This window comes from Aethalodelphis obliquidens, unplaced genomic scaffold (assembly GCF_003676395.1).
Source record: "Aethalodelphis obliquidens isolate GAN/ISIS:26980383/991018 unplaced genomic scaffold, ASM367639v1 scaffold3, whole genome shotgun sequence".
NCBI lineage: Eukaryota > Metazoa > Chordata > Mammalia > Artiodactyla > Delphinidae > Aethalodelphis > Aethalodelphis obliquidens.
Window position 1 is genome coordinate 15,905,959 of NW_020837947.1, and position 144,179 is coordinate 16,050,137.

Consider the following 144,179-nt stretch of genomic DNA (forward strand, 5'->3'; position numbering starts at 1 on the left):
TTTTTTTGGCAGTATGCGGGCCTCTTACTGTTGTGGCCCCTCCCATTGCGGAGCACAGGCTCCAGACGCACGGGCTCAGCAGCCATGGCTCACGGGCCCAGCTGCTGCACGGCATGTGGGATCTTCCCGGACCGGGGCACGAACCCGTGTCCCCTGCATCGGCAGGCGGACTCTCAACCACTGTGCCACCAGGGAAGCCCGTCAGTGCCTTTAACTATGGTACATTAATGGCTGTGAACAGTAGAAAAGAGTAAGATTGTGGTTGATAAAGAAATACAGTGACAAGTTTAAAAAACTTTGCGGTGTGTTTTTACCATTTGCTAGTAACGTAATTATGCTCTGGGATACTGAATCTGGTGCTTCAGTGAAAGGGTTTGTGAAATAATTCTATTAAAACCCCAAAAGATAGTCATTATGACTTCAAGCCAATTCGTGTACTAAAATGTACCCTTGTTTCATGGTGCCCATCACACAGGCAGTGTCTTGGTTATACATGCCTGAGTCACAAATATACACCTAGTCCCTGCTCTCTGCTATTGTTCCTTTAGTCGGAAGCCTGTCTTTCCACCCCCTTCTTTCCACCCCCTTCTTGGGAAAGGGGAGGAGTTATTTCACATTTCACTTGCTTCTTTCTTTCCTCTTCTCTAGACCAGTTTTCTCAGGAAAAAGATTCTCTCATGTCCTTCTCTGCTTCAATTGTGAATTAAAAAAAAAATTGATCCTCGTTATGTTTAAGAACAAGCCACGCAAACATCTTTATCGAAGAAAAAGGCAAAATTAAATCTCTAAAATGAAATCAGATGTAACAGAATCAGGAGACTCAATTTCAAATGTCAAATTTCTGGAATTTTCCAGAATATCCACAAAGCTCTCTAATTCTCCACCCTCTTCCAGAAACGCACATAAGAGATTTGAAACATTTTCACTTAATTTCACTGTTAATTTACTTACCCCAATAGTACTGCACCTTATTTCAGTATTTCAAATGCAAAGCATTCCAGTTAATTGGTGATCTGGCCTGGGAACCTATCACTTATGATATTGGTCCTATGAGAAAATACATATCAAGTTCAAAATGGCTGTACCAATTAACTTGGAACTAAATGTTAGAAATTAACTTGGTCGTCAAGAATCATTACCACCATCACCAGTTATTGACTTCTTGCTGTACATAAGGGCATTTACTGTGAGGACACAAAGCGGGTGTGTAACAATACCTGCCCTGTCAGGATGTAAATGGAGAGGTCAAAGTAGCAATGAATGACAAGTGGGCAGAAAATACAGCAAGTGCCATGAGAAGGTGCAGTTTGGAAAGTTCTCACATCCTTGACCCTTGACCTGGTTAAGTTTTGGCTGCACCAAGTTTAACCTTTGAAAGGTTAAACTTAAGTAGAGACAGGGGAAATGGGATGGACAAAAGTACATTGGGGTGATGTGGGGCGTGCAAGATCTCTTCAGGGAAGTGATTAGGCCAATTTAGCTGGAAGAGTATTCTGTTGCAAAGTAACAAACCATCCTGAAAAGACGACAGAATTGTACAAGTTAAGCCCAGTCAGCAATGGGGAAACAGTAGAGGTTTCTGAAGAGAGCATGGAGATGATGTTCTCTCTTTAATCTAGCTGCAGGTGCAAGGTAAGAGGAAGAAGCCAGAGGCAGAACCAATTAGATCACAGTGCGAAAGGCACTGAGCCTACTAGGAACTAATGGGTGGTTTCACAGGTGGGAGGGAGCTTTTTTCTTTTTTTTTCTTTTTTTGCGGTACGCGGGCCTCCCACTGTTGTGGCCTCCCCAGTTGCGGAGCACAGGCTCCGGACGCGCAGGCTCAGCGGCCATGGCTCACGGGCCCAGCCGGTCCACGGCATGTGGGATCTTCCCGGACCGGGGCACGAACCCGTATCCCCTGCATCGGCAGGTGGACTCTCAACCACTGCGCCACCAGGGAAGCCCTTTTTTTTTTTTTTTTAATTTTATTTATTTACTTATTTTTGGCTGCTTTTGGGTCTTTGTTGCTGCACGTGGGCTTTTCTCTGGTTACGACGAGAAGGGGCTACTCTTCGTTGTAGTGTGCAGGCTTCTCATTGCGGTGGCTTCTCTTGTTGTGGAGCACGGGCTCTAGGCGTGCAGGCTTCAGTAGTTGTAGCTCGCGGGCTCTAGAGCGCAGGCTCAGTAGTTGTGGCACACGGGCTTAGTTGTTCCGCGGCATGTGGGATCTTCCTGGACCAGGGCTCGAACCCGTGTTTCCTGCATTGGCAGGCGGATTCTTAACCACTGCGCCACCAGGGAAGCCCAACTTTTTTCTTTTTAAACTCTCTGGAAAGCACTGCCACGTTGAAGATACCACAGTATTTATTCACTATGCTATGAGGATCAATAAGCATTTTTGGAATGTAGATTGGTAAGTTGTAATGGTTCTACTATGTAAGTCGTCCTTTGGTATTCACGGGGGATTGGTTCCAGGACAGTCCCCAAGATATTCAAAATCCAAGGATGTTCAAGTACCTTATATAAAAAGGTGTAGTATTTATTATGCTTTAAATGATCTCTAGACTACTTATAATACCTAATACAATGTAAATAGCTGCTGGTGCACAGCAAATTCAAATTTTGCTTTTTGGAAGTTTTTGGAATCTTTTTCTCCCGAGTATTTTTTCCCCAACATTTATTTATTTATTTGGCTGCGTTGGGTCTTAGTTGCGGCACACAGGATCTTCCTTATGGCATGCGGGATCTTTCGTTGCTGTGTGTGGGCTCATTGCGGTGCGTGGGTTTCTCCCTAGTCGTGGCACACGGGCTCCAGAGTGCGTGGGCTCAGTAGCTGCAGCGTGTGGGCTTAGTTGCCTTGCGGCATGTGGGATCTTAGTTCCCAGATCAGGGATCGAACCGTGGCTTTGGAAGGAGGATTCTTAACCACTGGACCACCAGGGAAGTCCCTTCCTGAGTATTTTTGATCTGCGGTTGCTTAAATCTGAAGATGTAGAACCTGCAGATATGGACGGCCGAATGCAGTTGGGATCAGAGGAAAGATGTATTTCTGCCCTCAGAAGAGGGGGGCGGGAAAGAAAGAGGTAAAAGAAGGGGATCTGTAAAGAGAGGCTAGAATGAAGTGGACCTTGGGTCAATTTTAGGCTTAAAACAAATATGCAGATGTGCAAACACTGGACTAAGTCCTTTGAAGAAAGTGTTTATTTTCCTAGAGAAATAATTTGCTATTCTCCATCATAAAACGTACATTCTTTAGAGAGCTGGACATGCAAGAGAAATATAAACACACTTGATCTCCAGGTCAGCTTTGTAACCTTTGCAAAGCAATCAACCTTTTGACTTTAAAAGAGGGAAAGAATTACAGTGACTGAAATACCAAATTCTGATCGACTGAGATGTCCCTAGACCAATTCAGAGAAATAAATAGTAAACTTACCATTCTGTTCATTAATACTGTTGAGAAAAATGCCTCAAAACCCATTCATACAGAAACATAACCCAGTTTTAGGATAATCCGGTTCCTAGAGAGAAAAGAGGTTGGCTCAGATAGTTCCACATTTAAGCCCCTCAACACCTCTGTGAGGAGGGTTTAACATTAATATAATTATCTTCCTTTAACAAGGCAAGGAAAGAAAAGCAAAGGACTATCCCAGGGTTACAGAGTAAATCTAGGGAGATGCCCGAATTGGATCCCAACTGTCCTGACTCTTAAGATTTGAGGGGTCTATCTGGGGAATAAGGTGGCACAGTATTAAAAATGCAACTGCTTTCATAACCTTCTTAAATAACTAGGTAAATTAATAAGCTATTGTACTGTAACATGGCAATTCTACTTTTGAACTTGTAATACAGGAAGAAATTTATAGTTGCAAAGACAATGCATTACCAAGCATTTTTAATGACTAACTACACTCCCTTAAAAAACAACAAGAACAACAACAACAAAACACCAAACAGCCTACTACATATTGGGGGGGGGGAATCCAATTTAACAAATATAAAGCTACAAAATTGTACTTTCTTTAGAGGAAGCCTTTTCTCTCAGTTGCCTAATTATATTTTCAGATGGAAACAATAAAAATTAAAATGCAGCCCTGAGTCATTTCATCTTCAAGTAAAATGGATACAATTATAGCTTCTAAAAACTAGAATAAAAAAAAATACGTTCACTTGTCACGGAGAAATATAAGCATTTTGTAATATTATATAGGAAACTATGCGAATACCTGGCACGCAGATATCAAATCTGGAATGGCGTTTGATGCCATTTAATATTATTTCCTAAGGCAACACGGTCAACTTCAATTACTAACAGACTGACGATTATATCTCATACCATTTACTTAAACTTATCATTGTTCACTATAATTTCCCAACAACATTAAACCGGGATAGAGGAAACTGATGAAATGTCAGTTAACCTTGCTATTTATACATGCTTTGATTAAAATATAAGTTAAATAGCTAATATAGTTTTGAGCTATCATAGATATGAGTTTATGTACAATTTCAATTCTCCAATATAAAGTCAATTAATATTACACTGTAGTTTGGCCCTGCTTGTCATTTAAAAAAAATGGAAATTTTAAAAGAAAAATAAATTTTTATATTTTTTCCACAAAAATTCTCAATACAACATGCATCTTTGTATAACATACTAGTTATATAGTAGATACTGGCCAACATTTTGTTAAAAATAAAAGTTTTCCTGAGAAGTCCAGTTTACATGAACCGCTAACTGCCCACCTCCCCTTTCAATATAAAGCATGTCAGCACCCAAGGATGATCAGCAATGAGAAACGAAGTCCATCTTTCCATCTGAGGCTCTTAGTGCCTGCAATTCTATTTTAGTGCAATAATTCCTGAAGGTAGTCTCCAGACCACCAACATATCCAGACCTCACATTCCCTGGCAAAGAATATTTATGTCCTACTAGGTTTTAAAAGACCAGTCAGGGCAAGGCAGAGCTTTCTGTAAGTTATGTCATAACAAGGTCAGCAAGGGCCACTCTGCTCTTTTCAAGATCAGAAAAACTGAGTCATAATTTTTTGAAAACTCAATGTAAAGGTTCTCTTCAGGGGAAGCACCACCATCCTCAGCACTTACACATAATACGAGAGAGCAAATATTAACTAAATGACTACTCAGGCTAAATGGCCCAAGAAATCGCATTTAAAAATCCCAAAAGAAACAAAAGAAAAAGCTATAATAAACTCCGAGAAAAGCAATATTCATTTTTCTGCCTTAGCTTAAACATGATTGCTTTCACTCATTAGTTAAAAAGAAGCCTGCGGAAATTGATACAAGTAATCCAAGCAATGCAGTGGAATGCCGTGATGTCATGAGAAGACTCTAGAGAGTGAGCTTTCTCTGGTTTATATTAACTATCAAAGGTTCTTCTGGGGCATAAATTATCTCCTGTCCCACAGACTTTAAAAACAAGTCACAAAATCCACGTTAGAATAGAAGTGTTTTAATTTTTATAAATAACTTATCTGTTACAAAGATAGTTTTTACCCAGCTAAATCACAAAACCATCAACTCAAGATATCCAAATTACGTTTTATTAATAAAACAAGTAAAAACTGATTTATCAATCTTCACATAGAACTGCAGATGAAGCTGAAAAACAAGGCCTATTTTTAAAACAAAACGCATCAAATGTAAGGGCTTTGAGTTTGTCTAATTAACTAGGATTGTCATAGTTCTTCCCATATACAAGATGCAAAGCCTGGAAGTTAAGGCTTTGACATTCATATAGAATCACCTGTAATAATCCTGTTTATTTAAAAATATTCATTTGCAAACATTTACAGTGGGTGACAGTCTACATTACCTCCTATCTTTTGCTACATTTCAGCACTTCCCTTAGCCCCATTCTAAGCACTGATATATAATTCCATAATTGTTTTTTAAAATGCATACTGTTATTTCTTTTTCTTGATTTCATTTAGTTATATACACTCCTGATCATCTGAATATTTATTTTCCTTATAAAAATATATCATCAAAATAAAGAGATGTTTGAGGTTGCTTCAGTGTTCAAGTTTGCTTGTTTTTCTTTTTTCCAGCTCTTCTTCAGTTGTCCTAAATATGACTAGCCTTGTTTTATAAATATACATGATACTGCCACCAAGTCAGGTTTAGAAACGGATTGCCCCAACAGTAAAGCATTTAAACTTCTCTCCAAAAAAAGGGCTGTAGGTACTGCTGCTGTTGCTGGTTTTGAAACTGTACTTTCCCAATAGTAATCTCTTGTGAGAGTTCTGTGGGACACGAGGCAGATAAAGCAAGCTTAACCTTGTTGCTGTCAGTGGGTTAAAAATATCTTTTGTTTTAAGCTTCCCTGTGGAAGATAAAACACTGTGTTGTGTTACCCACTGCTAAAGTCAGTATATAGTGTGACCTATAGACATAAGTCTTGTAATATTTTCTGCAATTCACTGTGCAGCATCTGTATGTCTTCACAGAACATCGGCACTCATGAGGGCAAAGTACAGAATAAGTAGAGGAAAGTTATTTTGTGCATAGTTTCATTTCATTAATGCTTTTTTTATTTTAAGGCATTGCTTCTCTCAGGTAAGGCTTAAAAAGGGACATGATCGTGCTTAATCACTAAAAGGAAAAAAGAAAATTAGTTAACAAAAGACTATTACACTATACATATAGAAATACAAGAAAATAATAAGGAAGAAAAGAAATCACTTAAAGCAGACTCGAGAGATCTGTACAGTAGGAAAGGCTTTGGGATATCTCACTCCATGTTTGTACAGACAATGCATGCTGCTTTTCTTTTCATCTTTAGACCCTAGATGCTGGCTTCACAGAGTGGAGACGTTTTCAGGTAAGACAAAGACAAAGCCAAGAGTACCACAGATTTGTGAAGTTCTTCCCCTATCCATTGGCACTATATGGCAGCAAACAGTTTTTAAATAGTTAAACCTTGTTCCTTTTCTTCATGTTTGTAGTGTTTCACCGAAAGCTTTAAAAAAAAAAAAAAAGCCATTGTTCTGTTCCTTCCTCCTGTCAAAATTCAGTAGTGACATGAGGGGAAAAGGTACTGGGAACACCTAGGTATTAATATATTGAGAATTATCCTTAATGGGCTACTGGTAACACTGTACATGGTTAGGCAGTGGGCAACCAAGTCTTTCAGCAGATTACCTTCATGTGATGAATTTCAACTGCCCATGACATTAGACTGAGGTATTATTAGCTCTGTGGGCTGACATTTAACATTAGCACAACACCATCTTGTCACACCTTCAATTTGACAAAATCCTATGTAGCAGTGAAACTTTTCCCCTGATGACAGACTAGTTTCTTGAACTTCAGATGTGGTTTTAGGGAAGATATAGGGCCTCTTGGCTCAGAAATGCCTTGGCATCTCACACTGTTCACAACGGATTAAGGCTGGATGGTTCAAAAAAGTACAGGCAGTACAATTCCACTGAGCCCCCTCATCATCTTCTGTGTCTTGAGTCTTTGGTGTTTTGATGGTGGACCTTTGATCTGTAAGGAAGCAAAAATCGCAAAGTCATAAATTACTGGCAACTTTAAACACTATTTGTACTGCACAGCATGAAACAGCTTGTTAAACAAGTGAAGCAGCTAGCTGAAACTGACACACACGCTTGATCCTTACAACCTGTCTCTGTCAGGCTGGCACCTCTCCACTGGGGAACAGCAACATGTACGTGACATAACCACCTCAATATCTCCTCAAAGGGGAAAAGAGCATCATTTCCCCCAATTTATAGCAGGAGAAAAGGGAAGTCAATTCATATGGTAACTAATAGCCAAGATTACCATAATGTCAACTAATATGGTGAAAAGGTGTCCAACCACAATGTAATACTGCTAGTGCATTTATGTCTGATTAAAGTTTGAGTTTCATTTCTCACTGAAGTAGTATTTATATTTTTGTTTTCTACCAGGAATGGAAGTTTTTGTTAAATGTTCTCTATCTGAACAACACAAATAAAATATAAAGATGAACTAATTTCTAAAATCTTATTTATTTAACTAAATATCGACAATAGACCTTGGAGGAGTAAATCAGTATAAAATTTTACCAGACTTTATTTCTCACTTTATTTTAAAATCATATTTATTATGGAACACGAGAAAGACTATTAGATTAAAGATTAAGAGTTGTGAGAATGGAGTTCTACTCCTGGCTCTGCCACTAACTCCTAATTTCTTTGCTCTGTGATCTTAGATAATAAATCATGTATCCTCTACATCTAATCTTTCTTACCTATAAAATAAAGTCACTGCAGCTTTATGAGGCCAATGTTCTAGAATGTTTGAAAGTACAGAGGTAACTTAAATATAAGGAATAATTATATTCCTCCATGGTTGTATCTAAGATGAAATTACGTTTATGAAACTACTTTTTTGGGGGAGGGAGGTACCATTATAATTTCAGAATAGTATCCCTACAAATTATTGTGGAGACGTTTTAAGTAAAAGGAGCATGCATTGTTGGATCTCTCCAGTCAAGGTTTATAATTTGTAGTTTCCAAACTATGTTAAGATAATGTACATTAATTTGAAAATTCTACCTGCTCCATGGAGTTGATAACTAAATGATACCTTTTCTGCTATTTTCAAAGACAAACTATTGTATATAGTAGATGAAAATATCAAGTTTCTATAACAAATTTAAAATCATTAAGCTATGTTTGGTACTTTGTACCCCTTTAGCAGCACTTTACTGTTTGGCGTTAAACACTTTATTGCAAAATTCCCACTTTAAGCATTGGTCAGAATTTTTTAGGCATCACCACAATTTCTGGCACATGCATGGGCAGCATGGATGTGCTATTTATACAGTAATTTTCTTTAAATTGAATAACTTTAAAACAAATATCTATTTAAGGTTTACCTAAGTAAAAATATTTGAAAAATCAAGGGTCTGACAGTACTAATTAGTATCCTCTAAGACACATTAAAATAAATACAGTTAAAAAAAAGTTTGACTTTTTACCATCTACAATTATTTCACACTCCATACCTGGGAAACATTTTATAGCATAACTGTTTTTATCTGGGGATAATCCAGTCTACTTACTAGAATTTTGGTCTCACCAAGGTTAGAAAACATTCCTACCTGGCACATTTTCAGTAAAACCTTGTCTTTCCTTTTCGTTTAACTACAAAGGTTTTTTAGGAAGGCTATTCAATCTATATTAACACTTCAATCTATTATTAAGTGCCAGAATCTTCTTCATTATTTAAGTAATATCTAAGGTATCAATAGAGGACCTAATTTTTTTTTTAAATGGAAAAATCTCCAATGGTTTTCTTACATCTGCACGATCTCTTTTGGTACTTAGAATTATGACTCTTATTTATGAGTGGTATTTGGAAACTAAGTAACCACCAGAATTGAAAAAAGAGGAAATTAGGTGGCACAGGATGACTTGTGATTGCCACACTTCATTTTAGCTGTTAAAAAACCCTGCGTTGGGCTCTCCTGGTGGCACAGTGGTTGAGAGTCTGCCTGCCGAGGCAGGGGACACGGGTTCGTGCCCAGGTCCCGGAAGATCCCACATGCTGCGGAGCGGCTGGGCCCATGAGCCATGGCCGCTGAGCCTGCGCGTCCGGAGCCTGTGCTCCGCAACGGGAGAGGCCACAACAGTGAGAGGTCCGCATACCGCAAAAGCAAACAAACAAACAAACAAACAAAAACCCATAAAAAACCCTGCATTGTCTGTTGGTGGAAATGTAAACTGATATAGCCACTACAGAGAACAGTATGGCGGTTCCTTAAAAACCTAAAAATAGAACTACCATACGACCCAGCAATCCCACTACTGGGCATATACCCTGAGAAAATCATAATTCAAAAAGAGTCATGGGATGGGGCTCTTTGGTGGAGCTAATGGCAGACTCTGGGAGGGCTCACGTCAAGGAGAACTTCCCAGTACTTCTGCTGCCAGTGTCCTCGTCCCCATAGTGAGCCACAGCCACCGCTGACTCTGCAGGAGACCCTCCAACACTAGCAGATAAAGAAACAGAGGCTAAAGACCCGTTAGCAGGAAAGTCAGCACTGGAACTCAGGACTTCTGACTGCAGAGACCACCCACACACTTCCACATCTTCTGTTTCTCTCAAGGCCCAGCCCTGTCTTCCGAAGAGAGATCGGGTGCTGACAGGGTCTTGGTGCTCTGGCCGAATGTCAGGCCTGAGCCTCTGAGGTGGGAGAGCCGAGTTCAGGACACTGGACCACTAGAGGCCTCCCAGCCCCACGTAATATCAAACAGCGAAAGCTCTCCCAGAGACCTCCATCTCAACACTAAGACTCAGCTCCACTCAGTGCTTCACCCAGCAAACTACAGTGCTGGGCACCCTATGCCAAACAACTAGCAAGACAGGAACACAACCCCACCCATTAGCAGACAGGCTGCCTAAAATCATAATAAGGTCACAGACACCCCAAAACACACAACTGGACGTGGTCCCGCCCACCAGAAAGGCAAGATCCAGCCTCATCCACCAGAACACAGGCACTAGTCCCCTCCACCAGGAAGCCTGCACAACCCACTGAACCAACCTTAGCCACTGGGGTCAGACACCAAAAACGTGGGAATTACTAACCTGCAGCCTGTGAAAAGGAGACTCCAAACACAGTAAATTAAGCAAGATAAGACAGAGAAACACACAGCAGATGAAGGAGCAAGATAAAAACACACCAGACCAAACAAATGAAGAGGAAATAGGCAGTCTACCTGAAAAAGAATTCACAGTAATGATAGTAAAGATGATCCCAAATCTTGGAAATAGAATGGAGAAAATACAAGAAACGTTTAACAAGGACTTGGAAGAACTAAAGAGGAAACAAACAATGACATATAACACAATAAATGAAATTTAAAATTCTCTAGAAGGAATCAATAGCAGAATAACTGAGGCAGAAGAACGGATAAGTGACCTGGAAGATAAAATACTGGAAATAACTACCACAGAGCAGAATAAAGAAAAAAGAATGAAAAGAATTGAGGAAAGTCTTAGAGACCTCTGAGACAACACTGAACACACCAACATTCGAATTATAGGGGTCCCAGAAGCAGAAGAGAAAAAAGAAAGGGAGTGAGAAAATATCTGAAGAGATTATAGTTGAAAACTCCCCTAATATGGGTAAGGAAATAGTCAATCAAGTCCAGGAAGCACAGACAGTCCCATACAGGATAATCCAAGGAAAAACACGCCAAGACACATATTAATCAAACTATCAAAATTAAAAACAAAGAAAAAATACTAAAAGCAGCAGTGAAAAGTAACAATTAACATACAAGGGAATCCCCATAAGGATAACAGCTGCTCTTTCAGCAGAAACTCTGCAAGCCAGAAGGGACTGGCAGGACATATTTAAACCGATGAAAGGGGAAAACCTACAACCAAGATTACTCTACCCAGCAAGGATCTCACCCAGATTCCACAGAGAAATTAAAACCTTTAGAGATAAGCAAAAGCTAACAGAATTCAGCACCACCAAACCAGCTCTACAACAAATGCTAAAGGAACTTCTCTAGGCAGGAAACACAAGAGAAGGAAAAGACTTACAATAACAAAGCCAGAAGAATTAAGAAAATGGTAATAGGAACATACATATCGCTAACTACCTTAAATGTAAATGGATTAAATGCTCCAACCAAAAGACACAGACTGGCTGAATGGATACAAAAACAAGACCCATATATATGCTGTCTACAAGAGACCCATTTCAGATCTAAGGACACATACAGACTGAAAATTAGGGGATGGAAAAAGATATTCCATGCAAATGGAAATCAAAAGAAAGCTGGAGTAGCAATTCTCATATCAGACAAAATAGACTTTAAAATAAAGACTATTACAAAAGACAAAAATGGAGACTACATAATGATCAAGGGATCAATCCAAGAAGAAGATATAACAATTGTAAATATTCATGCACCCAACATAGGAGCACCTTAATACATAAGGCAAATGCTAACAGCCACAAAATAGGAAATCGACAGTAACACAATCATAGTCGGGGACTTTAACACCTCACTTTCACCGATGGACAGATCATCCAAAATGAAAATAAACAAGGAAACACAAGCTTTAAATGATACATTAAACAAGATGGACTTAATTGATATTTATAGGACATTCCATCCAAAAACAGCAGATTACACTTTCTTCTCAAGTGCTCATGGAATATTCTCCAGGATAGATCATATCTTGGGTCACAAATCAAGCCTTGGTGAATTTAAGAAAACTGAAATCGTATCAAATATCTTTTCCGACCTCAACACTATGAGACTAGATATCAATTACAGGAAAAAATCTGTAAAAAATACAAACACATGGAGGCTAAACAATACACTACTAAATAACCAAGAGATCACTGAAGAAATCAAAGAAGAAACCAAAAAATACCTAGGAACAAATGACAATGAAAACATGATGACCCAAAACCTATGGGATGCAGCAAAAGCAGTTCTAAGAGGGAAGTTTATCGCAATGCAATGCTACTTCAAGAAACAAGAAACATCTCAAATAAAGAACCTAAACTTACACCTAAAGCAATTAGAGAAAGAACAAAAAACCCCCAAAGTTAGTAGAAGGAAAGAAATAAAGATCAGATCAGAAATAAATGAAAAAGAAATGAAGGAAACGATAGCAAAGATCAATAAAACTAAAAGCTGGTTCTTTAAGAAGATAAACAAAATTGATAAACCATTAGCCAGACTCATCAAGAAAAAAAGGGAGAAGACTCAAATCAACAGAATTAGAAATGAAAAAGGAGAAGTAATAACTGACAATGCAGAAACACAAATGAGCATGAGAGATTACTACAAGCAGCTATACGCCAATAAAATGGACAACCTGGAAGAAATGGACAAATTCTTAGGAAAGCAAAACCTTCCAAGACTGAACCAGGAAGAAACAGAAAATATAAACAGACCAATCACAGGCACTGAAATTGAGACTATGATTAAAAATCTTCCAACAAAAGCCCAGGACCAGATGGCTTCACAGGCGAATTCTATCAAACATTTAGAGAAGAGTTAACACCTATCCTTCTCAAACACTTCCAAAATATAGCAGAGGGAGGAACACTCCCAAACTCATTCCACGAGGCCACCATCACCCTGCTACCAAAACCAGACAAAGATGCCACAAAAATATGAAAACTACAGGCCAGTATAACTGATGGGCATAGATGCAAAAATCCTCAACAAAATACTGGCAAACAGAATCCAACAGCACATTAAAAGGATCATACACCACGATCAAGTGGGGTTAATCCCAGGAATGCAAGGATTCTTCAATATACACAAATCAATCAATGTGATAAACGATATTAACAAATTAAAGGAGAAAAACCATATGATCATCTCAATAGATGCAGAAAATGCTTCTGACAAAATTCAACACCCATTTATGAAAAAAACCCTGCAGAAAGTAGGGAGAGAGGGAACTCACCTCAACATAATAAAGGCCATATATGACAAACCCACAGCCAACATCGTTCTCAATGGTGAAAAACTGAAACCATTTCCACTAAGATCAGGAACAAGACAAGGTTGCCCACTCTCACCACTATTATTCAACATAGTTTTGGAAGTTTTAGCCACAGCAATCAGAGAAGAAAAAGAAATAAAAGGAATCCAAATCGGAAAAGAAGAAGTAAAATTGTCATTGTTTGAAGATGACATGATACTACGCATAGAGAATCCTAAAGATGCTACCAGAAAAATAGTAGAGCTAATCAATGAATTTGGTAGAGTAGCAGGATACAAAATTAACGCACAGAAATCTCTTGCATTTCTGTACACTAATGATGAAAAATCTGAAAGAGAAATTAAGGAAACCCTCCCATTTACCACTGCAACAAAAAGAATAAAATACCTAGGAATAAACCTACCTAAGGAGACAAAAGACCTGTATGCAGAAATCTAAGACACTGAAGAAAGAAACTAAAGATGATACAAACAGATGGAGAGTTATACCATGGACTGGAAGAATCAACACTGTGAAAATGACTATACTACCCAAAGCAGTCTACAGATTCAGTGCAATCCCTATCAAACTACATATGGCATTTTTCACAGAACTAGAACCAAAAATTTCACAATTTGTATGAAAACAAAAAAGACCCCGAATAGCCAAAGCAATCTTGAGAAAGAAAAAAGGAGCTGGAGGAATCAGGCTCCCTGACTTCAGACTATACTACAAAGTGACAGTAAACAACAAAGTATGGTACTGGCACAAAAAGAGAAATACAGATCAATGGAACAGGATAGAAAGCCCAGAGATAAACCCACGCACCTATGGTCACCTTATCTTTGATAAAGGAGGCAAGGATATACAATGGAGAAAAGACAGCCTCTTCAGTAAGTGGTGCTGGGAAAACTGGACAGGTACATGTAAAAGAATGAAATTAGAACACTCCCTAACACCGTACACAAAAATAAACTCAAAATGGATTTAAGACCTAAATGTAAGGCCAGACACTATAAAACTCTTAGAAGAAAACACAGGCAGAACGCTCCATGACATAAACCACAGCAAGATCCTTTTTGACCCACCTCCTAGAGAAATGGAAATAAAACCAAAAATAAACAAATGGGACCTAATGAAACTTAAAAGCTTTTGCACAGCAAAGGAAAACATAAACAAGACAAAAAGACAACCCTCAGAATGCGAGAAAATATTTGCAAATGAAGCAACTGACAAAGGATTAATCTCCAAAATATACAAGCAGCTCATGCACCTCAATATCAAAAAAACAAACAACCCAATCCAAAAATGGGCAGAAGACCTAAATAGACATTTCTCCAAAGAAGATATACAGATTGCCAACAAACACATGAAAGGATGCTTAACATCACTAATCATTAGAGAAATGCAAATCAAAACTACAATGAGGTACCACCTCACACCGGTCAGAATGCCATCATCAAAAAACCTACAAACAATAAATGCTGGAGAGGGTGTGGAGAAAAGGAAACCCTCTTGCACTGTTGGTGGGAATGTAAATTGATACAGCCACTATGGAGAACAGTATGGAGGTTCCTCAAAAAACTAAAAATAGAACTACCATACAACCCAACCCAGCAATCCCACTACTGGGCATATACCCTGAAAAAACCGTAATTCAAAAAGAGTCATGTACCACAATGTTCACTGCAGCTCTATTTACAATAGCCAGGACATGGAAGCAACTTAAGTGTTCATCGACAGATGAATGGATAAAGATGTGGCACATATATACAATGGAATATTACTCAGCCATAAAAAGAAACGAAATTGGGTTATTTGTAGTGCGGTGGATGGACCTAGAGACTGTCATACAGAACGAAGTTAAGTCAGAAAGAGAAAAACAAATACCGTATGCTAACATATATATATGGAATCTAAAAAAAAAAGAAAAATGGTTATGAAGAACCTAGGGGCAGGACAGGAATAAAGATGCGCAGACGTAGAGAATGGACTTGAGGACACGGAGAGGGGAAAGGGTAAGCTGGGGCAAAGAGAGAGTGGCATGGACATATATACACTACCAAATGTAAAATAGATAGCTAGTGGGAAGCAGCTGCATAGCACAGGGAGATCAGCTCTGTGCTTTGTGACCACCTAGAGGGGTGGGATAGGGAGGGTGGAAGGGAGACACAAGAGGGAGGAGATATGGGGATGTATGTATATATATATATAGCTGATTCACTTTGTTATACAGCAGAAACTAACACACCATTGTAAAGCAATTATACTCCAATAAAGATGTTAAAAAAACAAACAAAAAACACCCCTGCATTGTGAAGTAGAACTGATTTCAAGAACTAAGTAAACCTCTATAAGTGAAACTAGTAACTCCCTATTTTAGCTTTAAGGCAAAAATGACTGATTCTTTATTTCTCCCAAAGTAGCCAGTACACAAGCTTCTATTTTTTCTGCAAAGGTTTTTAAGTACTGGAGTTTTTCTTTTCGAACTTTTTATCATGGGAGAACGGTGAAATAAACCCTCAGGCACTTATCCTGCTTCTACAACTCTCAAGACAAATCTTATTTCATCTATATTCCACCTCCCTCCTAACCTCAACACATAAGTACTGGATTATGTTGAAACAAAACAGGATCTTTTTATATGAAAATTTTAGTTTTTGAAAGACAGTAAGAAAGAGTGTATTAAGGCAACTCACTTAGAGGCTAAAATACCCACTTTGCTTATTTTAGGAAGCTAGGCTATACCACTGTTTTCTTTATTCCTTTATTCAATTAACATCCAAATAGCATCCAATGTCTGAACACTGGCTTCCCCATGTACTATGCCAAATACCCTAATCTCACTTTTGCTCCTTTGTAATAAGAGTTCATTACGTTCCAGCTAACAATGTTTAAAGACATTTAAATTAAAAAATATGAAGATAAAGCTAGGCCTAATTAAATTATACTTGAACAAAAACGAGTGGACAGCACAGGATACTGAAAGAGACTATGAAAATTCTTGTAACAAACTAAAAAACTAGTAACATACTTGTTTCTTTCTTATTCCCATTTTATATGTTTTTTAATGCCTGGAGTAAAAAAACCCACACAAATGTTCCGACATTTCTTAGTTTGGTGTCTATACAGTCTGTGAATATCAGTGATGTAAAAATGATAATAGGTAATTATTTTAAAAAACCATTCGTCTGAAATTCAGAGTATTTTGATTACAGAGAACTATGCGTAAACTATATAGGACAGAATACTCATGAAAAATAAACTTTCCTAAGGTGTCTTCCTTAACGTTTGTCTAAAATTTCAAAGAATGCAAGTTTCCGCACCCGGTGATCTTTTTTTTTTTGGCCAAGATTTGCTATTTTGGGAGTATATGATGAATCCTTAGGACATGCATATTACTTTTCAAGAGCTAAGTACATTACATTTTTGCACCCCTCCAATTCCCAGCATGTAAGTGAAAATAAATATCTTCCGAATGAATCCATCCAAGAATGCCGAAGTTTGAAGCACTTCTAGAGTGGAAGGTTTTCCAAAACCTTGCTTTTCAAAATGCAACAGTTCTCACGCTTACTGGACACACTAACCTTTGGGTTTTGGTGGCACAGGACCTACAAATCCAATATTGTCATAAAAGTTATGAATAGCGCTGGGATTAAAATGTGGTCCTGAAATACATAAAAAGTAAGTATATCAATGCTTATAGCTCAAAAATATTAAAAAAATTGTTAAAAAAACCAAATATTTTTTTTCTAAAAAATATCACAGTATAAATAGAAGAAATAAATACTTTTTGCACCTCTAATGTCAAATTACATGTCAGGGTTTCAAAAACAGCTGAGATAGGTATAATATAGTACCCATAACAGAGGTCTAAGTGGTAAATTGGGGAAGAAGTCAAATTAATGCCAGTAAGATAGTAACAGAATTAGAACTAGACGCCTGTTCTATGTGACAAGATAACTTAAAATTTAACAATTTAAAATACAATTTTAACATGGTCTTAAGCAACTAAATAGCTTGGCTTCAAGTTAAGTATAAAAACCTTGTAGTAATGTAATAAAATGCTTCAGATTTTAAACAAAAGGAACAAGTTCAAGAATTATAGTTTCTAGACTGGCACTAACTTCCTTTTTCTCTCCAAAGTTAAATTATGGCATTTTCAATGAATGCTTCAAGATAAACAGCTTACTTACTAAAATAAAACAAATCATCTTTCAGTTTAATGGATTTTGGCACATACTAAGAAGTATGATTAAGGGCTTATTTTTTGGCTTCTTCCCTTTCCTGTCTTTTCCATTCTATATATTTCTATTATTTCTAAACTTCAGAATTAGGTTTAAGTTATAAATATTCCTTTTAGTTGTCTATGGAACTGAATTGTAAACATGTTTTTGTTTTACAATAAGCAGTTATTGCTTGTCAAGAATAGCTCAAGTATAATAAACTATCATTGTCCTAAAAATATATAAGCCGTATTTTTATTTTCTTCTCTATTTTAGCAATTAAGAAAGTACCATTAGGGTGGCGATGCCTTTTAAATTATGTTCTTAAAAGCATAATTCTTGAAAGGGAAAAAGGTATATGAGGTACGTACATCTTAATCTTATTAAATATTGTACCAGATTATAATTATTATTATAATACATCACAGCAATACTTTTGACAATACAGCCAGACATACTAATCACTGTCTTCCCTTAACACATGACTAAAGGGGATTTGAAGGCTATACAATGTATCAAATTACTCCTCAACCAAATATACAACTTTGGGGGGGAGTGGAGAGTGAGTGAAAACAAAAATCCAAGTAGCACTATATGCTCCAAAGTCAAATCTGAAACAGTAAGATCACAATTGATAAGTCTGGTTTTAGCCATGGGAAAAGAGTTGGAAAAATGAATTTCAGCTGAGTATGCATTGAACTTTACCTCTGGCTTGAAAAAGATCAATTTCTTTGGTTAAGCAGTCAATGTCAATCTGGAGTTGTCTATTACAACTTCTCAATTGCTGCATTTCTTCGAGCTGAAAAATAATTCCATGTGAGAAGGATCTACATTGAACTCTTGTGTTATTAGCTTAGAAAGAGTGAAATTTTGCAGGGGGAGGTAAGGACAGAGAAAGAAGTATGAATTAAGAGCATTTCTAGAAAACAAGATCAAGCTTTTATACTTATGACAGATTGCCTATTCTCATGTTCAAGCATAGCAGTCACAACAGTTAGAGAAAGAAAGACTTACTGAAGGTATTTGGGATATGGAATTTGATCTTTTCAGACGCCTTCGAGTTAGATTATTTTCCATTTCATTGACCTCAGATTTTAGTTTATCCAGCTTTTTCTTTTGAATCTCAAGTTCTCTTTGAAGTCGTTCCATTCTGGCCTTCTGATGTACCAAAAGAGCTGCAATACATATTAGTAAATATGAGGACCCACCCAGGTTAGTCGATTAACCTTGAAACAGCCTTGGGAAAACAAAACAAATGACTACTTCTGTGACAAACGAGAGGCTGCCAAGAATCCCAAAGATCAAAATAACACAAAATATTGTGAGTTAAACATTTAAAATTTCAAAATTTTTTACTTGAAAATTATTTTAATCATTTAAGCATACAAATGTCACTCATTTTTTGGGGGGGAGGTTTTAATATGGCCAATGACAGCATTTTTGCCTATAACCGCTCAAAAGGTCTAGTAGAGTCAATTAACCTACTTACTATTTAATTCAAATTTGACCCCTTGAAAGGATAAGCCCCTCTACTCCAAAAAGTCTGACATGTTTGGACTATACATAAGGTATCCCAATATAGACATGTTACAGATATTTTAGAAGGGAACATGAGTTAGGTTAAATCCATTTTGATGTATACAACAACTAAAACTGATTTCAATTCATATGAATGTTAACATTAAATTCCTCAAACTGCAAATTAAAAACAATACCATTCAGATAAATCAAACACATTTTCTTATATTGCAATTACATTTTGTGAAAATATTTTCCTAAGATTTCATAAGGAAAGAAAATAAGCAATCAATCTTGTCGCATGAATGATGAATTGCTTGGGAAACCTTATTAAACCATAAAAATTGGTATATGTTCCTGCCATCTCTGGACAATGTGAGCTTCACTTCTTAGGACACTGGACTGGTAGTGAAGATACCTGAATACACTTCTATTAAAAGGCAGCTTGGGATGATTCTACCATGAGAAAACAGGCAGATTTTGGAAAATACAATAAATAACCTCTAAAAATGAAACAGTCAAGTCGATTAAACAGATTAGATTAATGCTAAACAGTCATCATCAATCAAACTCAAATTTCCATGAATCTAAAAAATAAGGAAAAGGCTATATACATTCAGGCCATTCAATCTGGTAGTGTATTCTAGAATCAGAATTAGGGTGTGAGGTGCGGGAGGCTAGTTAGGCTCAAGTACTTTAAAATTAACTTTAAACAATACATAATTTTTCCCAACAAAAATTTGACCTAATATAATCCACAGGTATTTCCTCTGTAATTCTTCTTTCTTACTTATTGGAAGAAAAGAGTATTAGGGCATTATGTTTCAAGTTTTAAAAACCATGACTGATTCTTGCTACCCTCTCCCCCATTTTAATATATATTCTAAGAACACAGGGCAGTGTTTTTGGAGGTACACATGTTCCTGGTAGAAAACTCTCCATGTCTCTGTACATCCATACCTACCCCAAGCTTGTTCTGTCAGGCTTTTATTAATTTGGTTTATTTTATTTGAATTGCAGACTTTTATCCCTCTATTTCCAAAATATAAGAATTCTGCATTAGGGTTTATTTTATTCTCTTAAAAAAGATGAGGAGTGGGCTGTTAATTTTTGAGTGGGATAATAAGAGGAGAAAGACAGAGGCATGAAGTGGGAATGAAGGGCAAGGCAAAGGAGAACTAGGAGTACGTAATACACTTTCCTTCGTTTCTAAACCCTAACCACCTACCAACATGTCTCAAGTGGCATTAAACATTTGTTCAAATTAATGATTACTTAAAAGCAGTATTTCTTAAAAGTAATGGAGATTTTCTCCCTAAAAGTTTTTTCCTAAATATGTACAAAAAAAAAAAAACCCACAACTTTTAAAAAATACATTTATTTATTTATTTTATTTTTGGCTGCGCTGGGTCTTCATTGCTGCGCACAGGCTTTCTCTAGTAGCCGCGAGCGGGGTCTACTCTTCTAAAACACATTTACTTAGTGGTTCTAATGATATGTGATAATTCATATGTGTGCTGAATTAGAAAATAAGATATACATTTGTTATATTATTTAATATTATATATGGAGAGGGGATAAGAACAGATTTTCTGAGAAATTGAAACCCAACCTATATTACACTCTGAGTGGTCAAAATTCATACCACGAGGGCAGGGAGAGAACCTCAAAGTAAGGAGTTATAACAATTAAATACGAAGAATCAATTATATTAGAGAGGACTTCCATTTAAAGATGATTGAGCATTGCATTTACATAATCTTCTGCCTCCTGAAACCCCATGAAAATGACAGAGGAATAAAACTGATAGAATCCAACAATGATAAAAAACAGGAAGAAGGCAATAAATGGACGAGAAATTTCAACAAGTTTCTGGAGAATGAAAGTAGATGAAGTGGCATAGGTTTATGGAGGAGAAAGCTACAGTCTCATAGACAAGTACTGTACTGCAAAGAGGCAGCTAACTTGCCTGCAGAAACCTAAAGAGGCTCCAGACTTTGGAGAATGAAGGTAACAACAGAAGGCAGAAGTGAGGAGTGGGCCAGAAAAGGGGGTTAATTGGATGTCTCTATGGAACAGCTGATCTCTCCCCATCCTGTGGAAGGGCAGGTAGCTGTATGCTTATTCTTAAGGCTCCTTCAAACACACATTTCTCAAGCTGGTTCCCATACACAAAGAATGCTAGGTGGTGATAGTGGAGTGTTCTCTTGCAGAAGGCTCTTCACTTATTCCTCACAAAGCAAAGTCTGCCAAGTGACGAGTCTCACTTGCTTACCCAGGGCTTTTAGCCCTCATAGTCCTTCATTCTCAAATATGAAGCAATAGCCAAGGATCACCACACATTTGAGTAACATCTGACATGTGAAAGACCTAGATAAAGAGATAGACTAAACCCAGACTAAGTGAATATAACTGAATAGGGAGATGAGAGAACTCAACTTCTAATGAACACCATTAAGAGAGTTCAGACAATGAGCATCCATAAAACAGCAATCTGCTATGAAAAAGGAATCGGAGAACTAGCTCTTAGAAATTAAAAACATTACTGCTGAAATGAACATTTCATACATGGACTGACAGAAAATTTAAGGAAATCTCAACTACAAAACAGAAGGACAAGGAAGTGGGATATACTGAGAATATGACAATGAGAAATAAATAGAAAATTGGTCCAGGACGTTAAATAGCTGATTAAAATAAGTTCTGGAAAGAGGCAATAAGAAACTGGAAATCAGGAGATTTCCTGGTCTGAAGGGAGACGCTAGCCTTCAAACTGAAGGTCCAATGAATGTAGAAAAATGGACGATTAAAAAAAAAAAGACCTATACGTAGATACATTACTGTGGTCTATATAGAGTAGTTATACATAGAATATATGTGTGTGTGTGTATATATATATATGTATATATATACATATATATATACATATATATATATGTATACCTTGATAAAATTAAAATAATATCCAATTATATACAAGTAGTTAAACCATAATAAGGCACAGGTAAAGACTATGCTGCAGCTTCATTTGTAATATTTGCATTGTAATAATATTTTAATTATTCAGCCAAATCACATTAATTTTCCCTATTCTGGAATCCTAAATTATTTAAATAGTAATGGAACTGAAATTACTTTTTGTACTAGTTCAAAGGGCATTAAGTAAATTACTACCATGAGTGAAGTGTGAAGGAAGGAAACAAAGGGAATAAACTACATCAAGAGCTTACATATTATTACTTCATATTTATAAATCATTTCACACTAAAGGGGAATCTTTTTTTGTTAGATGAGTTCATTTCATTTTTCACTTGGAAAAATTCAGCATTTTAGATTTTTCATGATAAAGTACATTTCTCAATTAAACTGCAATCTCCTTGAGGGTAAACATTTTTGTATCATCTTGTATCTATTTTCAACCCTGAACATTGTAGGCACTTGATAAATACCTATTAAATGTAAAATAACAACAATAATTTGACTTTTAATGGATAGTAAAATGAAATAGAAATGTCTAGGAAATACTGTTAAAACAAAAATTGGACATTTATTTTAAAGTCTCCTTGAATGTGTACTTCTAATACGTTTTACTTAGCAAAATTTTAATAATTTTAAAATATGGCAAGACTTTTTTAGGTTGCTCACACTGCAGAAAGATGGCTCTTTTATATGCCAGTTCTACTAAGGAAATAAGGGTTATATTTAACATTTCAATCATACAACGATTTCTTCAGTTTTCCAAACTTAACTATCCACCTTGTCCTTTTAAATAGACAAAAAAGGAGGAGGAATAACAGGTAGAGAAAAAATACTCAGTATGTTTTAAATCTTCTTTCAGTCAAAATTAAATTTTAATGAATAAAGGTAATTTAGGCATGCAACGCCCCCTGGTGGTTGTTAAAATAACTGACAATTAGTTACTTAAAATACATACTAAGGCTCTTAAAACCGCTTCTATAGGCATACTAGATATTTCACACAGCAATCTCGGAAAACGTAGTCTTTACCGAACTTTGGCCAGCTTCCAATAAACAATGGAGACAATTAATTACTCAACTTTATTTGTAAATAGAAAAACTCACCTGAAGTTTCAGACAGCGCTAGCTTTACTAATTTTAGGCATTCTATAAATGTAAATGACATCTAATTTCTCCAGAAGTTAAAAAAAAAAAAATAAGAGAATTGGATGGGCATATTAAAAAAAAGAGGCCTTTGCCATTGGAAAACGTACCAGGCATTTATGGATACAAAGATTTTAGGCTTATTTAAAAAAAAAGAGAGAGAGTGAAGGAGATAAACTTTATCACTGGAAACATAAGACACTTATTTCTACTGTCTTTAAAATTTTTGTCTGTCAGGGCAATTTTAAATGCCCAAGTGTGGTACCATGTGGCCTAAGTCATTGTACCCCAAAAGGCACAATGTCACCTTCTAAAATAAATCAAGATTTCTCTGGACTGTAACTGCGGACAGCAGGGATATTTAGATGTTTTATATGCCACTGTATAATTACAATCACTTATTTGGTGATTGAGTCACAAGATTCAGAGACGGCAATTACTCTTTAAAATAAAGCATGCTGATGTTTTAATCTATTTTGCCACTTTTAAGGACAGCTTGAAATCAGATCTTGCAACAGTGTTGCAACTGGGCCTGTAATCTGGGCAACACATTTTACAACAAAACCATGAAAATAATGCTTAACCTCTGTAATTATTTTTAAGAAATTTAAATTACTTATATATTAGTATTAATAATAGATGAGTATGGGACCCCTGCTAGACAACTTTGTTGTCATTTATTTGCATATAATTAAGATGCTGCATGCACTCTTACAGCATTATGATACAGATACTGTCTAAAAGCTTTGTTTTAGAGAAAAAGAAAACTGGGGCCTACAGACACCTAAAGAGCCTCAAAGAAATACAACTGGATGAACCATAATAGGAATTGGGAATGTTTATAGCTTAGAAAGATTTATACTTTAAAAGGGGATATGGTAGTTATTTTCAAGTTTTTGAAGGGATGCCATATGAAAGAGAAATAAGGCCAGTTCAATATGATTTCAAGGAGTATCACTATAGCTAAAGAGGAGATACACACAAGATTTTTGTTCTTTTCTCTCAAAATCTTGGAGTGGAGAAGGGCTTTCTAAACATAAACAGAAGCCAGAGGAAAAAAAGATTAAAAAGTTTGAATGTACAAAAATAAAAAAATTTATAAAACAACAAAAAAATTTATTGACCAAGTTAAAAGTAACAACATATTAGAAAAAACAGACTAGGCACAAAACAAGCAAGTTCACAAAATAAGAAATACAAATGGTTTAAAAATTAATACATGAAAAGATGCTCAACCTCACTCATATTCAAAGATGCAAATTTAAAAACACCAAAACAATATATTTTTACCTATCAGACAGACAAAGATGTATTTTTTTCAATCACCTACATAGTGATGGGTGGGAGAAAGAAGAAAAGGACATTCTTATAAATATTACTAAAAATGTTCCCCATGTATAAATATAGGAGTATAAACTGGTAGAATCTCTTTAGAGAGAGTCTCAAAATTAAAACTGGCAACATGCACTGAGGCGGTCATCAGTGTCCTTCACCAAATATTTCTGCCTCTCTGCTTTCCAGGTATGTGGTAGAACGGCGCCTCTCCATTCTCTCTGAATTAGGGGTGGCTATGTGGACTTGTTTTTTCTAAAGAGTAACAAGTGTCGGAGCAGAAGCTTAAGGAGTCAGAGCTGATTTGCTGTATGTCCTTTGCCTTGCCTGAACAATCACGGAAGCACAGAGATGGAGCTTCCCTTAACCTGGGTACCTAAGTGAGGATGATGTAGAAGGGCCCACCAGCTAATCTAATTGGCAAGTGAACTAGAAATAAACCTTTGTTGTTTAAAGACACAGTTTCTTACAGCAGCATAACCAAGCCTAAATGATACATCTATCAAGATTAAAAATGCACATATCCTTTGACACAGCAGTTTTCCACTCCTGGGAATCTCTTCTGCCAACATACTTGGGTGTAGGCAAAATTTGTATGCACAAAATTTTTACTGCAGCAGTTTGTAAAAACAAGACCCTAAGATCTGTCAAAAAAGGACTGATTAGAGATCATGGTACAAAATACTATGCAGTCGTTGTCGTCTTTTTTTTTTTTTGGGGTACGTGGGCCCCTCACTGTTGTGGTCTCTCCCGTTGCGGAAGACAGGCTCTGGACGCACAGGCTCAGCGGCCATGGCTCACGGGCCCAGCCGCTCCGCGGCATGTGGGATCTTGCCGGACCGGGGCACGAACCCGAGTCCCCTGCATTGGCAGGCGGACTCTCAACCACTGCGTCACTAGGGAAGCCCTATGCAGTCATTTTTAAAAGAAGCAGATCTGCAACGCCTGACATGGAATACTCTCAAAGAGATAAAAACAAAAACACTGATAAAGACGGAGACTAAAATACTATGCTTCATTTGTATAAAAAAAGGTATAAATATACATATGCTTCATATACAATTTCAATTTATAGAAGAACACAAAATGAACTGTTTGTGACCAGCTACTGGTTGTCTCCGGGGAGGGGAACTTTCCATCATAAACCCTTTTTGGTCTGTTTGCATTTAAAAAAAAAATCAAGTATATTTAGAAAAATGTTTTGGTGTAATCCCTATAGAATCCTAGCTGACTTCTTTGTAGAAGGTGACAAGCTGATTCTAAATTATATATGGAATGGCAGGAGACCTCAAAGAGCCAATCTAAAAACAGAACAAAGTAGAATTTACCTGCCCCAATTTCAAAACTTACTACAAAGTAACAATAATCAGTGTAGTAATGGCATAAGGATAGACATACAGATAATAAAAAAAAAACCCTGAAAGTCCAGAAATAAACCCATGTGTTTACGGTCAACTCATTTTCTACAAAGGTCCCAAGACCATTCAATGGGAAAAGAAGAGTCTTTTCAACAAATGGTGCTGGACTGCTATATTTAAAATAGAGAACCAACAAGGACCTACTGTATAGCACAGGGAACTCTGTTCAATATTCTGTAACAACCTAAACAGGAAAAGAATTTGAAAAAGAGTAGATACAAGTATACCTATAGCTGAGTCACTTCGCTGTGCACCTGAAACTAACACAACATTGTTAATCAACTCTACTCCAGTATAGAAAAGAAAAAGAAAAGGCCACCTATGGTACAGGAGAGAACTCTGCAGCAACAACACAACAGCCCAAATGGTGATGGGACATCTGGACTGCCACATGCACAGGAATGAAACTGGACCCTTATCTCATACCATTACACAGAAATTAACTCAAAATAGATGAAAGACCAAAATTTAAGCTCTAAAACAATAAAACTCTCAGGAGAAAACACAGGGGTAAATCCTGATGACCCTGGATGTGGCAAATGATTCTTAGATATGACAGCAAAAATATAAATAATGAAAGGAAAAAGATAACTTGGGCTTCAGCAAAATTAAAAACTTGTGCTTCAGGGACACTATCAAAGTGACAGGATAACTCACAGAATGGGAGAAAATAGTTGCAAATCATATAAGGGACTTATATCTAGAATATACAGAGAACTCATACAACTCACTAATAAAAACAAATAACCCAATTAAAGAATAGGCAAAGGAAATAAACAGGCATTTCTCCAAAGAAAATATACAAATGGCCAGTGAGTACATGAAATGATCCTTGACATCATTAGCCATCAGAGAAATGTAAATCAAAACCACAATGAGATACCACTTTACAGCCACTAGGATGGCAAGAATCAAAGAAAAAAGCAACTGTGGTGAAGGATGTGGAGAAATCAAAACTCTCGCACATTGTTGGTGGGAATGCAAAATGGTGCAGCCACTGTGGAAAACAGTTCATTCCTCAAATGGCTAAACACAGAGCTACCACAGGACCCAACAATTCTACTCTTATGTGTATACCTACACATATGTGTATACATATGTCCACACAAAAACTTGTACACAGATGTTCACAGCAGCATTATTCACAATAGGCAAAAGCTGGAAACCACCTAAATGTCCATGAACTGATGAATGAATAAACAAAATGCAGTATATCTATACAATGGCATAATGGGCCATCAAAAGGAATGAAGTCCTAACACGTGTTACAAGGTGGATGAGCTTTTAAAACATTATGCTAGGTGAAAAAAGCTAGTCACAAAAGACTACATATTATGTAGTTCCTCTTATATGAAATGTCCAGAATATGTAAGTCTACGGCGACAGAAGGTAGATTAGTGACTACTTAGGGCTGAGGGTGGAGGTGATGGGATAGGAGGTGATAGATAAAGGGTACAGAGCTTCTTTTTGAAGTGATGAAAATGTTCTAATATTGGTTGTGGTGATGGTTACACACATGTGACTATACTAAAAATCACTGACTTGTAACACTGTAAATGACTGATGAACTTTATCTCAATAAATGTTAAAATAATGACTAAGACTTTTTAAAAGTAAATTAAAAGAATGAAATATTCGTACATGCTAAAATAAAATGATCTTAAGATGTTAAACAAAAAATGTACATAATATATCCCCAAAGAGTATGTTTATGTTATACATACTGTGGAGTATGTACATATTATGTAATGCCACATATATGTATTTATGTATACCCATATACATATATATTGCATTCCCATTAAAAAAAAGTGTGTGAGACAGAGAGAGAGAGTAATTATCAAGGGAAGGAGGATCAAGAACTGCTAATGGAGATTACCTCTGATAATTAAACAGTGGGATGGCTGGGGGAAGGGACAGGTCAGGGGTCAAAAGGAGACATTTTTATTGTATCTTCCCTTTTTTGGGTTAAATTTCTTTTACCATATGGATATGTTATTTTCATTAATACTTGTAGAAAATTCAGTTTAACATAGGAAATAACTTGCTAGTAGGCAGAACTCTTCAGAAATGGAATGTGCTGCCTTAGGAGGCAATTTCTCCCTCAGAAAGCACGCAGTACACAATGGGTTTACGCTTGACAGGGGTCCTGCAGGACCAACTGCTGGATGGGTAAGTGGACTGGATAACGTTTGTTGCAGAGTTCTAGATGAAACAAGTCTCTTCCAGCCTTGAGATTTATTCCAAATTAAAAAGGTAAGTAGTCTTAAGACCAGGAAGAACCTACGAGAAGTAGGCCAGATTCGAAAGGAAAAAAATTCTTTAAGTGGTTTGAAGTCAAGCTTAACTACTGAGTTAATTTAATGTGACCTCAATGTCAACATAGTGAGTCAACGTTCGAAAAAAGGCATTTCCAATCAGCAGGTGAATCAGAGTCAAAGTGCAAATTTTAAAATTTAAATTAATTTCTAGTTCCTTTTGAAAAGAATATCTAGCCCCCTCAAGTTTTGTCATGATTAGCATTTTTATTAAATCTCATTAAATAGAAAGGTGTTGTGATTTGGAGGGAAGTACTGCTGAAAAAAATGACAAGGAGGGGCTTCCCTGGTGGCGCAGTGGTTGAGAGTCCGCCCGCTGATGCAGGGGACACGGGTTCGTGCCCCAGTCCGGGAAGATCCCACATGCCGCGGAGAGGCTGGGCCCGTGAGCCATGGCCGCTGAGCCTGCGCTTCCGGAGCCTGTGCTCCGCAACGGGAGAGGCCACAACAGTGACAGGCCCGCGTACAGAAAAAAAAAAAAAAAAAAAAAGACAAGGAATGTGAAAGTCCAAGAAGCTAATTTCCTCTCATACATTTTCTTATTTGTATTTCTATTTTAGGTTTAAAGTCATAGTTGCTGTTTGACAATGTAATGGGACCATAAATATAACTGGAAGAAAAAGTATTAAAGTATCATTAAAAATGCTTATTACTTTAGCTAGATCAATGCCATAGATGCTTTCTGTAGCGATAATGGAGAAGATGAAATCATTTTTGGCAGCAATGTTAGTTTGGTAAGAGCCTCTGGCAACTGTAACAAAACACAGACCACAGGCCACTGCCCCCAATCCCCTACCATGAAAACTGGTTTGAATGAGTGGAGCATTTGTTCTCCACATCTACAGAAGTTTCCAGTGTTACAAAAAGCAAACTTCTACGAATGGGGGGAGGACACCAGAAAGTCTCAGAAGACAGTGAATGATTAAGGACTAAAGTATAATTTACTTCCTTTACAGGGGATGATGGTGATAGACTTGGTGCTGCGATGAGCAGGGTCCCGAAAGAAGTTTCATTAACTGTCCTCTTTTTTCATTCTATAGCAGAGGGCGTATGAAACAATAGATCTTTAAAAAGAAATTCTCATTTTTGAAATTTTTATTGTAGTATATTTATATTTCAAATGTTAAATGATAAATAAATGAAAAATAATGCGTTTTGTTTACCACATTTATTTAGGCACGTTCTCGCCTCAATTTGAGAAAAATATTTTCCCATGATTCTAGTACCCGGCTTAACTTGCTCTTCTACTCTGAAACAGTATGATTCAGGAGCTTTAGAAAGATCAATTTCACTGCAGGAGGCAGGGATATTTCTTTTCTCTTTATTACCCACACCACACAAATTAGAGTTCAGAAAAGATCCTTACTTAAATATCAGTATTATTTGGGTCACCTCATTTAGTGCTGTGTAAACTGTAAAGCATTACACATGTATAAGTTAACATCGCAAGAGATGCATTTTGCTGGAAAGAACAGTCCTTTGATTTGACTAGAACCAAGTCAATGAAACACTAGATCAAGATTTTGACACTGGATGATACAGAAATCTTGGTCAACACCAGTTCCACGTTAAACAGAAGGAAATGAGATAAGAGGTTGCAGAACAGCACCCACCCCAGTACCGTGTGCACATGCAGATAACACAAGGGTACACAGCCATACGAATGTTAGGAAATTCCTTACATAGGTAGGTACGCTTAAAGAAAGTGATCATGGTTGTTATAGCTGTTTGGAGGTTGTTCAGTAAAGAGAAATAATTTGAGTGGCCCATTCTGGGGAAACCTGTTTTTTTTTTGTAGGCTTTGAGCTCTCAAAACAGATCCCTTATTCATTAGCAAAGCTTTTTTTACCTTCAGGTGTCTTTATAAGGTCTTCCGGGACTTCCCTGGTGGTCCAGTGGTTAAGACCCTGCTTCCACGGCAGGGGGCACGGGTTCGATCCCTGGTCGGGAAACTAAGATCCCGCATGCCACGCAGTGCGGCCAAAAATAAAAGAAAAAAATAAAAAGGTGCTTCCTACATCTACCAAGGTTATTACTTTATTGTTTCAAGTTATTTCAAATTATAGCTATATATTATCTATATTGTGATTTCTTTTGTGATAGCTGCCTGTTTTTATTTATTTTTATTGAGTGATCTTCTAGTTCCATGCTTCTCAAACTGAGGCATACACAGCCCCTACAGTGGTGCACCAGGGGTTATATGAAGGTACAAGATAAACCTGAAGCATCTTTCCAGAGGGTTTATTTTGAAAATCTGGAAAGACAGTGCCATGGGCTCTGTTAACTGCCTACGTGAGAGTCCTGACGCTGCTACTTGTCCTTTGGCTAGGTATTTAACCTATCTGTTCCTAAGTATTTTAAGCTGAAAACAGGAATACTACTAGTGCCTATTTTATAGTTGGTTGTGAGAAATAAATGGGCTTTCAGAACAATGCCTAGCACATTATAAGCTTTCAGCAGGTATTAGCTGTTATATATCTTAATATTAAATTATTCATTTCCCCGTTGAGCAAATATAAGCAATGATGGAGAGACAGGAAATGCTGGGGGGTGGATTCAGATAGGGAGATCAGGAATAGTCTCATTGAAAAGGTAGACTTCTGAGTAAAGACTTGAAGGGAGTGAGGGAGTTAACTGTGGAGTCAGGGAGAAGAGAATTTCAGACAGAGGGAATAGCAAGTTCAAAGGCCCTAAGGTATGCCTTCTATGTTTAAAGAATAGTAGCATGAAGGCCAGCAGGGCTGGAACAGAGTGAGTGAGGTGGTAACTAAAAGGAAAAGAGATGGGGGAGAGGCAGTGGATGGCTGAATGAAATAGGTAGTGATCATGTGCAGAGGAGTCATATGATCTGACTTATGTTTTAAAACTGTATCCCAGTGGATGCTGAGTTAAAACAAGACCATAAGTAGGCAAGGGTGAAAGCAGGTAGGCTACTGCAATAATTCATCTAAGAGATGACAGTAGCTCAGGCCAGAGTGGTGACAATGAACGGGGGTGGTAAGAAAAAAGAATTCTTGATATACTTTGAAGGTTAGAGTTGACAGGATTTATCGTCAAATTAGATGTGAAATATGAAAGAAGGAAGGAGTCAGTGGTATTTCTGAAGTTTCTGGCCTGATTAAGCTGCCATTAATGGAGATAGGAAGAGTAAGTTCGGGGCAATGTCAGAAGCTGTTTCAGACAGAGTAAACTTGGGATGCCTAGTAAACATTCAAATGGAGATGTTAAGTAGGCAGTTAATTAAACTGCTTGAAATTCAGGAAATAAGTCCAGGTTAGAGTTACAAATTTGGGAGCTATTAGCATAGAATAATATTTAAAGTTATGAGGCTGGCTGAGATCATCTAGGGAATGGTAAGGACAGAAAAGAGAGAAGGCCCAAGGATTGAACTCTGAGGCTTTGATCTCACTTCTTTGAACAAAGAAGGGGAAGAACAAAGAAGTGAAAGGTCAGAGAGATGAGGGAGAACCACCAAAGAATAAAAGGAGAGGTGGAATCCTAGTGTATTATCCTATAGTAAGTCAAATGAACAAAATGTTTCACAGAGAAGAAGGTGCTTGACAGCGGCAAACGCTACTGATACAGATCAAGGAAGACAAGGGCTGAAAGACCACTGGGTTTAGTAACGATGCTGTCACTGATGACCTTGACAGGAGCAGTTGTGGCTGACTGCAGTGGGAAAAATCCTGACTAGAGAAGACTCGAGAGAGAATGGGAGAGAAGTTGGAGTTAGCACATTTAAGCAATACTTTATTTTCACACTCCAGTTAGTATACAAATATCTCACATCTACTTTAAACAAAAATTCCCCTTATCAAGTTACCTTCATAAAATAAATTACTCTCTGGGGGTGGTGGTGGGAGGAGGAGAGACACAGGTGAGGGAGATTAAGAGGTATAAACTTTTGGTTATGAAATTCTGAGTCACAAGCATAAAATGTACAGCATGGGGAATATAGTCAATAATTATGTAATATTTTTGTATGGGGACAGATGACAACTAATCATCGTGATCACTTTGAAATGTACAGAAATATTGAGTCACTATGATGTGTACCAGGAACTAATACAGTGTTGTAGGTCAATTATACTTCAAAAACAAACAAAGAGACATCAGATTTGTGGCTATCAGAGGTGGGGGGGGGGCGGAATTAGATGAAAGCAGTCAAAAGGTACAAACTTCTAGTTATAAGATAAATAAATACTAGGGATGTAATGCACAACACAGTAAAGATAATTAACACTGTTGTACGTTGTAAATGAAAGCTGTTAGGAACAAATCCTAAGAGGGACTTCCCTGGTGTTCCAGTGGTTAAGAATCCGCCTTACAATGCAGGGGATGTGGGTTCGATCCCTGATCGGGGAACTAGGATCCCACATGCCGCGGGGCCACTAAGCCCACGTGCCTTAACTACAGAGCCCACGCGCTCTGGAGCCTGCGCACCACAACTACTGAGCTCACCTGCTATAACTACTAAGCCTGTGCGGTATGGAGCCTGCCGGCCACAACTAGAGAGAAGCCTGCACGCTGCAACAAAGAGCCCAGGTGCCACAAAGAAAGATCTCGCGTGCCGCAACTAAGACACGATGCAGCCAAAAAAATAAATATTCAAAAAAAAATTTTAAAAAAGAGAATAAATCCTAAGAGTTCTCAGTCAGAAGGAAAACATTTTAAAAATCTATTTCTTTAATATTGTATCTATATGAGATGATGGATGTTCAGTAAACCTACTGTGGTAATCATTTCATGATGTACATATGTAAATCAAATTATTATGCTGTACACCTTAAGCTTATGCAACGCTATATGTCAATTGTATATCAATAAAACTGGAAGAAAAAAATTACTCTCCATTTAAGAATCAGTAACTAACCAAACACAGGAAATCTACTATTTTGTTGGAAGGAGAGGAGAAGAAAGGACTTTGAGGGAAGAACAGGAATTAAGTATCAGTGGAAAAAAATACTGTTATATTAAAAATAATTTACTGCCAAAACTAAACAAAAATGGTTCCAGTTTAGTCACAGATATATGGAAAATAAAGTCTCAGCACAATTTCTAGTGAAATCAGAATCACCCATGGAGCTTTAAAACACACATGGGCACCCATGCACACGTGCACCCAGGCTTCACCATTAAGAAGCTCTAATTGAGCAAGTGTGGACTGAATCTGGGCATTTTTATGTTTTGAAAGCTTCGTAGGTGATTACAGAATTTGAAAGCACCACAGCCTAGCTTGGGTTGTGAATCACTAGAATATAATTGTTTAAAACATAAAATAAACCAAAACAATCAGGCTCCTCTAAGAAACTCAGCAGTAAAATCACTACTTTTAGAAATTCTAAAAACGACAAGTGGTACTAATAGTAGTAGGAGGCTACATGCTGCATGGGGGTGATACAGTATTTTCCAATCTATAATACTTGGAACAATTCATTGGCGATATAAGGATGACTGAGATACATCCTTACTCTAAAGGACTCCAGCTAATTTACAAAACCTGAGTCAATAGTCAAGACAAACATCCTCTCCTTTTTTTATCTGAATGAATTTAACAGTTTCCTACGGAAGATTAAATAACTTAAGGGGTCAGATAAAATGTGATATGATAGAAATTATCTCTAATTGAATTAATATAGATATAATTTAGTATTACACCAATATTAACTAGCCTGTTCCAGAAAAGGACAATCAAGATAGATTTAAAACTAATGTTTTCATTCACAATTCCGAACAAAGAGAAAGGTTGCACTAACTGATGTTTAAGGGAGACTGAAAGAAATAAGTACCAGGAACAGGATTCAAATTTCTCTTTGAGTTATTCAAGAATTCACAGCAATTTAAATTTTGTTATAAAATAAGACAAGTAATGTTGTATTAGAAAAATGAAGAACAGAGAATTCTTCTGGTCAAAGAAGGCAGATTTACTATATTAGTTCACTAATCTCTTATTAAAATGTTTTTATGAATTTTTATTTGAAGAAAATTTAAGGGGAAAATCTGCATCACTACAGGTGACAGAGTTACTGAAAAGAAAGTTTTATAAACGATAAGAAAACAGACAAATCAAGAGTTGATTATTCTGAAGATCTGATAAGGCTACCATTCAAGCTTCAAGTTATAAGATAAAACTGATATTCAAAATTTATATGAACACTCTCAAAGGTTCTTAAGATAGTATTATTTCAGGCAACATTTAAAAGATAAAATAATGGTGATATCCACTTCTGCAGTGAAATCAAATGTACACCAATTAAGCCCAGAATGGAAAATGATCCCATTGCCAATATTATTATTACCTTGTGTGTAGGCAGCATCATCAGATCCCATACTCAACTTCCGTGCTTCACTTATTCTATCCACATGTGCTAAAGCAGGGTCCGTGAGGTGCTGAATATTCTCTGTTTCTACATAATGATCAGGATGGTTCAGCAGATTTGTAAGTTCAAAGGTAGGGGACACCACCCCTGGTGAAACTGCAGGGGGTTTATTGGGAGAAACGGTAATTTTGAAAGTATATTTTGTATTGGGTTGAGTGACCACCACTCGAGGAGAAGTTGCAGAGTTATTGCCTATTGCTCGACTTTTGGGAGGGTGGTGATGAATAAAGGCAGGCCCCATGCTCACTTGCCCGGACATGTTCCTGGAGGCAGCAGATGCTCCAGAGTTTGTGGATATGAAGAGAGTGGGCTGATTCCGCATGACCTGCTCATCTCCTGTGGTGGCATTAGCTGAAATATAGACCTTAGGTTGACTACGGGACATCACCTCATCGGTATTTGGGGGACTGGCAGCTATGTAAACAGTGGGTTGATTTCTGTTTAAGGTCTGGCTGTTGACCGAAGAGGAACTGCTGGAGGTTCGAGGTCCAGAAGAACGCAGTTTCGAAGAACTGCTTCTTTGCGGGGGTTCAAGTTTGATTTCAATCTGGTTTTTCCGAGGTCCTGTTGAAATATTCTGAATGTTATATTGGCTATGGGCAGAAGACTGTGAGCTACCAGACGAATGAATTGTTGGTGGCTGTGGAGTAGTAGGTGAACTGATGGGCATGTAGACGTGAGAGGTCTGGTGGCCTTGCTGATTTGGCTGCTGGGCTGAGGTATGTGGCAGAGGATTAGATGCAGGATATGTAGTCCAGGGACCAGGTTGTGAAGGTTGATAAACTTGTTGAGGGTTCATGGGATTAAACTGAGATACCCAGCCAGAATGCTGTTGTGTCTGTCGAGTTGTACCACTAGGAGTTGTAATGTAGGGCCTAATATAGATAGAATTTCCCTGTGGACTGTTAAGTACAGGTGGAGGTACACCATGTATGTGCAAAGATGTAGGAGTATTACGACCAGTCTGGATATTTGGGGCTAAAGTTACCATAATGGGATTAAATCTTGGAGTTTGTTGAGAAAGGTTAGATGTTCCTTTGCTGCCTAAGTGAAATCCAAGATGTGGTGCTGAATTTGAAGCACCAGATGTACTGGACATTCCAAAAACATTAAAGCCTTGAGGAACTTGAGCTGGTGCTGTCTGTGGCTCCTGCTGAAATAGTTCATTATTGGACTGACCACCTTGAAGTTGTCCATCACTAATGCTGTGCGTTAGAGTCCTACTTCCATTCATTCTATTTCCTTCTCTTCCATGGTGGTAAACATTCTGTGACTGCAAGTCCAAGTTGAGAGAAGTCATGTGATTGCGTAGACCAGAAATTCCAGAATCATCCGAAAAATTCAAGTCTCCTTCACCGTAAAGATACCTTGTACTCTCCTGAGAGAGAACTGCACAGCAGGCATCCAGGTTATTATTATTCTATAAGACGAAATAAAAACAGCTTGTGTTAACAACCAGAAGCCAATGCATATACTCTCATCACTACTTAAATATTACACGATTAACAAGAGATTATTTAATACAATTATAACAGATACACTTGAGCTCTTTTACTTGAGAAGAACTAGTATTTATGCAAATAGTTGAATTAAAAATCCTCACTACTAATGTAATGGAAAAGTTCTCTAACTAGCAATAGCTAAAAGTGAACAAAGTCAGTATTCTGTTTTAGGAGTTATTTTATAGTAAAATGGATTCATGCAAATATAGTAAAATTACAACTTAATTAAAAATGCAGTTTGAATTTTGAACAAAATATAAGCATTCAACTTAAGCATATAATATTGTATAATTAATATTTTGCATATTCATGTGCTATGTAATTCTTTTAAACCAATGACCTTTTAAAAACTATTATTTGTGGTATTTAAATTAAAAAGTTCTAAAATTCATAACAAAGGCATTACAATTCCTTATGTGCTTCCTCTTGTGTTAAAAACAAACAAGCCACATACATATACATATGTAAGATCAAGGTAGCCTCCAGAGTAACTGAGATCACATCTTTGCCTTTAGATAGCATCATATAATTCTACTCCAGAGAAATGAAAAACAAAACAAAACAAAAAAACAATTAGACTGTTTCTAAAGAATTCTCAAAAGAAACTACTTATAAATTATCCATAAAAATATTTACTGAACACCTACGATATGTACATCATTCTGTTTGAGACTGTGGAAGACTCAAATGATGTATAAAACCAGACTTTTCCCTAGAAGAGCTTGCAACTCAATTAGGGAGACAAACCATGGATTTATGAAAAGGTAACATTATTGAAACATGAATATATGTCAAATAATAAGTGGTATTGAAGTTCAACAGAGAGTTAATACCGTAGGCTACCGCAGAAAGGACTGTGTTAATGAGGGAGGTATAATCTCATGGGTTTCACAGTATATGTAGGACTTGGATAGGAAAAAAGGCATTCCTGGTGAAGGGAATGGCATGCCTAAAGACAGACATAAATGTGATAGTAAGGAAGAGTATGTTCTAAACAAGGTGACTGGAGCAGATCTGGCTGGAGTTAAAGGTTTGTATTGGAAATTTTGTGGAACAAATTGTTAGAAAAGCAGATTGGGGTTAAATAATTGGGGCTTGTTAAAAATGAGTTATACTAGAGTTTGGGCTTTAATACAGGCAATGGGGAGAGCCACTGAACATTCATTAACAGAGAAGTGAAGACACAAAGGGTGTTTGGGGAAGATAAAGAACTCCACTGATACTTAAGATGAAGAGGAAAGGAAAACTTTTTGCCAAGAAGATCGGTTAGAAGATATGAAATAATGACTGATGGTGGAAACAAATTATGAAAGACTACAAATAAACAGTCAACACAATTTGGCTATAAGGGAGAAAGAGAATTCAAAGACAGCTGGAAGACAAAGAGCCTGACAGAAAGGGGACAGTTTTAGACATAAAGAGGATGAATATAGCCCAGTTAAAATGTCTACAGGTGGTTTGACATGAGATAAAATCTTATTAGAGAAAATGGAACTAAAAGGCATCTCGAAGTCTTGTTAAGAAATGGTAGTCCACAGTTTGACCAGATAATACGAAAGAAAAGATTAGTGAGCAACGTTTGACTTTTTTTCTTCCCCAAACGAACACTTCAAATCTCTCATGCTATAAAAATCCTTTTATCCTACACATAACTCTGAATTGATATATACTAGTTTTTCAAAGAAAATTTAAAAATTCATCACAATCTTTATCAATTGATTACTCCTTATCATAGTTAGACCTTATCTTTTGCCAAACCTAACTGATGCTTTTTGCTTCAAGCTAAGTTTATTGCTATTCTTAGTAAATTCTTCTCCCTCCTAAGTCAAAGCTCACAAAGACCTCTTCTTCTCATCTCCTTTGCCGACATTCCCAAATTAAAATGTATATTCCCTACTAAATCCAATCCCACACTTCCTTTTTAAAAGCTGATACTCCCATTTAAAAAGTCTTCTTCTCTAATTCTCTTGAGCTCTCAAAAATCCTTTCAATTCTTTATAATCTCTCATTATTTAATATGTCCTAGTCCCAGCTATGCCATAACTCACGTGCCCTTAGGTTTTTTACTCTCTACAGACATTAGTTTCTTATCAGCAAAACATAAAAGAACTTACAGGGATTTTACAAGTCTACAATAGGATAAAAGGAAACGTACCTTTTATTAAACATTTTATTTTGGAAAATTTTAAACACATATGAAAATAGTAAATATGACAAACTCTCCTATATGCATCATGCATCTTTTAAAATATCAATATATGGCAAATCTTTCTTCATCAAATGTGTAAGCCCCAGCTGCTCCCTTCATCAAGCTAGATCAAGCCTGACATTATTTAATTTCCATCTGTAAATATTTCAGTATGTATCTTAAAACATAACCACAGTGCCATTATCATACCCTAAAATAATCAACACTTAAGATCGCATAATATCCAAATAGTGTTAAAGTCCCTTGATTGTCTCATAAGTATCTTTTTAGTTAGTTTAAATCGGGATCTAAGCAAGGTCCACATATTTCATTTGGTTGATATGCCTCTTAGATTTCTTATAATAATAATTAATCCTCCGCTCTTTCTCAAATTTTCTAAGCCATTTGTTTTTTGAAAAATGATCATTTGTCCAGCAGATTTCCCATCTGGATTAGCTGATTGCACCCTGTGGTATCAATATTTTCTGTATTTCACTGTGAACTAGAAGGTACAACTAGAGGTATGCGCAGGTTCATGTACAAATTGTTAGCAAGACCCTGTATGGGCTTTATTTCATAGTGTATCACACAGGAGGCACAATAATATATCTGCCTGTCTTTTTGTGATCTTAAGGCTGATTGGTAGGTTCTGATGTTGTCACAGCTTGATCCAGCTAATGATTTTTTTGTGTGTGTGTGTGTGTGTGTGTGTGTGGTATGCGGGCCTCTCACTGTTGTGTCCTCTCTCGTTGTGGAGCACAGGCTCCGGACGCACAGGCTCAGCGGCCATGGCTCACAGGCCCAGCCGCTCCGTGGCATGTGGAATCCTCCCGGACCGGGGCACGAACCCATGTCCCCTGCATCAGCAGGCAGACTCTCAACTACTGCGCCACCAGGGAAGCGCCAGCTAATGATTTTTATCAGCCAATGATAATCACTGTTTAGAAACTTTATCTCATTAGGGGTTTCAAAATGGTGCTATTGGTGATATTCCAAATATAAGATTCCTTTCTCATGTATTAGCTGCAATTCTTCCTCATAGAACTTGATCTCTTTAACTATTTACTTACTCTTTGCACAGAAGAGGCAGGATAAATAAGTTCTCTTTACTGGCTTTTAGAATAATGAATTGGTGCCCTAGCAACTTCCAAAGGTGACACTTATTTTCAGTATCATTATAAACTCCTGTATCTTTAACATTTTGATATGTGTCAACTGATTGTGGTCATTATATCCTATCTTCAGCCTAGTGGGAATGACTCCAAGTTGGCTCCTGTGTACATATGACACGAGCCCATTAGTCTTTCATAGCTTCCTTGCTTTCTAATATGACAAGATGTCTAAGATCATCTTGTACACATCTTATCCCAGACCTGGGACCAGCTGTTTCTCAAAGAAGCCCTGGCTACTTTTAGTGGGAAACTGTATAGGACTCCCTTTAAGTGTATCAAAAGAGATGGGATGAGTTTTTAAAAGGTTGAAAAATCACTGCTTTTTTATATATATACAAATGTGCATTCTTTTCAAAACCACAAAAGAGTCTGAATCATTATTTTCAGTTCATCTTTCATTTTTCTCCAAGCTTCTTGCACAGAGACATTACAGATAATATCAAAGTATACACTATAATCATCCTTCTCAAACTCTGATTCATTCACTCTTTCAACCGATATTTACTGAGCATCCCAGTAGGATGTAGAAAGGAATATAATCGCTGCTCTTAAGGATCTCACAGTCCAGTGGAGGAGATTAATGTGTATGCAAATAAATATAATGTACAATGGTAGGTGTTTTAATAGAAATATGAATAAGGATTATGGGTGGAGAGCACCTGAGAAGGCTTCAATTAAGGATATGGTAAGTAACACAACATATTACTTTGAAAAGAAATAGCAATTTTTATTTATTTATTTATTTATTTTTGCGGTACGCGGGCCTCTCACTGTTGTGGCCTCTCCCGTTGCGGAGCACAGGCTCCGGATGCGCAGGCTCAGCGGCCATGGCTCACGGGCCCAGCCGCTCCGTGGCATGCAGGATCTTCCCGGACTGGGGCACGAACCCGTGTCCCCTGCATCGGCAGGCGGACTCTCAACCACTGCGCCACCAGGGAAGCCCAAGAAATAGCAATTTTAAACTTACAGATTTAATCGTCATATTAAAAGAATTAAAAACTAGTGAAAATTTCAGTTAAAAAAATTAAAGTGTCAACTATGCAATATTTTTACACTATTCTAAGTTATGATTTAATTACCAAATTTTAAAGATATGAATTACATCCACTGATAACATAGCTATCTTAGAGAATCCACAGCACAAGGAAATGATGTGAGTAGTTCCCAAAAGAGGGGGCTGAACAGTAAACAAAGTCAGGAAGAGAACAGAGGATAGATATTTCTGTTCTCCTCCTAAGAACATGTATACAAAGTGGTAGTGTGACATGATTCTTTAGCTACTAATTTTCAATATTCTATATACTTTTTTTTTTTATCTAGAAAAGTTCTGAACCAGTATATTATAGGGAGGATCCCTCCAGAGAAAAGACAGCCTACCCAACTGAGAAAGGGAGAGTGGCTCTCAAAAGAAAGGCTGTCACCAAATAAGAGGTGTTTATACTACATTTAGAGGTAGCTTATTTGCCGTTACAGTTTAAAAGTAACTCTAAATTTGGGAAAACTTACACCTTAGTTGTATCCCCAGAGGAGCCCTCCCCATTCCTTGCTTGTCACATTTGTGTTATATCAGCTAAAAGGGACATTATTCGAATGATTAGCAACTCAATTTAAAGAGAGTTGGGTGTTGGGAAGCATGCCATACGGAGGTTTGTATTTGTAAAACCAGATTAACACAGTGAAAGTTGATACTACTGGGGGCCCAAAAGAAATTCTAAATCATCTATTTTCTATTTTTTGGTAAAGTTGAAAACATGTTTACTTATTTTATTTTTTAAAAAACTAGGTAATTCATTTACAAAGATCAAAACAATATTAAAAGATACACGCTGAGAAGTCTCACTCCCATCTGGCCTGTTCCTCCTTGCCCACCATGGGTAACCATCTTTTATTAACTTTGTTTTTAATCCTTCCAGTATTTCCTCATGCAAACAGGGGCAGACGTACATACATGTGAATATTTATTTATAGATGTATTTACATACATCTATATATACTGCTCTACATTTTTTTTTTTAACTTAATATATCCTGAAGATCATACTGTAAGAGTTTCTCTCTCCTCCCTCCCTCCCCACCCCCTCCATGTTCTGGACAGTTCTTTCAGTAGCAAATCTTATACAATCTTATTGAAGAACCTATATATAATATTTTTGTAGTTTTCAATGATTCACTGAACATTCTCAGTATAGTCTTATCAGAAAATGCTATTTGAAAAATTAGGAAGAGGTACCTGAGTTCTAGGGGAAGACACCTTCCCCTATCTCTGCTTCTTCCCATACTTTCTTTAGCTTCTGACTCCATTTTTATTACCCTTTTTTCCTCTTTCATTTCGCTGCACATCCGATATCAACAAATATGGACTATTGATTCATTCACCAAATATTCATTATGGGCCTTCCACTATTATTACTGTTATTCGTATTGGTTGCTAACATTTATTGAGCACTCATTATGAATCAGGTATCCTTAGTTGCTTTCCTGCATTATCACATTTAACTCTCTGTGAACTTTCTTTATTCCCATTGTACCCCTGAGGAAAATGGGGGTCAGAGAGGTTAATTCAATTGCTGCTAATAACTGTCAAATCTTGAACTCAAGTCTCTATCAGGAAAATATATACTATTTGTTATTATTTAAATTTTTAAATTTATTTCCCCCTAGCTTTAACTGAGGTATGATTGATAAATAAAAATTGTATATATTTTGGTTGTACATGATGTTTTTTAAAGGTATACAATGTGATGATTTATTATACATATACATTGTGCAATGGTTACTACAATTAACACATCCACCACTTCACAGAGTCAACTCTTCTTTCCTTCCTTCCTCCATCCCTCCCCCAACTCTCCCACCCTGGCTTCTTTCTTTCTTTTTTGGTGGTAAGCATACTTAAGATCTGTTCTCTTAGCAAATTTCAAATATACAATACAGTATTATTAACTCAAAACATATGCTCTTAAACAATATACCACAGAAAGAGCCAGACGTGTTTGGAGAATTCCAATCAGTTGAGGATGATTATAGCATAGGGTGTGAGGGAGGAGGGACTGGGTAAGAGATCATGCTGCAGAAGAAGGCACGATTTTAGATCACAGACCTAGTATGTCCTAGTCAAGATATATAAACTTTACTCTGAAGGGTATGGGGAACAACCATGAGGTTTTTAAACAGGTAAATATGATAAAACCTGCATTTAAAAAGACATTTCTAGCAGAAGTGAGGAGGATAGACAGGAGCGACCAAAGCTGGGTTAGACTAAAGGTGGGTAGACCAATTAAATGTACAGATAAAAAGATGATAGGGTGTGAACAAAATGTAGTCACTTGATATCAAGTACAGATATTGAGCCTTTAAAGTTTCATATAATTTCAAACTTTAAAAATCATTCATCAAGAATAAATATGTCTGAAACCAAATCACTTTTTTATATCTCCATTTTAACAAGCTGAAAAATAGTTCTTGATAGAAAGGTTTCCAGTTTAATCAAATGAGAAGGTACACTATCACTAACTATTTAGAATTACGGATTTCTAAAATTGTACGTACTAAGAAAAATGTAAAAATTTATTAGATAGTGGTATTAATTGGAAAACTTAAAAATAAACATTTTTCTTCTTTAGAATTGGGACTTCAGGCATTGTCTAGTCAAATTTCCTCATTTTACAAATAAGAAAACTAAAGTACAAAAGAAGGCATATTACTTGTCAAATATGTTTAGGGTGCCCATTTAGGATTAGATCTCAAGTTTCCTGATTCCTTATTTAATGATTTTCTCACTTTCATATGAAGACCTGGAATTTTTAAAAGTTTTGGCAAAATGGGGAAAGGGGGGAGTGAAGCAAGCTCATAGTAAGTGTGGACCATGTATCAATGCTTTATATTGAGATCTCATTTAATCCTCACATCTACTTTACAAGGTAGGTATGATCCATATGACAGATGGGGTACAGAGAGCCTAACAACTTGCTAAAGGCCACATGACTATCAGACACCAAAGCTCATCTCTCCATCACAGTACACTAATGCCAAAGAAGATAAAAGAGTTTTCTTTCAGTGTTTAAAAAAATACCAAGTTTGTATTAATAAATTCAGAAATCATTGAACACTGACCTGTAACATGCACCTGGATACAACAACTTCAGGTACTTCAGGGAATTTTTGTCGCAGGTCATGTAAAACCTGAAAATCAATTTGGTGGCTTCCTTGGGCCATTCGTATATTGCCTGATCAGGACTATTTGTACAGTAGGCAATTCTAGGCCTTAGTGGAAACAGTACTCATCTCTTCTGTCCAAGCATTTTCTGTGAAAGAAAGAAAAAAAACTTTAATGAGAACTGTTATAGAATGAATATTGTTGTGGATTTAAAATTTCAATACAAAAGGGTATGTGCTTTAGTACCTAACATTTAATATAAACTATAAAAATATTATTTAGTCCTATAATGCTGCCCATATAGTTATACTGTCTTTTCAGTTTATAACTACTGGTGGCAAACTTTAAAATGTTCTAATTCCTATGTATTTGTATGCTTTATAATGGCTGTGCCAAAAGGCATTCAAATAAGAAACTGTCAAGGTTGTTTTAAAATGGAAAACTGAGTAACTTTACTGATTTTTTTCTTAATGATCAGAGGACAGTCTAAGGTAAGTAATCTTGTTTATTCTACTTAAAATTTTTAAAGTTTGGATCCTGAAAAAGCTTGGTCCTACAAATAGCTTTGCCTGCTTTGTCTAAAACTGATCTGTGAATCAAAACATTTGATATTTTGCCTTAATTTTCAGATATACTTAATCTTTAAATGTGTAATCAATTCATTCTCAGGGCCTTAGCAGCATTTTATTCCCTCTGTTTCTATAAAATCAGTATTTTAAAAATGCTAATGCTTGGGCCCCAACCCCAGAGGTTCTGATTTAATTGGCTGGGAGCAGCATGAGCGTGTGGATATTTAAAAGCTCCCCGAGTGATTCTAACGTATGGCCCAAGTTGAGAATTACCTAACTTATTTATATTCCTAATATTCCTAATGTAAACCGTGCTTAATCTTGAAAGCCTCTTTGGGATATAAATAGTATAAAGTATATTAAACCTAAATAACATATTAAAATATTTAAAATCATTCCATTTGCATAATAATTAAAATACATTTCATTTTAGTATAAATTTGACAATACGACAATCTCTTTAAAACAAATTTCTTATCTGTAGCATTTCTCTTTTCCATAAGCTTAAATACAAGTCTGTAAACTCTATGAATATAGGAATTAGGTCTCTTTTGTCCATTATTACACACCCAGTGCTTTGTAGACAGTTTTCAGCATAACAGTAGATATTAAAACACTTTTGAGTAAATTTAGTTATGACAGGCCTCCCGAATCCTCAACACAATAAAAGCTCATTGAGATATCATGTTTGGTAAAGACTCTCAAGCTTTTTATTATCATTTGGTTAATTCTTCCTTAATTCTTTTGTCTGTGTGACTTTAGCTTAGTTACATCTCATAGGTAAAAGCACTGCCAAACCAAGTTATCTGCATTACACATTTCTCAAATCTATTTCTAAAACACACACACACACAATTTTTAGCACTCAATGTAGTGTTTCTAGAAAAGGGTTGCAGGAGAAAAGAAAAGTACTGGAAATTAGTAAAGATATTTAAACATAACAATAAAGGGCGATAAACAGGCTACAGTACTGCTCATCTTGAGAAAGCCTCCTTGACTTCACTCCAGCTATCAGCTCATTTATCTGCCCATTCCCTCTTTTGGGCTAAACTCCTTGAAAGGGTGGTTTATACTTTGTCTTCATTTCCTTCCTCTTATCACTTTTAAATCCACCCCAGTCAGGTTTTCATAGTTTTTCTCCACTGAAACTACACTTATCAAAGCTGTCCTGGATCTTCAGGTTGTCAAACTTAACAGTCACTCCTCAGGCCTCATCTCACCAGACCTCTCTGTAGCTTATGAACTAGTCAACCACTCCCTCATTCTTTAAACAATTTCTTCACTTGGCCTCTGAGATTTATACTCTTCTGGATTTCCTCCTACCCACTAGCAGCTCCTTCTCAGTTTTCTTTGTCAGATCCTCTTCCCTTTCGGAACATCTAAATGTTGGTGAGTTATGGAGTTCAGATCTAGGGTTTCTTTTCAATTACACCTACATTCCTCTTCAAGGTAATCTCATCCAAACACACTACTTTAAAGAGAGGCTTTGCAAATCTGTATGTCCAACACCAAGGGAGCTCTCTCTCCCTTGAGTTCCAGACTAATATAGCCAGCTGCCTGCCTCACATATCCTTTTGGATATCTAAAATTCACTTCAAACTTACTATGTCCAAAATTGAACTCTCAATTTTCCCCCATCCAAACCAAACCTTTCCCAGTCTCTTTCATCTCCGTATATGGTACCACCAATCATTCAGTTGTTCCTTCTCACATGCCGTATCTAATCCATTATAAAGTTTCGTTGGCTGTTATCTGCAAAAGAATATTCTGAATCTGACCACTTCTCCCCACCTCTATTACCGCTCTTGTCCAAGCTGCCATCATAGTTCACCTAGACTACTACTGCGAAGGTCTCCTAACTGGTCTCCTCCCTGCCTTAACTCTTTGCTCTACCCCCACCTCCCACTCTATTGAACAGAGTGATCTTTGTGAAAAGTAAATCAGAACAATCATTTCCCCAGCACAAAATCCTAAACAAGGCCCCTGGCTAACTACCACCCCTGGGGCTTTGTCTCCTACCACCATCTTTATTCCCTCAGTTCCAAACTAAGTTCCCTCATACTGGTTACTTTCCAAAGAGAAGCCAATCTCATTCCTCCCTTAGGACTTTTAGACTCCTTGCTCCTTCTGCCTGGAACACTTTTCACTCAGATACTTGCATGGCTTTCTCTCTTACTTCATTAACATATCTGATCAAATGTCACTTCCTCAGAGACTGCTTCCTTGACCAATCTATCTAAAATAATGCCACACTTGTTTCCCTTCCCTCCCTATCACATCCTCATACCTTGCTTTTACTTCATAGCATTTATCAATATCTGACATACCTACCTACCCACCTGCCTATCCCTAAAGCGTTAGCTCCGCAGGATTACGAACTTTGAAGTTCACTGCTGTATCCCCAGGATCTAAGTCAAAGATGTAACATTTGTTGGATGAAATAAAGGTTTTACTGTATGGTTTCTTCATATTTTTTGCTTCTAACATGCATTTCAAATAACCTAGATTGGAAATTTATATACATAATTTGAGGGAGAGGCAAATAAATAAATTCTCAGTCTAATTCAGGACAACCTTTCTTATTTAAAAGTAGATGAATCATGTAAATAAATTTCAACTTATTCTATTGTTAAAACATATACAGAAATTTCTAAAGTTCTTTGAAAAACTCTTATCACACTTGCTTGCTTTCTAATAAAGACTATCAAGTACACAAACAAGAAAATTGTTCAAACGTACAACTGTATTTTAGGGATTCCACTTCCTGTAATGCCTAAGTAGCTCCTACTGGACGAATTCTCTCATGAGCAACTTCTATAACTAGACAACGTATAAAGAGATTGAAGGCAGAAACAGCAAAGGGGGAGTGGTGGTGCTGGGGGTGGGGAGGTGAAGGAAGTCAGTACGTAGAAGAAGTGGACAGCACAGGGTGATTTTCCATTTTTTAAATGGCTTTTAGCCAGACAGCAGGCCTCAGTTGGTTTGCTCAGCTAAAACCCAAACAAGTAAATCCATAGTCTTACTCACTTAATGAACCAAAGGATAGGTCATGTTGTGGCATGACCACAACAGCTGAAAATCTAGCCAGTAAATCATAGAAAGGAGAGAAGCACCAAATTCTGTGTATAAATTCTGCACGTATCTCTGATCCCCAAACTACACATATGCGAGATATTCCAAACAGCCAGGCTAAGGCTAAAATAACAGAACTGACATTTCAGTTTGAAGTTTGAGTTGAGCCAAGTTAACTGCCTACTGAAACAAACAAGTAAGGAAGCAAACCACCAACCAAACATCAATACCCAAACATCAATACTAGAGGAACACAATAGACTCCAGAGTCTCTACAATGTGTCATTCATAATGTCCAAGTTATAAACTAAAATTACTACACATAAGAAACAGGAAAAACTGACCCATTCTTAAGAGAAAGGCAACTAAGGGAGACCAAGCCCAAGATGACCCAGATGCTAGAATTAGCACATAAGGATTTTATAGCAGCTATTTTAACTATGTTCAAGAATGTAAAGGCAAATATACTTGGATTTCTCAGCCAAAAAAAAAAAAGAAAGAAACTATTAAAAAAATGCAAATTCAAGAAGTGAAAAATGTCTGAAATAAAAAAATTCACTGGCTAGATTTAACCACAGATCAGAAATGACAGAAGAAGGAGTCAGTGAACTTGAAGACAAAGCAACAGAAATCATTCTAACCTGAAGAGTGGAGGAAAAAAAAAATGGTTGAGGTAGGGAGATGAACAGACCCTCAGGGACCTGTGAGAAAGAATCGATAACTCTAATATAATATACCTGTAAGTGGAAATCCAGAAGAAAAGGGGAGGGAGAATGGGGTAGAAAAAAGTATTTAATGAAACAGTGGCTAAAAATTTCCCCAAGTTAGTAAATGATATAAATTTACACATCCAGAAGGTCTTGACTGGCTCCCCGGCCATCTTGGAGGTTGCTCTTGGTTGGGCGCCATCCTGCACCTAAGGCAGGAAGGTGGTGGTCACAAAGAAGACAAAAAAGTTGCCTAAGTCAATCAACTCTAGACTCCAGATCAACTCAAGATTCCAACTCCTTATGAAAAGTGGAAAGTACATGCTGGGGTACATGCAGGCTCTGAAAATAAGACAAGGCAAAGTGAAACCTGTCATCCTCACCTACAACTGCTCAGATTGAGGAAATCTGAAACAGAGTATTATGCCATGTTGGCCAAAACTGGTATCCATCTACAGTGGCAATAATGTTGAATTGGGCACAGCATGTGGGAAATACCAAAGAATATGCACAATGGCTATCAATGATCCAGGTGATTCTGATATCATTAGAAGCATGCCAAAACAGATTAGTGAAAAGTAAATCATGCAAAATTTTTCTATAATAAAACTGGCCAGAGCCTGTTTTAAAAACAACAAACAAACAAAAAGATCTTGATCAAGAAGATCAGCAAACCCTCAACAGGAAAAGCCAAAGAAAACCACAGAGAGGCCTAACAGTCGAAGTGCTGAAAACCAAAGAAAAAAAAAAATCTTGAAAGGAGCCGAAGAAACGAAATACAGGGAAACAACAATTCAAATGAATGCCGACTTCTTATCAAAAACAGTGGAGTCCAGAAGATACCGAAATGACAAAATTTAAGTGCTGAAAGGGAAAATAAACAATCAACCCACATCCTGCATCCAGCAAAAGTAAACTTTAAGGACAAGGCAAGATAACTATTTTTAAATATAGCCTTTGTGGGTGAGTGAATAAGTTTTACAACTAAACACATTACTGAAACAAACAGGTATTTATTTAATTACGAAAGGAAAACCAAGAAATACTTTACAACTTACTCTGGAAAATTATTTCTAATAATAAACAAAAATATATTTTCTATGGTTAAGATGCAAAATGACTGCTCTTCTGAGAAAATAAAGAAGTCATACTTTATAGGTATGCTTCTAACAGTAGGTGCAAAATTTTGGCACCTAACCTGCCACCAGCTCAAATGACCTAGGAGGAATAATTTCTTAAGGATTCTAAACAGTAGCAGAATATACACAGTACTACAAAACCCAACCGTAGATATACTGGAAAGATTTACAAAATGTGCCATATTCTTTCCTTTCTTAGAGTATGTAAGCAATTTATTTCTGACCTCTCAATATTATGACAGTGCAGAGTACTAAGTATCAGTTAATGGCTCACTCAGACTTCACGTTATGATAATTATCAAGTCTTCATTTTCACTATTGTTTACCATGGTGAATTCTTCCAGGACTGTAAGAGTATAACACAAATAATGGTTTAACTGTACTCACAAGAAGAGACCACAGTCTTCAGATTAAAAAACAACAATAAAGAAAAGCAACAGAACTTATAGGTCTGATCAAAATTTGAGCATTTATGAGGTAACTGGATATTTAAAATTAGACTATCATCACCATCCACAACCCACAAATTTAAGGAGTGCCTAGTATGCAGCAGATACCATGTTGGAGATACAAGTATTAGAGTCTATACCCTTGCTCTCCAGGTCACAGACATTCCTGGATTAAAGGCACATCAAAACAAGCTCATAATTTAGGTAACTATTTTAACTTGTCCACTATTTTATATTCTGTCTGCCTCCTGCTACCAGATCTGCTGCCTGCTATCTCAGTCTACCTTGTTGCTGACACAGCAGTCTTTTTCATCCGTTTCACATCATTCAAAAACAGACTGGAAAGGAGTACATGTGGAAAAACTATAAAGAGCAGCAGCAAGAAAAAGGTAGGGGCCACATCGTGAAGTGCCTTTTGGGCCATTAAAATTTGGAGGTTTTAGCTTCAGGGTAATGGGAAGCCACTGATAGATTTAAGCTCAGAGGCAGGAAAGGTGACATGATCAAGAAAACCTGTATGTATGAAGAATGGCTATAGTACAGAGAAAAGGGGCAAAAGAATATATGAGAAGACCAGTTAGAAAAATGCTGTAGTGTAACCATGAAATAGTTAATAGCTTGTAACTGCAGAGATAGCAATGGACAGTGAGTAGAAGGAAAATCTTCAGGGATATTTAGGAAGTAAAATTTAATAGAACTTTGAGATGGATTAGATACTGGGGTAAAGAAGGAGGTATAAAGGTTGCTTTCTTATTTGCTCAGATGGTGGTCCCATCTATAAACTAGGGAACAACAGAAAAGGTCCAAGAAAACAAAGGGGTAGATTCTAAGTTTAGTTTTGAACATACTGAGTCGAGGGTACCTTTAAAACCTCAAAACAGTGATATCACAGAGGGAGTTGGGATATATGGACCTGGAGCTCAGAGGAGAGGTCTAGGCTGCAGATAAACATTTGAGAGGCATCTATGGTGCTGGCATTAATTAAAATCTGAGCAGAGATGAGACAATCCTACCATATAATTTAAGAACAGTCAAAGAAAAATATTCTTGGTTATATTATGTATAAAACATCATACAGTCATTATTAATTTTTTCCCTAAAGGCCAACATTCCTTCCAGCCCAAACACTAAACATTATATACAAAAATTGATTTTAAAATATCTTAATTTTTTGTTCCGGAACTATTTTAAGGATATACCCTATAATGAAAAATTAAATAAAAATTTAAAGAAGAAAACATGTACATAGTTTTTTAAAAGCCAAACAGTACTACAAAGTTTATCGAGAAACCAGCAATTTCCCTGTCTCATGCCTCTCCACTTTTATCCTATTCCATATTCCACTGTCAACACTGAGCTGTTTCTCCACATTATACAAAGATGATTATAGGGCTGTTTCTTGATTTTTCAATTTTATACATTTTCTATGGACTTCCTACTGTGGAAAATGAAGAGTTAGCTTTATAACTTAGTTCCCATCCCATAATATAACCATGCTTCTTCACTCCAATGTCCATCTGCCCAATACTTATTTCACAATTTTTTGCTTAAATCCATATTCAGTATTTATATTACTTTTTCCTGTAAATACTGTTAGCCTACACTTAATCTATTATGAGGGGTGGATTATATTGCCAAGGTCCTTCCCCTACTAGCATTTTGGGAAGAAAAGTGTGTGTGTTGTTAATGAAAAAACTGTAGAATATTAACCATATGTGACCAAAAGCTGGCTTTCCATCAAGTCCAAGAAAACAGCAAAGCTCTCGCAATTCTAACCCCAGGATAAATGGGGAGAAATGAGAGGGGAGGGGATAGGGGTAAACACTACTATTCTGCTATTGAAATTATAGATTTAGATGAGATGTATTACTTTTAAACAAACCTTGACAAGAGATTAAAAAACAAACAAAACCCCCAAACTATGACTATACCGATATGTAAAAGATTAAAGTTGACTGCTCCTGGCCAGGAGGTACCATACAAAATAAATGATGGAGGAAAGCAAAATTCCCAGAGATCTAACTTTTAAGAAAAAAGGAGTGGACTTCCCTGGTGGTGCAGTGGTTAAGAATCCATCTGACAGGGCTTCCCTGGTGGCACAGTGGTTGAGAGTCCATCTGCTGATGCAGGGGACACGGGTTCGTGCCCCGGTCTGGGAAGATCCCACATGCCACGGAGCGGCTAGGCCTGTGAGCCATGGCCGCTGAGCCTGCGCGTCCAGAGCCCATGCTCCGCAACGGGAGAGGCCAGGGCAGTGAGAGGCCCGCGTACCGCAAAAAAAAAAAAAAAAAAAAAAATCCATCTGACAGTGCAGGGTATATGGGTTCGATCCCTAGACCAGAAAGATCCCACGTGCCACGGAGCAACTAAGCCTGTGCGCCACAACTACTGAGCCTGTGCTCTAGAGCCTGTGAGCCACAACTACTGAGCCCGCATGCCACAACTACTGAAACCCGTGTGCCTAGAGCCTGTGCTCTGCAACAAGAGAAGCCACCACAGTGAGAAGCCCGTGCACCACAACGAAGAGTAGCCCCCACTCACCACAACTAGAGAAAGCCTGCGTGCAGCAACGAAGACCCAATGCAGCCATAAATAAATAATAAATTAATTAATTTATAAAAAGATAAATAAAAACGGAGTAACTGGTAATGTATCTTATATAAACTACTTAGATTTATGTAATTTAAACTTGACAAAGTGTTGGCCTTTATTATTAAAGTCTTATTAAAAAAAAGAAATCAATGAATAAATTAAATGTAACTCTCAGATAAGCTTGAAACTTTCCTAAGCAGTAGAATTTCAAGAAACAATACTCTAACCATCTGTTTCTAAAATTTTCTGGCAAAAGAACATATTAATAGTTAAAAACAGAAATAACACTGCTAAATATTTCACCCTCAATTTCTACATTAGTGGGCATTGTTTCATTTAATAAGATGAGACAATTAAATGGCTGGTTAAGTATAAATTCTCGGATTCTATAATTTGTGCTCATTTATTTATGAAATTTAATCTGTCACTTACTTGCAGTGTCTTCTTGGGCAAATCATTAAACTCCTCTGTGTCTCAGTTTCTTCACCTACAAAATGGTGATGACAGAGTAGCTACCTCACATGATTTTGAGTAATACACATAAGATAATAAAAAGGAACACAGAGCAAGCAAACAAGTAAATAAAATAGCTTATGTAAATGGTAGCCATTAACACTATCATTTCTTCCTTGTAAAATGAAGGAAACTCCAAGAATTTACAGGATTAGTGATAACACAGTGAAAATTAATGGTATTACACTTGCCTGGCCTGTAGCAAAAACTACAAACACTAGTAGTAATAATTATTTATTCTAAATATCATGAATTTCCACAAAGTACAAAGGAACAAAACCTTAGCAAACACAGCTGCAGGCCACTCTGGCTGCAGAATATTGAAGGAGTTGACTGAGCCTTTGAGGCCTTCCTTTCCCATGTATATGGGACAAATAATTTGTTTTAATTAGGTAACTCAGATAAAGCTACCTGAAAACCAAATATTAGGTTGCATATAAGTGCCAGATAAGTGATATAAACTGTGCTATAGGTGTTTAAAGGGCTCTCTGGGCTGAGGGAAGGTGTGGGAGGGTCTTGAATCATGGGTACTTAAATAAGGTTAAAGTATGAAGCAAGGCAACCAAATACTGGACAGGTTCTGGAGACAATGAGTCAGTCACCTGTCTGGCTAAAAGAAGGAGGGACAGGAGGAAAGGGAATTATGAAGAAGGAGTTTGGGGTGGTGAGTATCTACAAGAGAAGACGAGAAAGGCCAATGAAGGCTGCAAGTGTACAGTGGCCTTTATCATAGAAGATCTTGAGTTAACACTAACGGTTTAGTATTATTATGTAAACTGGTATACATATTTTATCTTTGCCCAGTTTGTACATGGTTGAGTTTTGCTGGAACAAATTTAATTATTATAACAAAAAAAAATACAGTTCATGTTGAAATATCACAGAGAAATAGGAAGAAATATATAAAACTAAAGTTCATTTCTCAACTGCATTAGGATTCTCCTTTAGCTTGTGGACAAGAAGGTCTTTCCACTTTAACCATATATACCATCCTAAAATTTAACTCTGATTTCCATAGTGACTTCCAGAGACGATAATTTTTTCTATAAACAATGAAATCTTGAGTTGGATAGAACCCTAGGAAATTGTCTTATAAAAGTATATATATTTAAGAGGTAAGAGAAAAGCCTTGCTGCCCAGTAGACTGCTTTTACCAGACTTCCTCTTCCATTCATCTATCCAATTTTACCTCCTAAAACTAACCCTTGACAACAAACAGAAATTTTTACACAAGTAATGTTAGTTTCAAAGTGGAGACACTACCTTGTTCACCGCTGCTGTACCCTAAACACTTAGAAAGTGTAAGGCAAGTAGTAGATGTTCAAAAAATATTGCTGCAATAAATCTCTAAATACAGATCAGAATACATCTAGATTAAAGACTACTATAAAAAATGGTAGCTATCCCTCCAAACTAAAGTGTCTGCCTTACCCCTGGCTATGTCAGTGCTGCTGTAATACTTGTTTTGAAACTGTAAATTTGTTTCAATGCAATTGATATGTTAGGGAACAATTTGAACACTAAATGAATTTTGCTGTGATTTTATCTGCCAGAAACACTAGGTGAATGCAGAAAACCATACTCAGCTGAAACAAGCTGCATGTGAATACACAAAATGTGAATGTGAACACACCTCAACCATCTGCCAGCTACCTCAGCTCACTGCATCTTCGTGGAATCAGTCACACCCATCCACAACTTGTGTTCAACTTCCCTTGTGATTTCAGAAAACCCTTCTTCAACCACTTCACAATAGCAAGCTTCCACAACTATGTGGAAACTTCTTTTACAAGGCAAACTTCAGGAGGGTTTAAAAGCAAAATACAATATTTATTTGTATAAATATTGTACAAGTATTTACATATTTCTTAGCCACTTAACATGTGTAAAACTATACTATCATGTTTTTTAAGGTTCCTATCTTTCTAAATGTTCACTGATGACATTTTGAGTGTTGTACCCCAATTCCATGTTTCCCGTAAGTCTTGTAGGGTTTTGTTTTTTTATTTTTTGACTGTATTATTTTCCATAGTATGGTGTTTTTTAGGATCACATATGTCAAATTTTAACAGAACTGTTTGTACTGCAAAGCCCCTGACCTCAACAACGGTTACTCAACTCCCCAGGATGTCTAATTGGAAGGTAGAATGTTTCAACTTACATATTTGGTTGTCAATATGATGTTAACAGTTTCTTATTACTAATTTTAACTTGTGTCTCTCTGTGGACTGGCTGACAGGATCAGACTGTGCAGTGAGTTAGCTATAACTTTTTTAAAGTTAAAGCAAGTTTTGAAACTTTTTGGCCTCAATGAAGATTTCAGAATTAAACTTAAAAAAAAAGTATTACCTTCCTAATTATATACACTATTTAAAATACCTTATTCATTATTGGTGTAATATGTAAGTATCTCATCAAATGCCAAGTAGGTAATCGTTGATGCACTTCACATCTGATTAACTTTAAAAGAATTTACAAATGCCATTAATTGAATAATGAAAAATCTCAAAATTAACTTCAACAGCAAATTTTTAGAACTGTATTTCTTGGAGCATGATATTACATCTTTATTAAGGCAAAGCAAACTCACTGCCCCCCAAATTCTATAATATCAAGTTATTTTCCTAACATTTAAAATGTAAGAATTATAGCTATGGCAATTAAAAATCTAAAATTCAAATACTATCATCATCTACAATTAAAAACAGGATAAGTATAATTCACCTGTAGCATAAACTTTAGCATAAAACAGCTGTAATACTGAATCATTTTACATAGATATTTGCAAAAATAAAATAACAGAAACACACCAAGTTAGTCACCTAAATGCTACTTACTTTACCTATCATGTTCAGATTTAGTGTTAGTTAAAAGATTAAAGGGAACAAAGGATTATGTTACCAGAAAATGTATTTCTCAACTTTATAAGCCTACAGTAATTTATTTTCTAAAGAAAAACAGTAAATATTAATAACTGAAGTAACATAATGATCCACATGACCTCCTCTTAAAAAAAAATTTCCCAATTTTCTCATTTAATACACTGCCTCAAGTTCACTGAATGTTGACCATTTCTTATGGTTAAAAGGCTTACCAGTTATAAGTTCCTCTAAAAGGAATGTGCAAGTCAGCCACACTTGGCAATTTATGTATTGTGGTTTTGTGGTGAGTGCTACCATTTTCTAAGGATCAAGAAAAGTGCAATAAATCTAAGGCAGAATGGTTATAATCCATCAAAACATATTATATAACTAACTACCTTGTGTGTATTTTCCAATTCATACCCCATTATTATCTTTCAATACATTAGGGCTTTAAGATGGAAACAAAGTTACTTCTGAGTGAGCCCCTTTTCATGTAATTTTTGGATAATGCATCCTGTATGCAAATATCTTTAAAAGAAAACATGATATAAATATGTGATATGATAATAAGCTCCTATTTATGGGTAAAAGGGAAAAAAAGAGGAGAAAAAGAAATGAAAGCACTTGAAAGAACCAGTTTACATCTTACATCAACCATAAACATTTGGAATGAACTAACAGTCTCAGTGACATGTAAAAATTATAATAATGTGGTTAAAATATTAATCTAGAATGGCATTTTAAGATGAAGATTCAGAGAAAGTTATAAGAAGTTTCACCATCTCCATGTAGTTTCAACCCCTTCCTTGACCCCTGTTTTTTCTGTTCATCTCATCTAACTTTGCCCATCTTCTTTCTACTGTCATGGCCCTTAGCTGACTTCTCCCCAGTGTAGACTGCTGGCCAGATGCTAGGTATGTGTGTGTGTTACGGCACTGAGAGTGTGATGATTAACTTCATGAGTTAGACACAGTATAAATGGACAGTTATTCTTGATCTCCAAAACCTTTAATAACTAACAAAAAGTTATATCAGTAATTTTAAAATCATATACATACACTTGATTGGTAATTGACAACTGTGGTGAATCATGAGACTGCTAAGCCTGCTAATGGAGAAAGTACATAAGGATCTATATGCAAAGGAAAATATTTAAAAGAAAGATTTCATTACTATAACAGTATTCAGAATCTTCAAAAGAAATTACAGTGTATTTAAAATGAGTGGTTAAAACAGTGAAACAATATTAAATTGAATCAACTCTCTAAAATAAAGTAATTTTGTTTTTTGTTAAGTTATGTGCCAGTCTTTCAAATCTAACACTACAAAACTGTTGAAAAGATGGCTATTAATCTTGTTATAGTTATGGGGAATGAATTTTATATTAGATGGTCAAGAATAATCTCAAAACTGTACAGAAACTTCTATCTCAGCAGATTTATTACATATAAATCTATTTCACAATTCTCCAAACAATTATAGATACCCTTAGAGAATACTCAATATTTTTAATTGTATAATATAGTTGAATAAAGAACCAGAAATCTCATTATACAATGCTTATCCATAAATCTAGAGACTTTCATAATAAGAAAATATGAACTGCAAAAATATATGAAAGTGATCATCTACTTCATATTTTGATTTATGAAATGACACATTTTCTAATATATTACTGTTATATATTATATTTGCATATGTACTATATAGTATACATATTTTGCTTACTCAATAAACATTTGTTGAGTGTCTACTAGTCACTCTATATGATAATGGGTGCTGAAAATATTAAAATTAATAAAAGCACAGTTGCCTCCACTCAAGAAATTTACATTTTAGTAGGGGAAGACAATACATCAACAAGTAAATATAATAACTGAACTGTAACTGAGTTGTGCTGCAGTATACATGGGAAACAAAGAAGGGACCCATCAATTCTGAGGGAAGTGGAGGGTTTATGGAAACGATTAATTAAAGAAGGCAACACTGAGACAGCGGAAGCAAGAACTACAATCCTGCTGCCTGTGGAACAAAAACCACCTTCACAGAAAGATGGACAAGATGAAAAGGCAGAGGGCTATGTACCAGATGAAGGAACAAGATAAAACCCCAGAAAAACAACTAAATGAAGTGGAGATAGGCAACCTTCCGGAAAAAGAATTCAGAATAATGATAGTGAAGATGATCCAGGACCTCGGAAAAAGAATGGAGGCAAAGATGGAGAAGATGCAAGAAATGTTTAACAAAGACCTAGAAGAATTAAAGAACAAACACCTAGAAGAATTAAAGAACAAACAAACAGAGATGAACAATACAATAACTGAAATGAAAAATACACTAGAAGGAATCAATAGCAGAATAACTGAGGCAGAAGAACGGATAAGTGACCTGGAAGACAGAATGGTGGAATTCACTGCCATGGAACAGAATAAAGAAAAAAGAATGAAAAGAAATGAAGACAGCCAAAGAGACCTCTGGGACAACATTAAACACAAAAACATTCACATTATAGGGGTCCCAGAAGGAGAAGAGAGAGAGAAAGGACCTGAGAAAATATTCGAAGAGATTATAGTTGAAAACATCCCTAACATGGGAAAGGAAATAGCCACCCAAGTCCAGGAAGCGCAGAGAGTCCCAGGCAGGATAAACCCAAGGAGAAACACACCGAGACACGTAGCAATCAAATTGACAAAAATTAAAGACAAAGAAAAATTATTGAAAGCAACAAGGGAAAAATGACAAATAACATACAAGGGAACTCCCATAAAGTTAACAGCTGATTCCTCAGCAGAAACTCCACAAGCCAGAAGGGAGTGGCATCATATATTTAAAGTGATGAAAGGGAAGAACCTACAACCAAGATTACTCTACTCAGCAAGGATCTCATTCAGATTCAACGGAGAAATCAAAAGCTTTACAGACAAGCAAAAGCTAAGAGAATTCAGCACCACCAAACCAACTCTACAACAAATGCTAAAGGAACTTCTCTAAGTGGGAAACACAAGAGAAGTAAAGGACCTACAAAAACAAACCCATAACAATTAAGAAAATGGTAATAGGAACATAGATATCGATAATCACCTTAAACATGAATGGATTAAGTGCTCCAACCAAAAGACACAGGCTTGCTGAATGGATACAAAAACAAGACCCATATATATGCTGTCTACAAGAGAACCACTTCAGACCTAGGGACATATACAGACTGAAAGTGAGGGGATGGAAAAAGATATTCCATGCAAATGGAAATCAAAAGAAAGCTGGAGTAGCAATACTCGTATCAGATAAATAGACTTTAAAATAAAGAATATTACAAGAGACAAGAAAGGACAATACATAATGATCAAGGGATCAATCCAAAAAGAAGATATAACAATTATAAATATATATGCACCCAACATAGGAGCACCTCAATACATAAGGCAACTGCTAAGAGCTATGAAAGAGGAAATCAACAGTAACACAATAATAGTGGGGGACTTTTAACACCTCATTTACACCAATGGACAGATCATCCAAACAGAAAATTAATAAGGAAACACAAGCTTTCAATGACACAACAGACTAGCTAGATTTAACTGACATTTATAGGACATTCTGTCCAAAAACAGCAGATTACACTTTCTTCTCAAGTGCACAAGGAACATTCTCCAGGATAGATCACGTCTTGGGTCACAGATCAAACCTCAGTAAATTTAAGAAAGTTGAAATCATATCAAGCATCTTTTCTGACCACAACACTATGAGATTAGAAATCAATCACAGGGAAAAAAAACCGAAAAAACATAATCACATGGAGGCTAAACAATATGTTATTAAATAACCAAGAAATCACTGAAGAAATCAAAGAGGAAATCAAAAAATACCTAGAGACAAATGACAACAAAAACAATATGATCCAAAACCTATGGGATGCAGCAAAAGCAGTTCTAAGAGGAAAGTTTATAGCAATATAAGCCTACCTCAAGAAACAAGAAAAATCTCAAATAAACAACCTAACCTTACACCTAAAGGAACTAGAGAAAGAAGAAAAAACAAAACCTAAAGTTAGCAGAAGGAAAGAAATCATAAAGATCAGAGCAGAAATAAATGAAATAGAAACAAAGAAAATAATAGCAAAGATCAATAAAACTAAAAGCTAGTTCTTTGAGAAGATAAACAAAATTGATAAACCATTAGCCAGACTCATCAAGAAAAAGAGGGAGATGACTCAAATCAATAGAATTAGAAATGAAACAGGACAAGTAACAACTGACACTGCAGGAATACAAAGGATCATGAGAGATTACTACAAGCAACTAAATGCCAATAAAATGGACAACCTGGAAGAAATGGACAAATTCTTAGAAAAGCACAACCTTCCGAGACTGAACCAGGAAGAAATAGAAAATATAAACAGACCAATCACAAGCACTGAAATTGAGACTGTGATTAAAAATCTTCCAACAAACAAAAGCCCAGGACCAGATGGCTTCACAAGCAAATTCTATCAAACATTTAGAGAAGAGCTAACACCTATCCTTCTCAAACACTTCCAAAATATAGCAGAGGGAGGAACACTCCCAAACTCATTCTACGAGGCCACCATCACCCTGATACCAAAACCAGACAAGGATACTACAAAAAAAGAAAATTACAGAACAGTATCACTGATGAATATAGATGCAAAAATCCTCAACAAAATACTAGCAAACAGAATCCAACAACACATTAAAACGATCATACACCATGGTCAAGTGGGACTTATCCCAGGGATGCAAGGGTTCTTCAATACATGCAAATCAATCAATGTGATACACCATATTAAGAAACTGAACAATAAAAACCATATAATCATCTCAATAGATGCAGAAAAAGCTTCTGACAAAATTCAACACCCACGTATGACAAAAACTCTCCAGATGGGCTTCCCTGGTGGCGCAGTAGTTGAGAGTCTGCCTGCCGATGCAGGGGACACGGGTTCGTGCCCCGGTCTGGGAAGATCCCACATGCCGTGCAGCGGCTAGGCCCATGAGCCATGGTCACTAAGCCTGCACGTCTGGAGCCTGTGTTATGCAATGGGAGAGGCCACAACAGTGAGAGGCCCAAGTATGGCAAAAAAAAAAAAAAAAATCCTCTCCAGGAAGTGGGCATAGAGGGAACCTACCTCAACATAATAAAGGCCATACATAACAAACCCACCACAAACATCATTCTCACTGGTGAAAAACTGAAAGCATTTCCTCTAAGATCAGGAAGAAGACAAGGATGTCCACTCTTGCCACTATTATTCAACATAGTTTTGGAAGTCCGAGTCACAGCAATCAGAGAAGGAAAAGAAAAAAAAGGAATAAAAATTGGAAAAGAAGAAGTAAAACTGTCACTGTTTTCAGATGACATGATGCTACACACAGAGAATCCTAAATATGCCACCAGAAAACTACTAGAGCTAAACAATGAATTTGGTAAAGTTGCAGGATACAAAACTAATGCACAGAAGTCTCTCGCATTCCTATACACAAATGATGAAAAATCTGAAAGAGAAATTAAGGAAACACTCCCATTTACTATTGCAACAAAAAGAATAAAATACCTAGGAATAAACCTACCTAAGGAGACAAAAGACAAAAGAAAACTATAAGACTGCTGAAAGAAATTAAAGATGATACAAACAGATGGAAAGATATACCATGTTCATGCATTGGAAGAATCAACATTGTGAAAATGACTCTACTACCCAAAGCAATCTACAGATTCAATGCAATCCCTATCAAATTACCAATGGCATTTTTTACGGAACTAGAACAAAAAATCTTAAAATTTGTATGGAGACACAAGAGACCCTGAATAGCCAAAGCAGTCTTGAGGGAAAAAAATGGAGCTGGAGGAATCTGACTCCCTGACTTCAGACTATACTACAAAGCTACAGTAATTAAGACAATATGGTAGTGGCACAAAAACAGAAATACAGATCAATGGAACAGGATAGAAAGCCCAGACATAAACCCACACACCTATGGTCAACTAATCTATGATAAAGGAGGCAAGGATATACAATGGAGAAAAGACAGTCTCTTCAATAAGTGGTGCTGGGAAAACTGGACAGCTACATGTAAAAGAACGAAATTAGAACACTCCCTAACACCATACACAAAAATAAACTCCAAATGGATTAGAGACCTAAATGTAAGACCGGACACTATAAAACTCTTAGAGGAAAACATAGGAAGAACACTCTTTGACATAAATCACAGCAAGATCTTTTTTGATCCACCTCATAGAGTAATGGAAATAAAAACTAAAATAAACAAACGGGACCTATTGATACTTAAAAGCTTTTGCACAGCCAAGGAAACCATAAACAAGACGAATTGACAACCCTCAGAATGCGAGAAAATATTTGCAAATGAATCAACAAAGGGTTAATCTCCAAAATATATAAACAGCTCATGCAGCTCAATATTAAAAAAAAAAAACAAACAAACCAATCAAAAAATGGGTAAAAGACCTAAATAGACATTTCTCCAAAGAAGACATACAGACGGCCAAGAAGCACATGAAAAGGTGCTCAACATCACTAATTATTAGAGAAATGCAAATCAAAACTACAATGAGGTATCACCTCATACCAGTTAGAATGGGCATCATCAGAAAATCCAGAAACAACAAATGCTGGAGAGGGTGTGGAGAAAAGGGAACCCCCTTGCACTGTTGGTGGGAATGTAAATTGATACAGCCACTATGGAGAACACTATGGAGGTTCCTTAAAAAACTAAAAATAGAACTACCATATGACCCAGCAATCCCACTACTGGGCATATATCTAGAGAAAACCATAATTCAGAAAGACACTTGCACCCCTATGTCCACTGCAGCACTATTTACAATAGCCAGGACATGGAAGCAACCTAAATGCCCGTTGACAGACGACTGGATAAAGAAGATGTGGTGCATATATACAATGGAATATTACTCAGCCATAAAAAGGAACGAAACTGTGTCATTTGTAGAGACGTGGATGGACCTAGAGACTGTCATACAGAGTGAAGTAAGTCAGAAAGAGAAAAAAAAAATATCGCATACTAATGCATATATGTGGAACCTAGAAATATAGTACAGATGAACCGGTTTGCAGGGCAGAAATAGAGACACAGATGTAGAGAACAAATGTATGGACACCAAGGGGGGAAAGTAGTGGGGAGGATGGTGGTGGTGGGATGAATTGGGAGATTGGGATTGACATATATACACTTATATGTATAAAATGGATAACTAATAAGAACCTGCTATATAAAAAAATAAATAAAATTCAAAAAAAAGAATGATGACATGAAAAACAAAACGATCACAAGATTATAATTTAAAAAAAATAAAATAAAGAAGGCAACACCTAAGCTGGGTCTTGGAAGATAAACATGTGTTCGCTAGATTGTCAGGCAAGAGGGAAAGAATATTTCAAACATAAGTAGTTGTCTGGGAAAAGACTTTAAATGCATGGCAAGTTTGGAAAACCACAAGAAGCTGGTTAATGTTGAAGTGCAGGGAGTGAGACTAACAGTGAAAAAGTGTGATAAAGGAAGAGGCTGAAGAAGTAGGGTAGGCACAGGCATATCATAGATGATCTTAATTGCTTTCCTCTGCACCATATGTGCTGAATCCCACAAGTCAGCAAGAACAACATGCCTCTCACTTTCCAGATTCAGATAATTTATCTCTGAAGTTCCAAGCCCTGCCTGGTTCTGTGACATTCCACCAAGTCCCAGAGGTGGGCATGCATTCATTCAGCAACACTCACTCTGTGCCATTTAGCAGTGTATAAGCTGCAGTGGAGATCAGGAGGAAGTGTCTAAAACTTAGGAATTAAGGAGAGGCAGGAGAAACTTCACAAAGAATGTAGTGCTTGAACTTAGCCATTACAGATGAATCATAAAAGTCTTGCAGGATATCACTGACTACTGTTTGTGTTGCGGGAAAGACCATGAAAGAATAAATTTGAAGAATTATAGCTGTAGTGTAGAAGGGTAAGTGAGATAAGGCTAAAAAGGTAGAAAGTTTTCAGTGAAAAATGTACAGATTCTAGATAATGTAAAAGAGCTAAGAAAATTATAGTGGCCTGGAACTTTCTCATAAATATGATCTACTTTTTGGTTCACCTTGATATCTGGGATCCATTCCACAAACATTGCCCACTATAAGCCTGGTAATGTGTTCTAAACATGCAAAGATGAATAAAATATGGTCCCTGCTTCTGAGATTATAAATTAGTAGAATTCAGATTTATATTGGACTTCTTATAGCATATATTTGTTATCTTACTTCATCCTCCCCACATGTGAAGCAGAGAAGACAACAGGTAAACCATTTTTTTTTTCTTTTTAACTGAAGAGAATCATGGAAAGACGTATTAAGAGATATATCTACAGTTCCAACTAAGTCAGTAGCAGAACAGTATTCTAGGCCAGCAGTTCTCAACTGTGGTGTCACTACCCAGTGCTAGCGCAATCAGTTGTAAATGAAATTTGTTGCTGATCATTAAGTACCAGAGCTCTATCTATAACAATATAAAGTATCTAACCTATGGACAAACACATGTGTTTAAAGAGGAGCACATAAGGATGTCACTGGAGTGTATATTACTAAAAGAACAACCTGAATGACCATTGAGGAATGAATAAATAAATTACTGTATAGCAATACTAAAGAACATCATACAACTTTTTTTTAAGTGGAGTAAGATATCCAAGTAATTATATGCAAAGACCTATAAGACATTACTGAATGAAAAAAGATGCAAAACCCATGTATAATGATACTCTTTGTGTTAAAAAAAAAAAAAGGATACAAAAAAATTTTTAGACAGATTATTTTTATATGAATGCACAGGAAATGCTCTGAAAGGGTAACACTAATGAGAGCCGGCTGGGTAAAGGGACACATGGATGGAAGATGGACCAAGGAGATTTAGTCATCTCTGTTATGTCTGAATTTTTTATAAGGATATATATTCATGTATTACTTGTATAATTAAGCATAAACAATTGAGCTTAAAGCAGAATATTTTCCCTATAAAGTTATTTCCTACATATTTCCCCATAACACTACTTGTATTCTGATATGTGGGTAGGAGAGTAGGAGCAGAATAGAAAGAATTTATTTGCAAGTACCTGAACTGAGCCAACTCAATGTACTTTCAAATAACTCAAAGCCTATGTTATCAATGCTGAAACTGTTACCGATACAGTTAGCAACTGCAACAACGCTCAATCATCAGGAGTCTTGACAGACGAGATTTAAACGTCCATACATAAAGGTGGACAAGAGCACTCTCCTCTGAACCTATAGCATAACCACTCTGGTTTAGCCTCACTACAGGTTGGGCTCTGTGATGAACGCTGTTAACCTGTATTATTTCAATTACTTCTTACAACATTCTTGTAAGGATTAAATGAGAAACTGCAGGTAAAACTCTTCACACATAATGCCCAATCACATAACAATAAGTGTTGTCCTTTATAGGTGTTCCTACTGCCTAATCTCTAACCTTATCAATTACTGTACTGCAGTCAGCTTTTCAAAAGCCTCACTGTACTGCAGTCAGCTTTTCAAAAGCCTCACTGACTTAAGTGTGCCAATGCTAAGAAACCTGCAATGGATTCTCATTACCTACTGGACTAAATCCAAACTCCTTCATCAGACATTTGAAAGCATGTGTGACGCAGCTCCATCACCCATCATGTTCCTTCTGTACCCTACTATTCTGTAGGCACATTGGAGTGCTCACAATTTTCAGCATATATTATATACTCTGACTTCCATAACTTAGGAGTACTCTTGTCACTCTCGCTAAACAGTTCTATCTACTCCAAGGTTTTGTAGAAATATTACCTTCTCTACAAAGTTGATTCTCTCTGGCACTCTCAAGTACATTGCTTATCTCTATTATGATACTTTTTTTGTATCACTTGTTTGTAAACTGACTGAAAGCAAGTTTTATTTATTTTTACATCCCTACTGTGCCTAGCACAGTGTTTTATACACAATTTGCATTTAATAATGTAGAAAACTTTCACCATTACTCATAGCCCCAGTGATAACCAGTACAACTTGAAATTCTGAAGCAATTCTCTCTAATTTCCCCTTCAATTCACCTACCAGTGGTAATGACCCTATAGTAACTCTGGTAGTAACTCTTTCCAGTCCTAATTCAACACTCAGTGAGATATAATTATTTCCATACCAAACAAATGAAGTGGCACATAATCAGTGACCTAATGCTGACAAGACTGGCTGACATTAAATTCATTATGCATTAACACTGGAGGAAGGAATACAAAGCATAAGCTAGAATATTGGAATCATCTTTTAAAATCACAACTGGGATATAAAATTCCTCTGTTCAATTTTGGGTAATCTCTAACCTAACTGAATTGAACTTTAAAATCAAAGGATGTGTAAGGTCATCTACCCATTTAGTAAATAAAGTCACCTTTTATGGATTAATTATTTCTAAATCTATACAAATTGGTAAAAGCAGTAAATGTCCTTAAAAGCTAAGTGACCTCAGCCCTCTAACCATTCATAAGTGGTTTTTTCTCGGTTAAAATCTAAGGTAGCAAGAAACCTTAGTTTTTAGTTTTGTTGTTAAATTTCACGACATTGCAACTACTAATGACTTTGGTTTCTTTTGAGCAATCAAGTAAAAACATAGCAAATACTAGTTATATACGTACATTTAAAATATAATTAAATTCTTCAGGCAAAAGTATTACATAATACGTTACTTGATTCTATCTAGGAACCTTCTTCCAATTTTTGAAAGCCATATTAACTCTTTATGTGAAGGCATTCGTAGTGCAGAATAGTTGAGGATCTCAGGACAGAGAATTGGTTTCATTTAATTCTCTAAACTACTTGTACCACATGTGAACCTCTTAAAGGAAGACAGTTTTGTGGTTACTGTTTACTTTTCAATGAAGACCAGAGTACTTTTTGGAGATTTACAGGGCTTAACTCAATAGCATGTCAAATTTATTTTTCTTAAATGGTTTTTGCATTAGTTTGCTACTACTAGCAAACAAGTTAAATTAGAAATATTCAGGCAAAGGTACATTAAAGTCAATACTAGCTGCATGTTATCTAGGTGTTAGGGATGTTACCAAACTTTAAAGCAAGATGACCACAAGTTTTGAAAGTAAAGTGTTGGTTATTATAGATTTCATAGTAAGGCAGTTACATGGCTAAGCTTGGCTGGTACCATGGACTTTAGCATACCTGGAAATAGAAAAATTCAAATGGTAGCTGTTCTTGATTGGCCCATTGCCATTTTTGCAGCTTACAAATTTTTAATTAAGTAACTGCAGTGAGCTCATCTCTACTGGATACTTCTTTTCCAGGGCAGGTCCAGGAACTGGGTCTGGAGCCTTGAAAGCAGAAGAGAAACTAGAGTAAACTAGGGGTAGGCAGAACAAGAAACGTGACCAGATAACATTGAGATCTAATAGCAGTGAGGTAGTCCCCAATGTCTCTCACATGAAATATTCTTAAGTGGAAAAGAATCTCTTAAATTACAAGTTACCAGAAGATGCTATTTGCATTAGTTCAGTCATTGTCTTAATCTACACAACTCCACTCTGAACTCCTAACTCTAGAAACTATAACAGTAGCCTTTATGAAATCTCTATTGGCTTTTAGCAATAGACTGTCCAATATGGAACCACAGAGTATAAAAGAACGAGAAAAACAACAATAAATTCACTTTCATTGGTAAAACTGGAATTGTAAAGTCCTCATTTTCAGGTCAGTTTTCTCTTTTGCTATCTTATTTCCAATCATCTTCTAATTGTTCCCCTAAATTCCTACAATCAATTGTCAGAGGTTTCTTAAGAAATGCTTTATATATATCCAAGCAATGAACTGAATTTCAAGTTCCAATTTTTAAAAATACTTTGTAATTCTTAAAGAGGGAGGCAAAGAACAGCTCATAAGATGTGGTTCTTAACCACACTGGAAATTCTTTTTTCCATTACCAAAACAGATTCAATGATTTTTTTTTTTTTTTTTTTGGTTAGGTCCACATTATTTAAAAAAACACACACACGCAAAACTTGCAACTACAAAGGTTACAGAAATGGTAGGCTATTAAAAATGTTAGACTGTTGTACTAATTAGATTACTAGGGCCTGGAAATGATGTCCTTATGTTTGGTGAGCTGATACCCTTAGGAGTCTCTCTCTAAGAAACGAATCAATCCCACAGCAGTCAAAATAAACTGAACCCTCTGCTGCTGTCAAATGATGGCAGACTGTGAGAACTGTAACAGGACAAAAAAGTAGTGAAGACAAGGATTCAAAGAACTTAACTCCCTGCATTTCTAGTAACTAGAAACACAACAAAGCAAAATAAAATGAAAGTAGTTTTTAAGAAAAATGTCAATTTTCCACCTTCTGTGATGGCATGTTGCAGGTGAAAATATTCAGGTGGAGAAAGATCTGGGTTCAAATCTGGTTCCAGTATAAACTAAAACTCTGCAGAAGTTTCCGGTCTGTTAAATGGGATACCATCCCCCACCTCACTGGATTGTCATGAGAATTAGCACCTAATGACCTGGCACACAGTAGGTATTCAATACATTTTTCTGCATAATGGAACGTTATTTTTTTGTTCTAAACATATGAGTATACTTAAGCTTTCATTTTAATAAATGCTAAAGCAACAGCTGTGTAACAAGCTTTAGGTTTAAATAACTCAACTGTGTCACATCCTAAGAGATATAACTGATTCATCAACACTGATTTCAGAACAAAGCAAATGTAAGAACGCTCAGTTCTGAGAATTGATGATAAATAAAAATATAACAATTTACATTTAGGATATAAAGAGAATTAGTGGTAAACAAGTAAGTAGACATGTAATTCTTCCTCCTCCAAGTAAAGGAGAAAATACGTTTGTCAACAGGTTAAAAGGTTATAGATCTGGGATACAGTGCCTTTTAAAAAACAAAAGGAATCAATGTATGATCTAACTAGGTCTTTAAGTCAGGAAATGCTTTAAGGGCAAAGAAAAGCCTTACATTTGAGCAATAATTTTCCTCTTACTGATAGAACAGTGGGTTCCACACAAAATTATTATTTACCAAATATGGTTCAAAGATCAGATTACACCTTCCCTGGCATTACCAAGTAATAGAGCATTATCGCAGGCCACAAGGAATTTTAAAAAGAAAAAGAAAAAGAAATTTCCTTAAAGTTACTCGAAATGTATTCACTGCTACAACTTTATTTCAAATAGTTTTTAAAAGTTAACATGGAAAGAAAGAGTCTTACTCAAAAGAGATTGCAATTTACTTAGAGATGATAAGATTAAACTAAATTTTGCCAGAAGGCAAAAAAAAAGAAAAAAAAAGTATTTAAAAATGAGGATTCCTATTCATTAACCCATATGGATAGACTTTCAGTTTAAAGACATCAAGAAAAACACTTTTATAGACAAACCATTAATTTTTGTTTTTATTTTATAACTACTATCATATTGAAATCTCATTACTCAAATAATGTTTCAGTTGATTCTTTTGGATTTTCCAGATATAAAATGTCATCTACAAATAAATGTGCCTCCTCCCTTTCAATAATTACACCTCCTGTTTTGTTTTTTGGTCTAATTATATTGGCCAGCATTCCCAAGACAATATTATGTAACAGTAATGCTGGCCAGACCTTTTTTGATTCATGACTTTTAAAAAGGAATTTAGTATTTCACTAAATACTAAAATAGGAATTCTAGTATTTTACCATTTCTAGTAACAAAATGCTGGCTTCCGGTCTGAGATATATAAAATCTTGGCTATGTTCATTCGTTCTTGTTTCACTAAGCATTCTTATTAGAAATAAATGTTGATTTCCCTTTTTTTTGATATCCGTCAAGATATTCATAGCCCCCGTGACCTACTAATATGACTTAACTTGATTTATCATTACATTCCTAGAGTGAATATTACTCAGTTATAGTATTATTCTGTTAATGTAATGCTAGATTCCATTTGACAGTTTTATTAAGCATTTTTTGCACCAACTTTTGTGAGACTGATGTGCAATCTTTTATGTTCATATTTTACGTTACGTGGCTTTATAAAAAGAACCAGGAAGCTTACCTTTTCTTCTCTATATTCTGATATACACAGCTAATTACCTAGTGCTTTTTGCAGGAAAGAGTCTCATATCAGCTAAGACCAGCATTTTCATTTGTGGCTCCAGATCCTATCCCTTTCTTTCACATTTCCACAACACCCTTTCTTTTCAATCTCTCACTTCAACCTACGAACCTGTTTAAGTCTTAACCATCTTAAACATATATCCATGAACACATTTATACCACAAAAACTTTCCTTATCAGTTAAGTCTTGTTCAGCAAGTATTTATTCACAAAGCTGTTTATTAAAACTGCTACTCTATTCAAGGAACTGACAATGAACTGCAGTTCCTGCCCTCTATTCCTAATCTAGTAAGGAGCACAACCATGCATACAAAAAACTGCAATAGCAATGCAAAGAATAAACAAGTTATGCTAGGACATCTCTCTCTCACCATCTGTGCCTTGCCAAACTTCTCTACTGAGTAGTTATGCTATGGTCTCAAATTTGTTTTAATCTGCCTTCAAGTTTTATCCCTTGGTAAGTTTTATTCAAATCACCAAATCCAATAACCTCTTCAGGAGCCTTACCCACCATTTTGCAAAAACTTTGCGGCTTGTTTCATATTTTTTTAATAAATCCAATTAGATCTTCAAATGTACTGTTAAATTTTGTTTTTTTAAAGGAAATTCATAGAATATTTTATTCTTTAAAAATTTATTCATTTATGGCTGCATTGGGTCTTCACTGCTGCACACCGGCTTTCTCTAGCTGCGGTGAGCTGGGGCTACTCTTCGTTGCGGTGCGTGGGCTTCCCATTGCAGTGGTTTCTCTTGTGATGGAGCATGGGCTCTAGGCGCACGGGCTTCAGCAGCTGTGGCACACGGGCTCAGTAGTTGTGGCTCGCAGGCTCTAGAGCGCAGGCTCAGTAGTTGTGGCGCACGGGTTTAGCTGCTCTATGGCATGTGGGATCTTCCCGGACCAGGGATTGAACCCGTGTCCTGTGCACTGGCAGACAGATTCTTAACCACTGCGCCATCAGGGAAGTTCCCATAGAATATTTTAAGTTTTACTAGGCACTTTTAATTCACCATATCATTTGATGCTCATGAAAAACCACCCAGTAAGGCTAGGTAATTATTACTCTCATTTGCAAGGTTCAGAAAAATACATCAATTTACTGATTATCAAAACTCCAATAAGCAGCAGAGTTAGGGCCAGAGATGTATTTGTGGCTTTCTAACTCCAGGTCCAGGGTTCCCTCCTCTATATTTTATTAACTTGATTGATTAATTACTAACTTGAATACTTACTGATCATTCTCTTCTTTAAAACTTTTCTGGTCAATATTGCATATTCTTCTAGCGTCCTAGGTTCCTTATTTTGGTACTTCTTAATGTTTGTCAAAGGGATGTATAAGTAAAATCTATGACATTTATTCTCTCACTTCTTGCTCTGGCATCTCATCTACAGTTACAGCATCATCTAGGGAGAAGCTCCTTTAAATTGTAGTTTAACCTTCCTGTTCTACTTGATGAAACGTAAGCATTCAGAATCATAGAATTTGATGTTGAAAGGATCTTAGAGATTATTAAGTCCAACATCTTTATTTAACAGAAGAAAAATATAAAGTTCAACTCACACAAGTCAGTAGCAGAATTTGAATAAAAGTTTAAGCAAAATTTGCCTTTTTAAACTTATGAATCATAAAACAAATATATACATATACAGTAAATAGAAAGCAACTAAAATTTCAAGAGTAATTACTGGCCCCTGCTTCATTTTTGTTAAAGATACTTGTCCATATTTCTAATATGACAATACTAATGTATGAGTCCATTTATCAAAGTAATTTTTTAAAAAAAATCATGGAATGGCAATAAAGTTAAAACCTACTCAATTCTATATATTCGTGCATTAATTATCTATCTTCCAGATTTTTAGAGTGAACTGGGAATCAAAATCACACCACTACCTAGCCTAATGCTTCCTACCTAGGTTGATAATCATGACCTAGTCTACAAGGCAGGAACAGATACCACTAGACTGTTTGCTGAACACCACTTAGAACAGTGCCTGGTACATGTATTAAGCACTGAAAACGTGTCAGCTACCACTGCTTCTCCACCAATTACTACTTCTGAATATATTCATATGATTATAAATATGGCCGTATTAATGATTCAGCCATACAGACAAGTATCCTGTTAGAGGACCAGTACCTCACTCTTCTCCTTTTGGTCTATTGTCCAAGTTTTGTTCTAGTGAGCAGGGCCACAACCCTTTGTTATCTAGGAATACCTTTCCAACAACTCCCAAGCTAGAAGTACTTTAATATCTCAACATCAGAGTCTATAGGCTCTGAAAATTAACAGCTCATTTTAAAAGGAAATTTTCTACTCCAACACTTCTAAACTTTTAAGCTCATTTACCCATGATACAGAATGCATGAGAAATAAAAGGGAATCTCATGTGAAGCAGGAAGATTTTTTTTCCTCTTAATTGTGCTTAAGTTTAAACTTAAACTCTTCCCCAAACTAGCTTCCCCTCTTCAACTTCCCATTTTTATCAGAAATAGCAATTTTCTTGTTAGCCTGAAAACTGAAATTACCTTAACTTTTCTCTTGCCTTCCTTTACCTTTCTCAACTGCTTCAAATTTCATCCATTTAATAACTAACATTCCTCAAAACACAACTCCTGAGACTCTCCTCACTGGATATTACAGTCAGTACAGTTCACAATCACTTCCACAGTTCTGAAACCTAAAAAGTTCTGAAAAGATTTTTTATGAAGCTTCATGTCAAAACTCATCTGGTAGTGGCAAAAATCTGCTTTGAACTGACGTGAAGCTACTTATAGGCTTTACTTAGCCACTTACTGTAAACATTTCCATTTTTCACTGCAGAGATACTAGTGTTTAACTACTGGGTGATGCCTCAAACCTTGCTGGGCATGTTACATATTATACAATATATACACACGTTACCTTTCTAAAATTCAAAAAATTATGAATTCCAAAACATAGCTGGCCCCAGGGTTTCAGAAAAGTTATCATGGACCTGTACAACATTGTTCCAAGAATCCTAATTTAGGCACCCTATTCTTAACTTTCTTTTTGATACTTCCCCTTACACCACTCCATGCATTTCAGCCTCCATATTTACCAACAGGTCCTATAGGTTCTTTCCAAACACCACAATTGCCAATTCTACTCCACAACTACTGCTACCACACTATCCCAATCATCCAATTTCTAAACGACCAGACCCATGGTTTACCTCCCTACCATTAAGTTCTTCCCATCTGACCCATCAAGCAGATTAAGAAAGGCTCCTATATAACCACTTAAAATATTTCACTGCTTTGCACAAGAACTTAATAAACTGGAACAGATACATAATAAGAGGGTAAAGATGGTGATTGTGGGATTATAGATGAATTTTTGTTACCTTATCTATAACTGTAAGTTAAGAAGAGGTTCTCTTTTTTTTCAAACTTTATGAAGTTTTAAAAATTTCTAAATTGACGTATTTATTCTGTAATTAAAACAACACAAACAAATGAAAAATATACTAGGCCGCTCCCCTATTTATCACTTCAACTAAAATTCCTCAGTGTGGTTTTCAAGGTCTTCTCCAGTTTGGTTCCACTAGGACTGGTATCACGGACACCACCCTGGCCAACCCCGGCTTTTCAGTAAAGGCCAGTTTTACTGAAATATAGCTAATTATTTTTTAAAAAGAATGATTTTTAATGAGTAAAATAAATGATCACAAAGAAAATCAATTATACTGAAAAGCACAGTAATCAAGTGTTCTTTAGAACCCATATTTATGATATATTTGCTTCTTTATTAACACTCAACAATAAAATCCAGCAGGGGTCTAATAACAACTATAATTTTGAAGTAGTAATCTACATAAACTGTACTCAGAGACAGCCACAACAGTAAAGTAATATGAAAATATCTGTGCTTTTTTTCTATTAGTAATAAAGTCACAGGTACTGCTAATACTACTGTGCTTTACTGTTTAAAATCATAATGGAAGGAAATATTAAATTTCAGTTACAGGTTATTCGTTGGTAAAAATATACAGATTTTTTTTTTCAGGGACTCCTTTAAATTCTCTCCTCAGATGCTCTTCAGGGTTATGGAGTCTAGAATTAAACCCTATTAAATCCACCTACTTTTATTTCCCACTAGTCCCCACAGTCAGAGAACTTCAGTCAGGTTTTGTCTGAACATGTTCAACCCTGCTTTCATTCCTGACTATGTTACTGCTCTAGCTTAGGATATCATTTCTCCACCTGCATGCTTATCAAAATCTTAACTATCTCTTGAAAAGCAATTCATGTTCCATCTCCTTTTCGAATTCTTTTTCTACTTCTTCAGCTCACATGGATCTCTCTATTCCTAGAACTCCTAATGTACCTGTGGGTCAATGCTTCATGACCCAACATGTAATTATTTTCTTCGAGTTCCACTTCCGCATCTCTTCATCCAAGGTGTAAGATCCCTGGGGACATGGGTGACATGCTTGTATACAGGACACTGCACATATAATATAGGCACATCGAATGTATTCAATAAAGAAACTATTCTCAATAAACCAAGTATCAGAAGACAATTTCTTTGGGAAGTTTAAGTACCAGAAAATACATCAAGAGGACTGAAAATTCCACTACGCAGCAAAAACAGACTCATACATTAAGCTTAATATTAATAATTCACCTCAATCAGAACCTAGATAGTCATATTATATTAAAAACTCAGAAACTTATTTACCTGGCAGTAATGAATTCCAAGTAATAAATCAGGAACGGAGTGCTAAAGTAGGCATAAAACAATGATTCATTCAAAAAATATTTGCTAAGCATCTACTACATGCCAGGCACAATTCCAGAGTCCACTGATTCAATGGTAAAAAAACAAAAAACAAAAAACCCAAAAACCCCCCAAAACAATGAAAAACAAAAACGCACACAAGAATTTACTGTTAGGCCTTGGACTAGAACCTGGGGTTCCTGATTCTCATTATGAGGCTCTGGAACAAAAAGCTGTTTCTGTCTTTCAGAATAGGTAAAGTTGGGGTGGAGAAATGTTCTCAGAAGGCAGTAAATCATATAAAACATTATAAAGAAAAAGATTTGGAGCTATTAAAAAATATATATATAATCTACATAGTATATAAATATAACATTAAAATCTCTATACATAAAGTCTATAAAGAAATAGATTTGGGGATAAGTTTCAATTGTCTGTAGAATATTTATTGCCTAATGATACTAGATGAATGAGGTATTACTCTACTCACTGATTAATATTTTAATCACAAACACTTCATGAAGTTTTATTCTTCTTCAAAGAGCTCTGCCAAGTTGCCTCATTTACTTTATATAAAAATATAAAAACTTAAATACCAATATCACAGAAGTTGGGTGGGTGATAGCAGTCATGGTGGTAAATACTATTCGAAGTAATCTTTTTCATCGGAGGGAAGAGCCCAAAAGAGGAGGATAATGTGAATGTGGGTAGGAAACAAGGAACTGCTCTCCACACATTTCAATCTCTAGTGCTGTTTATGACCAAATAGAAATTACTTTTCTTAAAGGAAAGTTCTTAGACTAATAGCAATGGAATTCAGAGACTGAGTGAGTGAGTAAGGGGGAAGGATAAGTGGGTGGGACTGGAACAAATAAATAGTCTGACAGTGCCATGCTAGTAACCTTAAGTCATCTTATCCAAAACTCAACCCACTGCCTCCCACGCAATAATATAGCTATATGTTAACTACTAATAACAGAGCACTGATTCTGAAGTTAGAAATCTCAGGGTCTTCAATTCTTTTCCTCACCATATACAATCACTGGCAAAGTTCTACTGATTACTCCCACAAATGTTTCTTGCATTAATCCCCTTTTGTAGTCCCACAACCTCCTGGTTCAGGTATCTTTTACCTGGATAATCAAAGTAACACAATAATCTCTTATCTGATGGCTCATTCCACTCTTAGGCCGTTCTAAGCTATATTTCACAGTGGTAACAAGCTTTCTAGCTCCTAAACATAGCTGGATCATGTCACTTTCCTCCCCAAGAGAGGTAAAAGATTTTGTAGAATTAGACTGTACTGAGTTTTGGTAGAAGGTGATGACATTGACCAAGGGAATAACGGAAAAGAGGTTGGGCAGGAAGAGAGGAGACTTAAAGACCAAGAACTTACAACAAAGGAGTCAGAAAAGTTAGATAAAATGCAGGAAAGAATGGGATCAAGAAAGCCAAATGAAAAAAGGAATAACAATAAAGTTTTAAGTTTATTATTTTTATAATAATTTTGTAACAATGAATAGCTAACATTTATTAAGCGTTTATGTGTGTGCTAAGCACGGGGCCAAATGATTTATAATGCATTCACTCATTTAATGCTCTCAATAATCATGAGAAGTAGGTACCTCTGTATCAGACTCAGCTGACTACACATTGTTCTCTCCCAGAGAAAATAAGGATTATTTTATATAGCGCCCCGCCCCCCTCTGGCCCCAGCCTTATTCCCCACAATGCCTAAAACAGAGCACCAAACAATTTACATTCTTACTATGTTGGTGTCAACAATACCAGAGGAAAGCCATTTTTCCTATTAATTTCATTAATATGTCATTGACTAGCACAATATATACATGTATATACAGCTATATACATACATACACGTACGTAAACATACACATACAAACACACTAGGGATCTGGAAATAAAATACTATGGCTTTCAAAAATAACTCTTCTCTTGGGGCTTAAATCTGAATTGGAACAGTAATGGCTCAGGGTATTTTTGTCTTGTAAAGCTCAAAGAGGGAAGGTAAATAAAAATGTTTTTAACTGAAGAGAAAAGAAGCTTATACCCCTACCATCTACCTGGAAATAGGGAGGACCTAGTCCTCCTAAAGGCAGATGAAAGTTACTTTCTTTTAAAATGTGTATAGGAAATTTCCTATGAGATACTACTATGGTCTAAACTCTAAGCCCAGCCTACTATTTGCCATGTGTGCTCCATTCCGTACAAGAAGTCTGGGCCAACTTTAGATGATTTTGCATAAATCCACTACCACTCGGAAAAAAGAACAAATAACAAATGGCAAAATGTGTGCTTCACTGACCTTGGGTTAGTAATGTTGCTATGTTTGGGTGCATTCTTCAGGAGTGTAATATTTGTTTGAAAGCATCAGGGTACTACTCAGAAAAGACTTTTTTTTTTTTTTTTTTTTTTTGCGGTATGTGGGCCTCTCACTGTTGTGGCCTCTCCCATTGCGGAGCACAGGCTCCGGACGCGCAGGCTCAGCGGCCACAGCTCACTGGCCCAGCCGCTCCGCGGCATGTGGGATCTTCCCGGACCGGGGCACGAACCCGTGTCCCCTGCATCGGCAGGCAAACTCTCAACCACTGCGCCACCAGGGAAGCCCCAGAAAAGACATTTGACCAAAACCTATACTCTGGAATCTCAAAAACTCACTTACTTTTAAAAGCAAGCAAATCTTCTAGCTTTAAACTTTAGTAGTATGTGTGTTCACTCATTCATTCACAAATACTTACATAGAGCTTAAATGTCAAGGCATTGTACTGATGCTGTAAAAACTTATTTAGTGGGAGAAACTGAAAAATAAACAGAATATTATAATAAAATATGGTAAATCCTGTGATGGGGAAAAAAAGTCCTGAGATATTTAAATTATAAATAAGAAAAAGCATTAATCAGTTACAACAGAAAATATCATGCCACTTAAAAAAGTATTTTCCAGAATACCTTAATATGAAGAAAACATACCTGAATGGAACTCAGAAGATCTTTTTACCACGTCTGTAAACTGAGGCTTACCCTTTCCCTTTACCAATTTAATTCTGGCTCTAAGTCAGAAATCTAAGTCTCTCCTTGCTAGCTATTTTGCATTCCTATTTTAAATTTTTGTTTTTGACCTGTCTCTTTGGCTATCTGTTTTATCTACAAAAGAAATGTTGCCACAGAAAGCCTTTCAGTCACTTAATAATAGTGTCAAACCCTTTTCACAATATGCATAAAGCTACTTCATTTACAAAGATTTAGGACAAAGCTCTGAAAATTAGTAAAGCACATGTGTCTATACTACTATTATAGCCATCTACTTTTCAAATAAGCATGATTAAATACACATTACAATAAATATATATCCCCCAAATTTGTCTCCCAACCACATAATTTCTGGTGCACTCAATGTGAGATAAACAACAGTGTTGATAAACAGAACCAATCAAAATTTTCACAAAGTTCTTCACGTGCTAGGAGAATCTTGCTTTTTGCTAATAAGCCTTAAACAATGGCACAGTAAAAAGAAAAAGGTTACAGGTATAATTTTTAATAACTATCACTATAATTTCTCAAATATCAACTCAACTGATGACTCTCTAATTTCTATTTCTAGCCTGAATTTCTTGCTTGAATTCCATTTGCATATCAAATTACCTACTTGATAGGTCCAGTTAAGTGTCTAGTAGGCCTTTCAAAGTTAACACATCCAAAAAAAAAAAAAAAAAACTCTTGATTGCCCAGCCCAAACTTGTTACTTCACTGTCTTCCCCAACTCAGCCAACAACGACTCCATACTTCCCAACTGCTTGGGCCAAAAATCTTGGGAGTCATCCTTGACTTCTCTTTTATGCCTCAGATCCAATTCATCAGCAATTTCTGCCCACCCATGGTTTGTAATATATCCAAAATATGATCTCTTCACACTCTTTCCTGTTGTTACTCTGGTCTAAGCCACCATCAGCTCTCATTTGGATAACTGCAGTAATTTCCAATATGGCTTCCCTGTTGACATCTTTGCCCTGCTCTTATAGTTTATTCCACAAAGAGCTGCCAGAGTGAATCTTTTAACAAGGAAAGTTACCTTCAGTTAACAGTTTAAAGAAGAAAAACCGTATGGTCATATCAAGTGATTCTTAAATTAGGAAGAGACAGGCACCTACAAAAAACCTACAGCTAACATGTACTTAATGGTGACAGACTTCATGCTTTCCCTTAAGATCTGGAATAAGACTAGCTTGTCTGATGTCACCACGCCTACTAAACACAGTATTGGAAGTACCAACCAGAGCAGTAAGGCAAGAAGAGGAAATAAAAGGCATTCAGAATGGAAAGGAAGAAATAAAACTGTCTCTATTCATAGACACATTAGAAAACCCACAGTCTCCACAAAAAAACTACTAGAATTTATTAGTTTAGCAATGTCTCAGGATAAAGGATGAACTCACAGAAATCAACCATATTGCTATAAACTAGCAATAAACAACTGGAAACCAAAATTTAAAACAGTATCATTTACAACTGCTCCAAAAAAAAAAAAACGTATCTAGTTATAAACCTAGCAAAACATGTATAGAATTTGTGTGTTGGAAGCTACAAAATGCAGATGAAAGAAATCAGGTAACCTAACTGTAAGGAGAGATAAACTTGTTTATGGCTTGAAAGACTTAACAAAATAAAAATGTCAATTTTCCCCAAATTGATCTAAGGGTTTAATGCAATTCCTACCAAAATCCCAGCATGATTTTTTTATAGATTCTAAATTTTCCATGGAAAGGAAATGCAATAGTTAAAACAATTCTGAAAAAGAAGAATTAAGTTAGGGAAGTTTTACTACCTGGTTTTAAGACTTACCATACAGCTACAGTTATCAAGACAGTGTGGTAGTAGTACAGAGATAAACACAAAGATCAGTGGATCAGAATAAAGAATCTAGAAACAGATGCTCACAAGCACAGCCATCTGACTTTTGACAAAGGTGCAAAAGCAATTCAATGGAGGAAGGATAATTTTTTTTAACAAGTGGTGTTGGAACAGCTGAACAATCCACAGACAAAAAGTGAACTTCAATCTAAACTTCACACCTTTATGTGAAGATTATGTAAAACTGGATCATAGATCTACATACGCAAGATGTAAAGCTTTTTAGAAAACTTTTAGAAGAAAATAGGAGAATGCCTTTGGAAACCTAAGGTTAAGCAAAGAGCTCTTATTAGACTTGACAACAAAAGGCACAATTCATAAAAGAAAAAAAGATAAATTAGACTTCATCAATTTTTTTTTTTTCTCCGCAAAAGCCCCCATTAAGAGGATGAAAAGATAAGGCACAGATCAGGAGAAGATATTTGCAAATCACATACTTGACAAAGGGCTTGTGTCCAGAATATATAAAGAACTCACTAAACTCAACAACAAGAAAACAAACAATCCCATCAGAACATAAGCAAAAGACTTGAACAGACACTTCACCACAGAGGATACACAGACAGCAAACAAGCACATGAAAATACATTCAACATCATTAGCTATTAGGGAAATGCAAACTAAAGCCACAAAGAGATGTCACTACATATCTATTAGAATGGCTGAAATAAAAAATATACTGACAATACCAAATGCTGACAAGGATGCAGAGAAATTAGATCTCTCATATACTGCTGATGGGAATGTGAAATGGTTCAGCCACTCTGGAAAAGTGGCAGTTTCTTACAGAGTTAAACATACATTTATCATACAACCCAGCCACTGTATTCCTGGGGATTTATCCTAGAGAGATGAAAAAGTATTTTCACATAAAAACCTGCGGAAAACTGTTCACAGCAGCTTTAGTTTTGGAGCCCCAAACTGGAAACACAAAATTCCTTCAATCAATGGCTGAACAAATTGTGGTACATCCATACAATGGTATACTTCTTAGCATTAAAATGCAATGAACTACTGATACACGAAACAACTTGGAAGTATCTCAAGCGCATAACGCTGAGTGAAAAAAAGCCAATCTCAAAATATATAACACAACACATGATTCCATTTTTATAGCAATTCTTGAAGAGTGAAAGGGGGAAAAAAAGGAAAATAGCTCACGTCTTAAAATCCTTCCGTGGCTTCTAATTTCATCCTGAATACTAAAATCCTTTCTACGATCTAAATAGCTACATGGAAAGCACATCAGTAGATGAAAGGATCTCATCCACTCTGCTCCCGCTCTCTTAACTCCAACTGCACTGGTCTTCTTGCTGTTGGAACACGGCAAGCATGCTCCTGCCTCTCTATTTAGAAAGCTCTTTCCCTTTATTACTTCACTCAGGCACCTGCTCAAATGTCATCTAATCAGAGAAGACTTCCGTGTTGCCTCCCAAATAAAATGATGTCTTCTTTCTCTTTCTCTCTCTCTAGGAACCTTAAAACCAACAAACAGAACTCAAACATCTTCCTCACCTGTTACTGCCCCTGGTATGCTCTTGTGCTGATGAATGGCAGGCATTATACTATGCACTGAGGTACTCAAGCCAGGGCATGTGTGATTACTTACTTACTTCACACTCAGTATTCTCTTCTCAAATTCATCACCTACTCTTCTCCCTAATTACAGCCTTAACTCACGTCTTTATCAATTCTCAAATAAACGGTTATAAGGCTACCTCCCGCCCCCCCCCACTCTTTTCTAAATATTCTCTACACTGCAGCCAGAGAAATCTTTCTAGAATGTTAATTTAAACATTCCATCATTTATGGGATGAAGTCAAATCTACTTTACAGAGCATACAAGTATTTTCATGCTCTTTCTTCTCATTTTCCACCTCACTTCCAATTAACCCACCACTGGTACCTAATGCACTGTGGAACTATTCACAGTATTGAATAGGTGTGGACTTTGCTACCTCCATCCTTTATGCATGTTGTTCTCTCTGACGGCAATGGCCTTTCTTCTCCCAACTTGTCCTCCTCTTCCTTGCCTATCTGACACAAACAGATTGTGTCACCCTTCCTATGAAGAATTCCCTCTTATATCCCTCCTTCCCTCAGAGTCAGACACTCCCTCCTGTAGATTCCTAAAGTGTTTTATGTCTAACCTTGTCACTGCATTTGCTAGTGTTAGTACACTATTGATAGCTTGTATACCTGTCCCTTGAGGGCAAGAACAATATGTTAGTCATCCTTCCAATCCCATCACCTAGCAAAATACCTGGCACACAGCAGGACTCAAAACTAATTCAAAACTACTGGATAGGTGAATTAGGTTGACCAATAAAGAAGGTAGAGATGAGGCATGGTGAAAGAATGAGTCAGGCAAGATTTTTTGGGTTAGCTATTTTGCACAGGTATATCATAGAAGCCATATGAAACAAACTCTATGGAGTTTCTTTCTATTCTTTTGGTCATGTGATACCCTATAGAAACTGAAGTACTGATTCCGTAGCTTGGTTTGGCGAAGATCACCAGTTCACTTTTCCCATGAACCAGTTACCTTCCTCAAAAGAGTACTTCTTGTTCCATTCACAGAGCTACAGCAACGGCTCTGAACAGTCATCCTGTAAATTCATACCATTGTTCATGAGGGGAAAATCTCATGAAGAGAATGAGGATGTCTCACTCAGGCCCAAGCACCACCTCAGCTAGAAAAATCTCAAAAGAGAAAAAGAAAAGTCAAGCCCAACCAATACATGTCAATACATTTTCATATGTAAAAAAGCAGAATTGGCTTTGTGGAAATGGAAATTTTTTATTTTTTGAAACCCCACTTCCACATGTTTATTTTTCCATTTCCTTAGAAAATCATCATAAGGTAGCAAACAGTACTTAGTTAAGTACAGTTCAGGTATATGCTAGTCACAAGGTAAACAGCAAGTTACTCTCAATGCAAACACACAGTACCTGTATTTTCACCAACTTTTGTTTGTCAATGGTCCCTTAGATATCGTGAGTACTTTTTCTCTTCAGTTCTAGTAACTACTTAACTGTGATGCCTACATGCATCTGCTTGAGTTCCAAAGAGTAGACGCCCATGTTTGTCAGGTCACTAACAGTCTTTTAAAAATTAACCAAGCAATTATACCACAATCTGTGCTCAATGAATTAAAATGGAACAAACACTCTGTTCTGAAGCCCTTTTAAAAAGCAAACTTTCTTGCCTATATTGCTATCTTCTTTGTTACTATTTTCTAGTGATAACATAGCACCAATAAAAGCTGATGAACAGAAAATGTTTGTATAAGCATCACTGTATAATACAAACTGTATTATTAGTAGGTTAAAATATTACTTATACAATAGCAATTAATACTAATTAGTACAGCAAAATATTCTACAACAATCACCAGTTCACTCAATGAATTAAGATAAAAAAACTTTTAGGAAAACTCAAAGCAAAAAATCACAGTTAACCCAGTAATGAACATCAGGAAATTCAGCACTGTATCTTTTTTGAATGTGAAATATGGACACAGAAAATAATACTATTAAAATAATTGAAAAAATATTAACTAGCAATTTAAAACAAAAAATTACGAAGGTCACCTTATACAGATAAAGTGGTATATGTTTTATAGTATTATATTTAAGCTCATATATTTTCAGTGTTTTCAAAATCCGATCCATGCCAATTTTCTAATGCTTTTCATAAAAAAACCTAAATCATGGGTTGTGAACTAATTTCAAATTAAAAATGTGGGCTTTTTCACAGGAACAGATAAGAAAAATACAAAGAATTAATAATGTGCATGTTTATTTTGTAATTAAAATAATAATGGTGATGTTTTGTTTATTTCACCCTTGGTCTGAAGAGGTACAGTAAATTAAACAGTATAGAAGTTATTTCCCTTTTATTCTACTTGTTGGGGAAAATGAATTGAACAGGTATTCTGAAAGAAAAACCTAACAAAGCTAAATTCCAAATGTAAGATTACCTCCCATTATTTGAGCTATATGTCTACTAGAAAAAATAATTCACCTTGTTCTGTTTGAAAGATTAATACTTTTTGAAACTGAGCTTCGCTAAATAGAAGCTAATATTGATATAAGAAAGTTACAGGGAAGAAAATCTGCCTCAAAAAGCATAGGATATATCAGACATTTTGACGACTACTTATTGATGTCTACTAAATTCAGGTAAGTACTGTGCTAGGTAACATAAATACAGAGCTAGCTAACATAAGAAATACAGATAATGTAGTTAAAACTACCATGCAAGGTAGGTATTATTATACCTATGTATTTTTCTAAAGACAAGTCCTAGAGTCAAAGAGTTTGAGTGATTAGCCCAAGACCACAAAGCTATAGTTAGTAATAGAACTCACATTTGAACTTGGGCTCATCTGACTTTAAAGACCAGGTCTTTTCTTATCATACGTCACAGATTCCCAACACGATAAAATTAAGATGTTTAGTTAAAAGGGAGGAGGTTGACAAGTTGACAAGTTAACAGAGACCAACTCAAACTCAAAAGTAGTATTTTCTTCAGCAGCTGAGAGAATTAAAACTAGGTAAACTCCCTTCTACTCCTATTTTCCCAGTTCATATCAGAATGATTGTTTTTGTTGATTTCTCTGATAAACAAAACTTGCCTGGTGTGAGAACTGTGTTCAGCAAGGTCAAATTGCAGATTTCAAGTTTTCATTTGTATTGGCAAGTATTTCCTCCCATTGATAGGGAATGGAAAATCATTCCGCTGAACTGCCATTGGCTCTATACTAATGAAACAAGCAGTATCTGGCCTGCCTGACTGGCAAACCGACAGGAAGCAAACTTGTGATGTGCTCCATTTTGCTAACACTAAAAAGGTTAACATTAAGATATTATGGGTCAAAATAAGTTTTCCTTAATATAAATGTTAGAGGAAAACTTTAAACATTAAAACTCAAAAGAAGAGTATTATTTAATAATTCAGATGAAAGTATAGTTAATAAACCAAAGAATAAAAAGAATTTACTAACTGAACATTTACTCTTTTTGTGCACTTTTTTCCCCTCAATAATTCACTGTCATCTGTTATTCTCCCAGAACCTGTCTTCTGCACTAGCCAAACAGACAAGTTAAATGGTCAGAATCAACCCCCAGAAACTCTGAAGTTTTTGATGGTAGCACCAATCTCTATACTATACCTCGGAATGTGGCATTGCTTTTGACTTACTATTTTGGCAAGCTTGGGCAGGGGCTGGTTGCAGAGACCACGAATTTTCTTTAACAGAGTAATTCTTTTGAATAATTTTATTAAAAACAATCAGCATTCATATATTTCCACCAAAATCTTTTAAATTCCACACTTCTTTACTCTTGCTTCTCTCCTCTGTCTCTCTCTGCAGGACCATTCCAACCTCTACTTTATTATTTGGCTTCTGAGGCTTGTACCAGGACTGTTTTTTGTTTTTCTTCTTAGGTGAAACAAGAATGCCACTTTCTTTAACAAGGCAATTGTTATGTTGTACCTGTTTGTGGATAAATCAGACTGACTTTCTTTCTGAAGCCACTCAAACTGACACCCTGTAGTAGTATCCCTTTCCAGTGGTAGGTTATTACAGTTCAAAGCAAACAAACAAACAAACAAAAACCCACAAGAGTATAAAAATATCCAATTGTAGATATTTTTATCTCATTTCTAAAACAGTATTGTGTCATGCCAAGTTTAAAAATGAAGCAATTTGTTTCTATACATCTTCAAGGGGAATTTTTTTAAAAGCCAAGAAATATTTTGCATAAATGACTAAAGATCTTAGAACTTAAGGGAAGTCTTCAGTTTTAGGAAAGCTAAAATTATTATTCATTAGGCAGAGAATAACTTGCTACAGAACAGGAAAAAGCTTCCTGGTACTAAGATTCAAACATCTGAAAAATGGTTACTGTTAAAGTAGGGTAGGGTGGGGTGGGATGTTTTCCCTTTTCCGTGAAAACACCAATATTCCCCACATCACAGGAATGTAAGAAAGTGACTGAGCCATTTAATCCATAATGTCAGTATAAATGTACAGTTTCACTGAAATTGCCTTAAAGAGGTAAGACAAACTTGTCTTTTAAAGCCTGGTTAAGAGCACATAATTATACATGAATTATTTTTTCTAATCTGCTTTTAAACATTTCTATTCACTTTTTCACTTTAATGTCAACAACTTCATAGGAATAGGTTAATAAATATTAATTTAGCTGCAAATAATTTCTTTCTTTTCTTCCTTTTAACTTCTAGGATGTTTTTTCAAACTTTTGGCTAGATTCAAAAAAATAGCATTCAGAAGATTTTGTGTGATATCTGAGTCTGTGCTTAAAACTAGAGATTCAAAGACTTAAGTCCAGTGCAAACACTTTTCAAAACCAGAAGGTGCTTACTACCAAAAAGAGTTGTGATACACAGGAAAACTATCACTAAGAGCCATTCAGCACTGAACGCGCAGTATTCCTTGAGCTCCTTAAGTACAGGCCAGGCACTGAAGATATGGTGAAGTCAAGACTGAAAGGAAAATAAGACACGGTTTGTCCTTGAGACAGTTTAGTGATTTCCCAGGCTAAAAATGAAAAACAAATATTGCAATTTGACTATTCCACTCTTTCTTCATAAAACTTATGCACAATTTGCATTACTTTCTCTTCATAAAAGTTTTCCTTAATACTTTGTGAATTCTCTGAATTACCCCTTTTCACACAATAAAGGTATAAACTAATGACAAAGCGAACATTTATTGAATATGTAAACTGTACTAAATGTTTCACAAGTACTTCCATGAACTGGGATCTTATACGACATTTTTATCTACTTGTCAAAATGCTGAAATCCAGCTCATCAAGATATGTCACAACTTTTCCTCATCATAAAGACTAGGTTTACTCCTGACAGCATATTGACTAGATAACATGTGCAAACGCTCCAGAAAGTATTAGTGACCATAAATTACAGTTGAGTTTTAATTAACCTTATTCTATCAGAGAAGAGTGCTTTAGTTGTTCAAATAAACTGTGTATTAAACAATGGCCCCCACAGTGCTGTGAAAGCTTCTTGGAAAGATTACCAACATCAACTATTTTGTTTTATAACTCCAGATAAGCAACAGACAAAAAGTTGCAGTTTATTGAGCCCCTTCTATATATCAGATAATTTACACAAAATGTATAATTTGGCATCACAACAACCCTATAGGTATTCTATTCATTTTACAGAGAAGAAAACAAGCTCAGAGAGGCTGAGAAATTGTAGTTGGCCCCAAATCACAAAGCTAGTAAGTGGCAAACCAGGATTCAAACCAGGATATCAGACTCCAAATTTTCTATTGAGCCACAAAGCAGCTTTCTGAAGCACTAACAATAGGAAATCGCTATTAACTAAAACTCTGAAGTACAAACATAATGTTGTTCCCAAGTTATGAAGTATATTTCTAAAAAAAGTTTCTTATTGGAGTATAGTTGATTTACAATGTTGTGTTAGTTTTGAAGTATATTCTTAAAGAAAAAAATTTATGTATGGAAGTTTTTGTTTTTGAAATCAAAGATAATATCCACTATGTAGTTTTTAAAAGAGCAAATATGCAATGTCTGTTCCCCAACCTCCTGTTCTGTTTTACTTTTCTCCACAGTACTTTTTTCTCCCAGACACGCTTGATTTTACTCATTTATTATATCTTCCACTACTAAAATGTAAACTATATGAGGACAGAAATTTTGTCTGTGTTATCCACTGCTGCCATCTCCAATATCTCAAAGAACCCTGTGCTCAATAAATATCTGTGAAACGATAGAAACCTTGGCACTTAGTAGGTATTCAATAAATATTAGTTTCTCTTTTACTATGCAGGAAACACTAAAAAGGTTAATGTTAAGATATTAAAGGTCTAAAGAAATTTACTACTCCCTTGATACCAAATTTTGAACTGAAACATTATCAGAAATCCAATAGAATTTCTTGCTCAAGTTTTACATTAAAAATGTTGAGGCAAATCAAAAAGATACATTCGGCAAAGCCTCATTTATAAAGCACTGTCAGGAGATACGGGGGTCTACATGAATTATATTTTGAACAAAGCACTTTTAAGTGGCAAAACTTTAATCAATTTTCACAGAGATCTTTTACTGATATTAATATTCACAATTTTACTTTGTGGCAATTCTGACTTGGATCTCCTTCTAAAACATCAACTTCTCAGCTGACGCATCTTACTGTGCTTTTAACAGTAGCCCATTCCTTCTGAGGATTAAGAAATTAGAAACTAAGCATACTTTGTAAAATGAGTCAATAAAAATCAAAGTGAAAAGTCTAAGTAAAATGCATAAGTTTAACGCTAGAAGGCTAGTAGTAAATACTACTTAGCACCAAACATGGTGTTTTGAGGGATGGAATACTTAGAAAATGAAGAAAAAGACAGCCATTCTTTTTTTTTTTTTTTTTAACATCTTTATTGGGGTATAATTGCTTTACAATGGTGTGTTAGTTTCTGCTTTATAACAAAGTGAATCAGTTATACCTATACATATGTTCCCATATGTCTTCCCTCTTGCGTCTCCCTCCCTCTCACCCTCCCTATCCCACCCCTCTAAGCTGTCACAAAGCACCACCGAGCCAATATCCCTGTGCCATGCGGCTGCTTCCAAGACAGCCATTCTTAATCTCTGACTCTTATCAAGATCACAGGCGAGTTTAGCAGTTAACTAAAGGGAATGTAAAAAGTACAGTACTGGGCTTCCCTGGTGGCGCAGTGGTTGAGTCCGCCTGCCGATGCAGGGGACACGGGTTCGTGCCCCGGTCCGGGAACATCCCACATGCCGCGGAGCGGCTGGGCCCGTGAGCCATGGCCGCTGAGCCTGCGCGTGCTCCGCACGGGAGAGGCCTGTGCTCCGCAACGGAACCTGTGCTCCGCAACGGGAGAGGCCACAACAGTGAGAGGACCGCGTACCGCAAAAACAAACAAACAAACAAAAAAGTACAGTACTGGCCACCCCTGAGTACTTACTCAGGGATTTTAGCTTTCTGATTAAGTAAGTGTCCTTGATTTTTAGGGTCAGAATCATAAAAAAATGAAATGTTAAAATATTATAAGTATTTTGGAAATATGAGCCAGAGGCAAATAAATGTGAACATGCATACGTTTAGATTTCATACAATTTCCAAGTCTCCAAATCCTTACCATCTTAATACAGAAGACTTAAAATAAAATGACATATAGACTGTGAGAGTCTACCGAAAGATTCAGCCCAAACCTCCTTAGAATCGTTCAGCATGATCACCTTCCTGTGCTTGGCACCCACCACTACCCACATTTCCATTTTCCTAGTTGCCTAAAACTGTTCATCTAATCCTCTACTAGCATCTTATCCCCTAGCTTCTCCTCCTTATTACTGTTTTGCCCCATCTTCACATTTGCCTCTGTTATTTCCTCATAATCCTTCTATTTTATAGAGTCCCAATCTTAGATGGACCAAATAAAGATGACATAAGTGAAACAACGGAAAAGTGCTACTACCGTTCTCTCTTGGGTCATAGGAGCATGGCCAAGTAGAGATATAATGAAATTGAAGCTTTTCTGAATTACAGTTTAACTTACAAACTTTGTATGTTGTAAAGATTATCAGGAACTTTTTTTCAAAACATCTATAACAAGGTAAACAGTGCCTTTTAAATAAGTTGATAACCATTAAAAAATACACTTTTAGTCTTGATGAATTTATACAACTAAAATAAATGCTGTTTCAGAAAATTCACACATTCCTCATGGGACTTTTTTGGCACGAAACTCACAAAGTTTCATGTAAGTGGTGCCCATCACACCCATTTTGCAAAATGCCATATGTTCATAGATACATATGTAGATTTCATCCTCAACAGTATTTTGAGAATTTTCCTTACAGAGAAAACTACAGAAGTAGAATAAATTTTTATTTCTGTCAAGACACAAGACTAATCATGTTATGACACTTACCCAAGTATAACGTGTTACTAATACTAAACAAGCAATTCTCAATAATAACGTAACTGGGGATCTGAGTAGTTGTGCCCACTTAACTCTGCAGAGTTTAAAAACCTCCTGATTTCATTAGATGCAATAACTGTATGCAAGTTTTAAACAATATCACTAGCTGAAGGCAAACGCTTCTTTCCAGTAAAGAGAGGACCAAATATAGGTGTTATTTCAATCAAATCAGATTAAATTAAAACTTATTTTTCAGGAAATTTGTATCAGATGAGACTGATCATTTATCCACTTCTTAACAAGTTACAAAGGCACAGGTTCTACTATGTGACAGTTCACTAAAGAGGGTTGAACCACTTGCATTTCATCAGTGTCCCCTGAGAATACGTTTGAACTCAGAAAAGGTATTCCACGTGCCCAAGAGAAAAATGAAATAACGGAGTATATTCAGTGGATGACTTACTCATCTAATTAACGCATTCAACTTTCAGTTGATCCTTTAAAGATTTAAATCTTAAGCACCCTCTATTAGAAACTGATTAGATTTAAGGGGAAAAAAACCCCAACAGAAGTTCTGAATCACTGGAATTTTTGTTCTATTTCCTGTTAACACACTGATAGTGCCATCATTCAATATATTCCTTCCAGACACGTTTTTTCAAAGCTATTGAATCCTTTTTAAACTTGGCCCTATTTTAATTTGTAACTCATTTATCTGACAATTCTTCCCATTGTTTCTAATTTAAGTGCTCAGCCAAAGCTTACAGTAAGATGAAGAGCGTGTCTGTCTTTATTAGAAAATGCAGTGGTTTCAAAATCTGAAGTTTCAAACTGTCAGGGTTTAAAACCAATCACGACTTCACTGTTCCAAGGAATTCAAAGATACTTTTAAAAAGGTGTCAATACTCTGCTACTGTATGAAGAGTGTGGTAAGCAGCAGTAGTGTAAAAACTGAAAGCAAAATTGTATTCCATGCCCACCAAAATTCCCGGCCAAATCTGAAATTGCATAATGAGCAACGTACTCTTTAAGAGTGAGCTAAAGCACAAACGAATTCCTTTTATAAAATGCGAATCAACCTGACCCTAAAGTTCGACACTTTACAAACTTACCTAAAACAGACAAAATGGATGCAAAAGTATACTGCCTCACTGTTGCCTCAAATACGACCTTAGTGTTCAAGAACTTTCCAATGAAGAGAGGCACTCAAAACAGCCTCGCACTGGAGACCCCGAAACGCATGAACTCCTGCGAAACCCCCGTGAAGCTGCAAATTCCCTCCACTCTCCTGGAAACCCAGCTTATCAGAAACATTTGAAGAATTCCTCCACGACAATTAAGCTGACTTGAAGAATGGAAACCGAACATCGCAAATATACTATATATGGAATGAAACATGGCCAAACGCATAGATACGAAGCCACATGGGCTCCGCCACTCTGCTATACTACCCAGCCCGAGCAGCCTTACAGCATCAGCAACGGGAAGATACACCTGTCACCTGTTCAGCGATACCCAGACCCTTTCAGCCTCCCGGCCCCAACCCCAATCTTAGGGTTTGAGGTTGACAGGACAGAAAGCTAGAACTATCCTCTGAAATCTAAGGGCCACACACTCACAGCGGGGCTGGCTCCCCACTTCTAGAAGGCTGCAGAAAACCCACATCGGAAAAGGAAAGACGCTCTCCCCTCGACCTCCACGTAACTCCCTCGATCTCTCCCCGCAACACCCTCGCCCCTAAGTCATCCCTCCTCGGGCCACGGCTCCCCCAGAGGAGATCTCCGTGCCCCCCGGCCCAGCCCACCCATATCTCACACATGCCAAAGGGGCGGGCCGGGGGCACCCGTGCAGGCAGGGGCCCTCCCCGCCCCCGGCACCCTCCCCCACCCGGGGCTCTCCCCGGCGCCCGACTCCAATGAATCTCCCCCTCCCCCTACACACTTCTTCCCGGGAGCCCAGGCCGGGCCCGATGCTCCCCACCCCCGCCCGGTCTGGAGGACTTGGGGGGCCTCCCTCTCTGCCTCGCTACTGGGGAAGGAAGGAGGCGGAGGGAGGAAGAGCGAGAGGAAGAAGCGGACGCCCCGCAAGGGCCTCGCGAGTCGGCAGAGTCCCTTCCAGATGAAGGGGGGGTGCGGGGAGCTGAGGGGAGAGCCGGGATTGGGGATCCCGCCGAGGCCCGGCAGCGCTGTCCGCTTACCCTTCGCCGCCGCCGCTTCCCCCTCCTCCTCCTCGGCCGCCGCCGCCGCCGCCTCTCCCACTACGGCAGCCGTCTCCACCGTCGCCGCCGCCGCCTCCACCACCACAGCCGCCGCCAGCGCCGCCGCCGCCTCCGATTCCACCCGGCAGGGGGGACACCTCAGCTCTCCCTCCCTCCCCGCTCAGCCCCTCCGATCGGCCGCCGCCGCCAACTCCCTCCGGCTGCCGCCGCCGCCGCCGCCGCCGCCGCTCGTGGCTGAGGGGGAGGGGAGGGGGTCGGGCTGGGTCGCCCCGCCGGCGGCTGCTGCAGATCAAAAACGATGGCTGGGTGGCGTCGCCTCTCCCCGCTCCTCGGCTCCAGCTCGCTCGGCCTCCCTACCTCCTTCGGCCCCCACCCCCCTCGCGCTTGCTTGCCCTCCCCCCACCCCCCCAGCTCTCGCTCGCTCTCGCCGCGGCTCCGCCAGTCCAGTGCAAATCAAAATACTGTCACACAATATGGCGGCGCGGCCGCCGGCAAACACCGCGAGATCTGTGGGCGCTGCTGAGGCGGCGGCTGTGACTAGGCCTCCCCCAGTCGGGCGGCGGGGGAGCGGCCAGCGGCGGCGGCGGCGGCGGCGGCGGCGCGGAGATGCTCTTTCTCCGCGCTGCACCCCTCCCCCGACTCTCGCAGACTCCACACCCGTCTTGCGAAGGCTGCAGGGAGAACGCTGCCCGGTCGCGCGGACTGGCGCGGGCAGCCGCCGGGGCCGTGCTAGAGGGGGCGCCGAGGCAAACGGCCAGAGGAGGGCCCGATCCTACTTTTTAAGTTTTATCCCGGCCGCCGTTACTTGGAGGGGGTGTGTGTGTGGAGAGAAAGAGCAGGTTTACCCCCCAACGGGGGCCGATAGCAGTTTAGGTCGAAAGGAGAAAAGAACTCAGCTCCCCGCGGCTCGGCCCGTCCGGAAGCGGGCGGCGGGACCAGTGGGGCTGCTGGCCTCGCCGCGCGGGAAGGGGGCTTCGAGCTCCGGGCGGGGGGCGGACCCGATGCCGCGGCACTGCAGCAGCTCCGCGCCTTCCCCGGGCCCGGGCCGCCGAGGGCGGCAGGTGGGCCGCGGCGGGGCGGGGACACACCCCTTTGGAGGCAGGCGGCGCCGAGAGCCGCTGGCTGACTGTGGTCAGAGCGGGAGACCAGCGTCGTCCCGAGAGTGTGCGGGACACGTCCTAGAAGGCTCGGAACTCGCAGCTTCGAGTTTGGAAAAAAATGTTGGGCTCTGAGTCTTCTTGAGCGCTGGAAAGAAAAAACCAGTCTAAATACTGCAAGGGTTTTGTTGTTTCGATTTTATTTAAATTGCACGTTCCTAGAAGTCCTAGAAGCAGAGCCAAAGACACTTTAACTTCGGGGGGGGGGGGGCAGGCGAAGCAAAGACTTCTGTTTCTATCTTCTTAAAGAAATATTTATTTAATTTCCCCCTAAAATGAAACGTGTTTAACACTCACACGTTTCTCACAATGTAAGATATTTATTTAAACATTCTAGCGCTTTAATGGTGTCCAAAACACTACATTTTTAAAATTTTTGTCCATTTCTCTGCCAGTTTCTTCCTTGAAACAATTCTTACTCCCCAGAAAAATCCTGAAGGACCATTTTTATTTTTCTATTTCCAGTATGAGCGCTGTAGTTACAGCGAGAGCCTTTAAACACACACACACCCACCCAAAACAAAACAAAAATCTCTTAAGAAGTACAGGCTTCTCTACGGTTAAGGTACTTTTGCCAGTTCTTTTCCCCTCACTCATCATTTAAAAATACCTGAAATATTGGGATAGGGCACCAATTCAAAACCTTTACCACGTCAGAAGCCGGAAGTACTTATTATTACTTACTGTATCAGAATTTAAGTATTTTTCTCTCCATTGTCGATATTAAGAGGAGTAAATTAGGATTTAAAAAATGGGAAGACTGTAGTTTTAATGTACGCAATGCTTGGTAATAAAAAAAAATCACTGAACCTTAATACTTCACAGTAGTCCTTTCTGAGAAACTATTTCCGAACTAAATGTTAAAGTAATTAATGAAATGAGTTTAGAGAAATTGAATCCATTATTAAGTAAATTTCACTTCTCTTTGAAACCACTATAAAATATAGAGCCAAAAATTGCTTTTGAAATGGTAGAATTACATATTTTATACAAAATATTGTTAGAAATTTAATGAAATGTATATATACATATTTTAATAGAAATATAATGCTTTGTAAACTTACGAACACGATAGGTGTGAATAGCTCAAGTCTAAGAACCAGTGGGTGGCAGAGAAGGTATGTATAACAATACATCCTCGCACCAACACTGAAGAGCTTTAACCTGGATCTAATCATGAGAAGCATCAAACAAACCCAAATAGAGGAACATTCTACAAAATAGCTGGCCCATATTCTTAAAACACGCTCAATGTCATGAAAACAAAACAAAACTGCAGATTAAAGGAAACTAAAGACTTAACAACTAAATGCAATATGTGACCGTGAACTATATCTTTACTGGAGGAGGAAAATTTTATACTTTGGGATGTTACTGGGATAATTGATGCAGTTGGAATATGAACTGTAGATTAAAGTACGTTATCCATGTTAAGTTTCCTGAATATATTATGTATGAGAATATTCTTGTTCATCGGAAAACACACTGAAATATTCCCTGTGGCCACCAGGGAAGTCCCCTTGGTTATTTTTAAATTTTAAAATAGTTTAAATATTTTAAAAAACTTGGTGAATATGGGAATTTCTCTACTATTCTGGCAATTTTTCACTGTATGAAATTATTGCAAAATAAGTTTTAAAAAACAAAGAGCTTTAAACTGCAGAGTTCCCTACTTAACCAAGAGAAGGAATGTTGTGAGATGGACAGGTAGAGATAGAGAAATAGATATCCTTTCATAATGGAACTAGCCATCTGTTTCTCAGTGACAGATGGGAGTTTTGGTCATTCAACTTTTCCTTCTTCTCACCTATTTAATCTACTTGAATTTGGAACAGAAATAGGAACGCTTACTATATATTTGGTAAATGTGATATCCATATTTAGTGATCCAATGAATATTCAGTGTCTATTATCCACAAGGCTCTGTGGAGAAAACATGAGGGAACAAAGCAGACTGTGCCTTTCAGATGCTCTCTGTAATGATTAGAGAGAGAAAACAAGATATAATCCCTATACTACATTCAAGAGTCTTTTAGTCTAGTGCTGTGTGGCCACTAGCTACCTGTAGCTATTTACATTTAAATTAATTAAGCAAAATGAAATGTTCAGGCCCCCAGTTGCATCAGCCACATTTCAAGTGCTCATTAACCGTCTTCACAGAAAGTTCTATGATTGAACAGCACTGGTAGTAGAAGAGAATACACTATGTAAATAACACCAATACAAAGTAGATGGTAATAAACACCATAGAAGCTTAGAAGAAGGAGAGTTTACTTTGCAGGGGGTGGCAGTAGAGGAAATGTCAGGGACAGTTTCAAGAAGATTGTGTACAGGCAAGTGGAGATGGAACAAGAGAATTCCAGGCAAAGACAACATGAACAAAGCGGGAAAGGGAGAGGCATATTCAAGGGATCGCACTTAGTTCTATGTATCCATAGTGCAAGGTACGTAACAGAGTGTAGCGCTGTACAACACCACAAATGCTGAACTGCTGAGCTTGGACTAATTCTCTAAGCAACGGGAAGTTACTAAAGAAGTTGTCTTTTGGACAAGACAAAAAATATGATCAAATAGTTCTTTAGGAAGGATAATCTAGCAGCACATGTATGAAATGGATTAGAGTTGAGGGCATAAAGACTGCATAGCATTGCAATAGCCCAAATGAGACATAATGAATTTATATAAAGCGGTCTATCAGTAAGGATGTAACAAATTCCAATTTAAAATGGCTTAGGGGGCTTCCCTGGTGGTGCAGTGGTTGAGAGTCCGCCTGCCGATGCAGGGGACACAGGTTCGTGCCCCGGTCCGGGAAGATCCCACATGCCGCGGAGCGGCTGGGCCCATGAGCCATGGCCGCTGAGCCTGCGCGTCTGGAGCACAGATTCAAAGTAGAGGGAAAGACTGAAGGTGCAAGAATGAGATGATGACTCTTGAGCGTCTAAGAGAAACTTATAGGAATAATATTGAAGGCACAAGAAGAGTTTAGCTTTTTAGGACAAGGGACATTTTCTGAGACAAAAATAATTAAGAAAGGAAGACTATCCTAAAATATTTGTGTGTGTTTGTGCATGTGTGTGTGCAAATTGAAAGGTGATTCCAAAATTTATGTGGAAATAGAAGGGTCTATAGTAACCAAGACAATTTTGAAGAAGAACAAACTTAAGACTTAACGCTACCACGTTTAAAGACTCATTAAAAGTCTCAGTAATTAAGACAGTGTGGTATTGGCACAGAGACAGATGAATACACAAAAGGAACATAACAGAGAATCCAGAAATAGAACTTGATTTATGACAAAGGCACTGCTGCAATTCAGTGAGAAAAGGATATATTTTCAACAAATGGTGCTGGAACAATTGGCCATTCATATGGAAAAAAAGGATACTTGACTCCTACCTCACACCATATACAAAAGTTAATTCAAGATGGATCATAGACCTAAATGGGAAGTTTAAAAAAGCTTCTGTTAATCAAAAGACACTATCAGGAAAGTGAATAAGAAAGAGAGAACATATTTCAATACATATATCTGACAATGGACTCACATTCAAAATATATGAGAAAATTTCCATAAATCAAAAAGAAAAACCAAACAACCCAATTTTTAAAATAAGGAAAAACTCTTGAAGAAGTACCCTATAAGATGATTTCCAAATGGCCAATAAGTTCACAGAAAAGTGTTCAACATAATTTCTTATCAGGAAAATGCAAATTACAAACGCAATGACATATCAGTGCCTACCTAACAGAAGGACTACTGTTAAAAAGTCCAACAGTGCCAAGTGTTAGCAAAGAAAAGTGTAGAGCAACCTGAACTCTCATATACTGCAGATGGGATTGTAAATTGGTTCAACCACATTGGAAAACTCTTTGACAGTGTCCACTAAAGCTAAACATATGCCTACTTTATGACCTAACTATGTTGTTTTATTTTATGTGTCAACTTGGCAGGGCCATGGTGCCCAAACAGCTGGCTGAACATTATTCTGGGTGTTTTTGTGAGGGCGTTTTTGTATGAGATTAACATTTAAATTGGTGGACATCGAATACAGCAGATTGCCCTCCACAATGTAGATGGGCTTCATTCAATCACTGAAGGCTTGAATAGAACAAAGGAACAACTTTTCCCCCACTAGGAGGAATTTCCCCAACTGGATGGCTTCCTGACTTGAACTGGTACATAGGCTCTTCCTGGTTCTCCAGCCTGCAGGCTTTTGAACAGAAACTGCAACACTGGCTCCCCCTGGCTATCCAGCCTGCCAGCTCATCCTGTAGATTTTGGACTTGCCAGCCTACATAATCATGTGAGCCAATTTCCTATAATCTCTCCATCATTCTTTCTCTCTGTATCCTATTGGTTCTGTTTCTCTGGAGAATTCTTATACACCAACAATTTCATTCCTGGGTATACACTCAGGAGAAATAAATGCACGTGTCCATCAAAAAACCGATAAATGGAATATTATTCAGCAATAAAAAGCAACGAAGCACTGATACATGCTACAACAGCGATGAACTTTGAACACCTTCTGCTAAATGAAAGAAGCGAGTCACAAAGGACCACGTATTGTATGTTTCCATTTATATGAACTGTCCAGAATAGGTGAATTCATAGAGACAGAAAGTATATTAGTGGTTGCCAGAGGCTGGAGGAAAGGGTGGAACATGGAGTGGCTTTTAATTGGTACACAGTTTCCTTTGGGGATGATGAAAATGTTCTACAGTTATATATTGGTGATGGTTTCATAACTCTGAGTATACTAAAACTCACTGAATTTTGTACTTTGCAAGGGTAATTTTATGGTATGTGAATTATATCTTAATAAAACAGTTACATATTTAAAAACGAATTAATTACTGATACACTTAACAAAATCAGTGAATCTCATGCACATTCTGAGAGGAGAAAAAGAAAACAGACAGAAAAGAATACACATTGTATAATTCTGTATATGTGAAGTGCAAGAACAGGCAAAAGAAACTGATGGTAATACAATTCAGAATAGTGGTTACCTCTGGGGGGTACAGGATGAGGAGTTTTGATTAGGACGACTCATGCGGGAGCCTGCTGGGGCACTAAAATATTCTTCATCTTGATCTGGGTGGTGATTGTTTGGATTTAAACACATGCAAATATCCATCGAGTTATATATACACTAAAGTTAAGCGTGACTTAGGCACTTTACTGAAAATATTTTGTACTTCAATAAAAACATTTTCTAAAAGGAGAACAATGGGTGACAATGTAGAGAAATTTAATCTTAGAAAGAGGGACAGTAGAGAGGTTGTGGTGGCCTCCAAGCTTTTGAATATGCAGAAAGCAAGGTCCTTTGCTCAGAGTAAGAGTGTTGGGTAGGGGATTAAAAACTTATGGAAAGGAGATAGTGATATGAAGGAAGAGGGTCACTCATTAATTGTTGTTTTATTTCTCTCTAGGATAAACAATGTGATTTATGTCACATGCTCTCATGTGTACCAAATATGGTATGTGTGTGCTGTGTGATGCCACTGTGGGTACAAGCACCAGAAGTTTTTAATGAATAATTTAAAAACTTATTCCAGGAGAATAATAATAACAGACAGATCCATGAGAAATCAACAGTCTTTTTCATGGACTCAGCTACCCTTTGCCTCAGGACTAGACTTGAAAACAGAGAGAATTAGAATGGCTAATATTCTCATCTTTGTCTCTCCCTTTCACCCTAGATCATAAACTCTTGAATAAAAATCTGTTTCATTCAGAATAGTTTATGCCAGCATAATAAGCTAGTGTTTAAATTCCATAATCTAGCTTTAGGCTGGACTGGGGTGCTCAGTACTTTTAAGGCTCTTTTTCACCTTTAGATAACCATTAGTTAAAAAGTCTGTTATCTTCCCAGCCAACCAGTCATGCTGATTTCCATTTTTGAGACTAGATCATGATGCAAGAGCTTATCAGAAAATGTTGCGACTGTCTGATGTAGAATATGGCACGTTGATACATTGGCGTGATGCACAAATGTGATAGGAACCCAGAGTTTATAACCCAGTTATAAACCACTATTTATTATACAGTGCTTTACAATTTACAAGGTTTTCTCACATATATTATCTTCTCTGTTTGTCACAGTTTCTTTTGTTTTCTACATCATTACTACCACCACCAATTCACAACTAAAGATTTTAAGGTTCAACAGGTTAAATGACTTACTTTAGATTGGGTAATCTAAAACAATTATTAAGTGAACAGTGGGACTTTGAACAGATCCTCTGACCACATAGCCCAGGTCCTTTTCACCATACCATCCAGCAAGACATCTTCTCTTTGCTTAAAAAATTTACAATGATGATAATAATAGGGTGGGAAGTTTAAGAGAAACAAAGTTACTCTGGAAATTCAGAAGAAGAGGGGATCACAGGAAAGGTTTCTTGGGGATTATATTCCAGATGGGCCTTGAAGAGGTGACGGGATTGCAAAAGACCAACCCCCCCCAGAACCAAACCAAACAAACAAGAACAAGGGAAGGCATTGCACGTGCATGTAATAGTAGGTGCAAAGTCATAAAGTCAGAAAAGCATAGACCATATTTTGGGAATGTTCACTAGTTTGGTTTTGTTGACTGTAGGAAAAACGTAGGATAGTGGTAAGAGAGAAAACAGAAAAAGGTAGCATTACGAACTAAGTTTGGTAGGCAGTAGTGTACTATTGAAGTCTTATGAGCAACTGAATATACTTGCATCTGTACTTCATCTGTCCTCTATTCGGTGGAGAAAGAAGAGGCTGGAGGTGGGAAGACCACAAAGCCAATCATTTCTAGGCAAAGGTATGGACAACCTGAACAAACCTGTGGCAATAAAAAAAAAAAAAGTCAGGAGCAAGAGAAATTTCGTTGGTAGATTTTTTTTTTTAACATCATTATTGGAGTATAATTGTTTTACAATGATGTGTTAGTTTCTGCTTTATAACAAAGTGAATCAGCTATATGTATACATATATTCCCATAACTCCTCCCTCTTGCGTCTCTCTCCAACCGTCCCTATCCTACCCCTCTAGGTGGTCACAAAGCACGGAGCTGATCTCCCTGTGCTATGCAGCTGCTTCCCACTAGCTATCTATTTTACATTTGGTAGTGTGTATATGGCCCTGCCACTCTCTCACTTCGTCCCAGCTTACCCTTCCCCCACCCCGTGTCCTCAAGTCCATTCTCTACGTCTGTGTCTTTATTCCTGTCTTGCCCCTGGTTCTTCAGAACCATTTTTTTTAGTTTGTTTGTTTGTTTGTTTTTTTAGATTCCATATATATGTGTTAGCATACACCATTTGTTTTTCTCTTTCTGACTTACTTCACTCTGTATGACAGACTCTAGGTCTATCCACCTCACTACAAATAACTCAATTTCGTTTCTTTTTATGGCTGGGTAATATTCCATTGTATATATGTGCCACATCTTTATCCATTCATCTGTTGATGGACACTTAGGTTGCTTCCATGTCCTGGCTATTGTAAGTAGACCTGCAATGAACATTGTGGTACATGACTCTTTTTCCATTATGGTTTTCTCAGGGTATATGTGCAGTAGTGGGATTGCTGGGTCGTATGGTAGTCCTATTTTTAATTTTTAAGGAACCTCCACAATGTTCTCCATAGTGGCTTATCAATTTGCATTCCCACCAACAGTGCAAGAGGGTTCCCTTTTCTCCACACACTCTCCAGCATTTATTGTTTGTAGATTTTTTGATGATGCACATTCTGACTGGTGTGAGGTGATACCTCACTGTCATGTTTTTCTCTAATGATTAGTGATGTTGAGCATCCTTTCATGTGTTTCTTGGCCATCTGTATATCTTCTTTGGAGAAATGTCTATTTAGGTATTCTGCCCATTTTGGGATTGGGCTGTTTGTTTTTTTGATATGGAGCTGCATGAGCTGTAAATTTTGGAGATTATTCCTTTTTCAGTTGCTTCATTTGCAAATATTTTCTCCCATTCTGAGGGTTGTCTTTTCTTCTTGCTTATGGTTTCCTTTGCTCTGCAAAAGCTTTTAAGTTTCATTAGGTCCCAATTGTTTGTTTTTATTTTTATTTCCATTTCTCTAGGAGGTGGGTCAAAAAGGATCTTGCTGTGATTTATGTCATAGAGTGTTCTGCCTATGTTTTCCTCTAAGAGTTTTATAGTGTCTGGCCTTACATTTAGGTCTTTAATCCATTTTGAGTTTATTTCTGTGTATGGTGTTAGGGAGTGTTCTAATTTCATTCTTTTATATGTACCTGTCCAGTTTTCCTGGCACCACTTACTGAAGAGGCTCTCTTTTCTCCACTGTATATTCTTGCCTCCTTTATCAAAGATAAGGTGACCATAGGTGTGTGGGTTTATATCTGGGCTTTCTATCCTGTTCCATTGATCTATATTTCTGTTTTTGTGCCACTACCATACTGTCTTGATTACTGTGGCTTTGTAGTATAGTCTGAAGTCTGGGAGCCTGATTCCTCCAGCTCCGTTTTTCTTTCTCAAGATTGCTTTGGCTATTCGGGGTCTTTTGTGTTTCCATACAAATTTTGAAATTTTTGGTTCTAGTTCTGTGAAAAATGCATTGAGAGGTTGAAAGGGATTGCACCGAATCTGTAGATTGCCTTCGGTAGTATAGTCATTATCACAACGTTGATTCTTCCAATGCATGAACATGGTATATCGCTCCATCTGTTTGTATCATCTTTAATTTCTTTCATTAGTGTCTTATAGTTTTCTGCATACAGCTCTTTTGTCTCCTTAGGTAGGTTTATTCCTAGATATTTTATTCTTTTTGTTGCAATGGTAAATAGGAGTGTTTTCTTGATTTCACTTTCAGATTTTTCGTCATTAGTGTACAGGAATGCCAGAGATTTCTGTGTATTAATTTTTTTTAACATCTTTATTGGGGTATAATTGCTTTACAATGGTTGTGCATTAATTTTGAATCCTGCTACTTTACCAGATTCATTGATTAGCTCTAGTAGTTTTCTGGTAGCAACTTTAGGATTCTCTATCTGCAAACAGTGACAGCTTTACTTCTTCTTTTCCGATTTGGATTCCTTTTATTTCCTTTTCTTCTCTGATTGCTGTCACTAAAACTTCCAAAACTATGTTGAATAAGAGTGGTGAGAGTGGGCAACCTTGTCTTGCTCCGGATCCTAGTGGAAATGCTTTCAGTTTTTCCACCATTGAGGACGATGTTGGCTGTAGGTTTGTCATATATGGCCTCTATTATGTTGAGGAAAGTTCCCTCTATGCCTACTTTCTGCAGGGTTTTTATCATAAATGGGTGTTGAATTTTGTCAAAAGCTTTCTCTGCATCTGTTGAGATGATCATATGGTTTTTCTCCTTCAATTTGTTAATATGGTTTATCACATTGATTGTTTTGCGTATATTGAAGAATCCTTGCATTCCTGGAATAAACCCCCCTTGATCATGGTGGATGATCCTTTTAATGTGCTGTTGGATTCTGTTTGCTAGTAGTTTGTTGAGGAGTTTTGCATCTATGTTCATCAGTGATATTGGCCTATAGTTTTCTTTCTTTGTGACATCCTTGTCTGGTTTTGGTATCAAGGTGACGGTGGCCTCGTAGAATGAGTTTGGGAGTGTTCCTCCCTCTGCTTTATTTTGGAAGAGTTCGAGAAGGATAGGTGTTAGCTCTTCTCTAAGTGTTTGATAGAATTCGTCTGTGAAGCCATCTGGTCCTGGGCTTTTGTTTGTTGGAAGATTTTAAATCACAGTTTCAATTTCAGTGTTCATATTTTCTATTTCTTCCTGATTCAGTCTTGGAAGGTTCTGCATTTCTAGAATTTGTCCATTTCTTCCAGGCTGTCCATTTTATTGGCATAGAGTTGCTTGTAGTAATCTCTCATGATGTTTTGTATTTCTGCAGTGTCAGTTGTTACTTCTCATTTTTCATTTCTAATTCTATTGATCTGAGTCTTCTCCCTTTTTTTTTCTTGATGAGTCTGGCTAATGGTTTATCAATTTTGTTTATCTGCTCAAGGAAGCAGCTTTTAGTTTTATTGATCTTTGCTATCGTTTCCTTCATTTCTTTTATTTCTGGTCTGATTTTTATGATTTCTTTCCTTCTGCTAACTTTGGGGTTTTTTTGTTCTTCTTTCTCTAATTGCTTTAGGTGCAAGGTTAGGTTGTTTATTTGAGGTGTTTCCTGTTTCTTAAGGTAAGATTGTATTTCTATAAACTTCCCTCTTAGAACTGCTTTTACTGCATCCCATAGATATTGGGTCATTTGTTTCTAGGTAATTTTTTAATTTCCTCTTTGATTTCTTCAGTGATCACTTCGTTATTAAGTAGTGTATTGTTTAGCCTCCATGTGTTTGTATTTTTTACAGATCTTTTCCTGTAATTGATATCTAGTCTCATAGTGTTGTGGTTGGAAAAGATACTTGAAAAAATTTCAATTTTCTTAAATTTACCAAGGTTTGACTTGTCACCCAAAATATGATCTATCCTGGAGAATGTTCCATGAGCACTTGAGAAAAAGGTGTATTCTGTTGTTTTTGGATGGAATGTCCTATAAATATCAATTAAGGCCATCTTGTTTAATGTATCATTTAAAGCTTGTGTTTCCTTATTTATTTTCATTTTGGATGATCTGTCCATTGGTGAAAGTGGGGTGTTAAAGTCCCCTACTATGAATGTGTTACTGTCGATTTCCCCTTTTATGGCTGTTAGTATTTGCCTTATGTATTGAGGTGCTCCTATGTTGGGTGCATAAATATTTACAATTGTTATATCTTCTTCTTGGATTGATCCCTTGATCAGTATGTACTGTCCTTCTTTGTCTCTTGTAATAGTCTTTATTTTAAAGTCTATTTTGTCTGATATGAGAATTGCTACTCCAGCTTTCTTTTGGTTTCCATTTGCATGAAATACCTTTTTCCATCCCCTTACTCTCAGTCTGTATGTGTCTCTAGGTCTGAAGTGGGTCTCTTGCAGACAGCAAATATCTCGGTCTTGTTTTTGTATCCTTTCAGCCAATCTGTGTCTTTTGGTGGGAGCATTTAGTCCATTTACATTTAAGGTAATTATTGATATGTATGTTCGTATTCCCATATCCTTAATTTTTTTGGGTGTGTTATTGTAGGTCTTTTCCTTCTCTTGTGCTTCTTGCCTAGAGAAGTTCCTTTAGCAGTTGTTGTAAAGCTGGTTTGGTGGTGCTGAACTCTCTCAGCTTTTGCTTGTCTGTAAAGGTTTTAATTTCTCCATCAAATCTGAATGAGATCCTTGCTGGGTAGAGTAATCTTGGTTGTAGGTTTTTCTCCTTTATCACTTTAAATATGTCCTGCCAGTCCCTTCTGGCTTGCAGAGTTTCTGCTGAAAGATCAGCTGTTAACCTTATGGGGATTCCCTTGTGTGTTATTTGTTGTTTTTCCCTTGCTGCTTTTAATATGTTTTCTCTGTATTTAATTTTTGACAGTTTGATTAATATGTGTCTTGGCATATTTCTCCTTGGATTTATCCTGTATGGGACTCTCTGTGCTTCCTGGACTTGATTAACTATTTCCTTTCCCATATTAGGGAAGTTTTCAACTATAATCTCTTCAAATATCTTCTCAGCCCCTTTCTTTTTCTCTTCTTCTTCTGGAACCCCTATCATTCGAATGTTGGTGCATTTAATGTTGTCACAGAAGTCTCTGAGACTGTCCTCAGTTCTTTTCATTCTTTTTTCTTTATTCTGCTCTGCAGTAGTTATTTCCACTATTTTATCTTCCAGGTCACTTATCTATTCTATGCCTCAGTTATTCTGCTATTGATCCCATCTAGAGTATTTTAAATTTCATTTATTGTGTTGTTCATCATTGTTTGTTTCATCTTTAGTTCTTCTAGGTCCTTGTTAAATGTTTCTTGCATTTTTCCCATTCTATTTCCAAGACTTTGGATCATCTTTACTATCATTATTCTGAATTCTTTTTCAGGTAGACTGCCTATTTCCTCTTCATTTGTTAGGTCTTTTGGGTTTTTATCTTGCTCCTTCATCTGCTGTGTGTTTTTCTGTCTTCTCATTTTGCTTATCTTACTGTGTTTGTGGTCTCCTTTTTGCAGGCTGCAGACTCATAGTTCCCGTTGTTGTTGGTGTCTGTCCCCAGTGGCTAAGGTTGGTTCAGTGGGTTGTGTAAGCTTCCTGGTGGAGGGGACTAGTGCCTGTGTTCTGGTGGATGAGGCTGGATCCTGTCTTTCTGTTGGGCAGGTCCACGTCTGGTGGTGTGTTTTGGGGTGTCTGTGGACTTATTATGATTTTAGGCAGCCTCTCTGCTAATGGGTGGGGTTGTGTTCCTGTCTTGCTAGTTGTTTGGCATAGGATGTCCAGCACTGTAGCTTGCTGGTCGTTGAGTGAAGCTGGGTGCTGGTGTTGAGATGGAGATCTCTGGGAGATTTTCGCCATTTGATATTATGTGGAGCTGCGAGGTCTCTTGTGGACCAGTGTCCTGAAGTTGGCTCTCCCACCTCAGAGGCACAGCACTGACTCCTGGCTGCAGCACCAAGAGCCTTTCATCCACACGGCTCAGAATAAAAGGGAGAAAAAGTAGAAAGAAAAAATTAGTAGAAGAAAGAAAGAACGAAAGAAAGAAAAAAAGGAGGGAGGGAGGGAGGAAGGAAGGAAGGAGGGAAGGAAGGAAGGAAAAAAAGAAAGAAGATAAAGTAAAATAAAGTAAGATAAAATATAATAAAGTTATTAAAATAAAAAAATAATTATTAAGAAAAAATAAATTAAGAAAACAACAAAAAAATGGACAGATAGAACCCTAGGACAAATGGTGGAAGCAAAGCTATACAGCATAAATCTTGCTCTCAGTCTACCTCCTCGGGCTTTCCTGGTGGCGCAGTGGTTGAGAGTCCGCCTGCCGATGCAGGGGACACGGGTTTGTGCCCCGGTCCGGGAAGATCCCACATGACGCGGAGCGGCTGGGCCCGTGAGCCATGGCTGCTGAGCCTGCGCGTCCGGAGCCTGTGCTCCGCAACGGGAGAGGCCACAACAGTGAGAGGCCCGCGTACCGAAAAAAAAAAAAAAAAAAATCCACCTCTTCAATTTGGGATGATTCGTTGTCTATTCATGTATTCCACAGACATCAAGTTGATTGTGGAGCTTTAATCCGCTGCTTCTGAGGCTGCTGGAAGAGATTTCCCTTTCTCTTCTTTGTTCTCACAGTTCCCGGGGCTCAGCTTTGGATTTGGCCCCGCCTCTGCGTGTAGGTCGCCGGAGGGCGTCTGTTCTTCGTGCAGACAGGACAGGGTTAAAGAGCCGCTGATTCGGGGGCTCTGGTTCACTCAGGCCCGGGGGGAGGGAGGGGCACGGAGTACGGGGCGGGCCTACGGCGGCAGAGGCCTGGGTGACGTTGCATCAGCCTGAGGCGCGCCGTGCGTTCTCCTGGGGAGGTTGTCCCTGGATCCCGGGACCCTGGCAGTGGCGGGCTGCACAGGCTCCCCGGAAGAGGGGTGTGAATAGTAACCTGTGCTCGCACACAGGCTTCTTGGTGGCGGCAGCAGCAGCTTTAGCGTCTCCCGCCCGTCTCTGGGGCCCGTGCTTTTAGCTGCGGCTCACGCCCGTCTCTGGAGCTCCTTTAAGCAGCGCTCTTAAACCCCTCTCCTCGCGCACCAGGAAACAAAGAGGGAAGAAAAAGTCTCTTGCCTCTTCGGCTGGTCCAGACTTTTCCCCGGACTCCCTCCCGGCTAGCCGTGGCGCACTAACCCCCTGCAGGCTGTGTTCACACCGCCAACCCCAGTCTTCTCCCTGCGCTCCGCTCCGACCGAAGCCGGAGCCTCAACTCCAGGCCCCACCCGCCCGGGCCGGTGAGCAGACAAGCCTCTCAAGCTGGTGAGTGCCGGTCGGCCCTGACCCTCTGTGTGGGAATCTCTCTGCTTTGCCCTCCGCACCCCTGTTGCTGTGGTCTCCTCCGCGGCTGCGGCTCCGAAACTTCCTCCCTCCGCCACCTGCAGTCTCCGCCCGCGAAGGAGCTTCCTAGTGTGTAGAAACCTTTCCTCCTTCACAGCTCCCTCCCACTGGTGCAGGTCCCGTCCCTATTCTTTTGTCTCTGTTTATTCTTTTTTCTTTTGCCCTACCCAGGTACGTGGGGGGGGGCGGATTTCTTACCTTTTGGGAGGTCTGAGGTCTTCTGCCAGCGTTCAGTAGGTGTTCTGTAGGAGTTTTTCCACGTGTAGATATATTTCTGGTGTATCTGTGGGGAGGAAGGTGATCTCCGCGTCTTACTCTTCCGGCATCTTCCCGGAAGCTGCGTTACTTATCCTTTTTCATTTCTAATTCTATTGATCTGAGTCTTTTCCCTTTTTTTTCTTGATGAGTAAGGCTAATGGTTTATCAATTTTGTTTATCTTCTCAAAGAACCAGCTTTTAGTTTTACTGATCTTTGCTATCGTTTCCTTCATTTCTTTTCATTTATTTCTGATCTGATCTTTATGATTTCTTTCCTTCTGTTAAATTTGGGGTGTTTTTGTTCTTCTTTCTCTGATTGCTTTAGGTGTAAAGTTAGGTTGTCTATTTGAGATGTTTCTTGAGGTAGGATTGTATTGCTATAAACTTCCCTCTTACAACTGCTTTTGTTGCATCCCATAGGTTTTGCATTGTCGTGTTTTCATTGTCATTTGTTTCTGGTATTTTTTGATTTCCTGTTTCATTTCTTCAGTGATCTCTTGGTTATTTAGTACTGTATTGTTTAGCCTCCATGTGTTTGCATTTTTTACAGATTTTTTTTCCTGTAATTGATATCTAGTCTTATAGCGTTGTGGTCAGAAAAGATCCTTGATAGGATTTCAATTTTCTTAAATTACCAAGGCTTGATTTGTGACCCAAGATATAATCTATCCTGGAGAATGTTCCATGAGTGCTTGAGAAGAAAGTGTATTCTGTTTTTTGGGGATGGAATGTCCTATAAATATCAATTAAGGCCATCTTGTTTAATGTATCATTTAAAGCTCATGTTTCCTTATTTATTTTCATTTTGGAGAATCTGTCCATTGGTGAAAGTGGGGTGTTAAAGTCCCCAACTATGACTGTGTTACTGTTGATTTCCCCTTTTATGGCTGTCAGCATTTGCCTTATGTATTGAGGTGTCCCTATGTTGGGTGCATAAATATTTACAATTGTTATATCTTCTTCTTGGATTGATCCCTTGATCGTTATGTAGTGTCTTTCTTTGTCTCTTGTAATAGTCTTTATTTTAAAGTCTTTTGTCTGATATGAGAATTGCTACTCCAGCTTTCTTTTGATTTCCATTTGCATGAAATATCTTTTTCCATCCCCTTACTTTCAGTCTGTATGTGTCCCTAGGTCTGAAGTGGGTCTCTTGTAGACAGCATATATACGGGTCTTGTTTGTATATCCATTCAGCCAGTCTATGTCTTTTGGTTGGAGCATTTAATCCATTTACATTTAAGGTAGTTAGCGATATGTATGTTCCTATTACCATTTTCTTAATTGATTTGGGTTTGTTATTGTCGGTCTTTTCCTTCTCTTGTGTTTCCTGCCTAGAGAAGTTCCTTTAGCATTTGTTGTAAAGCTTGTTTGGTGGTGTTGAATTCTCTTAGCTTTTGCTTGTCTGTAAAGGTTTTAATTTCTCCCTCAAATCTGAATGAGGTCCTTGCTGGGTAGAGTAATCTTGATTGTATTTTTTTCCCTTTCATCAGTTTAAATATGTCCTGCCAGTCCCTTCTGGCTTGCAGAGTTTCTGCTGAAAGATCAGCTGTTAACCTTATGGGGATTCCATTCTATGTTATTTGTTGTTTTTCCCTTGCTTCTTTTTTTTCTTTTTTGTGGTACGCGTGCCTCTCTGTTGTGACCTCTCCCGTTGTGGAGCACAGGCTCCGGACGCGCAGGCTCAGCGGCCATGGCTCACGGGCCCGGCCGCTCTGTGGCATGTGGGATCCTCCCGGACCGGGGCCGAACCCATGTCCCCTGCATCGGCAGGAGGACTCTCAACCAGTGCGCCACCAGGGAAGCCCTCCCTTGCTGCTTTTAATATGTTTTGTTTGTATTTAATTTTGATAGTTTGATTAATATGTGTCTTGGCGTGTTTCTCCTTGAATTTATCCTGTATGGGACTCTCTGTGCTTCCAGGACTTGACTGACTTTTCCTTTCCCATATTAGGGAAGTTTCAAGTATAATCTCTTCAGATATTTTCTCAGTCCCTTTCTTTTTCTCTTTGTCTTCTGGGACCCCTATAATTCAAATGTTGGTGTGTTTAATTTTGTCTGAGAGGTCTCTAAGACTGTCCTCAATTCTTTTCATTCTTTTTTCTTTATTCTGCTCTGCGGTAGTTATTTCCACTATTTTATCTTCCAGGTCACTTATCCGTTCTTATGCCTCAGTTATTCTGCTATTGATTCCTTCTAGAGAATTTTAAATTTCATTTATTGTGTTGTTCATCATTGTTTGTTTGCTCTTTAGTTCTTCTGAGTCCTTTTTAAAAGTTTCTTGTATTTTCTCCATTCTATTTCCAAGATTTTGAATCATCTTTACTGTCATTACTGTGAATTCTTTTTCAGTTAGACTGCCTATTTCCTCCTCATTTGTTTGGTCTGTTGTGTTTTTACCTTGCTCCATCATCTGCTGTGTGTTTCTCTGTCTTATCTTGCTTAATTTACTGTGTTTGGAGTCTCCTTTTCACAGGCTGCAGGTTAGTAATTCCCATGTTTTTGGTGTCTGACCCCAGTGGCTAAGGTTGGTTCAGTGGGTTGTGTAGGCTTCCTGGTGGAGGGGACTGGTGCCTGTGTTCTGGTGGATGAGGCTGGATCTTGCCTTTCTGGTGGGCAGGACCACGTCCAGTTGTGTGTTTTGGGGTGCCTGTGACCTTATTATGACTTTAGGCAGCCTCTCTGCTAATGGGTGGGGTTGTGTTCCTGTCTTGCTAGTTTTTTGACATAGAGTGTCTAGCACGGTAGCTTTCTGGTCGTTGATTGGAGCTGGGTCTTAGCGTTGAGATGGAGATCTCTGGGAGAGCTTTTGCCGTTTGATGTTGCGTGGAGCTGGGTGGTCTCTGGTCGACCAATGTCCTGAACTCGGCTCTCCCACCTCAGAGGCATAGGCCTGACACCCGGCCGGAGCACCAAGATCCTGTCAGCCACACGGCCAGGTATGTGGGGAGTTTCTTGCCTCTTGGGAAGTCTGAGGTCTTCTACCAGCGTTCAGTAGGTGTTCTGTAGGAATTGTTCCACATATAGATGTATTTCTGATGTATTTGTGGGAGGAAGGTGATCTCCACGTCTTACTCCTCCGCCATCTTGAAGGTCTCCCAGATGGTAGATTTTTTATAAAATCATTTTAGGCAAATGAAAGGGGTAAGGAAGAAAAAACTTATCAAAGGAAGACTGATTTTGAGCCTACAAAATGGTGAATTGTTATCACATTAACAGAAACGGAGAAGTGCTTTTGGTGGAAATAATGAATTAGGTTTTCAATGTGTTGAACAATGGTTTTAGTTGCCCTCTGCAGCTTTCCAAGCCTCTGTCATTCAGATGTTTAAAGATGAGAGGATGAATTGTCACAGAATACGAATGGCCGATAAATGTATGAAAATATGTTACCTCATTGGTAATAAAGTAAATGACATTAAAAAAACAAAGGAGGTATTTTTTTCTTCCAGTGTATCAGATGGAGAAAGACTAAAAAGACCAACTATTCAGAAACAAACTTAAGAAATATTTAGGATTTATAAGAAAATGAAAATCTCTGCTGAAGAAAACAAGAAAAACTAGAAGAAAACTAGAAATAATATACCTTGAGTTGGAAGATAATATTTTAAGGACAAAATTATCCCCAATGTTATAAATTTAACTCAAGCACAATCAAAGGTTGACAAAGTAATTTTAAAGAGCATCTGGATATTTCATTAAATAAAAGTTGCAGAACAGTGTGTATAGCATGCTACAGTTTTTGTAAAGAAAAGGGGAAATACACACACATACACACACACACATACATGCACTGGGGAGGAAAATGGGGGCAGCTGAGATGAGGGAGAGAGAGTGAGACATCTAATTTTTTTAAAATTAATTTTTATTGGAATATAGTTGATTTACAACTTTGTGTTAGTTTCTGCTGTACAGCAAAGTGAATCAGTTACACATATACATATATCCACTCTTCTAGATTCTTTTCCCATATAGGTTATTACAGAGTATTGAGTAGAGTTCCCTATGCTATACAGTAGGTCCTTATTAGTTGTCTATTTTATATATAGTAGTGTGTACATGTCAGTCCCAATCTCCCAATTTATCCCTCACCCCACCTTCCCCCTTGGTAACCATAAGTTTGTTTTCTACATCTCTGACTCTATTTCTGTTTTGTAAATAAGTTCATTTGTGCCCTTTTTTTAGATTCCACATATAAGCGATATCATATGATATTTGTGAGACATCTCATTTTATTCCCTTTCCTCCTGATTTAGAAAATGTGAAAGCATTACACATCAAAATTAATGAAATCAATTGAGAGGAAGAACTAGAATGGTTTTTTTAAGGAGAAATAATTAGGGTGGTGGTAGGGTGGGATTCAATGACTAGACAAAAGGCTTGTTATAGGATTAAACGAAGGAACATAGGTAAAGTTGTTACAACAGTTCTTGGAACATGTGGTGTACACACAAATGCTTGTTGATATCATTTTTTTAATAATCTTTAGATGGGAACTACATGACTCAAATATGTAAAGAAATATATTGATAGAGTTTTTATGACATGAAATTTAAAAACTTGTGGATGGGGAAAAAAGATTGAGAAAAACATAAACTGGAAAAATATACTTACAACATATATGAGGGATAAGGTCAGTCATTCTGCAGATATTTTTTGAGTGTCTGCCTTGGGTGAGGCATTACACTAGAGGCTGGCCACGTGGTGATGAAGAAGATGGTCTTGGCCCTCATGGAGTTTATAGTCTATATAGAATAGTATTACTATCCCTAATATATAAAGGCTTATTAAAAGTCATAAGGTGGGAAACCTACAGGCCAACAGGAGATGGACAAAGGACATAAAGGGGTTGTTTTTAAAAGTATTGCTGATGGTCAATAAACATAGAGAAATAAATTCATTCTCACTAGTCAATTTCACTCAAAAACAATGAGATTTAATTTTTTGTTTATTAATGGTGAAAATTTAAAAAATGTGGAAACTCAATGTTGGCACGGTGGAGACAGAGGCAGTCTTATATCCTGGGATTGGGAGTAGAATAGTATAAGCTTCCCACAAAGCTGTTTAATAACATGTATTGGAATTTTAAATATGCAAACTGTTTGACCTAACAATTCCACTCCTAGGAGGAAAAAATTGGACATATATTTGAAGGTATATGTTCAACGATGTTTACTTCAACCTTCCTTATGATAGCAAAAAAATAGAAAACAACCAGAATATATCTTAATGAGTAACCAGCTAAATTCTGGCGCATTTATAAAGAATATGATGCAAAGATTAAAAGGGTGATGTACTACACACATTGACATGAAAAGATGCCACAATATTATATTAAGTGAGGAAGGCAGATTGCGTGACAGATAATTTAAAAAAACTGATCACATTGAAAACAGTGGATGTATTTTTATAGAAAACATTCTTGCAAGATAGGCTCCAAAACATAACACTGGGTGACGACAAGAGGGGTCACCTTTATTTTATGTTTTATACTTTTCCGGGGGTGGTATTTTCTGAATTTTTAGCAATGAATATGTTACTTATACATACACACACAATGTGAAACTCCAATAAAAATAAACGAAATAAAGCTATGTCTCTTACATATTTTCCTTCAGAAGTTCTTTAGGAATAATCTTTGTTTAACTAAAGCCACAACGATTGAAATTTTTATGATTAGGACTCTCAGGTTTTGCACATGCATAATTTTTCCTGTCCTAAGTCAGTAGGGAAATCTTTTGTAAATAATAAAATATTTCAAGAATTTGGAATGAAATGACAATCACAGAGTACTGACCTCGTTTCCACGATGGTTAAAAGAATCGAAGGAAAGGAAACCTTGACAGGGCAGCAGACAAGAAGTCTGAGCGGCACCGGCTGCCTGAGGTTTGCAGCAGGTTCTTTGGCAGGGGCAGGGGGTGGGTGGAATGGAGGAGAGACAGGCAGTTTGCCTCTTTTTTGGTTTGCCAGCCATACTTACTCTTCCCCAAACTGTGTAAATTTCCACGTATGTAAGTCTTTAGGATACAAGAGAACTCCTCTCCTTGTCCCTGTCACTCTTCTATCCTTGTTGAACCAGGTCTTATGTGCACTGTTATCTGGACATTAAGTCCTCTCGGCTCTGCAGACATTATTACGCAAAAATGACTGAAAATCCTTAATTCAACCCACTTTGCTATGGGATTCAGAGGCCTAATGCTTATCATGTTTGCAACAGAATCGTTCTGTGACTCACAACGCTACCCATCTTTGGACAGAGAAGAACTGTGTCTCAGCCTCAGATCTTGGAGTCGGAGAAAGGGGCCCAACTCCGCAGACCATGGGGTTATTGTAAGGAGACAGTGATTTCGTATAGGTCCCAAGCCTAGTCTGAAAGCGAAATTGACCAAAGTACAACTGCTGCTGTATGGAGAGGGCCACATTATTAAGATACTTAGATTAAAAAGGAGTTCTTATTGTCAGAAAGTTTACCAACTACAAACTTAAGATGATAAACTTTGTATGGTCTTTCATGCCTTCATATGTCTCTGTATATGAAGGGTCTCTCCCACCCCACCCTACCTTCCTGCCCTGGTGAATCCAGCAGGAGCATGACGCCAAGCACACAGTAAATTTTCAGTAAGACAGTTTAGTCCAAATTCTATAGATCTGTAGAACAGAACCCCCTCTTACTCTTCCTCTTATTTCTCTTAGAGCAAAATTCCTATATAAATACAAGAACAAAAAATAAAAAATGAAAACCAAGTTTGATTGTTCAGAGGCGGGATGAGGAGAGGCACTGAATAATTGTCATGTTCCTAGACCTAGTTATTGGTTTACTTACTAGAAAAAGTCACAAATTTTTCTAAACAATTTTTTCCAAAATAAATGCTGAAATGCTCACTATTATAAAATGGAAACCTTATGAATTCTGAAGAATTTTAAAATAATAAGTCTATGTATCTGAATTGGAGGAAAAAAATGACATGTGAAGGAAACACTTTAGACTCTAGTTTCAGCTACTATAGCATTTCTTTAAAAAAAATTCAAAAGAATGTTACCTCAGATTTATGAGTAACTGCTTTGTCTATGTTACACTCAAAGTCAGCATTTCACTGAAAAATTTTGTGTTCTATTGTTTTTTTCTTTGAACTACTTTTCTTTCCACATGATAACGTCAGGATTTTTCATTTCTAACAGCTCATCTATTAACAGCAGAGAACAGGCAGGACATTTGAGATAAGAAAAAATGACTTGGAGGTGCTTTTATATGTTTAATGGTTCCTGAGTCTGAACAGTCTTGTGAACTTTGGATGGTATCCTTAGAAAAAGGAAATGAGTTCAAAGAGACAAGCTGTTGCAGTGTTTGAATTTCAAGCTTGTGGTGAGCCAAGTAACATGATGGGCTCATGTAGCAGAATTTAATAATAGATTATCTTAATGACGCACACTCCCACCCCAATTCTCCCCTACTTATATTAATACTCGACATTTCAGTAAGATATTTGAACAGGAAGAAAGATGTTCTAATCATGACAAAATGATTTTCAACAGTTTTCAAGTGATACTCCCAAATTTGGAAAGACCGCAGTACTGAGTCACTTTTAAACAAATGAGTCTAGTCCTTTAGGTGAAATGATGGGAGATCCTGTGAGATCCTAGTCGTGGTTCACCTGTGCCATTTTCCACAGATAAACCAGGGTACATGTTATTAATTTGTAAAATCAACTACTTTGTGAACATTGGTAGAGCATTGGGATCTAACCTTTTGCTGTTGCACCTGTCATTTTTTCCATCTTTACCCATCAAAGTGTGACCTGTTCTATAATGTGTCTGTCTTTGGTGAAGGACACGCCCAACTTCTGAAGCTCCAGAAAGAGAGTTTATCTGACTAAAACAGACACTTGAAGACTGAATTCCCAGACTCCTGTTACTGAAAGAATAGGAGGCGCCAGCAGGAATCTGAGCTGTCTGGCAAAACCCACTGTGCCCATCAGTACAAATGAAGACGAGATCACTGTAAAAACCAAGAGTATCTTTCAAATTAATGAGAACTCCTTTAAGCTGAGAGAAGAATTTGAGGAAACTGTACTAGGTGGCCAGAAAACCAAGAATACAGTGACCTTAGATAATGACTCCTTGATTCAGGTGCAGGCCTGGGCTGGCAGGGAGACCCCCAGAAGAAGAAAGTTGGTGGATGGGAAAATGGCGATGTAAAGTGCAAAGTGCCATGAACAATGTTACCTGCACTGGGACACATGAGAGAGTATAAACAAGGCACTCAAACTCTGAGGCACTCCCGAGCTGTGATCCAAACTCCTGAGGTGGTTTCAATAAGATTCCAAAATTTAAAAAAAATTACCTGTTCCTTCGGGGTCTAGCTGAAACGCGAGACCCTGGTCTTCCTAACAGGGGTCCTCTTTCCATCTTTTGGACCTTCACAGCACTTGCTTTGTGCCTGTCTCAGGGCACTTCCCACAGACAACTCATCTCCATTCAGGTTCCTCCTTCCTTGACTTCACTGATTCACCTTTATCTTTGCATCTGCCGTGGTTCCTAGTACAGGACTTGCACATAACAGGAGTAACAGATGTTTCTGTGAAGAAATGAATGAATGGATGTATCTTTAACCAATCTGGAAAAACGTAAAATTAGGCATAAATGTATCTGTCACTGATCGAACTAAATTAGTAACATGCAAAAGTTTACTTCTCATTTATTACACAGTAACACATACTTAACTTAGAAATTTAAGAAAATACAGATAAGCCCAAAATTACCTATACTCTTTCTATCCAGAGAGAGAAACTCTTCCATGCTTTTTTCTATTTGTAAACGTATATGTGTATATACATAATGGAAATATACACACGTACACACACATACACACCCACAGGTATATTTTTCTCCTTAACCAAAGTATTATAATATGCTATATTGCTTTGTAGCCTGTGTTATTTCAGGTTCTCTGAAAAGCAGACACCAAGATAGGACTAAAGGTACTTGAATCTCATTAGGAAAACACCTGTGAGAGAAAATGGGGAGGGAGCTGGGAGAGGCTGGAGGGGCATCAGAGTGTGATCTAGGTCTGATCCCAAGTGAAGGAGAGAAAGACAGGAGGTTGAGTGGTGTCATCTAGGGAAAGTTCAGCAAGTCTCTGGGGGAGTCCAGGACTGAAAATTGGCCATCAGAGGAGTCCCACGTCCCCGGGGAAGAGGCCTGCCTTCCTAACCCTGTCCGGCTGTCATTGGTTGCGAGCAGACAGTGGGGGTGTGGCCTTGGCACAAACGCTGTGGACAGATTTCTCAGAGCAGCCGCCGGAGGCCCTTGGTCAGTTATACTCTCTGAAGTTGGAAGTCTGATGCCAAATACCCACTTTTTGTTATGAACATCTTTCCAAACCATAAACTATTCGTCTATAGTGTTCTAATAAATATTTCTATTTCACAAGTAATACATGGCTGTTTTAGAAAAACTGGACCATACCTGAAAGAACATCAAACTTACTAATAATTCTAAGCCTAGAATTACCTACTGTTAATATTTTAGTATATGACTTTTCTGATAAAAAATTGCAAATATGCATATATAAATAAAACAGGCTTATATATTTGTGTGTATAATGTATACATATACACACACAAAATATGCATACACATATATGATCATAATTTTCTAGCATTTGTGAGAATGATGGGATCTGCTCCTGAGCCTTTCTTGGGCATATTTTTGAATGGCTATGTGAAACAGAACAGGCTGTAAGTTCATAGAAGCTGATTGAGAGGTTTCAACAGGCAGGACTTTAAGACTTTGTATATGTCAATGATTTCCTTCTTGGATATGAAAATAGATTTAATTTTATACCTCTTTGTCAAAACTGCTTTTCAAATGGCATATATAGTTTTGTATTAAATAATATAAGAATGTAATGAGTAGATATGTCTTAATCCTTCAAAGTTTCCTTCTGTTCTCCAAAATGGTGGCTCAGTGACTTCTGAGTCGATAGTTTTATAAAGTGATTTATTTTGCAATCACAAAAATAAGATTTGAAAGGATGTTGACCTGTTCAGTATAGTGTTTTCTGACAAGTATTCTTTGAATACCTAGCACTCTTCTTAGTGAAGACAAAATATTATATGGAAACAATAGATGAAGACACTACAGCTTTTGGACACAAAATAACTTTCACACGGATGAAACAAATAAATAAAAAGAGATTTTAAAATGTGGACTGGCATTCATAGAGTTAGGATTTATAAACATGGGTTCTTATTACTCCTAACCATATATTTTTTGATGAATGTTTAAGTGTAATATGCAGAAATGACCATTTCATCCCCTTATTAACTCCCTGCTGGACTTCATTTTAAGAAATTTTAATAGTTGAAAACATCATCTTTATACTGCAGGCTTCAACAACCTCAGTGTATAATTAAGATTACAATGACCTTAATACTCTACATTATAATGTCCCCAAGAACCTATGACTTGATTAGTAGGCTTTGGAGTTTTTTCCCTGGGTTACTGTAATTCCCGTTAATATCCATTAGAGGAGAGAGAACTCAAATGTTCCTTGGGGCTAAACTCCGCAGCTGTTGGCTCCTTGCCATGCCTTCTGGTTTTGGCTGCCTCAAGTGCTAGAGATTTGCCCTTGGTGTCACTGGTGGTGTTATATGGTTGCTGACCACCATGTCAAGAGCCCGCACTGTCCCACAGAGATGTGTCTCTGGCCAACCGCACTGTGGACCTCTGCCAGTTATCCCAGTTCACGATGATTCCAAGGATGAGAGGGAAGGCAGTCTCTTGTCATCACTCAGTCTCTATCCCGGTTATCTCATAGCAAAACTCCCCAAGCCCTGAATGGTACAGCATTCAATTTACACACGGGTTCATTTTTGCCAAGGTGCATCAAATGCCCTTGGGTAACTGAGGCAGGATCCTCCCTTTCCATGCAGCAAAAGATGCAGAGTCCAGGATATTCCATGCCAGTGACTTAGGCCTTGAAGCTAAGGATCATTGGTATTGACAACCCCTCTCTCAGCTTTCAGCCCACCTCTCCCTGTCTTTGCCTCCTTAATTTCATGCTGGAACCCCTGGTCCTTTCCTCAGTCTGACATTGGGCCTGTCTTTTAACTGCAGTGGAGTGTGTGTGTGTGTGTGGGGGGGGCGATAGAGTGAGGTGGGGGGGACATGGTAATGGGGAGAGAGTTGATTTTAGACACATGACTGACAAAAAGTTCTGTTGCATATCATAAACTGTTCTCTAAGAATAACATTCAATCAGAAAAAGGTGAAAGGAAAGAGAATAATCCTAAAGCGTCACTTTCAGTCCTAAATTGAATTTTAAAATAACCCACAGAACTACAGAATTTTACAGCTGGAAGTGATTTTAAAGACCATTTCATGCACTTCACTTGACCTGTGCAGAAACTAAACGATTTGCTCAAGATCAGAGTTTATTGGCAGAATCAGTTCTAGAATCAAGATTATCTGACTCCAGTCAATCTTATACCCATGATTCAGCAAACATGTCTTATTGATCAAAACCATTCTGTCTGATTTTTCCTTTTATATGAGAGAAATAGGACATTTGAGGTCTCTTGAGCCAAACATACAAATAAGGGCTTAAATTTAATCAGAGTAACTATTAACAATATATAGACTTTTTAGGATGAATCCCTTTACCTGGATTCACTCACAAATGGTCAGGATCACAGGGTCTATCCTCGGTTTACCACCTTTCTAGTCCTATATAAGTTATTCTTCCTATATTGTTAATACTTCGAGACCAACATTCTTCAATAACAATAAAAAGAAAAAAAATTATTCTTTCTTCATCCAGAAGACACTTATCTAGCAAAAATGCTATCTAGTTTATCTAGCTTCATTTTTATCTAGCAAAAACCTGGGTATAGGAAAAATAGATTTCCCCTAATTTGCACTGCACTATTAACTTTCTTTCTGTTGCAACTTATAATGGCAGCTGACGTTAGATACACTAATGTAATTACTATAGTCTCTTGACCAGAATTAAATATTTCAAACCAATGCTGTATTCACAGATGAACATTTCCACTAAAATTAGACAGATTCTTAACATAGCATTTCTATTCCACTGTAACACTTTTCATTTTCTGTTGTATTTGAAATATGTAAAAACATTCAGAGTTAGCTGTCCAGTCAAGGAAAAAAATTAAATCTCTGTATTTATTTAGCATGAAAAAGATTCTTTAAATAAATCCCCAGTGAAAAGCTATGATTGATAGTAACAATGGAGCTAGGCATATATTTTTATTTCAAAAACAACATTAAGGGGAAGGAATGTACTTAGCCAGTTACAGAGTTAATCCTTTTAGCTGAGATTATCTTCAAAATTCTCAAAAAGGTTCTGTCAAGTGGGAGAATATAATATCATTTTATGGGATTTGCCCCTGAAATAAGGAAAAATAACGTTTCTCTCTGTGTCTGTATGTGTACTAGACTTTGTAAAATATCCTCCGTATTTTAATTCTCCCTTAGAATACCTTGAAGAGTAAATACTATAATCTCCAATTTATAAATTACAAAACTGAAGTTCAAAGAGCTTAAATGACTGGTTCAGGGTTACACATGTAGTAAGTAGTACAGTCTTGATTTAAAATGATGTCTTCTGACTTTAAAACTACATATCTTTCTCCAAAAAAATGCATTTCCTAGGAATATCATGTGTATTTTCAGAGATTCTGAGCTCTACTCAAATCCCCTGTCAGCTATAAAAACCAGAAGTAGATGAACACATATGTGAAAAAATTTAATTTTTTAAACTAAAAAATTAGTTTAAATTTAGTTTAAATGGTTTTAACCATTTAAATGGATGGTTTTAACCATAGGTCAGAGGCAGCTAAAAATAGAATTGGTGAACTATATAATAGGTCAGAAGAAATTATCCCGAGAAGAGAGAAACAAGAAGAGGGTTGAAACACAGCGATACTGAGAGAATATCTAACATGTTTAATTGGAGTTCCAGAAGGACAGGAGAGAGACAATAGGAAAGAGTAATGTTTGAAGACATAATGCTTCAGAATTTTCCAGAACTGATGAAAGATATCCACACATTATAAATTCTCAAGCCAGGTAAGTTAAAAAAAGAACAAAACACCTCACTTAAACTCACTGTAACGAAACAGCAGAAAACCAGAGACAAAAGCAAAGTCTTTAAAGCAAGCAGAGAGAAAAAAAAGATAGATTATCTTCAAAGGAGAGACAGTTGGGCTAAGTAAAGGCTTAGATGGCTTCACTGGCAGCTCTACTAAATATTTATGAAAGAAATAAATCAGATCTTCCACAAATCCGTCCAGAGAATTTTGAGAGTCCACTATATCTTAAGAGTCCACTATAACATCCACTCATGATGAAAACTATTCAACATTGTACTGGAGGTTTTGACGGTACAGTAAGGTGAGAAGGAAAAATAAAAGTGTAATGACTGGAAAGGAAGAAACAAAACAGTAATTTAGATGGCATGGTTATGTACTTTTCTATATCTGCGTTATATTTCACTCTAAAAAAGTTTTTTAAATGCCTTATAATTGCATAGCGCTGTATGGTTTTCAATGCTCTCTTATATTAATGGTTGTATCTGATCATCACAAGTCTGTGAGAAAACTCAAGTTCAGAGAGGTTGGGTCACAAAGCTGGTCTATGGTAGAAGCTGCACTAGAACCCAGGTTTACTCTCTACTGACTCTTTAAGAGCATTTCCAGTTCATAGGTATTTTTACTGTGGCATCCATTTTAATAACAGTTGTCCATAAAGCAATCTGTTTATTCGGGAACATAATTTATATTATGTGCAGTGCTATTTGTTATAGAGTAATACCAAACAACACATGACCTTGCAATTAGATAAGAGAAAGAAGCTATAACCTAACCAATGCAGCTGCTTTATCTGAGTGTCTTGGCTTATCAAAACAGCAGGTGGTAAAATTATGTTAGAAACCATTGATAAAACTAGTGTTGTAATTTGAATTGCGCCCCCTAGCCCCTCGCCTGCCAATTTATATGTTGAAGTCTTAACCCTCACTACTCTAGAACGTGACTTTATTTGGAGATAAGATCTCTAAAGAGGTAAAGTTAAAATGAGGTCATTAGGGTGGGCCCTAATCCAATATGACTGATAAGAAGAGGAAATTTGGGCACATATGGGTACAGAGGGAGGACTCTGTGAAGATACAAGGAGAAGATGGCCGTCTATAAGCCAAGGAGAGAGATGTGGAATACATCCTTCTTTTATGGCCCTTAGAAAGAATCAATCTTACAGACAGCCTCCAGAATTGTGTGAAAATAAATTTCTCTTGTTTAAGCTACCCCAGTCTGTTGTACTCTGTTACAGCAGCCCTAGCAAACTAATACAGTTAGTGACATACATACATACATACATAAATGCCATTACTCTTGAGCAAAACAGATGCTGGATTTGTATAATGACACTTAGGATTTATAGCTGTTCACTTATATATAGCTTTAAAAGCTTTCTATTTGTTAAGATTTTTTTTCAGGGAAAATAACTTTGTTATTGAGTGTTTAACACTCTCTAGATCTCTGCCTTTTTACCATTGAAACAATCGCTTTTATAACACTGTATTGAATTATTGACGTTTTACAGTAATTAAATTATCACAGCAGAATAAACATTTTTATGATGGTTCGTCTAATATTATCAGATGATGTAAATGAAGTCATATTGTCTGTGAAGTGATCTTACAGCATTTTGAAAGATATCGTAAACTTCTCCTTAAAAGATCATGTTAAGCTTATATTTAGAGGATGGTAATTTTGAAGAATTGAAGTGAATTGTAATTTATTAATGCTTTTAAAAGGCACGGTGTTGGGCTTCCCTGGTGGCGCAGTGGTTGAGAGTCCGCCTGCCGATGCAGGGGACATGGGTTCGTGCCCCGGTCCGGGAAGATCCCACATGCCGCGGAGCAGCTGGGCCGGTGAGCCATGGCCGCTGAGCCTGCGCATCCGGAGCCTGTGCTGCACAACGGGAGAGGCCACAACAGTGAGAGGCACGCGTACCGCAAAAAAAAAAAAAAAAGGCATGGTGTTACTGTCACATATGCCCTTCTCAACCCAGGCTGATGTACCTGGAACATCTGGTCTGTCATTCATTAAATTCAACATTCCAATGGAAAATGCTACTGGAATGTGCAAAGATTCAAACAACAAGCCAGGACACCTGCATCTGAGACCAGTTTTGTTTTGAAACCAGAAAACCCATGCAAATAAACAGCAACACACATAAGGAGTGAATTAATGACAGCTTGCTGGAGATAACCCAAAAAGAAAAAAATTTCAATAGTAGTTTCCAGACTTCTCTCTAGAATCAAAAGAGTTGGGTTAATAATTATCCCGAATGAGATGGTAGATTTATATAAAATGAATTTATTCTACATTAAATATAAGAAAATATTTCAGAACATTTTATACTCAATGATCTTTCAAAATAAAATAATTCCATTTACACTTCACTACAAATTTCTCCTCTCTCCATCCCCCCATCCCCTGTCCCCAATTCTAAATGAAGAAGAAGAGAGACAATTCAAAAGTTTTCTAGTCCTATTGTAATTAGTAAGCCCCATAACGAGAGGCCTGTTGGTCATGAAGCCTGGCCCAAGAAAGCAATTTCTGGAGTTCACAGGGTTATTTTCATTGGGAAGCAAAACTCACTTGGAAACTCCCAATTTGTCAGCTTTTCAGTCAGGGGAACTAATAAAGATATGTGCCTGGAAAAGTTAATTTATTCATCTAGTCAAAATATTTTAATTCAATCCTCGTATATTGAGTAACAATGAAAACTTTCGTAATTAGCTTGAGTTATGTGATATTTTTATTAAAGAAAAACAAAGGAATTTAATTAGGGATGTCAAGGAAATAGGTCATATGATTAGCTATGAAATAACTTTAACTTTTGCATAAGCTCATTGTTGCTTAATTAAGGTACATTGATTTGTAGAAACTTCAGGGGTGCTTTTGTTACAAGTTGGAAATACGCTGGATTTCTTAATACTGATATGTAAATTTTATGCTTCTTAATTTACCTGTTGGAACACTGTCAATAACACAGTTCAGTTCTTTCAAAAACAAATTTAATGATTAGCTCTTCCTCTATTTAAACAAATCTATTTAGTTAATTTTATGCTCTTTCTTAAAATAAACAAAAATTCTAGAAGTGCTACCGGGCATAGTCTCATTGTTTGAACTTGCAGCTCTATATTTATAGCTAGGTCCTTACTTACTAATAACTTCAATTGCATCAATCATTCAGTCTAAAATTGTGCTTTTTATTTTGACTTGTTCAGTGCTCATGGACTCCTGATTAAGAAACAGTTTTCTGATGCCAGCACGGATGGAGTTCAATCTGTGGTCCAAAGCACTGGGAAATGAGATTAATCAGTCTGTGTTGTCAAAAATTTACCAAAACACTTACTCTTTCCAGAGTGTTGTGCTAACCAAAGCACCATACTTCTGTCTAGTGACTCAATCTGCTTGCCATTCCTACTCTTAAATTCTGCAAAATCCAGTTGCCAATCACTTCCTTCTAGAAGGCTGCTAAGATTACCCATTTATGTTCCTCATTTATATTCTTAATTTGTGTCATTTTAATGAACATTCATTGGTATGTTGCCTTATAACTTGTTTTCTAATGATTTAGTTCCTATGATGTGTCTTCATAGTTAGACTGTAACCCTTGAGGACAGGCACTGTCTTCTATTGCTCATATGATCAGCAACATCCCCGAGATTAGCACGTATTCACCTAGAAAGCTCAAGTAATACTCCTAATGATGACATCTAGTCACAGTAAAATTTTGAAGTGGTTTCTGAATAATCAAAGGAAGTTTAAACTGAGTTTCATGATAGACTCTAATTTTTTGAAATGCGACAGTCCCTGAATGGTCAATGTATGCGGTCACTTTTGGTTCACAGAGCATGCATTCCCCAATCATTCTGAAGAAACAGGAGCTTACTGTGTGGTGTTCTGCATGCAGCAGGAGCTCAGGGATTGTGTTTGATTTTAACAAAATGGCACAACGCTCCCCCCCCCACCCCAGGAAGAAACTGTCTTTAATCTGGATCCTGTTATTTTAGATTTTGTGATAAATTGTCAAACAAGGTTCAGGCTGAAGCATATCTTTGTTTTTGCTGTGAAAGTGGGGTTTATCTAGTAAATTATGAAGAAGGTGAGGGAATTTGAAATCATTCCCTCATTCAACAGCTTTTTATTTAGCACCTACTAAGTATCATATACTCTTCTAGGCTCCTGGGATGTATAAGAAAGCAAAACAGACAAGTATTCCTGCCCTGATGGAGTTTACATTCTAGTGGAGAGGAGTAGGGCAGGAAATACAATTAAAAATTAGTAAATATATGGGGTAGTGACAATTGCTATAGAGGCAAATAAAGCAAGGTGGGAGGAGAGAGATGAAGAGAAGAAGGGAGAGGACACAGAGGTTGGTTAGGTAAGTGCCCTTTGTGATGCGGTGATAGCTGAGCCAGGGGTGAACCTGCAAATGCAAAAGCAGTGAAGTGTGTACCGGCCAGGCACAGGCACCAGCAAGCAGCCCAGTGGCCTGGAGTGGGAGAGTGGTGGAAAATGAGGTCAGATCCTGCAGAACTGGTTCGCCACACTGCCTGCACATACAAATCACCTGTGGAGCTGGAAGGACTCAGGCTCAGGCCCCAAACCAGAGACTATGGGTTTCAAAGTCTCCTCAGTTGATCCACTGAAGGCCATGATGAGAACTTGGGCTTGTGTTTCTATTAAAAAAAATTTTTTCCCCAGTTTTATTGAGGTATAATTCACAGACAGCACTGTATTAGTTTAAGGTGAACAGCATAATGGTTCGATATAAGTATGTAATGTGAAATGATCACCATGGTAAGTCTAGTTAACAGCCATCACCTTATACAGTTATGAATTTGTTTTTCTTACGATGAGAACTTTTAAGATCTACTCCCTTAGCAACTTTCAAATAGACAATACAGTATTGTTAACTAGAGTCACCGTTACATCCCCAGGACTTATTTATCTTGTAACTGGAAGTTTCTACTTTTTTTTTTCTTTTGCGGTACGCGGGCCTCTCACTGCTGTGGCCTCTCCCGTTGCGGAGCACAGGCTCCGGACGCGCAGGCTCAGCGGCCATGACTCACGGGCCCAGCCGCTCTGCGGCATGTGGGATCTTCCCGGACCGGGGCACGAACCCGTGTCCCCTGCACCGGCAGGCGGACTCTCAACCACTGCACCACCAGGGAAGCCCAAGTTTCTACTTTTTGACCACCTTCACCCATTCCCCTTCAACCCCTGCATCTGGTAACCACCGGTCTGTTCTGTTTCTATGAGTTCCGTTTTTTTCAGATCCTATGAGTGAGATCATACAGTATTTGTCTTTCTCTGTCTGACTTATTTTACTTAACATAATGGTGTCAAGGTCTATCCATGTTGTTGTAAATGGCAAGATTTCCTTTTTTATGGTTGAATTATGTGTGTGTGTGTGTGTATATATATATATATATATACACATACACACACACACACACACACACACACACATTTTCTTTATCCATTCATCCATCGATGGAGACTTAAGTTTCCCTCTCTGGCTTTTATTTTGAGTGAGGTGAGGGTCATTGAATGGTTTTGAGCAGAGGAAAGACAGGACATGATCTATCTTTTAAAAAGCATTCCCTTGATTCCTGTGTTGGGGTGCAAGTGCAGAAGTAGGGAAACCACTGACTTAAGAAAAGCTATTTGTGTGCAGTTTTACAAAGAACTGCCGTGAGTTCAAGACGCTCTTATTAGGACATCATCAGGTATCGTATAAGTTCCACTATCGAGTATTGCTTGGTCCTAATAAACCAAGTATATTACAAGTTCCTTTGTGTGTAGTACAATTGCATCATTCGAAAAGTATGCTGGAAATCAACGTTTTCACTAATTTGATTAGCTTTTTCTGCAATGGTGTGGGTTGGAGACGTTTTGCTGGACAAAGAGAAGGCCCTTTTCTTTCTCCACCGGCAGTGGCATATCCCTGTCCCTCATCACTCATGTCTCGGGGACCCCAGAGATGAGCAGGAACAGAGGAAAAGGAGCTGGTAGGGTGGTGATGTGGCCACGGGGGCAGCTTGCGTTTGCTTGAGGCTTTGCCTTGAGGTGCACAGAGCCCAGACAGGGCAGAGGACCCTTGGTTGTCTCTGTGAGTTTATAACTGTCTACCCTCCGCTGGTCTGCAGAGATGTGAGAGTAAAAGAAGAGGGAGTGAGAAACACATCCACTCTGCTGAGCAGACCGTGGTGTGAGATGGAAACGATGCAGGGACCACTGTGTTCGGATCTTTGCCCCTCGGGTTCCTCATTCAGAGATAACAGTGCCCACCTTATAAAGTGGTTTTGGGATGGGTGAGGTAATCCACGTAAAGTGCTTTACACAGTAGCAGGAGCAGAGCAAGGACTTCAAAATATTTACTGTCATCATGCTATTTGTTTATTGCTGATATTTTTAAACAATTAACTAATTCATCATAACCATAATTTTATTCTTTGGCATGACAGTAATTTGATGGTTGAATTTAAATATGCTGCACATTTTTATGAGAGCATCAAAACTCCAGATATTATTTAGTGGGAAACTAAATTTTGTGGAGCAATTGAAATGAATGCTTAAGACCTCCTTGTAAAGATTATGCCCAATGCCTAAGTTCTGGGGACTTTTATTTACTTGTCCACTTTAGAGAGTGCTCAGAACTAACCTGCTTTTTCCTGAATTTCTCTTTACAGGGAATAGTGTTACCTGGCAGTTTAAGTGAGCACAATGTCTTTATTTATTAACTTATTTTTTTAACATCTTTATTGGAGTATAATTGCTTTATAATGGTGTGTTAGTTTCTGCTGCATAACAAAGTGAATCAGCTGTACGTACACATATATGCCCATATCCCCTCCCTCTTGCGTCTCTCTCCCGCCCTCCCTATCCCACCCCCAGGTGGTCACACAGCACCGAGCTGATCTCCCTGTGCTATGCAGCTGCTTCCCACTAGCTATCTGTTTTATGTTTGGTAGTGTATATATGTCCATGCCACTCCCTCACTTCGTCCCAGCTTCCCCTTCCCCCTCCTCGTGTCCTCAAGTCCATTCTCTACGTCTGTGTCTTTATTCCTGTCCTGCCCCTATGTTCTTCAGAACCGTTTTCTTTTCTTACACAATGTCTTTATTTTAACACATATAAAAAGATAAAACCAGGCACAGTACCACATTGAAAACAAATTCTGGAACAGGCTGATGGAGTGGCCCTGTGCTTGGTGGGCTGGAAAGGAAGTTGGTATACACATGAGTAGTTTGTATCAAAAGAAATACCTTTACAACAACTTTTAATAAGCAGATTTCATTTTCCTTCGGAAAAAGTCACAACTTCCTACTACTCTTAAAAAAAAAGACACCCAGAAAACAAAGTTTGCTTGTTAATAGTCCCTCCAATATGTAGGGGAAGCTTATTTTTTCTATCCATTTAATATTTCTGGGAACATTTGCAGTTTGGGCATAAATTTATACATTTCAGGGGCTTCTACCCTTTTTATACTTGTTGCTAAAACAATGTTTATTGTTTTCTATTTATAAATTAATACATGTGTAATGTAGGAAAATATAAAGAAGAAAAGAAAATCACCTATAATCCTTTCATCTGAAGAAATGAAAGAAATGTTCATCTGTCAACATTTCGTGTTTTGCTTTCAGTCTTTTAAAAAATACATTCTTTTATGGTTACAAAGGCAAAGTTAAATGATATATACAATTGTTAGCCTGTTTTGTTCCCTTAGCATTATATCATAAATATTGTCCTATGCTACTAAAAATCCTTCATCTTAAGGGCTGTCAAATATACCAATGTACAGATGTATCATAGTCTACTGAATTAGTCCCCTATTGCGATAGTTGGGCCTCAAATTTTTGCTATAATAAATAATGCAGTGGTGAACGTTTTTGTATATAAACCTTTTGTCAGGTTATTTCCTCAAGATTGGTTTCTGAAAGAGGAATGAATGGGTCAAGACATGTGAAAACTTCTAAGGGTTCTGATATGTACTGGGGAAGCCCTTTCCAGAAAGATTGAACCAGTTTGCCCTCCACGGGACTTCAAAGTACCATGCACTTTCAAACATATATTTTTTTAGAAACATTTTTTCCTTTTTAGAGGGTTTTAAAAAATGCTGTTTATATGCTGTTTGAAATAACAAAGTAGAGTAACATCAAGTATTGGTAATAGCTTAGAAAACTGAAAACAGCCATAAAAGCAAATTATTGTCTTAGATATACAGAAGTAATTTGTAAGAAATGTACACCGTATAATAATATTTGAAAATTGTTTTTTCTTCATGTTCTGTGCATATGTCAGATATGAAAGTCCATTGATAGCAGCTGGGATTTTTCTAAACTCTAAGACTTAAGACCAGGGCATTGGAAAAAATTAAATAGTAGTGTGTAACTAAGTTTGAGAAACTGGATTGGAACTACTAAATTATTAAAAAGAGGTTTTTTTTGAGTAATATATACCTCATTTTAAAAAAGGAGCAAATTATCTTAGAAGAATTTGTGAAGTATATTTTCAGTGCCTTTCTTTCCCTGAAAGGAAAACTAGGACTTTAGTTGTTTTAAGCCATACACAGTATTATTTAGAGCACTGGTTCTCAAAGTGGAGTCCCCAGGCCAGCGGCAGGAGCATCACCTGGGAACTTGCTAGAAATTCAAATTCTCAGACTCTAAGGCCTAATAATTGGACCCTCTGAGCATAGTTCCCAGCCATGTGTTTTAACAAGGTGTCCAAGTGATTCTGATGCATCCCCAAGATTGAGAACCACTGATTTAGGGTTTCAAAGCAAATCAGTTTGTCCATTTCCCCAACCACCACGACCTGAGGCGAGATAGCAACCGGTTAGACGTAGAGAAGGACATTTCTGCCTTCCAGGTTTTGTTTATCTACAAGTGTTTGGGAAGTCACTCAATGTGCTTCATTAGTACATGTCTGTATGTGATGAAGCGGGTATATAAGTATATTAAAATACACATCTTAGAACTTTCCCCCTACTTCTTACTTCATAAGAAGGAAGGATTCTTTGTTGCTCCCAGAGTTTATAGGGATAATAGGTGGAAATGGAGAGAAAGTTAAGAGGAGGAAGTAGCTCACTGTTTAAGATAGGCCTAGTACTACCCCTGGGAGATGTGGGAAGCTGTTCCCCTGTAAAGAGATTCTAGGAAATGTATAAGACTCTAGGCTCCAGGCACAATTGTAAAATATTTGAGAGCTGTCTTCAGTGCCCTCTGGCTTTCTCTCCCCAGCTCTATGCTTTCCATCTACCCACTTACAAGAGTGTGAGTGGTAACTAACTTATTACTTATGGAATGCCTGTCCCGCACCCTCTTGAAGAGCTCAGTGGGCATTGCATCATGAAATCCTACAACCACACCAGGAGAATGTGGCCTCTTAAAAGCAACTAATACTCAGAGAGGTAAAATAACCTGCCCGACATCACAGAGGTATAAGGGTCGGAGGCAAGTCAAACCAGACTTTCCTGATTCCGACAGCTGTGCTCTTCGTCTCTGAGCGGTGGCCCAGATGGGATGTCTTTAGGCAGCGCCCCAGGCTGCAGAACTGCCCTCCTCCTGCCTTTAGCCAGCTCCACTCTCTCACTCGTGATCTTAGATGCTCCTGGCTCTGTGGGGGTAGTGGGCGTGGGGAAGTAGCTCCAAGGGTATAGTGAGCACAATTCAGGGTAACCTCTTTCAAGATTGTTTGTACCTAAAGGAAGAGGCAGTTTTTTAGATGTTAACAATTTGCGGGTGGCCTCTCTGGCAGTATAGCAGCTAATAGAGAAGGTATTTTGGAGTGGATTCAGGGGAACTTTCTAGTAACTTTTCAAATCATGCCCTTCAGGCAACTGCCTACCCTGACCATGAGTAAGGACAGATTGTTCATGTGCTTTGGGAATGTGTGTGTGTGTGCGTGTGTGTGTGTGTGTAAAGGGATCATTGTGTGGCAGACACAGATTAACCCAGGGTGAAAATTAGCTCTAATTTTTGTTAGATGCTTCCTCCTCTTAGTCTTTGTGAGAGTTGCATTCTCAGAACTAACTAAAAAAAACACTTACTGAGCACTTACTAAAACTCAGCAATAGGCACTGGGATACAAAGACTGACTTCAAGAAAGGCTCTAGTAGGGAAACTAAAGATACAACACTATATAACTTTGTTGAAACAGTGATGGAGATGTTCACAAAGAATTATGGGAACGAGAAGAGGCACCCAACTCAGCTTGGGGGCAGTCAGAGGAGGGTTGCCTGTGGTGCAAGTAAGGTGTTGCTTATTCTTGGAGAAAGGCTACAATCAGGGTAGAGAGCATGGCTAGAGGCACTTGGGCCGGGTATGTGGGGAGCTGAAGCATTTTGGTGTTGTGAACTAGTGGGGATGTAGCAAGTGGGAGGCTGTTAAATGCGCTAGGAAGAGAAATTGACAAAGGTCAACTTGCACTTTAAGTGTGTAAGCTGGCAAATGAGTGTTAAGTTTGGGGAAACCAAAGGTCAGATCCTAGTGATAACACACCTACAAGATTGTTGTTATTTGTATTCTGAAACCTTGAACTATTCGCCCTACTAATTTTTATGATTTTTATTATATTTCAAAAATGTTTTTAAAAATCAAAGTTACACATGCCCAGTCATAAGCTGTAGTGCCCTGCCCTCCTTTATTCAACTCTAGTCCTGTTGGGCAAAAGCCACCACTTCTCTTTGAGTTGTTTCTTCTTGCAGTTATTTCTACACCTCCAAATGAGACTCTTTTGCCCCTAATTTGTGATTTATTGATTCTAGTGAACTTCCTGTTACATTATACGAAGATATGACATACCCTCTCCCCTTCTTCCATATTTCCGTTATACTTATATTACTTTTTAAATTTCCTCTGTTGGTTACTGATCTATTTACATAGGTCATGACCTGAAGTCCTTGGCTTCTACCTATCTACACCCACTTAGCAATCAACCAAGTGGTGCAAACAGAGTGGGATAGGAGAGAGTTGTTCCTGAGAGGTTCCAGCCAAGGGAGCCCGCCATGATAGAACTACTCAAGTCTACTAACTGGAGAGACGTTTAATTTATTAGATAACTGTGAGATTATTCTTTCTAGAGTGACAAAACAGTGACAAAATTCAACCTTTTGTTTATTAAGGTAGGAAATACAGTCTTTGCTAAAAGTTTTTTTTTAAGTCCACCCTTCCCAACAAATCCCCTAAGCTGTTCCAATCAGTTGCAATTTATTATGAACCGGCAGCCAAGAATGCTCTTCTGTGATGTGTTATTACCTGAGGTGGGTGGGAAGAGATTTTTTTTTTAATGTAGGTAATATTTTATTTTGCCTGTATGTAGCAAGAGCTGCTTCCCTGAAGAGTGGTGGCAACCAGAGCTCCTTCAGTGTGTGACTAGTTCATGTGACCCAGTCACAGTCTTGGTTTTTGTTGTGGAGAGAGAATCAGTTCTGGCTGAATTCACATTTGCTCTGATATTTGTCCTAAACTATGATCTGAAAATGCAGTGAGTAATGGTTTTTAATCACACATTTAATAATCTCAATGGTTTCTCCTTCCATTCCCTTAATTTCTAATTTAATTCCATTGTAGTCAGAGAATATAATTTGTACGACTTGAACCCTTTAACATTATTTGAATTTGTTTTGTGACTCAGATTATAATCTAATTTGGTAAGTGTTCCATATGCACTTCAAAAGAATGTCTATTTTGTTGTTGGCGGAGGGGAGAGGAGATGTTCTACAATGAGGTATCACCTCACACCAGTCAGAATGGCCATCATCAAAAAATCTACAAACAATAAATGCTGGAGAGGGTGTGGAGAAAAGGGAACACTCTTGCACTGTTGGTGGGCATGTAAATTGATACAGCCACTATGGAGAACAGTATGGAGGTTCCTTAAAAAACTAAAAATAGAGTTACCATACGACCCAGCAATCCCACTACTGGGCATATACCCTGAGAAAACCATAATTCCAAAAGAGTCATGTACCACAATGTTCATTGCAGGTCTGTTTACAATAGTCAGGACATGGAAGCAACCTAAGTGTCCATCGACAGATGAATGGATAAAGAAGATGTGGCACATATATACAATGGAATATTACTCAGCCATAAAAAGGAACGAAATTGCGTTACTTATAGTGAGGTAGATGGACCTAGAGTCTGTCATACAGAGTGAAGTAAATCAGAAAGAGAAAAACAAATGGTGTATGCTAACACATATATATGGAATCTATTGAAAAAAAAAGGTACTGAAGAACCTAGGGGCAGGACAGGTATAAAGACGCAGACGTAGAAAATGGACTTGAGGACACGGGGAGGGGGAAGGGTAAGCTGGGATGAAATGAGAGGGTAGCATTGACATATATACACTACCAAATGTAAAATAGATAGCTAGTGGGAAGCAGCTGCATAGCACAGAGAGATCAGCTCAGTGCTTTGTGACCACCTAGAGGGGTGGGATATGGAGGGTGGGAGGGAGACGCAAGAGGGAGGGGATATGGGGATATATGTATATGTATAGCAGATTCACTTCGTTATAAAGCAGAAACTAACACACCATTGTAAAGCAATTATACACCAATAAAGATGTTAAAAATAAATTAAAAAAATGATTTTTTAAAATTATGAAAAAAAATGTCAGTCAGGTCAAGTTGGTGGATAATTCCGTTTGACTCCTATATTCTTACTGATTTTCTATTCTGTCAATTATTGAGAGGGGTTATTGAATTCTTCCAGTATAATTATGGATTTGTCTATTTCTCCTTGCCGTTCTGTCAGTTTTTGACTTCATGTGTTTTGAAGCTTTGTTGTAAGGTGCATAAACGTTTAGGATTATTCTGTTCTCCTGATGAATTGACACCTTTATCATTAAGAAATGACTTAAAAAAATCTCTGGTAAAATTCTTTGTTCTGCAATAGATTTTGCCAGATATTAATGTAGCCACTCTGGCCTTCTTTTGGTTAGTGTTGGCATGGTATATTATTTCCATCCTTTTACTTTTAATCTTTTTATGTCTTTATATATAAAGTTGGTTTCTTATAGGAAATATATAGTTGTCTTGCTTTTTAATCCATTCTGAATGATCTTTTACTTTTAATTGTGGTGTTTAGACCCCACTTGCATTAATATGATTACCTCTAAGGTTAGGTTAAAATTGGTCACTTTGCTGTTTGTTGTCAGTTTATCCCATCTGTTCTTTATTCCCTCCCTTTTTTTTTTTCTCTTTTCTGCCTTCTTTTGAATTAATCAGGTATTTTTATGGTTCCATTTTATCTTTGTTGACTTACTAGTTATAACACTTTGCTTTGTTAGTTTGGTGGTGGCTTTAGGGTTTATGGTATACATCTTTGACTTATCACAGTCTACCTATCACTTCAAATTAGTATAAGAACCTTACAAGAGTATACTTTCACTTCCATTCCTCCCTCTTTTTGTGCTTATTGTTATATATCTTTATACAACTTTTCAGCTACATTGTTATTATTTTCATTTAAACAGTAAATTAATTTTCTTTTAAGGAGATTTAAATAATTATAGAAAAAAATTTTATATATTTACCTAAGCAGTTACCTTTTTTTTTTTTTTTTTTTTGGTGGTACGCGGGCCTCTCACTGTTGTGGCCTCTCCCGTTGCGGAGCACAGGCTCCGGACGCGCAGGCTCAGCAGCCATGGCTCACGGGCCCAGCCGCTGCGCGGCATGTGGGATCTTCCCGGACCGGGGCACGAACCCGTGTCCCCTGCATCGGCAGGCGGACTCTCAACCACTGCGCCACCAGGGAAGCCCAGCAGTTACCATTTTTAATTCTCTTCATTCCTCTGTGTAGATCTATATTTCCATTTGGTATCATTTAACTTTATATTATTAAAATATTTTCAAAGAGTGCTGTAATTAGGACTAAATGTATCATAAATCCTGGTTCTAAAACTACCTTTAGGCTGTTTTCAAGGAAAAATGATAGCAAATACTAAAATCGTGAATATCATGCATTAATTCTGTTTCTGTTATGAGTCATTTAAAGGAAATAGAAAATGTAATAACTAACTTGAATTCTAAGTAAGTGCATTTAGACTCTCTGTTATGTGAGTAAGAATTCTGAATCATAAACAGCAGCCTCCTATTTCTCATAAGGTAGAGTTTTAAAATGTTTCCTTTTTTTGTATAGGTATTGTGTTTATGTGGTTCTAACATCAAAAGGTATAAAAAGGTATTCTGTGAAAATCTCCTACCTCTGTCTCCCATTTGCCCAGTTCCTACACCCACCCCCATTCTTTACGCCCAACTAGATAATCACTGTTATTAATATTTGGTTTATCTCTCCAAGGACTTAAAAAATACATTTACAAGCTAATTCCTATCTCCTTATATATGTTAATGATACATCTACTGCTCTGCATCTTGTGTTTTTAACTTAATATATTTTGAAGATTTTCTATATCAATATATAAAGAACTTGCTTATTCTTGAAAAAAAATTATGTAGCATTCCATTGTAGGGATGCATCTTACTTTATTTAACCAGACCTTGAATTCATAGACCTTTCAATTTTTTTGCTATTACGTACAATGCTGCAATGAATCCACTTGTACTAACGTTATCTGCATGTGTGTGAGTATCTCTGTAGGGTAAATTCCTAGAAATGAAATTGTTGGATCAAAGATATAATCTTTGTAATTTTGATATTGCCCAATTCTTTTCCATTGGGATTTTACCAATTTACATTCCCATTAGCATTGTGGGAAGGTGACTGTTTCCCCACAGCTTTGCCAGCATAGTGTACTTCTAGATTTTTGTATACATTATGTGATAAAAAATGCTGTCTCGGTTTTAATTTATATATCTCTTATGATAAGTGAGGTTGAATAGCTTTTCAAATGTTTAAAAGCTGAGGGTAGAATTTTAAAAAGTGTATGATTGATTTACTGAATCTCAAGAAAACACTTTGGAGAAAGTAGGGAAATCAAAGAAGGAAAAATTCAAATAATTTAAACATTTTTAACCATAAAATTCCTATTAAAGACAATAAATGTTTCTCAGAATCACTGAGTACCACCTCAAACATCTGCCACTGTTAATATCTCATGTTATATAATATTTTCTTTGGCTCCCAATAGAATACAAACCAATGCACAAATGTATAAGCCAATTAACAATCATACTGACGTCTCTAACTCTAATCCACTATCACATGGATCATTTTAACCTCTTCAAGGGTAGGATTTTTAAAATAGAAAATGATCATTTTAATTATGTAACTTCAGAGTATAGGTTTCCATTGAAAACTGGGGAGATGTATGGGGTATGAATATCAGTCCACAACTCAAGTTCTTTGTTTTCCTTTAAATCAACTTATATCTAGCTCTGAGTCTTATCCTGTGGAGGTAGAAAGAAATTCCATTTCAAACATGCTTGGGGCCCCATGCCTCAGGGCTATCAAAGGTCCAGGGGTCTTGTGTAGCCCCTTGGCACTGGGACGGGTTGTCTTTCCGCCCTGGTTGCTGCTGAGATGCCTGTGGTGGGAGCTCACAGGGGTCCTAAGCCTCCATGCCTTGTGCCACACATGAGGTGGGGTACTCATCAGTAAGAAGATGGTCCTGCTCTGGTGCGTGTGTGGCCACCAAGGTCTGGCACCTCCTGGGGCCCTCCATAAGCATTGCCCTGGTCCTCACTTTCTCTGGAACCCCGACTTCTTTCCCTATTCCAATCCAGGCCCAAATCTCCATTCTTTTTTTACACTTTTCAAAGGCCCATTCCCTCCAGGACAATAAGTGCAGCTTCTTTAAAGGACTAAAGCTTTTTCAAAAGCAAGAATGGGAATTATCTTTTCAGGCAACCTCCTTAGACATCCCATTATTATAGGGTGCAAAAAATGTCTGGCTACCTGCTTGAAATGGTGGTAGGGGGAAAACACAGGCAGAGCAAAGATAAGGTAATATTTCAGTACATTTCTCCTATAAGTGAGTAATGGTGGGTTTGAAAAGCCAAGGTAATAAAACGCTTTCAATTAGAATTACGAGACAAAAGAAACACTTTCTACTTTGAGGTTGTACAGTCTACAGTTCCACTCTTAAGAACAAAATGCTCAGGTCACATCCATACACGTTAGCAATGGGATCCCTTAACTGGGTGCCTAGTTCCATGAGACTTTTGGATGACAGAAGGCCGGATCACCCAGCCACAGCAATTCTAATGCATTTGCTATTTATGTCACATAGAAAACTGTTAGTTCTGGGCCCGGGATGCAAGATTCCATCACGCTTTTGAGTTTTGAACTGAGGTCCTATCATGTTTCCAACAATGATACTGGTCAATGGAAATATTATACTTTTAAAATATAAAACTAGATTACTAACAGAGATTTAACTTTGTGAGGTGCAAGCCGAAACTTTTATTTTCTCCGATCACTGCTTCCAATTGCCGTCTGTCCTCTCTTTTTTGTTCTATTAAGTAGCAGATTTTTAAGATCCTTTTACTTTCTAGTCACTTTCCATTTATTGAAATTAGTCCAGTTTCAACTCTAATCACATATCACATTCAAAAGCTTCCGTCTCCCCATCACAGGTCAGACTTTTAAAGGACTTTGAACAAGGAAGCTATGTGGTCTGCCTTTCTGTTCCCTTTCCCTGTTTCTTTTTGAGGGATCAGGGACAAAGGGAGGCACAAGGACCACCTCCTCGTGTTGACTGTTGCTGGTTCTTTTGCTAAACTGATGGGCCATGGATGCTGGCTCGGTGCCAGGTGAACAAAGGCTGATTCTCTCATGGAATGTATAAATCAGCACATGAAGCATCCTCATTGCACAAGTCCCTTTCTGGAACGTCTGGCCCTGGCCCAACCTCTGCCAGCCTCCTTTAGCACTGCCCTGGCAGTCTGCCCTTGACGGTAGAGTTCACTCACTTGGTAGACAGATCTTTAGAGTGCAGCACTACAGAGCAGATTCCTCTCAGCCCCCGTCCACGAGAGCCACTCAAGTATCTGTTCCACAGGATCTAAGCCACAGGAGCCTCGGGTATCTCTTCTAGGCCAAGAGTAGAAACTCATATGCTGCTCCCTGCCACCTCTTCTCTAAGACCTCTATCTGTTAGATGACAGTTGTGACCATCACAAACAGCCCCAAATATTGCCAAAGGTCTCCTGGTGATAGGGCGACCAACTTTCCTGGCAGTAGGCCTGAAAGTTCCATGTCCTAATGTGGTACACAGAGTACTGTCCCCCCAAAACTGTCCACATGCAAATCCCCCAAACCTGTGACTCTATTACCTTCCATGGCAAAGGGACTTTGCAGAGGTGATTAGTTCAGTATCTTGAGATGGGATGATTATCCTGGGTGATTTGGGTGGGCCCACTGCAATCACGAGGGTCCTTAGAAGAGGGAGGCAGGAGTGCTAAAGTCAGAGAAGGAACCGTGATGATAAGAGCTGAGATCAGAGTGATACAATTGCTGACCTTGAAGATGGAAGGGGGCCATGAGTCGAGGAATGCAGTCAGCCTCTAGAAGTTGAAAAAGGCAAGAAATAGATTCTCCTTGAGAACCTCTAGAAGGAACACGACCCTGTCAACACCTTGATTTTAATCTAAGGAGACTTCTGACCTCCAGAACTGTAAGATAATAAGTTTGCATCACTTAAGCCACTAAATTTATGCTTATTTGTTATAGCAGCAATAGGAAACAAACACACCCACAAACTCCTTGGTCCCAACCCAAACCAGGATTGTGGGTCATCCCACCTGGGGGGCAAAATTGCCCCTGGTTGAGAAACACTGCTCTGTCTTTTAGGAGTAGTTTTCTTGAACTTTGCTCACTTAGCTTCAAGAAGGGACACATGCTTTTCCCTTCTCCGAGGATGAGGAAGGAATTATCTCTTACCACAGAAAATTACATTCCCCAAAAGGCAATTACTCAACAACTTCCTCTTACCTCTCAACCAGCTCAGCCTTTGGGAGGTTGAGGGTGGGGCTGGAGGTGTGTGGTATTGGTTTTGTGTCAGCCAATACTGACACAGTTGGTCTTGGCTCCCTTTTTTACTCAGCTTTTTCCAACTCTTTGCAAATTCCAAAGCAAAAGGAAAAAATCACATTCAACTTTCCATTAACCTCAGAAATGGCTTTAAGCAAAGCCTTTTGCAACTTCTGCTTTCTGGTTGTCCATAAGTGTGAGGAAGAAGATCTGACTGTCGGTATGACAGCTTCATTTCCTATCTCTGGTGGACTCTACTGTCCCCCAATATATCCTTTTCCATAGTAATAGTGTTTTAAGGAAACCACTTGGCTGCCCAGCTAATGAGTATACTTTCAAGCCTTCCTAGCAGCTAGCTGTAGGTCAGTGACTAAGATCTGGCCAAGAGGATGTTAGTAACTTCTGGCTCATTTCCTAAAAAGGAAGTGGCTTGCCCTCTACTTCCTCTTTTCCTTAGGGTAGGAATGCAGATAAAATGATGGTGAATTAACTTCAACCAAGCAGATGATGACAATATGTTAGAGGATGATGGAGCCACAAGATAGAAAAAACCTGGGTTCCGGGATGACCCCATGGAGTAGAGCTGCCTACCCATCCTTAAGTAAGCTTAAGCTGTGTACAGTATATACTAACTCACTAATAAAATTATTTGCATCCCTGTCCATTTTCTGTGTTCCGTATAGTAGGAATTCCCAAACACTGTCATGCCGATGACATTCTCGACAATATTTTCAACTGTCCAAGTCAAAATGAAAAAATAAGAATAATGCAGTAGCTAAGAGATGGAAAAGAAAAGCCGCAGACAAAGGAATTGTTTCCAGAATATAAAAAGAACTCTCAAAGGTCAATAATAAGAAAACCAAACAAGCCAATTAAAAATGGGCAAAAGAATTAAACTGACATTTCCTTAAAGAAGATATATAGTTGGCAAATAAGCACATAAAAAGGTGTTTAACATCACTAATCATTAGGGAGATGAACATGGAAACCACGAATACCATCAAACACCTATTAGCATAGTTAAAGGAAACAAAAATTGATGTTATCAAGCACTGTCTAGGATAGTAACCACCGGTGCCCCATCTATTGCTGGTGTGATGCAAAATGACAGAGCCAGTTTGGAAAACAGTCTGGCAGTTTCTTGTAAAGTTAAAGGTACACATCGTATGACCCAGCGATCCCTCTCCTAGGTATTTACCCAAGTGAAATGAATACCTATGTTCACACAAAAACCTGTATGTGAATGTTTGCAGTGGCTGTATTCATAATCACCAAAAACTGGAAACAAACCAAATGTCTCTCAGTGGGGTAATAGATAAACATAATGTGATGCATTCATGTAATGGAATACTACTCAGTGATAAAAGGAATGAATTACTGATATATGTAACAACATGGCTAAATCTCAAATACCTTATACTAAGTGAAAGAGGTCAGACTCAAAAGTCTACCTATTATCTGATTTCCTTCTATGATAGTGTTGCAAAGACAAAACTACAGATCAGACGACGGAAAAAGATCAATGGTTGCCAGGGGCTGGAGGAGGTGATAGGACTGGATTGCAAAGGGGCACAGAGGAATTTTTTAGGGTAAAGGAACTGTTTTATTTGACTGTTCCTGACAGTCAGTCCTGACTGACACTGTGGTGTCATACGATTCTATACATTTGTCAAAATTTGAAGAACTGTGCACTAAAAATGGTGAACTTTATTGTATGTAAACTGTACTTTAATTAAAAAATGGAAAAGAAGAATAATTTGTGGTAAGTTTTAAATTTTTTATTTCTTTAAAAGTTTATTTATTTATTTTTGGTTGCTTTGGTTCTTTGTTGCTGTGCACGGCTTTCTCTAGTTGAAGCGAGCAGGGGCTATTCTTCGTTGCAGTGCATGGGCTTCTCACCGTGGTGGCTTCTCTTGTGGCAGAGCACAGGCTCTAGGCGCGTGGCTTCAGTAGTTGTGGCATGTGGGCTCAGTAGTTGTGGCTCGTGGGCTCTAGAGCACAGGCTAAGTAGTTGTGGCGCACGGGCTTCGTTGCTCTGTGGCATGTGGGATTTTCCCGGACCAGGGCTCGAACCCGTGTCCCCTGCATTGGCAGGCAGATTTTTAACCACTGCACCACCAGGGAAGCCCAATTTGTGGTAAGTTTTTAATAAGACTACTCAGTTTTACAATGTTACATATTATACATGCCTTGTAACTTGTAGCACGATGTTGTTGCTTGTATAGTGTAACATTTCTTGGTTTTTATTTGGCACAGTAATGAGTTGGCCACTTTTTACTGGAATCCCAGATTTTTGGTGGACATCTTCCTGGTCTATGTAATCTCAGCCTAGGATGCGCTGCCTTAGAAGGCCAGGCTCTATAGACTTAATCAGGGATTGTGGTGCAATAAAATAAAACCTACTCAACTCATGTCAGGAAAGGAGTTTATGAGGAGATAGAGAGGACTGTTGTAGAACCCAGATGCGAGAGCTCTTCTTGATCTGGGGAAACAAGAACGCCTCAGGCAGCTTTCTCCCCACCCACTCCCTCATTTCTCTCTCCGTTGTAACAAGGTCTCTCCTCTTTGCTGCTATATCTATACAAGCTCCTCTGCCTTCGCTGCACCCCAGCCTCTTCTGATTATACGTGGCCCAGCATGGCAGCCAGCCCCAAGTCCTAAGTGACCCCTGACTCAATCTCAGTTCAAAGGAGACAGATTCTGGCCAGCCCAGCAACTCATGGGTTAGTTCTTCACTTCAGCGCAGGCAGCTGTGGCCAGAGAGAGGTCATATTATGAAGAACAAAGGCACCAGGGCTACAGGCATACATTAGATTCTTTATGATGGAGTGTGGGCAGGCAATGGCTGGTACCTTTACTACAAATGACTTGTGTTTAACGTTTGCTCTTATTAAATGCCTGGCAAATGAGTGAAGTAAACCGAGAATATTCTAATCTTCTCCCTCCAGGTCAACCAGAGCAGGTCCCAAATTGTGAGACTTGGGCCTCCTGAAACTCTGATGTTTACAATATTCTCAGGGGATGCACCATGTTTTCACATCAGAGAGACTAACGAAAGCAGATTTTACTTAGGTGTCAAGCATCTGACTCAGTTCTTGACCTATCTTAAATAAAAACAACACGTTATGGCTTTACAGACTTGGTGAACGTTAACAAGTTGAACTTTCCAATGTCCTGAGTATCCTTATTTATTGCCCAAGGAACCTAAGATTCAGAGAGGTTAAAGGAATTGCAAAAGCTGACAGTGAGGGACTCTTGATGCTTTGATAAGGAATTGGAAGTTTCTAGCTCGCAGGCGCATGCTCCGTCTACTAGGTCACTCTCTGAAAAAAAATTTTGATGTTAAAAAGATTGACTCATTCTGTAACCATGAGAATTGGAAACAACTACTGTATTGTGCTTTTTTTCTTTTTTAAAGTTTTTATTACACAAGCAGTACATGTTCATTATAAAGAAATCATAAATTATGGATAACCAGATAGATGAAGTCACAGACGCATATATTTTATTTTAAATGCAGAAGGGAAGACTTGTTTTTATAATCACTGTGGTAGATTATCCTCTCTACATTCAAAACAGCACCAGAAAATTCTTTTTTCTCAGAGGTGAAGAAGGGAACATTTTCCTCCTCTTCCCACACCAGAGCTTCCCCTTTGGCCCTTCAGAGAGGGAGAATCTTTCCTCAGCTAGTGGCAGCCAATGTGCTTCCGGTGTGGGAGCTTTACACTCTTCACGGAGATAAAGCAAAACCACGGCTGAGTTTGGAGGAGGCCTGGAGCAAGTACCATGAAAAATGTACTTGAAAAAAAAAAATCCCAGCTCAGTTCAACAGTATTCAAGACCAAATGTATCATATGCTAGGGAATAATAGTAACAGCCTTACCACCAGATACTCACCATAACAATCCTATGTGGAAGGACAAATCTGTTTTATTTATGAGGACATTGAGGATTTTGAGAGGTTAAATAACTTGACTAAGGAACCACAGCTAGTGAATAATACAGACAGAATTTGAATCCAGACAGTCAGGCTCCAGAGCCTGCTACCTTAACCAGTACTATCTGAAGGGATAAAAACGAATCCAAGAATGAAGAGGCAAAATTTGTAGACTCGTTAAACAAAAATTTGGGGGGGTGGGGGGAGAAGGAATTTAAGAATCACAAAAAGTACAGTGAAGAGATTGAGTCATCCTTATTTCTACCACTCAGAATGAACTATGCAACATGTTTGTTTTCAGGATTTTTTTAAAAAGAAAAATCACATGCTTACAATAAATAAGTCAAATAATGTGGAGATATACAAAGTAGAAAGTATCACCCCAAATTCCCACCACATTAGACAAACATGACTGCAGACATTTTTCTGTTTATTCAGATACGGTGGCAGGCAGTTTGCTCAGTGCCTCTGAACTCATCCTGAAGCCCTGTTCAGTGATAAAGCATCACAGGAGATATTTTTCCTACTTCTTTTCTCATTCCTCTTCTTAAATTCATGTAGTGCCCATTTAGGGTAGAGCCTTCCTCCCTCCCTCCCTCCCTCCCTCCCTTCCTTCCTTCCTTCCTTCCTTATCATCCATGCAACAATTCAGTGGTTACTCTGTACCAGGAATTGTGCTAGGTGTTTGGGATAAAAAAGTTTCTGATACATGGTAGAAAAAAGCCTGGTGGAGAAAAACAGAGAACAATTGAGAACAATTACAGGTTTCTAATGAAATATAAGGGACCCTGCAAACACAGAGGTAAAATGGCAGTAATAAAACTTTACACCTATTGAGAACTTACCATGTCAGTCACTATTCTAAGCACATTATATATATATATATATATATAAATAAATTCATTTGCACCTGTGGAGGTCAAGGAAGGCTTCCTGGAGGAAGTGACATTTGAGTTGAATCATGAAAGGTGAGGAATCACTTATCAGAGATTCAGGTGAAGACAGTGTATCCCAGGCAGAGGGAACAACTTGTCCAAAACCAGAAAGAATATCCCGTGAGAACTGTAGCGACCACAGGTGAAGCCCAAAAGGTCAGGTCATCAGGAAGAATTTTAAGGACCTGCATGGCATAATCAAAAATGTAAATGATAAAGATCTCTCTGGCTATAACTGGAAGGTAGATTGAAGAGAATAGGATGAAGGCAAGAGGGTCAATAAGAACTACCTGAGAGTATTGATCCAGCTGAGAATTGATAAAGGCCTAAATGGAAGCTGTGCCATTGTGAGTGGAGAGGAGGGAGGAGATTTGAGAGATGTTCAGGAATTAGAAACGTCAGTGAATAATGATAATAATAGGAACATTTAGTGAGCATTTAGCCTGTGCTCGACGATCTCCACCATAGCCTATGGGGCAGACACCATCATTAGCCCCGTTTTACAAGTGAGGAAACAGAGTTGTTAAGTAACTTGCTCAAGGATATATAGTTAGCAAGTACTGGGGCCTAGTACTGAACCCAGGTTTTCTGACTCCAGAGTTCATGCATGTGACCCTGTGCTACGCAAACTCCTACCGTTTTCATCAACATTTATAGAGGGAGATCAAGACAGAGACTCAAAGAACAACTGGACGTGGAAGTAAGAGGGTGCTACCTGTGATGACTTCCAGAATCCCGCACTGGACAAATCCTGGGAGCAACTGGGATTAGTGTAGTATTCTCAAATAATGCCTGGAGAACCATTGCTCTTTTTATATATGTGACAGAGAGAAGAATTTTGCAATGCTCTCTGTGGCAGAGAAAGCCAGTTATCTCTCACATTCTTTCTTACCCTTTTCTTTAGTAAATAGTAGCCATTATTTTCAGGTGGGCTCATGACCACCCAGAATACCATTTTGCCCAGCTGCATGTGGGCCACGTGACTAAACGTAAAGGGAGGAAGAGTGAGCAACTTGAGAAGTGCCCTTTAAGGAGAAAGGGCAGCACTTCTTCTTGCCTTTCTTCTTTTTCCAGGCTGGAATGCTGACACGATGGCTGGAGCTGGAGCAGTCATCCTGAACCATAACATGGAACTGAGGATGGTAGAACGATGACCAAGAAGGAGCCTGGGTCCTTGACACCATGGAGGGCTACATCAGCCCTGGACTGAT

The 144,179-nt window shown here is 37.7% G+C and overlaps 1 protein-coding gene and 1 pseudogene across 5 annotated transcripts; one reads left to right on the forward strand and one right to left on the reverse strand.

Annotated features, from left to right (window-relative positions):
• Positions 1-5,439: 5,439 nt before the first annotated feature.
• TAB2 (TGF-beta activated kinase 1 (MAP3K7) binding protein 2) lies at positions 5,440-92,102 on the reverse strand. Of its 5 annotated transcripts, none has more exons than XM_027083732.1 (7): positions 91,715-92,102; positions 43,752-43,942; positions 34,697-36,197; positions 18,705-18,865; positions 18,396-18,489; positions 17,052-17,132; positions 5,440-7,494 (listed from the first exon to the last, which is right to left on the reverse strand). In XM_027083732.1, exons 2-7 carry the CDS (start codon positions 43,851-43,853, stop codon positions 7,352-7,354), a joined length of 2,082 nt encoding a protein of 693 aa, XP_026939533.1. In that variant the 5' UTR covers positions 43,854-43,942; positions 91,715-92,102; the 3' UTR covers positions 5,440-7,351. The 5 variants fall into 5 exon arrangements, with proteins under 5 accessions (XP_026939533.1, XP_026939507.1, XP_026939527.1 ...); XM_027083706.1 differs by lacking the exon at positions 91,715-92,102 and adding an exon at positions 66,950-68,319; XM_027083726.1 differs by lacking the exon at positions 91,715-92,102 and adding an exon at positions 52,755-52,809.
• On the forward strand, positions 47,423-48,774 carry LOC113606350 (60S ribosomal protein L30 pseudogene; annotated as a pseudogene).
• Positions 92,103-144,179: the final 52,077 nt, after the last annotated feature.

What these genes read in the sequence shown, in the direction of transcription:
- TAB2 (XM_027083732.1), bottom strand. Translation starts at nt 43,853, where the DNA reads ATGGCCCAAGGAAGCCACCAAATTGATTTTCAGGTTTTACATGACCTG. An exon ending in TGATGCTGCCTACACACAAG is followed by an intron (nt 18,866 to 34,696) that starts GTAATAATAATA and finishes TATGTATTGCAG; the next exon opens with CTCTTTTGGTACATCAGAAG. An exon ending in TGTGCCACCAAAACCCAAAG is followed by an intron (nt 7,495 to 17,051) that starts GTTAGTGTGTCC and finishes GCTTCCTTACAG; the next exon opens with ATCAAAGGTCCACCATCAAA.